Source organism: Schistocerca gregaria, chromosome 4 (genome assembly GCF_023897955.1).
Source record: "Schistocerca gregaria isolate iqSchGreg1 chromosome 4, iqSchGreg1.2, whole genome shotgun sequence".
NCBI classification, from domain to species: domain Eukaryota; kingdom Metazoa; phylum Arthropoda; class Insecta; order Orthoptera; family Acrididae; genus Schistocerca; species Schistocerca gregaria.
In genome coordinates, this window is record NC_064923.1 from 625,751,331 (window position 1) to 625,895,509 (window position 144,179).

Below are 144,179 nucleotides of genomic sequence, written 5' to 3' on the forward strand. Positions count from 1 at the left end.
TCCCGTGCCACCCAACATGCTCTGGAAGGTGTAAGTCAACTACCCTGGCCAGCAAGATCTCCGGATCTGTCCCCCATTGAGAATGTTTGGGACTGGATGAAGCGTCGTCTCACGCGGTCTGCACGTCCAGCACGAACGCTGGTCCAACTGAGGCGCCAGGTGGAAATGGCATGGCAAGCCGTTCCACAGGACTACATCCAGCATCTCTACGATCGTCTCCATGGGAGAATAGCAGCCTGCATTGCTGCGAAAGGTGGATATACACTGCACTAGTGCCGACATTGTGCATGCTCTGTTGCCTGTGTCTATGTGCCTGTGGTTCTGTCAGTGTGATCATGTGATGTATCTGAACCCAGGAATGTGTCAATAAAGTTTCCTCTTCCTGGGACAATGAATTCACGGTGTTCTTATTTCAATTTCCAGGAGTGTATTAGCAGTCTGGAATGTACGGTGTTTGAATAAACATCTGCACACTCCGACCAGGAGGTCAGTTCTGGTCTGCCTGTACGTTGGTGTTTATAATAAATGTGATTTCAAAGGTTTTCAATGAAATGATTGCGATATTAAATCGTTGTCTGGACCATAAGACCTAAGGTCCTAGTTTCAGAGTTATAGACTTTCTGGTGATCAGTATCTGGTCAGTATGACTACTGAAAATCCCATACCTGAGATGTTTAGCTCATTCTGATCAAATTATGAGAACAATTTACCCATCTTAAGTGTTCATTTCAGTTTGACAGAAGGAACAAAGAAAAGTAAAAACCAGAGATTCATTATACCAAACTGAAAATTCTGGTACTTAGTGCATATGTAATATTTAAAATGTGTAACTAATATGCTCTATGTGACTTTGAGATATAGATAATTTTATCTTCATCTATTTTAATCTTTTCCACGTAATAAGGCTGCCATGCTCATTCATCTGGAACGACTGGAGAAATGCACTAATATCCAGATTAGCGACTTTAAACCAACTAGCAAAGCTGTTCTCATTATAAAAGACTGCATTCCCTAATTTCTATTTTTGAATGTCGGGTAAAAATAATCATAGTGTCAATACGTTGGATATTCCTGCTGAAAGTGAAATTCATATCATGGATGTGAAAATATGTGTTTTATTTCAGTCTGCTTTAGGAATATATTCTGCAGAGAGGCGCACACTATTTTGTTCGATGGATAACATGTTGCCTGCATTGGTATCATACAAATGACTTGTTTTCACAGTACTGATGAAGCTGTTGCCTTCAAAACATCGTTGGGGTATGACAACATACCAAATAACATAAGTTTTGAGATGTCAATGGAGACACTAGAAAATTAGTAAGCTCATCAAGAACGAGAATTAAGGTGCCATATCTCCCAAAAATTGACAATCAGTGTCACAGATATTTATGAATATTCTTTGTCGTGGCAACAAATAATAAAATAAAGATAATGCTTAGATTACTCTTTTTTACTTTGTTTTCTTTTATGAGCTGATAATGCGGAAACCACTTTTGTCTCAGATGTTCTCTAATAATATATTTCAATAAACAGTAAATATTTAAATTTTGCAGAACTACAGAACAAAATGACAGCAGTATACAACGACAATAATCATACATGAAAATTTCTAATGATGTTTTCAAAGTAAATTTAGATATAGTAAGTTAACAGTCTCACAAACATAACGTTTTGCTTAACTAATAGCTAAGTATTGTACACATGGTCTAGGGCTAGCGTCTTTGACTCATGAACAACATGTTTTAGGATACGAATTCGAATCTCACCATTGCTTAAATTTTGAATAAATATTATCAGCAATGGTATCTGAAGTTTTCCGGCGTAAGTCGTAACCCTCATTCTGGCAACAGCCTTGTCAGAGAAGGCGGAGTAGCGGACAGAGGTTTAGGTCACTCACTTGCTCTTGGGAAGCTGTCCATAAAAGGAGGGTGAATCACCAATGAAAGACGAAACGAGGATGCAGAAGGCAATCGAAACGACTCCAATAAAGACACATAATATGTATCCACAGGATATGTGGCCTTTAATTAAGAAAGTGTCATGATGATCTCAGTACTGGCAAAAGGTTCCGGATTAGACATGCGTTCGTTTCTCCACGAGAGAACTGCCAAGGTGGAGCTGACCATGAGAAGGGATAACACTCTTCGAGTCAGGGCGTGGAATGTCAGAAGTCTGAAAGTGGCGGGGAAGGGAAATTCTAGGGCTCAATCTAGATGTAGTGGAGTTCACTAAAGTGAACTGGAAAGAAGACAAGAATTCTGGTCAAGCGAATATACGGCTGCAGTTACCATAGCAGAAAATGTTGTAACGGAAGTAGGATTCGTAATGAATAGGAAGGTAGGGCAGACAGCGGGCTACTGTGAACAGTTCAGTGATAGTGTTATCATTGGAATCGATAGCAAACCAGCTTCGACAACAGTAATTCATGTATCCATGCCTACCTCCTGAGCAGAAGGTAAAGAGATAGGGAAAGTGTATGAGGATATTGAACGGGAAATTGAGGCTGTAAATGAAGAATATCTAATAATCACAGGGGGTAGCTGTAATAGTAGGAGTAGAAGAAACAGTTACTGCAAAATATGAGCATGGTAGTGGGAATGAGAAAGGACAAAAGCTAATCGATTTTTGCAGTAAAGTTTCGCTGGTAACAGCGACAACTCTATTAAAATATCCATCTTGGAAAAGACCTGGACAAAACAAAAGATTCCAGACGAATACATCAAGGTTACGAAAGCAGATATTGGATTGTTAGGTGCAAACAGCGGCAGATATAAACTCAATTTAATAATGACACCAGATTCCGTTGAAGTTTAAGGGAATCATATGGACGAATCAACATGGAAGGAACAGGGATAATGAAGAACTGAGGAATTATGAGATGCGTTTGAAGTTCACTAATGATGTAGATACTGCTTTGAGGAATACCAAAGTAGGTATTTCAGATGAAAAATGGGTGAAAACTTCTAAAAAGAACAATGAAGCATGTTGGGACACAAACGTAGATATTACGAAGTTAACTGCGGAGAGGCCTTTGGTAACAAAAGAAATATTTCCATTGATTGGCGAAAGAAGGAAGTACAAAAATGGTAGTGGAAATGCAGCAATATAGAAGTATAAATCACTTTGAAAAGAAATGAATTGGAAATGCAGCGCAGCCAAGGCAAAATGGCTGAAGGAAAGAAATCGAAATAGAAATTATCCTTCGAAGGACTGCCTCAGCATATATCAAAGTCGAAACAACCTTCACTGAAATTAAAAGGAAGGGTGGAGACACAGGAGTTCAGACGAAATTTCGTTGTAAAACGCAGAGGAAAGAGCGAATAGGTGGAAAGAGTACATTGAAGGCGTCTATGAGCGGGGGGAATTCTCTAATGGCATAATAAAAGAACAAACTGGGGTCTATATGGAAGAGATGCGGGATCCAGTATTAGATCTTAGAAGAGCTATGGTCTTCAGACCAAATAAGGCTGAAGGGTTTTATTACATTCCATCAGAATTTTCAAAATTATTGGTGCAAATTGGCAAAGAAACGGCTATTCGTGTTCACACTGCAAAGTGGCGTCGTCTCCTGACTTTCATTTCTTACATATTCCGACCTCACCATCGTATTCTGCGTATCAAGACGTTTCATTAGAGCCCAAACTCGGTAGGGCAGAGTCAGTTTTACATATTTCCATTTAACCGGTATGCAAGTCTAATAAATAAATCGCAAGTACGCACAGAGATTAAAAAGTCGAGCCTGGCGTACACAAACATTCAAGACACGATGGACACAGGAGTTTTTGCTTGGCATAGACAACCAGACCACTGGAACATCTGTACGAGGGTGGGTTACCACCCACTGACCAAAACAGTTTTGCCAGAGAAAAGGGATAATGGCCTGCGTGTTCACCTTAAAAGCAAAACTCGCTGTACTGTTGGGATAGCCCCAGCATACCCATTTTTATGACGACGTAGTGGCCAGTTTCAGAGTTCTCACAAGTGAACAGTAAACGCCTAATGCAGATGCTCTATATTTCCAGATTGATCAGCTTAGGCGTTCTCCCGTTTGTAAGAGTAACGCAGAGTCGCTCGCGATTAAGCGATTGTTCACTGTGTTGCCGTGACACTTCTTGTGCGGTGTCAACACAGAGTATTAGTTAGTGCCTGCGAGTGAACATTGAGTGGCATTGCGGTGGACTGGTTATCTGACCGGTGTACCACGCCAATAATTAGAATAGGGGCAAATAGGAGTCCTTGACTTCATCAAGGCGTAGTAAGAGTTCGATTGGCGAAGGTCAATCCAGATAGAAAGATATAGTTTTGTTATTTTTCAGCGGCGAACGACACAGACAGCAGTCGTCGCAGCTCACGGTATTGTGCGCCACACCGTAGGCGAGCCCCATGTAGAAAAAACGTACTCCATTCACGTCATTCCATTACATTTCTCACGCGACAGCCTCGACCGTACTTGCAAATATTCAATCAGATGATTATTCGAGCAGGCACGGATCGCAGCCATTCTGCCGAGTAAATAACATTCTTATAGAAAAGGGATAAAACAGCTTTCCCACACTTTGTATATAAATGTCATTAACAGGATTCCTATCCATAAGAGGTAATCTCCTACACCGAAAAGAACCCAGAAATATATGTATGAGTTCATAAATAAAAGTTTCACTTGATTTTTCTTCAAATTTGCAATCAATAATATTTTTCGTTTGTTCAGTGTTTTTCTTCCACCAACTAGCAATACTCCAGTACCCAAGTATCCTACTAGTTAAGTAAGAAAATAGAATATTTTTGCGTCTTTTCCTTACAGCGGACGACTCCAGAAGATATTTTTTGCTGAAAGTTTTTCAGGCATTTCATTTTGGTATGTTAGGAGCGTCTGTCAGACTTCTGTAGCAGTGTGTGGTGGAAACTGCTTCTTGCAGAAGGCAAACGGTTCTTGTCAGATCAATCCGTTGCGCAGCTCGTCAACATAACACCCACACACTGACAGCGTGTAGAATCTATGAGGTTGGCGACATGCTATCAGACTTCGGATATAAATCGACGCAGACGCAATTCCGGAGGTTGCGAGAACTCCCAAGTGCGAGAACCATCGCAGAGTCAGCGTAACAGCTGTTGTATCCAAGTTGCTGACAGGGATAATATATAGAGAAGAATGGAAAAGAAATTTGAGGTTTTTCTAGATGACGATCAGTTTGGCTTTAGGAAAGGTAAAGTCATCAGAGTGGCAGTTGCGACGTAGCGGTTGCTTAGGGATGTAGTACTGAAGGAAAGTCAAAAAATGTTGATAGCATTATTGGCGGCCTATAAAAGACGTTCGACAGTGTGAAATGGGTCAAGATATTTGAAACTATAAGAAGAAGAGGGCTACGATACAGGGAAAGGCGAGTAAAAAAGAAAGAGGAGAGATTAAGAGTAGAAGACCAAGAACGAAGTACTCGGATTACAAGACTTATGACAGCTATGTAGCCTTTCGTCCCTGCTGTTGCATCTACGCATCAAAGAAACAATAACGAAAGTAAAAGGAGCGTTTAAGAGTGGGATTAAAATTCACAGTTAAATGACGGTAATGTTAAGACTCGCTGATTATACTGCTATCCTACATAAAGATGAAGAAGATTTGCAAGATGTGTTGAATGGAATGAATAGTCTGAAGCGAACAGTGTGTCTATTTAGTTAACCAAAGAAAGGGAGACGAGAGCAATCACAAATAGCAGAATTGAGAACAGCGAGAAACTTGGCATCGAAGTCGGTAATGACGAAGCAGACGAAGTTAAGTAATTGTGTTACCCTGGAGGCAAAATATCCAATGATCCAGTGAGGGGCGAAGCAAGAATGATATAAAAAGAAGACTGTCAAGGCCAGAGAGAGCATTCCTGGTCAAGATAAATTTACTAGTACCTAACACAGGCCTTAATCTGTGGAATAAGTTTCTGATAAGGTACGTCTGAAGCAAAGCATTCCATGGTAGTAAATGATGAGGTGTTGTAATGTCGGAGCAAAAGAGAACCTAAGAATTAGAAACTCGTGCTACAGGATAACGTTGAAAGTGAGTTGGAGTGATAGCGTAATGATGCACAGGATCACCGAAGGTAGAAACATATGGAAATCACTGACAAGAAGAAGGGTCAGGATGACAGGACATGGGGTAAGACATCAGGGAGTAACACCCATGGTACCTCACACCACCACCACCTCCCACCCCCACCCCCGCCTCTCTCCCCCTTCCCCAAAGAAAACGTTTTCTCGTGACCAGAATCATAGTGTTGCCAATTATCTTCGAGGACGCAAGTATTGAGTGTTATGAAGCGACAACCTGCCCTCTTTTGATTATTTTAATATGAGACTTCACAAGATATCAAGACCCTTGTTTTATTCGCTGAAACTTTATCCCTTCATATGAAATCAAACACATGTATAAGTAAACGTAATCCAACTGAGATAATTCAAGTTTCGGAGGAGGAGGAGGAGATTAGTGTTTAACGTCCCGTCGACAACGAGGTCATTAGAGACGGAGCGCAAGCTCGGGTGAGGGAAGGATGGGGAAGGAAATCGGCCGTGCCCTTTCAAAGGAACCATCCCGGCATTTGCCTGAAGCGATTTAGGGAAATCACGGAAAACCTAAAGCAGGATGGCCGGAGACGGGATTGAACCGTCGTCCTCCCGAATGCGAGTCCAGTATGCTAACCACTGCCCCACCTCGCTCGATAAGTCTCGGAGTGCAAGCACTTTTGCAAAGCGCAATTAAAAAAAAAAGTTTTAACCAGAATTGACCAAGACAAACTGGAAATAAAATTATTACTATAGACGTTATTGTCGACAAGGGATATTCTGTTTCGAGTACGGATCTGTCGCGAAAAATAAACCACAGTGAAAATACGATGAGGCTTTGTGCGTATGTGTTGCGTAGTGTATCTAGTACGCCCGTAGATGGCGCCACGTCACGCTTTACAATTCCGAGTGTACAATGAACAAATGAACACGCGTAGAATGGTAGAATCTCCCGCCAAGTGTAACGTGCGTGCTGTCATTCGCTGAGGGTTTCTGCCCAATTTCATACAGGCTTAACAGACTGCCATGCGTGACAGCAAAGCGCGGCAGTGGTGCTGGAACTCACTGCAGCTACAACAAAGACGCTCCTGGAGTGTTTTCTATGGAAAGTGTTTGTTCACGCACCATACAACCCGGACGTGGCTTCCTCTGTTTTTCATCTCTTTCTCACATGAAACGCTGGCTATTAGGACAGGGAAGAGACTGCCAGCAGCAGAACAGCGTACAGAATTGGCGGAAAGCATAGGTGGCAACCTTGTATGACGAGGGTATTGGAAAATCGGCACAACGCTACGACAAATGTCTACCGAGGTGAACACGGGAAGCGCTATAACCCGACTTCCCAGGAACTTCACTCAGTGGAATAAGAAGACACATCTCTAGGCTTATCCATGGATACTCGACCGTTTCTGAAAACAGGGCAAAGTTTTCGAGGCATTTTCCAGGAACTTTGCGTGCCTTTTACCGCACGATATCCTCAACCGAGATGATTGCACCGTGATTAACGTCCCGGCATCTTAATTTGGGCCCTGTGTGCGAAACCAGAGTATTATTTATTTTTATTTCTCATTTATAAAAAATGGTTCAAGTGGCTCTGAGCACTCTGGGACTTAACTTCTGAGGTCATCAGTCCCCTAGAACTTAGAACTACTTAAACCTAACTAACCTAAGGGCGTCACACACATCCATGACAGAGGCAGGATTCGAACCTGCGACCGTAGCGGTCGAACTAGGATGAACCTTTCTTTCTCTTTCTTTGGCTCATTAATTTCAGAAGCACCATAGACAGAAAAGCGGAGGAATTGTCTTGCACCTTTGAAATAAGCCCTACATATGTTATATAATGAATGTGTGAAACTCATTGTGAAATCCAGTTGTCATTTTACACTTAATATATTGCTCTTGTATCCCATTTTTTGATAGGAAACATTGGTGTAGTAACCTACTACGACTTAGGTAGATGTACGAAAAGAATAAAAATAAAATAAATAAAAAAATAACCGGTTTTCGAACAGAGGGGGCAGAATTAAAAAAACCGTATGCATAACCAATGAGCCATCATTTCTTCTGGAGACATAATGCCCTAAAAGGCATGTAAAGTACCTCGAAAAAATTTCGAAAACTTTGTCCGCTGTTTATTCAGGAACGGTCAAGTATCTACGGATAAGCAGAGCCATATGTTCCTGGGAAATCGGGTGATATCGGTTGGCGTGTTCTCCTCGTAGCTGCGACTGTGTAGGGAAGTAGCTGGAAGCTATAGCTCAGTGGTGCAAGTAAAACATTTTCTATGTTATATGAGGTTTCCATTTCGAAACGATAGCAGTTTGAAAACAAAAATAGCCCTCGTACTAAGTATGAGTGTCCATAATTTGCATCTTATGGGTGCTAATTTGCAACGCAAATGTTTTTGTCATCTGTGCGCCATGTTACCATATAATGTACAATCTCTCGATGGTTAACGGTGAGAGAGGCTCACCTGCTTAGCTGAAATCCCTATTACTGTGTACTATCACTGCTTAAAGCAGGCCACTTCGTCCCTGCATTGAATATAATGATTATGAATACGGTGTGTTTCGAGACCGTTGTTTTTCAGAGAACACGTGTGAAAGCATGGAAAACGTGAAAATATTCACTAAACAAAGACCAGAGAAGATGATAACAAAATCGTAAGATCCCAGCTTACTGGAACCTAATGTATTGGTCAATATTTATGTACAAGCAAACATACTTTAAGTTCAAATACATTCCACAGACTGTATGCGTTTGTGCCTCGTACTGCGACACATGTGAACTTCCTGCCAAATGGGGTGAGTTTTCAATTGTGCTGTAGTGGTGCACCATGCTAGAGATCACTAGCGCATCACGGGGAACCGATTTAAGCACAGCTCTGGTCGGTGTGACGTGGGATGGCACAGGAGACAAGTAGTCCGTTGACGGCCATCATGAAAAACAGACCCACGAGAAGAGAGCACCGTGGAGCCGTGTGCCGCCCGGAAATTGTACATTCCTGGAAATTGAAATAAGAAAACCGTGAATTCATTGTCCCAGGAAGGGGAAACTTTATTGACACATTCCTGGGGTCAGATACATCACATGATCACACTGACAGAACCACAGGCACATAGACACAGGCAACAGAGCATGCACAATGTCGGCACTAGTACAGTGTACATCCACCTTTCGCAGCAATGCAGGCTGCTATTCTCCCATGGAGACGATCGTAGAGATGCTGGATGTAGTCCTGTGGAACGGCTTGCCATGCCATTCCACCTGGCGCCTCAGTTGGACCAGCGTTCCTGCTGGACGTGCAGACCGCGTGAGATGACGCTTCATCCAGTCCCAAACATGCTCAATGGGGGACAGATCCGGAGATCGTGCTGGCCAGGATAGTTGACTTACACCTTCTAGAGCACGTTGGGTGGCACGGGATACATGCGGACGTGCATTGTCCTGTTGGAACAGCAAGTTCCCTTGCCAGTCTAGGAATGGTAGAACGATGGGTTCGATGTCGGTTTGGATGTACCGTGCACTATTCAGTGTCCCCTCGACGATCACCAGAGGTGTACGGCCAGTGTAGGAGATCGCTCCCCACACCATGATGCCGGGTGTTGGCCCTGTGTGCCTCGGTCGTATGCAGTCCTGATTGTGGCGCTCACCTGCACGGCGCCAAACACGCATACGACCATCATTGGCACCAAGGCAGAAGCGACTCTCATCGCTGAAGACGACACGTCTCCATTCGTCCCTCCATTCACGCCTATCGCGACACCACTGGAGGCGGGCTGCACGATGTTGGGGCGTGAGCGGAAGATGAGCGGAAGACGGCCTAACGGTGTGCGGCACCGTAGCCCAGCTTCATGGAGACGGTTGCGAATGGTCCTCGCCGATACCCCAGGAGCAACAGTGTCCCTAATTTGCTGGGAAGTGGCGGTGCGGTCCCCTACGGCACTGCGTAGGATCCTACGGTCTTGGCGTGCATCCGTGCGTCGCTGCGGTCCGGTCCCAGGTCGACGGGCACGTGCACCTTCCGCCGACCACTGGCGACAACATCGATGTACTGTGGAGACCTCACGCCCCACGTGTTGAGCAATTCGGCGGTACGTCCACCCGGCCTCCCGCATGCCCACTATACGCCCTCGCTCAAAGTCCGTCAACTGCACATACGGTTCACGTCCACGCTATCGCGGCATGCTACCAGTGCAAAAGACTGCGATGGAGCTCCGTATGCCACGGCAAACTGGCTGACACTGACGGCGGCGGTGCACAAATGCTGCGCAGATAGCGCCATTCGACGGCCACCACCGCGGTTCCTGGTGTGTCTGCTGTGCCGTGCGTGTGATCATTGCTTGTACAGCCCTCTCGCAGTGTCCGGAGCAAGTATGGTGGGTCTGACACACCGGTGTCAATGTGTTCTTTTTTCCATTTCCAGGAGTGTATATGTGAAATGCGACAGTCGGTTCATGTGGCAAACTGTAACGCATACATGATTGAGCTGGGATAGCAGATGGTGCCTTCCTGTTGGTGTCCAGATGGAAAGGTCAGGTCATAGCCAGGCTGAAAGTACCGTGGACAATTTGGACACAGTAAATAGAGCAGAGCATCATCTTCCGTATTTGCTACTGGTAAGCATTAGTTGCTCTCATAGTTTGTCCGACTAGACTGCTGTGCAGTTGTGTGGTGGGATACATGAAATTGGCTTGGTTCAGTTTTTTTCGTAAGTAAGCATGGCTCCGCTGAGCGGAATTTTGTTGCTCGAAAACTTTTGCTATATGTGCACGGCGTGGTTGTAGTATCGTGCAGTGAACCACATTGATTGTAGATTTCAAAACAAGACGAGGCTACCGGACAATAATCGTGCATTCTTAATATTTAAATGTATTTTTTCTAATTTTCATTTTTCTTGTGGGTGGTGTAGAGGGGTAGTTTCAAGTGCTTCAGCTGTCATGTCGATATTTTTCTAGGTTACAGTGAGGGCTGGTGGCAGTGGATTGCAGTTAATTATGGAGAGCCATTCCGCTTATCCTACGCACTTTTATTGTCCCCTTGTTAAAATATTCATGGACAGGACCAAGCTGTTATTTTGTTTTGGTAGCATCCTATAAAATTATTTACAGGCAGAAGCAAATTGTCGTTTTATTTTGCTGCCCTGTTATAAAATCTCGTCCACAGAAGTCATATTATTTTTTTGTCTGTGTGGTATACGCATGTACTTTATAGTATATTACGCGGTATGTTAGTGTTGTTTAATTATGAGATTACATAATAATTTCACTATTGAGGTGAAATATTGCTTTGAATCGTTGTCACCAGATTGCTGAACTGATTGTAGCCCGCATCTCGTGGTCGTGCGGTAGCGTTCTCGCTTCCCCCGCCCGGATTCCCGGGTTCGATTTCCGGCGGGGTCAGGGACTTTCTCTGCCTCGTGATGGCTGGGTGTTGTGTGCTGTCCTTTGGTTAGTTAGGTTTAAGTAGTTCTAAGTTCTAGGGGACTGATGACCATATATGTTAAGTCCCATAGTGCTCAGAGCCATTTGAACCATTTTTGAACTGATTGTATCAGGTGACTAAGCGCAAACGCTTTGCAATTTATTCTTTAATAAAGGATAGATCAACTATAAGTACACATTTGCACAACCGCCATACAGGCACCATTCCCATCTAATCCTGTGGCCTAATTTGACATCAGAAGTGGTTGCGCTAACACATTGCCACTGGAATAAATTGAGATTTTCATCAATTCATAATTTCATTGACGGATTGTAGTAAATTTCTTTTCGTTGTTGGAGAGCAGAGAGGTCTGTATCTTTTTACTGACACATGTTGGTATCTGATCTATGTCTCTGCTCTGTAAATACCAATCGCGAAAGAAATGAAGATCCTCCCGCCTACTGCCTGAGAATATTTATCCCTCTTGTTTCCGTGGTTCTGTAAGCTACATATAAGTTCAACTCCGGGTGCTATAGTAATTGGGTAATTACTATGGTATCTCATATATAGCCGCATCCATCATCTGTTCCATAACCTATCCGAATTTTCGTAGGCTAATAAGATTCATTAAGGTTTGAGATTTTTATTGGGGACTTCACGTAAAAGAGGTTAGTAATGAATTGTTGGGCGGCGAACGACCGAAAGCTAACAGTGTCTTTCGTTATTGAAACTAAAGCATCCCTGACGTATTAAGTGCCAATCAGTTTACCTATAGCTTACGTGACATTCTTATAAGACCTGTATTTAACTGATAGGTCACCCGCAATCTAACAAGCTTTTTAACCAATTTTCTCACTGATCTGATTCGAAGACAGAGGAAAATGGCGCCTCTGAGGTAAGAAGTACTGTCAGCTACCTCTTTCGCACTTCTAAACCGTAGTGTTGGCAATATTTGATGATCTTAAAAGAAATCGGCACACAGCCATTGCAGACATTAAATTAAACATGGCTCTGAGCACTATGGGACTTAACTTCTGAGGTCATCAGTCCCCTAGAACTTAGAACTGCTTAAAGCTCGGCACACAGCCATTGCAGACATTAAATTAAACATGGCTCTGAGCACTATGGGACTTAACTTCTGAGGTCATCAGTCCCCTAGAACTTAGAACTGCTTAAAGCTAACTATCATAAGGACATCATACACACCCATGCCCGAGGCAGGATTTGAACCTGCGACCTTAGCAGTCGAGCGGTTCCAGACTGTAGCGCCTAGAACCGCTCGGCCATCCCGGCCGGCCATTATATTAATAATACCCTTAGTAATTAATAATCTTCGTATACCTAAATGTTCATAAATAATATTAGACAAACAAAACAAGCCAGAAGAACATAAACTTCAACGAACCTTGACTTTCATAAAAGACATAGAATCTTAAAAATGTATAGCATGTTGCTAGCGGGAAGCCTTTGTGCTGTTTTCTGAGAATATTGTCTTGCGCTGCTTTGATGTGTTTCTAGTACAGATGTTAGGCGTGTGACAGGTTTTATGGCTCTAGCACCACGTTTTCCTATCGCAGGCATTTGTGTCACTGAAGAGTGGCTTAGGAATTACAGCAGGCAAGGCAAATCCCAACTTATGGAGCTCCCTTCGTGTTGTTTTGCTGCTGAAAGTGTTCGTGAGTAGCAGCATTCAGTGTTTCAGTGCCTTTTGCAGTTGCTATCGTCTCGTTTTTCGTTACAGTCGTCTTGACTGGTCGTCTGTCACCATCACTCAACACACACATCCGTCTGAGTTGTGACAGCAGAGGACGTTGTAAGATGCAATATTTTTGTGGTTTACTTGTTCTAGGATTGAAGACGACTGTGCAAGTTGAAATGACATGTTTAATGTCGCAATATTAGCAAAACATACACACTTTTATACAATGTGACAACAAAATATAGTTGTCAGGATAACGCATCTCAACATCAAAAAGTGAAGTAATCCTAAACACAGCAATATTAAACACTAACTCTCAGGAGGGTAAATTATCCTAAACACGACAATATTGAAGTTGAACTAGAAGTTTTTTACAAAATTGTTCCTACACTTAAGTTATGATGTTGGTCAGTACTACGAAAATCGTCCGATTCCGGTTCGAAGTGGACGCAAGCTGGTGAACCAATAAGTTTACGCCTCTCTACGTGGTATTTACCTTAAGCTGCGATGAGTTCTCGTCTGCCAGGCCGGTCTCTTCCGCTGAAATCCCTATAAAACTTATTACACCTTTGCTGAATTTTTCAGCAGAAACTTTCCCTGTCTTTCTCGTTTGGCGAGAGAACATGTACTCATCCCCAGTCTTAGAATGTGGCGATATACACGTGCGTGGTAAAAGCAGCGTGCACATTATAATTCCCTCTCAGTTCTCACAAGAACAATTAACTAATTTGCTAGTTCGTTTCTCCACAGTTGGAGCTAAATGATACTACATCTAAATTCTAGCTGGATATCAGCCGCTGTGAACGCAGTGTTCACACAAATTACTCCTCTACGTCGTACAGAGCGTTATGCTCTCCGTCCTGCACTTGATGCAAGGTCATAGAAGAGTCCCTGAAAATCTCCATCTTCTCTTACTCATAGCCGAACTGTCTCCCCACCTGGGTTCTTTTGTTCTTCATCTGACGGCTTTTTACGACCAGTAGGAGCGTTCCTCTTATTTTGTGGAAACTCTCTCTAGCAATCGCAAGGTTCCTATAATAAAAATGCGTTGGAAGTTTGATTCTTCTCACCTTCCTAGCGCGTTTACGCCAATCGGACGTTTTGTGCCCGTTCAAGACGTCTAAATGCGTACATTGACTCTCTCACGTGTGTACCACTTGCTGAACACCTGATCAAAAATGAGTCACTGATCTTGTTTAGTATCGATTTGGAATTCCGAAACACATTTTCTAAAAGCTTTCTTTCCTGTCCTCCCTCAAATGGGTCGTTATACTCGCTCTCCCCGTCTGAGTCATCTGGTCGGTCTTTGACTTTCCGCCTGGGACACCCCTTTAAGTGGTTTCCATGGTACCCCCTGTAGGGCGGCCTTGCCTCTGCATTGTCCCTCTGAATTCCAAACTAAAATGCCTCTCGCTGCTCGTTTCACCTGCCACTCAAACATCCATTATAGGAACAGTGTGTTAATTACCACTGATTGAATGTCATCCCTTTTTACATTACATACTGGTTGGCAAACAGGCTCATTAACGCCGAATTAAGTCAGCTGCCCTATTCACCTTCCCATTGCGATGTATAAAGCTCTCATGTAAGGTGCAAATCTGACCTTTATTTATTCTGCTACCTTACAATGTTTTCCCATTTTCACTGTATAAGGTATATACCTTTGGTGCAGTGCACCTTCAACACCAAACACTTGGGATACTTTGGTTACTGAAGCACCCACCATATGAGCACAAAAAATTTGCACATTCGAATTCACTTAGTTCCGACGTGATGCACTCACAACTACATAAAACAATGACGAGACTGCACAGCTGTTTTTCGTGGTCAAATACAGTAGCACAAACCACAGGACGGACTAGCATCTGTACTTATATTAAGTTGTACATTTCGCATTGTATTTCAGTATTTTTGTTCATATCGTACACGTTGCCCGATACATAGTGGCATCTGCAAGGATAATCGTTTTTGGCGATGCAGAAAATGAAATAACGGGATGGCACAAGAGGTTGCGCTAACAGCTGAAACAGAGCATTTTGCGACCAGATGGGGCGCAGCTTAGCAGTCGCAAGCACAGCTCCTGCTCTGGAGTCAGAAGAGACGCAGGATAGGATATTGCGCACCGCTTAATACGGACGCGGCCCAGCCGAGGGCCAAGGGGCACAATATCGGGCAGTGCCTTGCGGCTCCTGGGCTCTGTTTCTCCAGCGCCCGCTTTGTACAGGGACAAACAGCCGCCGATTGTCAGTCTCCACGACCCTTCTGGGTGAGCGGATTGCCTGATGAGTGCTCGCACCCTGCGGCAGCACTCAGTTTCGTAGCATAAAATCAACTCACTTGGTTTGAATAGTGCTAAGACATGACGGCGCGTAAATACAACGTCCTTAACACTGGAACAATCAATACGTGCGCCGTGGGAAGTTCAATCTCAGCTGTAAATTTATTGGCTCAGGCTGAACCCAAGACCGGGTTATAGAACCATTACTGCCTATAATATATAGAATGAAGAAAAATCGGCGCACTCGGACTTCGCAGTGTGATTCCTCACATGCTAGCAACACAAAATTTCTGTCTCGCAAAATTTTGTTCTGCGCAGTAAATGGACGTTGAAGTTTGGCAATCTGGCAACACTGTATTTACTTGTAAGATAACACCTCCGTCAGCATATATGAGTAGTGCCGTGCACTTGGTGCAGTGGATACCGTTTTGGATTGTAGTGGAGGAAACCGAGAGTTCGATTCTGCGCGGAGGGATATTTTTTTTTATTTCCTAAATGTAGTCTGCGTGCTGCCAAGGGGCTTGCCACATTGGTAGCACCGGTTCCCGTCAGATCACCAAAGTCAAGCGCAGTCGGGCTTGGGTAGCGCTTGGATAGATGACCGGACTGCCGAGCGCTGTTGTCAAGCGGGATGCTTTCAGCCCTTGTGAGGCAAATTGAGGCCCTACTTGACTGGGAATTAACGGCTATGGTCACTAAAACTGACACCGATCAGGAGGGCTGTGTGCTGACCACACGCCCCTACATATCCGCATCCAGTACGCATATCGGCTGAGGATGACACGGGGGTCGGTCAGAACCGTTGGGCCTTCAGACTCTAATCGGAAGGAGTTCCTAACCATCTTCCACGTGGAGCACGTCCGTATCTCGCCACTGACCTCTAGTATCGGCCGCACGCAGTTGACGTCAGCATGTGTGTGGGCCTGAAAATGACGTTGTTACAACGTCGAAACTAGACGACAAAATAAAATCGACACCTTAAATACAGCTGGAGGAATTTCTTCATTTTTATTATTAAGTTTAGGATGTCTACGTGGTACGATATCTGACGTCTTAATCGTCATGCAGCGAAAACAGCGGGTCTTCCACAAAACATTTTCACTTACGTACTACGAACGCAGAAAAGTATGTACAATCGGTTTCACTAATCAGCTTTTATAGAAGCCTTTTGCACGTCTTGGAAGCGAAATGTTTCGCACGACTGCATCTACAAGATTTCAAAGATGTTTTCTGTGCGCCCTTCCCCAGGGCCCTATCGATTAGTACCAACTGTTATTTTTCCCACGTTCAGGTCCATTACATATTGTTAGGATCTTAAGTCACTAGTAAGACTAGCAAATTGTTCGCAAATAATTTTCAAAAAATGGTGCAAATGGCCCTCAGCACTATGAGACTTCACTTCTGAGGTCATCAATCGCCTAGAACTTAGAACTAATTGAACCTAACTAACCTAAGGACATCACACACATCCATGCCCGAGGAAGGATTCGAACCTGCGACCATAGCGGTCGCTCGGCTCCAGACTGTAGCGCCAAGAACCACACGGCCACTCCGGCCGGCAATAATTTTCAAACTAGGTTTTTATTTGTATGTGCTATCACCATGGAACTACTAAATATGCGTTGGAACATTGAGTGTGATAAGCGCATGCCATTTAGTAAACATATCCGTGCGTTACTATAATCATTATTATTGTGGTTATTACAATCGATGGAAATGTGGAAGTATTATGTCCATTACAGTTAGGGAAACAGTGTAATTCCAAAAATACCATTTCACAGTTATCAGTGTTGGTGTGAATCACGCAGAACAAAAGCTGTAAGAAAGGCGATGCGTGCTAGGTGAAACAGCCCTCTGCGACTATGAAGTGTTTATACTGCATGCGCTGTTCACCAGACAGAACTAGTTGCTGGTAGAGTAACGCGCCCGCGATACGCTGCATGATTCGTGCACATATCGTATTTTCCTCTTGTTTTATTCTAAAACAGTGTGAGAGACGTATGGTATACAGAAAGCATGATAATGTGAATATGATTCTGTTCCTTGTTGCATGTTATAACCGGTTTGGTTATGCCGCTCGTGAATACGCTACTAGATATACTGGTCAATGACATCCAGGTAAAAATGCGTTTCGTTGTCTGGAGCTCTCCTTCCACAATCGCCGCACTCCTGCTACTGAAGAAAACTTTCCGGAAGTCATACACCAGACACACCAGCGAAGTACACGTAGCGTAGCCAGGCAGCTGCGTTGTTGATGTGCTGCACTAACATAGGCTGCATCCCTATAGTTATTCTGCAACACCTGCAGCCTGCAGACCACAGTCTGCGGGTGCAATTCTATGAATGGTTCCAACAACAATAGGAAGCCAACGGCCACATCATAAACAATGTAATACGGCCGGGTGAAGCTGCGTTCACTCTTGAGGGTGTCTTCAGTATGAACAATGCCCAACGTTGGTGTAGCTTTGCCGTAAATGTCACCCGCGACCATGGATATTAAGTTCGCTTTGGCATCAACGTCTGGTCCAGAACGTTGGGAGACAAGAGTTTCTGTCCTTGCTTGTTGCCTGATCGGTTGACTGCACGAAGGTATCACGCATTCCTCTCATACTAATTGCCTGACACACTGGAAGATCTTGCACTTCATGTTCGGCAGAGGTTGTAGTTCTAACATGGCGATGCAGCTCCACACTTTGGAATTAGTGTCCGAAATTATTTAGATAGAACATTTCCGGGAAATGGCTCGGACGGGGAGGTCTACTTGAATGGCGTCCGCTTTCACGTGAACTAAATGCCCTGGATTTGTTCCTGTGGCAACGTCTGAAGAAGCATATGTATTCTACTCCCCCGACACAAGTGGAAGAACTGATACCGTGTGTTCATGATGCTCCTATATCTGCGAATACAGCCATGATTTGAAGAGTCCAGAACTGTATTATAAAGCTAGTCGCGCAATATTTGAACGTGCAGAGGGTTAACTTTGAGCGTGTGCTCTGAGGACAACGTATCCTTTTGTAAATGTCATGTGGCCATTACATGGAAATGGTTATTGACACTGGTTGCTAATGTGCTGCGTCTGAGCGGACCTACTGCGTGTTGTATAAGTGACTAGTGGATGTCAAGCTACTTAATTGAGCAATAATCTTTGTCATCTCGAAATTGATATAGTTCTTGTAGTTATCTCGTCATATGACAGGTCATTTGTTTCATTTGTCTACTTCTGAGTTATCTGACCACGTTTTTATTATGTTCGCCTTACAAAACAATGTGCCATGTAAATGTTTGACACTTAATACACGATGTATATAATTTTATGCCAGAACGAAATTGGCAAATAAAAGCAAACACGCTTCGACCTGGAATCGAGCTACGACGTACTGTCCACTAAACCAAAAAGCTATCCTCTGCATCAGTTGCACACACTATGTCTACATGCTGATAGAACTGGTTACCGTAGATGTAATTACAGTGTTACTAGATCCCCCGCGTTTATTTTATTTTATTTACACGTCACGTTCCGTAGAACCAAATTGAGGAGCTAATTTCCAAAATCATGGAACGTGTTAGTACATGAAATTACAACATAAAAGTAATAACAGATAAAAATAAAATGTTTATGAACCCGAAAAAAGTCAAGCCATAAGTTTACGTAAACGCAATCAACAATACAACAAGAATCAGCTTAATTTTTCAATTAAGTCCTCGACAGAATGGAAGGAGGGACCCATGAGGAAACTCTCCAATTGCGATTTGAAAGCACGTGGATTACTGCTAAGATTTTGAATTCTTGTGGTAGCTTATTGACAGTAGATGCAGCAGTATACTGCACACCTTTCTGCACAAGAGTTAAGGAAGGCCGGTCCAAATGCAGCTTTGATTTCTGCCGAGTATTAACTGAGTGAAAGTTGCTTATTCGTGGTAATAAGCTAATATTGTTAACAACGAATGACAGTAAGGAATATATGTATTGAAAAGGCACTGTCAAAATACCCAGCGTCGTGAACAGGGGTCGACAAGAGGTTCGTGTACTTACACCACTTATTACCCGAATTAGCACGTTTTCGAGCCAAAAGTATCGTTTTAAAACGGGAAGTGTTATCCCAAAATAATATACCATACAACATAAGCGAATGAAAATAGGCAAAGTAGACTAATTTTCGTGTCGAACGATCACTCACTTCAGATACCGTCCGAATAGTAAAAAAGACAGCATTAAGTCTTTGAACAAGATCCTGAACTTGGGCTTTCCCGGACAGTTTACTATGTATCTGAACACCTAGAAATTCGAACTGTTCAGTTTCACTGATCATATGCCCATTCTGTGAAATTAAAACGTCAGGTTTTGTTGAATTGTGCGTTAGAAACTGAAAAACTGAGTATTCCTCTGACTTAGCGCCGGCCGGTGTGGCCGAGCGGTTCTAGGCGCTTCAGTCTGGAATCGCGCTGCTGCTATGGTCGCAGGTTCGAATCCTGCCTCGGGCATGGATGTATGTGGTGTCCTTAGGTTGGTTAGGCTTAAATAGTTCTAAGTTCTAGGCGACAGATGAGCCCAGAAGTTTAGTCTAATAGTGCTCAGAGCCATTTGAACCAATTTTTGGGATTTAACGTTAGTTTGTTTTCTACTGGCCACGAACTTATATCACGAACTGCACTATTTGAAACGGACCCAGTGCTGTACACAACATTTAGTATCCATTTACTGCAGGAAATACGCGCAAGACGAAATTTTGTGAGAACGTTTTTGTATTGCTAATATAGGATGAACGTTAATAAAACCGACTACTTGCAGCGATGGATTCCTGACTGTGAATGGACGGAAAAGGTGTTATGAACATGTGTCCGGAAGTGCAGTGTTGACACAGTAGATGCCACTGTCGAATGACAGTTCCTCTGATCACTTGTCTTGGGTATTTTGTGTGTTACGGGCTCTGTTGGAGGTCGAGCTCCGAGAAGTGGGGAGTGTATCAGTATTTCGCCCGCAGGCGCAAGAAAAACAGTGGTTCCTCAAATAACATTTTATTAACGTGTTTGGTCAATGTTTATTGTCTTCTTGGTGCTCAAGAAACACACCAGGCTGCTCACCCAGTCGTCAGAGAGAAATACTTGACACAGTACCCAAACAGCCTGCATAGTTTTGCGATAGATGAGGCCCCCTGCCTGAGAGCGAAACAGTGCGGGAACGGCAGCGGAACTCTGTATGCCGGCCAGCGGACGAGTAGCGGTGTGCTCGAAGGCCTCAGTGCACAGTCGGCCGCGGTGGTCTCGCGGTTCTAGGCGCGCAGTCCGGAATCGTGCGACTGCTACTGTCGCAGGTTCGAATCCTGCCTCGGGCATGGATGTGTGTGATGTCCTTAGGTTAGTTAGGTTTAAGTAGTTCTAAGTTCTAGGGGCCTGATGACCACAGCAGTTGAGTCCCATAGTGCTCAGAGCCATTTGAAGCATTTGAACCTCAGTGCACACTAGAAGAAGGGCGCGCGTTAGACCTGTAACCACAGCACCTTCCGGATGGCGGTTGTCGTGAAGCTGGAAGCCCAGGGCTCTCTCAACACAAGCAGCATACAGCCAGGAAGACAGTGCACGTCCAACTCGGGAGGCAACACATAGACGCCCATCCATTATTTAAGAGATGGCAGGTTGCGCACGGTCGACTAGGTCCTTTACGAGAGGAAGGCCCCGTACGTCCGTATCTTCTGTCAGCCACGGCTGCGACGTACCAGAAGCAGGAGCGTGGACCGACGGTCACCCACAGCCGGCAAGCTCCGGTCTCGCTGTTGATATCTTCAGACAGTTGGCAAGTAGCTTGAAGTGGTTCGACATTAACCTGTGATTAACGAAACTATCTGTCCTTCAGGATTGGTGGTGCAGACGGAATGAACAGGAACACTGAGGATGATCTCTCTGGAACAGGGGTATTTAAAGCCAGATATCACATCACTGTAGCAGGTTAGGCGGCCACATGATCTCGTTTAAGGAGAATTTTTAGCAATGCTGTCCCCGCCTTGGTGCCTCAAGTATGGACGGATTGGAACAATGAAGTTGGGATATTGCACGTTATTACTCCGTGATGTAGAGGTTGCAGGTCCGCAATTTGGATGCGTCATACTACACCGTTTGCGCTCCTTTCTACAGCTCTGGTTGCTGTGTAGCATTGAGATACGGGGGCTGCTCTCTGCTCTCCACTCTTCGCGTGCTCTGTATTACTATTGTGATACGTGGTTCGTACTGAACTTGGTTTCTTTATGATCTGTGTTGAACAATAGCTTCTAACATTTATTTCTGCTGCTGGAAACCGGGTTGTTACTCCACAAAATAAACGAGTAAACCAGTTTCGTATGAATACGGAACTGCCAACAATTACTGGAAGCACTGTTATCCAGTAGCTATGTGGGAGCATGAGTATTGAGCGATTTAAAGAGGAGCGACTACATAATTATACGATAGACAGTTTCCAGACTTAGATTCACTGGAAGACTCCTCAGAATGTTTTGTCGACCCAGAAAGTAGGTAGGTTGCAAGAGAGATCAAAATTATCAAATTTGTGTGAATTCCTAAGGGACCAAACTGCTGAGGCCATCGGTCCCTACACTTACACACTACTTAAACTACCTTATGATAAGAACGACACACACAACCATGCCGGAAGGTGGACTTGAACCTCCAGCGGTAGGTGCCGCACAATCCGTGACATAGCGCCTCAAACCACATGGCCACTCCCCACGGCTACCAGAGAGAATTACTCTTTATATTTCCTATACTTTAAGTCTATGGTCACAAATTTTTGTCATCAGATTGCCAATTTCAGTCTATAATGACCTTCGTCAGAACTGTTTTTATAGGCCGAAAAACAGGTCTGATGATAGTTATTACAGACCAAAACCGGTAGTCTGATGACAAGAAATTTGTGATCATAGACGTAAAGTAAAGGAAATTTACTCTATGTTCGGGTTACTGTTTTATTGGCGACCATGTCTGTCATATGACCGCTGTTCGAATGGTTCAACTGGAAGGCAACAACTAATCATTCAGAATGTTGAAACGGGCTGGTTCTTGTTAGAGGTGACCTAAGTGAGCGGGTGGAACTCATAATAGGGAAAACACCTCCAAAAAGTCACAGATCCACCTCCGCCTTGAAACTGACCTTGCACCTGTTCAGCACAAAATGCCTCATATCGAGTTCCTTGCACGCCACGACGTGTGTTATTTGAATACAGGAGAAACGAGATTCGTCAGACCACATTACATTCCGCCCGCCAGCTACTATCCACGTTCGATGATTTCTAGCATCTAGTATCTAGCATCTAATGATGTGGCCGGACGGAGTGGCCTTGCGGTTCTGGGTGCTACGGTCTGGAACAGAGCGACCGCTACGGTCGCAGGTTCGAATCCTGCCTCGGGCATGGATGTGTGTGATGTCCTTAGGTTAGTTAGGTTTAATTAGTTCAACGTTCTAGGTGACTGATGACCTCAGAAGTTAAGTCCATGGTGCTGAGAGCCAATTGAACCATTTGAACCACAAATGTTCATTTCATTAAGCATTCGTCGCAATGTTCTCTCGCTAACAGGTTGGGATGGACCTCTGTTGACTACCAGCAGCAATTTCTGTCGGGTTTGCAAATGATTTAGATTCACAAGCCCTGAGAGGCATCTCTGGTCCTTCTCAGTCAGGATCTATTCCGACCACAATTTTAATGTCGTATTTCAAGGCCCCGTGTCTTACACCACTGCTTGTAGAGACACTGAACACTACGCCACGAAACACGAAAAAATCCATCAACTTCATACATCATGTGGCCATCGGCACGGTGAAACACATTTCCCTCCTCGCCACTCTTTCACGTCCTCACATTTACCCATGTTTACGTACAATGTCCGCTCGGAAGATAGCTCTCTCAGTAGTCGGTACTTCCTTATGCTAACGTAGACGCGAAATGCGCACGGTTGAGCTCGTGACTCGATCGCTGCGCTGTCTGTAAGAGTTTGATGGTTCAACTGTGCGTCCACTCTGGGGGGACTAATTTTGTCTCTGCTGAGCATACGTTGTACGAATACTTGCGAAAATATGTTGCAGAAAGCGATGAATTAAATGATAATTAAATCGACACCCGAGCTGCAAACAGACGTAGTTCATTATTGATCCTCGACAGATGTCACGGGACGTCCGCCACGAACAAATGCAGCGAACAAAATAAGATTTTTTTAAAAATGATGTATAGAGCTTCTGCCATGTAAGTAGGAGACCGGGTTCGAGTCCCGGTCGGAGCACACATTTTCAACATGTTCCCAATGATGTATATCAACGCAAGTTTGCAGCTAGGGTGTCGATTTAATTATAATTTCATTCTAGAGAAGTTGCACGCTCATCGATGGTATCCGTTCTTTCGGGAAAAAAAACTACTTTCATATAAAATTGTAAATTAAAACGGGCGACGAAGTACCCGGATATGCTAAAAGAGGTGGAAGTACCATGCACTCGCCTGCGAGAGCAACGACAGGAAACGACAATACACCAGCAGCCGAAGAACGTCGGGGCGCTATAGCTGCAGAACATTATAATGAAAATACTACTGTTATACTCCCATCTTCAGCTTGTATTTTTGATCGACTGAAGGCAATTTAATATACTGCACCAGGCCAACGCCTTTATTGCTCGTCCTCTTATTTACCAAAATACTAAAAGATAGTGAAGGAAATATGGCACTTGAATGTAACGTTTCTCAGAAAATAGCAAGAATTCGTTAGAGCGGTTATTGCCTTGTCATTCGTAGTCTGAACGTTATTGAAGTGATAGAATTTAGAGTGACTGCAGACAGAAGTCGATACTGAACAGCTGAATTTAATTCAAGGCGAGAAAAATAGTTACGAACATTGTTAAATATTTATTCTTTGGTGACTCTACAAATTATTAGAGAATTGAAATTTTAGATCGTGTACAGGGACGAACTTCAATTTATCGCAGTCAGATGCAGGTTATTATTCAGGACCATCACTTCAGTCATCCGTTGCGTACTCAGTGGGCGTTCGTACTAGATCCCTATTGCGAGTGATCTGATTTGGACGGTAATTGGTATCCTTTGGCCGTCGAGGACTGGGAGTGTGAAAGCATTCAGTATTCTCCCGATATGCAGACCGCCACTCTTTAACAGATTGTGTTAATAGAAAAAACCGAGAAGATCTAAGTAAGTGCACCATGTTTCGTCTGAGCTTCATTTACCATGCCCGAAATGTCACAGGGATGCTCTTCCATCTCCAGTGTCAGTCTCCTCAAGAAAGCGTTTTACAAAATCTAGCGGCTTACTGCTGAAATGCCTTGAGTGTATGTTGATAGAAGAAACAGTCAGTATATTGGTGTTATTCTTCCACATTGTCAATGGGTGGACATGCGATCTGTTGATTCAGGCGGCAAATTTTCTTTGTTCATTGCTGGTTTCGGCTCACTGACGACCAGTCTTCAGATCAATCTGAAATGTTGTTCAGTGTGTGAAAATCATTACACATCGTCGTATTCTTAGAACTTAATCGCTCCAAAATGAAAATAAAAATCGTTGATGGTTATACTGAGAGAGATTCATTTTCACATACCGACGTATCAAAGATAATTCTTGTCCCAGACTATTGGCTGTTGGAGCAGGAAAGGAGGTATGAGAAGTGGTTCGCAGAAGACATTCGACACACATCTTAACGTTCCTTCGAAGTACAGCTTTAGATGCAAGTGCAGATGCAGAAGGTTAGTGAGAGCTGATACATTGGTAGATGCGACAGAGGAAGTAATTGCGCATTTCCATGACTCGTGATCGGGTGGCTCAAACGGCATGTGCTGTCAGTGGAAACGAAGCACATATTACTAAGTCCTTTCAATCAACTCCGCTGTTAGGTCACGCTAATGCTGCTGTTGTCCAAACAGAAGTAGTAGTTTAGATTACTAACAATGAGCAAGTTCGGCAGTCGAAATTTCGGCTACAAAAGTTCCATTGTAGCTGTGCTTTCTAACGAAAGGCAGACTGAAGTATAACGTAAGTAATATCGTCAAGCTGGCGTAGATATAAGGTGTTCACAGTACTTAAAATATGGGGGCCAACACACAGAGACTGACGAATAATCTATAATAGAAACGAAACGCGAATGGGAGTCAGTAAAGTGGAAAGGGTAAGAAATAAAAATCTGTCTGAAGAACGTTGAGAAGCAAAGTTGCTCCTTGTCATCATTGCTGTCATATTTGCACGTCGTAGAAGTGATAAACGAAGTGAAGAAATAAGGGCAAGAACATATCTGGTGCTGCACACTGTATCCCGCTAAGGGCTGTAGGAGGGAACAGGCACTGGTGTTCGCATCAGACTAAGAAGTTCACAGGCCGAAGTTTTCTCAACGTGAAGACGAAACAAGTCACTTCATATACTGAGAAAATCTAATCGAAGAGATTAGCTGCTTGCATTACAAAATATATGCAGCTGATTTCTTTGATTGTTAATAGATGGCGCGACTTGTTTCGTGTCCACGTTTTGACAATTTTAGCCTGTGAGCCTCTTAGTCTGTTGGTACATCCAGTGTCTGTTTCCTCTTACGCCCTTAGCTGTATATAGTGTGCAGCGTCATGCGGCTATAATTCTGCTCACTACTTACAATTTCATATTAATTTCAATATCTGTAATTTTTATATGGTTTTAAATATTATCTTCTTATGAACTACTTTATTTGACGAAAGTATTCTGCTCGTCAATCTGTTCATCTTTTACTACAAATAAGTATAGTCTCCTCATAAATGTTTGTTATAATAACCATCTGTTCTCGGTTTTTCTTTGTCGATGCTTTTGTAATCTTTTTAGATGATTGGATTTTCTTACGAAGACACACGTAGTCGGTGTCGAAACTAGGTTAAAGTGAAATCTCGGTGCAAGCTGTTTTCTGTGTTATACACATCATATTCTCGTACTGTTGCTGTCTCGCAGCTGTATTCAAAATTTCATTCGGTATTATTGTTTTCAGTAAACACACTTTGGCATTGAGTTTCCCAACATGAAACTTCCTGGCAGAGTAAAACTGTGTGCCGGACAGAGACTCGAACTAGGAAACGAGGTACTGGCGGCAGTATAGCTGTGAGGAGGGGCGTGAGTCGTGCTTGGGTAGTTCGATGGCAGAATACTTACCCGCGAAAGGGACCGGTCCCGAGTTCGAGTCTCGGTCCGGCACGTTGTTTTAATCTGCCAGGAAGTTTCATTTCGGCGCACACTCCACTGCAGAGTGAAAATCTCATTCCAGTTTTCCAACAGTTTAAACTATTCTATTCTTTTTAAGCAGCGTCGTGGATTTCGCAAGTCATTCCGACGCGTCTGTTGGTCAGAATACTGTTGTACAAACTAAATGTTTTTAATGAGATGTCTTTATTATAGAAAAGCATGTGCAGACACGTTATAAGAAATTATATATATCACATAGGAATGTAAAAAAAAAAGACGAGTGACCGGGGTTTAACAAAGTAGAGTCATATTCCAACTTTTTTGTTTTGCTTTTCAAGATACACTGGTGTCCAAAATGAAAGCCAAGAACGTAAATTTTGCAAGGTTGCGTTTATTTTGCCACAAAACTGTGTAAACAGGTGACAGTAAAGTAGAAGCAACGTAAAGAACACAGAATGTAACCAACTGCAACATGCGTAACGATAGACAAATATTTTCTTCGTTTTTTCCAACTTAACGGATTTGCACACGCATTGCGACAACATGTTAATGTGCTCAGTACGGGGTTTCACAACCTCTGGCAGCAGCACAGGCCTGACAGACAACGACGGGCTTAATGTGAGTGATGTCATCTTACTGCAGAGCTGCTCGAAAGTTTTGGACAGTGGTTGGTAGATGCTGACTTGTTGCAAGCTGTCTCACAACGCATCCCAGACATGCTCTATGGGATTCAATTCGGGCTAGCGAGTAGGCCATGCCATCCAGGCAGTATATTCCGTTTCCTAGAAAACATCTACCACGCATGCTCTATGAAGTCGAGCATTATCGTCCATCAGTACAAAGTCTGGGCCCATACCACCTCGCAGCAACCGCATATGAGGTCCCAACATCTCGTCACGGTACCTGACAGCAATTAAACGTTGCCGATTCACGGGTAGAATTTTATGAAGAGGTCTCGCGGTTCTAGGCGTGCAGTCCGGAACCGTGCGACTGCTACGGTCGCAGGTTCGAATCCTGCCTCGGGCATGGATGTGTGTGATGTCCTTAGGTTACTTAGGTTTAAGTAGTTCTAACCAAAGCAGTTGAGTCCCATAGTGCTCAGAGCCATATTTTTTATGAAGAGGTTTTAGTGTGGTCGTCATTATCCCTGCTAACACCATTAAGTATCCTCTTCAATGTCGATCTCTTTACGCAATCACTCGATTCCGAAATCTGGTTCCACGCTCCCTCCAGGTGCGAATGCGTCAAGAATCACTCTCCATACCAAATGAGGACACAACTGCCAGGTGGCATGTGGATGACTCCGCTCTAGACGTTCCCTTCTGTGTAGACGTATCAGAGGTACACCTACAGAATCTGTCCGACAATATAGGCTACACACCGTTTGTCTCGATACAACACGTTACGTGGATGCTGCTAGGTCACAGGACAGTTGCTGTGCAAACTAAGGTGGTAACGTTGTGCCCTTACGGCAAAATAGTGGTCCTCTTTGATATCACGTTTGATCGGCCCTGCCCTGGTCTTCGGGATACTGTTTAATTGTCGTCACATCCGAAATACAAGAGAACGATTTGCATTAAGCCTTCTGACCACCTCAGTTCGCCACCGTCCTGCTTCCACTCGTCTTATGGCCCTTCACCAGAGAGAGTCTGGTACGCGTCTTCTTTGTGCCATACTTTACCGTCGGTGACTGTATGCACAACGACTGTGGAAACGCCATCCTCCGTGCAGAATACGATTGTACGGACGTCTTTTGAAATTTCGTGTGATTATACCGTGAATCAGACATAAGGAAACAGCGTTTTGTTGGTTTAATTTTGTACACCAGTGTATAAACATGGTGAGTCGCTTGTGACGAAGCACCCCTTATAGCTCGTGAATGGTTCCAGATAATCCAGATATCGAAACGAGGTTTCCGGCAAGTAATAATACACTAAGGGGCAAGAAATTCTGTTAATGAGAAAGAGTCTTAGATCTTGTATCGATGAAGATAGTATGCTTTTATAAAGGCAACAGAAAAGACGAGTCCACTGACGAATTTTGAGGTTGATACTCTCCGACAAAGACACCAAGAAATGTACTGAAACTGCAAAGCAATGCGGCCAGAGTCGGTTATTGCGGTGTAAACGCCGCCAAGGACAGCTCTTATGCGAGGGTCCGTGACTGTATGCAGCAAGACAGACCTACTCTTTAAAAAAAATAAAAAAATAAAAAAAAAACTCATTTCCTATACTTTGCAGACACAGGGTGAGCTATGATTTTTGTGTATGGATCTACGGCGGATGCTAGCGCATCAGATGGGCACTAGAAAAACGGTTCTGGGATAAAATAAGGACCGACAATGGAATTCCCTATTACACCGCACCATACTTTTATGGATAGCGTTCCTTTGACACTCGCCGAGTAAAAGTAGCAAATCTAATTTCTCATTCTTGTACATGTCAACATGCGAAGAATGTAGAAATAGAAGTGACACGCCGAGAGAAGGCGCAGTTCCTGTTAGTTCCGTAGTGTAGAGAAGTAAACATTCGAAAGACCCGTTACAACGACATGGGCATGTATGCAAAGCAATTGCCGCTTCCGACCAACCTGCCTTTCAATTTCAGAATGTTTCTCGGATTATTTTGCGCAGCATTGTGTCTCCGTAAGCGACTTCTCAAGCGCTTTCAGCTGCTGTTAAAAACAGTTTATCATTGCATTTAAAGTGCCATACTTGCTACAATATCTTGGTAAATACAAGAGTATGACTCTTATCACACCTCAAAGTAGCTGCCCCACAGAGAGTCACGTAAAGTCAGTTTTACAGTTCAGCCACTTTACAGCTTGGCTATTTATAAATTTTTTACAGAAAACATGGTACAGAACTGTGTACTATATTCATAAAGTGGTTTTTGTCTCATGGGCTGGAACACTTTCACAGTCTGAAGCAACTGTAAGATCTCTTACAGTGTGGAATGTACTTTAACCACAGCTTACCGTGCAAAATATGTCCAACAGCTTGGAACAGTAGTAACACATGAGATGAAATATTTACAGTTGGGCTATGAGACACTAAAATAAAATAAATACGATCTGATTTGTAAGGCTTGCAGCAGGAAAGGAGCTATTCTATCGCACATTACCTTCCGAACAACATATTCAGTGTAACTCACATACATAGTATGCACAGTTTGCGCTCTCACATATACACACTTGTGAACACTCACCTGTAGAGTGATTTGGTCATGGCATCTCTGATGTGGTGAATGCATGCACATAGCTTAGAAGGAGCTGACGGGTAGTTTTGCATCGCGTACAGCTTACTTGATAGAGTAAGGCAGGTCCTAAAATGTCTTGGGTATGTAACTGTATATCTCTCTCCCTCTCTTATATATATATATATATATATATATATATATATATATATATATATATATATATATATATATATATATGCCATACTTAGTGATTACAGGTGCAGTTGGGCATAGGATAGCATTTGCCATCATCCACAATATGCTCTGTTATGACGATCCTACCCTTCCTCTGAATGCGTGCCTACCCGATTTGGATAGGAAACTTCCCAAGATAGTAAAGAACCCGTGGTATCCGATCATTAAGTTTTGCCCTACAATATGCTGAGAGTTCACTCTCTCGTCGAAGTAGTTATCTCCGGAAACACAGTTGTGATTTTGTGGGCGCCATGGTTTCTGAATGGATATAGAAATACATCCTAAATTCATTAGAGAGTCGATTCTCTTAGTTTCAAGGAAGACATTCTGGGAAATCTTTTAGTAATGGTGATGTAATTGAATTTTAACTACATCTGTTTGTAAAATACATAGGGGTCCTCCTATATACTTCTTCCAAAGGAAATATCCGATTAAAATGGTGTTATTAATGTCCAAAATTACGAGAACGATGCATGTTTTGCACGATTACTTCTGGCTTGTGAAAGACGTTATGCGCGAAACGCAAATCGTAGAAGTCAACAGCAAGTGGGAGAAATTTCTGACTATTATGAAAATGAGTCTTAGGGACTAGTTAATTTGAGAAAAAGTATCTCCACATATCTTGTCACGTTTACAACCTCTAGAAACAATCGACGAAGGTTATAAAATGCTTGAAATTGTTGAACACCTTCTCCAACTTCGCTGGTCGGCGTCAGCAACACACAGATTTATTGTCAATCTTTCAGGCTGATAAACACTACTCGTACTACTGTATCGAAAACATGTGCTACCGTATTTCCTCCCAGTTGCCTACATAATGCGGTAAATGGGATATTTGTCCAAGGTGCCGGAATCCAATTACTACCCGTGAACGATTAACACTGCATCTGGTGGATTGCCCTACACAACTCCAGGTGCGTGTTGAAAAGGCATCCAGCATGTATAATTTCTTAAGGTTTAAGAATTTTCTGTACAAGGTGGGCTATCCTTCTCTATGTACTCAAATTTCAAGTGCCTTCTCGCTACTGCGCATGGGGTTCCCCCACTGCCTTACACACTACCCTCACAGAGTGACGCACACGTTTTGTAATAGCAATCCAGTTCTACATGCATATAATTCAAGTCGTAATCATTCTGAATCACATATGTCGGAAGACTCTGTGAGGTAGTTGTTCTCTGAGCTTGAAGACCTCACAAGAATTGTTAATATCATTTCTGTCGCCAACGTTCGTTAGAACTATAATCAGGAAAATAGATCATTGTACAAGAAAGCAGTTGATCGCTATTTTTGTGGCCATTCAGTAGCAAAAAATCTGAAACACCACTTAGGGATCATTGGCGTCTAATACTCAAATTCTGTGGTGTTTCACATAGTTCATGCCGTTCGACTTACCAACTCCCACAAGACTTATTTCCATCCATAATTTAAGTGGGTATGATGCTCACTTCACTATTGAATCCTTGGCACGATTCGGTCAGTGGAAAGATCGGGTTACTGTTCCGCACGTTAACAGAGAGTAATGTATTTTATTTTCAAAGAGAATCACCAAGAATATTATTCTACACATCCTGGACTCGCTAAAATTCGTGCAAGCACAACTGCAGAATCTTCCTGAGGTAGTGAATCAGGAAGAATTTTGTCTTCATAGAACTGCTCATTTTCATAACGCTATTCTTCTGTTTATAACAAAAAATGGCATCTTCTCGTACAAATATCTTGTTTTGGATTAGTAACTCACCGATACTACAATGCTTGACATAACCGCATTCTCCAGCTAATGTAGAGGCACTACCATATGGCATGCGGAGCGGTAATGAACGGCGACACTTTGGGGGGAGTTTATAATCTCTAATTTAGGAGGGTATGCTTGTCTTCATGTGGACACAGAGTTAACGGTTAGTTTTAGGTATTTTCGAAATTTTCTGGAGTGCATGAGTAGAAACATATGGGACGAGGCCTTCTACTACATCATGCCAGAGGTTTCATGAAATGAAATTTTCAAATTCACCCATGTCAACAGTGAACTCTTAATCAGTTCTGTCATGCTACTGCTTTTCTTTTTCTCGGAGGCTTTGAAAATGTGTCCATGGGCGCATCAAGAAAATAAAATGCGGTTAAGAAATTCAATGAAACCTCTCCAAACTTAAGTCGCGTCATGTGCTTGGATTTAAACAAATTATATGCTAAAGCCACGCAACAATGTTAACTTACAAGAGGATTTCGATGGCCCTCTGATGATGAAATCGTCCGACTGGGTAATTCCTCATCGGTGGCGCCAATTCTGAAAACGTCAGTGTTTTAGAGGTACATTCAATGTATTTTCTATGTGACGGAATACTAACTATTAGATCTACAATGTCTATAGTTCGCTCGGCCGTAGCTGGAGTGTAGGGCCCTGAAGGACTCAAGTAGGAAGACAGTGGAAAATTCTACGAAGAACTAAAGCAACGAGTAAATACGCAGGACGAGATTGCCGTATATTATCAAGACATTTGAATCCTCGCGTGGGTAAAATACCGATTAAATTTGTTGTAGGTGCTTTCGGTGAAAATACTTCGAAAAATAATGGAGAGAAGCTGAGACAGTTTGCCGCATTAAAAATTTTCTTTGTAGAAAAAGACATCTATAAGTTTCAATGTTGTACAGTGGACCACAGATCGCCAAATGACTATGTCATTAAGAACAAAAAATTGTCACAAGTATAAGATGTAAGAGTCTTTTGGGGAAGTGATAAACTTATATCAACGGACCACTATTTGCTAACGGAAAAAATGCATCTCCCAAACATTATACAAGCTGCAAGAGCTATAGCTGACAAAGTGTTTGCTAAAAAATAAAATTACTGGAAGAAAAAAGGGTTAATGCTAAGCAAAGAAGAAAATGCAAGCGAAATAAAAGGGAAGAAATCAGTTCGTCATGTGGTGTTACACCAAAAAACGAAGCGAGAGGATATGTATGAGAAACGAAGTGAAGCGAAAAGTATTATAGGGAAGTCTCACCAAGAGTCTTGGGACAAGTTTGTAAGCTCCATTGAAGTTGCTATACAGGGGTTACAAACGATGGCTTATGAAGTTCTTAAGTATCTAGATACTGAACAGATGTAGCGAAATATAGATCTAATCGAAGGAGAACATTATTAATGGGCACTACGTTTCAGAGATTATTGATCTAATAACTGCCTCAAAAAAGAATTAAATGACTGACCCATTTATGGAAACGTAGATATCATTACTATAGGGAAATTAGAAAGAGCATTAAAAGAATTGAGGAATAGGTAAGCTACAGGAGAAGGTGGAACTAATGCATAATTCTGTAGATGTGGAGATTCAATACTAAATCAGACATTTCTGAAAGTAATTAACAGTAGTTCGAATGGGCGTTAGATTCCCAGATCAGGGTCGCATGCCCAAGCTATCCTTACATCTAACAACAGCACTAGAAACATATGTGGAAGCTACACGTGAATAATGTTTTGAAAACAAAATATGAAACATATGCAAGTCTATTAAATAACAGAGTACGAGCCCTCTCATAAGTTTTCATTTTTTTTCCTGTTTTAATAGAAGAGCAAAACGGTTTTAGAAAGAGACGGCCCTGTACAGAAGACACTTTCACACTTAAGGAAGTAATAGAAAAAAGAACGGAATCTAACCACATATAACTTTTATCGATTACGAAAAAGCATTTTGCCAAGTAGGAAGAGAAAAATTATGGAAAATCATGATTCAAAGAGCATATCTGTATCACCTAATTATAGTAATAAAATGTGTGTATAAAATTACAACAATCAGCATACATGTCAGAAAAGGAAGGTATATCGAAGACACCTGGAAACGACGGAGTAAGGAGGAGTTGTAGTTTATATCTTACTTTTTTTACCGTTTATAGAGATGTTCTGATTTAACAATGGATATATAAAATTAACGGAGGCATTTGTATTGAATCAAAATTTAGGCTTGCTGACACAGCAATACTGAAGACGAACTGCAGAGAGCAGTGTATATGTTACAGAAAACATATGACATTTCACAGTTTTAAAATTTTCGTAAGTTACACCAAAAAACAGTGGCCTCCTAAAGTAAATATACTATCACAGGTTTCAATTACTTAGGGCCATATGTCAGTCATAAATTGGAACATGATTTTCAAATAAATTACCCATGTTACCAATAATAGATGGTATAATAAACAGAAGCCTAAAGACTAAAACCAGAACAGAACGAATGAAGTTCTACAAAGTAATGGCAGTACCTGCTTTCCTCTATGGAACTGAAACATAAACGTTAAAAAAAGCTGATACAAGCTAGATACCGAATGCTGAAAGGAGATTGTTAAGAATATTACAAGCATATAGCCTTTCACATAACATTTCAAACGAAAAATTAAAGGAATGAACTGTAAATTGTAAACCGTAGTATCGATTTAAGACAGCATGCTGATAGAATGCCGAAGCAGAGGATCCCAGGAAGAGTGTTGTACTCGTACTGTAGGCCTAAGGAAAAAAAGATATCCGGTAAGACCAAGGAAACTATGGTAAGAAATTGTTTTGACCCCGGAACAGACAACTTGGCCTAATCCAACGACTTCAGAAGAGGAGAAATGAAGAAGACTTGATAGATCCTAGTAGTCTGGGTGGGGAGAACAGCGATTTGCCGTTTTGTCCAGAGCATCAAGTTCCCCGAAACGTTCCGACCCCAAGCTCTTGACAATGCTGGATGGAAAAGCAATGTACTTCACACATTGCGTCCAGTACTGTCTACGGGTTGAAACTAGACAAATCCTTCAATCAGCGCACCTACTTGAAGCAATACATTGATGTGAACGCCGAAAACAGGGCTTCTGCACGGTGTGATTTTGTGAAGGATTATTATAAAATTATGAATAATGCAGTTTTCGGAAAATCGGGGGACAATATTAGAGATCACAATCAAAATTCTCTAAGTAACCCATTAGGACATAACAGAATATGTCACTACTTCAATTTTTAAGCACACCGCAATCTTCAATGAAGAATCCATCGCTCTGGAGATGGTGAATATACAGTTCGTGGAACCTTTTTATGTATGTGTATATATATTTGACTTGTCTAAGCTCCATATTTGTCAATTTGCAAAAACTCAATTTGCTGATCCAAAGTTACTTTATATGGACATGGACGGCAGTTATGGAGTAAAGGATTGCAATACATATCAAGTAAGAAGGCACCACCCTGGCGTATTCCACACATCCGGTATGAAGCTGATAAGCCTTGTGGCATAAAGCAAGCTAACAAGAAGGATATCGCCTGCATGAAAGGTGAATGGGCTGCAAGTTGTGGAGTTTGTGGTGTGCTCTCACAAATATATGCATAGCTTATACAGACGAGTGCCACCGGGAGATGAGCAAATGGTTTATGACATCTGCGCTATAAGGATGAGCCTGACCGATGATGCCGGTAGAGGTCCAACTCCTCCTCTGCATTTGGTGTGACAGTCATACCGAAAATGTGTGTGTGCTTATGTGGAATAGTATTCCTCGCTTATCATAGCGTGTGTATATAGATGTATAGAAGGTGGTCCAATGATCGTGACCGGGCCGAATATCTCACGAAATAAGCGTCAAACCAAAAAACTACAAAGAACGAAACTTGTCTAGCTTGAAGGGGGAAACTAGATGGCGCTATGGTTGGCCCACTAGATGCCAGTGCCATTGGTCAAACGGATATCAAATACGTTTTTTTAAATAGGAACCCCCATTTTTATTGCATATTCGTGTAGAACGTGAAGAAATACGTCACAAACAATGGCTCACAATATTAGACGAACAGTTGGTAACAGGTAAGTTTTGTAAAATAAAATACAGAAGATAGGTACATTTGAGCTATTTATTTCGGTTGTTCCAATGTGATACATGTACATTTGCGAACTTACCATTTCTGAGAACGCATGCTGTTACAGCCTGATTACCTGCAAATACCACATTAAATAACCCCCCCCCCCCATGAACCATGGACCTTGCCGTTGGTGGGGAGGCTTGCGTGCCTCTGCGATACAGATAGCCGTATCGTAGGTGCAACCACAACTGAGGGGTATCTGTTGAGAGGCCAGACAATCGCGTGGTTCCTGAAGACGAGCAGCAGCCTTTTCAGTAGCTGCAAGGGCAACAGTCTGGATGATTGACTGATCTGGCCTTGTAACAATAACTAAAACGGCCTTGCTGTGCTGGTACTGCGAACGGCTGAAAGCAAGGGGAAACTACGGCCGTGATTTTACCCCAAGGGAATGCAGCTTTACTGTATGGTTAAATGACGATGGCGTCCTCTTGGGGAAAATATTCCGGAGGTAAAATGTTCCCAATTCGGATCTCCGGGCGGGGACTACTCAAGTGGACGTTGTTATCAGGAGAGAGAAAACTGGTGTTCTACGGATCGGAGCGTGAAATGTCAGATCCCTTAATCGGGCAGGTAGGTTAGAAAATTTAAAAAGGGAAATGGATAGGTTAAAGTTAGATATAGTGAGAATTAGTGACGTTCGGTGGCAGTAGGAACAAGACTTCCGGTCAGGTGACTACAGGGTTATAAACACAAAATCAAATAGGGGTAATGCAGGAGTAGGTTTAATAATGAATAGGAAAATAGGAATGCGGGTAAGCTATTACAAACAGCATAGTGAACGCATTATTGTGTCCAAGATAGAAACGAAGCCCACACCTACTACAGTAGTACAAGTTTATATGCCAACTAGCTCTGCAGATGACGAAGAAATTGAATAAATGTATGATGAAATAAAAGAAATTATTCAGATAGTGAAGGGTGACGAAAATTTAATAGTCACGGGTGACTTGAATTCGGTAGTAAGAAAAGGGAGAGAAGGAAACGTAGTAGGTGAATATGGATTGGGGCTAAGAAATGAAAGAGGAAGCCGCCTGGTAGAATTTTGCACAGAGCACAACTTAATCATAAGTAACACTTGGTTCAAGAATCATAAAAGAAGGCTGTATACATGGAAGAAGCCTGGAGATACTGACAGGTTTCAGATAGATTATATAATGGTAAGACAGAGATTTAGGAACCAGGTTCTACATTGTAAAACTTTTCGAGGGGCAGATGTGGACTCTGACTACAATCTATTGGTTATGAACTGTAGATTAAAACTGAGGAAACTACAAAAAGGTGCTAATTTAAGAAGATGGGACCTGGATAAACTGACTAAACCCTAGGTTGCAGAGAGTTTCAGGGAGAGCATAAGGGAATAATTGACAGGAATGTGGGAAAGAAATGCAGTAGAAGAAGAATGGGTAGCTTTGAGGGATGAAGTAGTGAAAGCAGCAATCAAGCAGGTAAAAAGACGAGGGCTAGTAGAAATCCTTGGGTAACAGAAGAAATACTGAATTTAATTCATGAAAGGAGAAAATATAAAATTGCAGTAAATGAAGCAGGCAAAAAGGAATGCAAACGTCTCAGAAATAATATCGACCGGAAGTGTAAAATGACTAAGCAAGGATGGCTAGAGAACAAATGTAAGGATGTAGAGGCTTATATCACTAGGTGTAAGATAGATACTGCGTATAGGAAACTTAAAGAGACCTATGGAGAAAAGAGAACGACTTGTATGAATATCAAGAGCTCAGATGGAAATTCAGTTCTAAGCAAAGTAGGGACAGCAGGAAGGTTGAAGGAGTATATGGAGGGTCTATACAAGGGCGATTTACTTGAGGACAATATTATGGAAATGGAAGAGGATGTAGATGAAGGTGAAATGGGAGATACGATACTGCGTGAAGAGTTTGACAGAGCACTGAAAGACCTGAGTCGAAACAAGGCCGCGGAGTAGACATCATTTCATTGGAACTACTGACGGCCTTGGGAGAGCCAGTCCTGACAGAACTCTACCATCTGGTGAGCAAGATGTATGAAACAGGTGAAATACCTTCAGACTTCAAGAAGAATATGATAATTCCAATCCCAAAGAAAGCAGGTGTTGACAGATGTGAAAATTACCGAACTATCAGTTTAATAAGTCACAGCTGCAAAATACTAACGCGAGTTCTTTACAGACGAATGGAAACCGACCTCGGGAATATCAGTTTGGTTTCCGTAGAAATATTGGAACACGTGAGGCAATACTAACCCTACGACTTATCTTAGAAGCTAGAGTAAGGAAGGGCAAACCTACGTTTCTAGCATTTGTAGACTTAGAGAAAGCTTTTGACAATGTTGACTGGAATATTCTCTTTCAAATTCTAAAAATGGCAGGGGTAAAATACAGGGAGCGAAAGGCTATTTACAATTTGTACAGAAACCAGATATCAGTTATAAGAGTCGAGGGACATGAAAGGGAAGCAGTGGTTGGGAAGGGAGTGAGACAGAGTTGTGGTCTCTCCCCGATATTATTCAATCTGTATATTGAGCAAGCAGTGAAGGTTACAAAAGAAAAATTCGGAGTAGGTATCAAAATCCATGGAGAAGAAATAAAAACTTCGAGGTGTGCCGATGACATTGTAATTCTGCGAGAGACAGCAAAGGACTTGGAAGAGCAGCTGAACGGAGTGGATAGGGTCTTGAAAGGAGGATATAAGATGATCATCAACAAAAGCAAAACGAGGATAATGGAATGTAGTCGAATTAAGTCGGGTGATGCTGAGGGAATTAGATTAGGAAATAAGACTCTAAAAGTGGTAAAGGAGTATTGCTGTTTGGGGAGCAAAATAACTGATGATGGTCGAAGTAGAGAGAATATATAATGTAAACTGACAATAGCAACGAAAGCGTTAATGAAGAAGAGAAATTTGTTAACATTGAGTATAGATTTAAGTCAGGAAGTCATTTCTGAAAGTAATTGTATGGGGTGTAGCCATGTATGGAAGTGAAACATGGACGATAAATAGTTTGGACAAGAAGAGAATAGAAGCTTTCGAAATGTGGTGCTACAGAAGAATGCTGAATATTAGATGGGTAGATCACATAACTAATGAGGAAGTATTGAATAGGATTGGGGAGAGGAGAAGTTTGTGGCACAACTTGACCAGAAGAAGGGATCGGTTGGTAGGACATGTTCTGAGGCATCAAGGAATCACCAATTTAGTATGGGAGGGCAGCGTGGAGGGCAAAAATCGTAGAGGGAGACCGAGAGATGAATACACTACGCAGATTCAGAAGGATGTAGGTTGCAGTAGGTACTGGGAGATGACGAAGCTTGCACCAGATAGAGTAGCATGGAGAGGTGCATCAAAACAGTTTCAGGACTGAAGACCACAACAACAACAACCACATTAACGCAATAAATGCTCAAAACGATGTCCGTTAACCTCAATGCATTTGGCAATACGTGTAACGACATTCCTCTCAACAGCGATTAGTTCGCCTTCCGCAATGTTCGCACATGCATTGACAATGCGCGCTGAGGCATGTTGTCAGGCTTTGTCAGTGGATCACGATAGCAAATATCCTTCAGATTTCCCCACAGACAGAAATCCTGGGACGTCAGATCCGGTGAACGTGCGGGCCATGGTATGCTGTTTCCACGACCAATCCACTTGCCATGAAACATGCTATTCAATACCGCTTCAACCGCACCCCAGCTATGTGCCCGTCATCCATCATCTTGGAAATACATCGCCATTTTGTCATGCAGTGACACATCTTGTAGTAACATCGGTAGAACATTACGTAGGAAATCAGCGTACATTGCATCATTTAGATTGCCATCCATAAAATAGGGGCCAATTATCCTTCTTCCCATAATGCCGCACCATACATTTACTCGCCAAGGTCGCTGACGTTCCACTTGTCACATCCATCGTGGATTTACCGTTGCGCAATAGTGCATATTATGCCGGTTTATGTTACCGCTGTTGGTGAATGACGCTTCGTCGCTAAATAGAACGCGTGCAAAAAATCTGTCATCGTTCCGTAATTTCTCTTGTGCCTAGTACACGACGTTCAAAGTCGTCGCCTGCAATTTCTGGTGCACAGAAATATGGTACGGGTGAAATCGATGTTGATATAGCATTCTCAACACCGACTTTTTTGAGATTCTCGATTCTCGCGCAATTTGTCTGTTACTGGTGAGAGGATTAGCCGCGACAGCTGCTAAAACACCTACTTGAGCATCATCATTTGTTGCAGGTCGTGGTTGACGGTTCACATGCGGCTGAACACTTCCTCAGTCCTTAACTAACGTAACTATCCGGCGAGCGGTCCCGACCCTTGGATGATGTCGTCCAGGATACCGAGCAGCATACACAGCACACGCCCGTTGGGCATTTTGATCACAATAGCCATACATCAACACGATATCGACCTTTTCCGCAATTGGTAAACAGTCAATTTTAACACGGGTAATGTATCACGAAGCAAATACCGTCCGCACTGGCGGAATGTTACGTGATACCACGTACTTACACGTTTGTGATTATTGCAGCACTATCTATCACAAAGTGAAAAAAGTGGCCCAACTAAAACATTCTTATTTCTATACGTACTACAAGAATATGTAATACAAACGGGAGTTCCTGATTTAAAAAACGCTGTTGATATTCGTTTGACCTATAGCAGCGCCATCTAGCGGGCCAACCATAGCGCCATATGGTTTCCCCCTTCAAGCTAGACCAGTTCCGTTGTTTGTAGTTTTTTCGTTTGATACTTACTTATTTCATTAGGTATTTGGACCAGTCACTATCAATGGACCACCCTGTATATTTGTATGTATGTGAGTGATAGTTTGTTCGTGAGAGTGCCTGCTACGCATAGTGTACATACTATGAATGAGACTTAGATTGCGTTTATTGTTTACACACTATGTATGTCAGTAAATGTAGTTCCTTTCCCGCTACAGGCCTTACAAATAACGATCACCGAGAGCAGGCACCTCTTATGTCCGGTTGGCATGGTACTGATGAAAAGCTGTATCAGCTTACGAGTATTACACGGGTATTGTAGATGCTATTTTCACGTCAAATTGGCTTATAAAGTACGTTGAATACAAATGGTATCAGGTCGTTGACAATGGTGGAGCTTTTATGCTTCTCATGCACACATGTTTCTAATTTGCTGTTGAATGGTTTCGTAGGTTCTGTCCTAAATTCTGCGACCATTCTGAAGGCAACAGCAGAATTCGTGCAATTATTTAGTCGCATCTGTGGGTAGGGAAACCGTGGTCAGAGGGTAGTGTATTTGATTGTTGGTCGAATCGTCTACTGTCTCGGGTTCGAGGCAACCACAGCTTACATTTTAACAATCAGCATTAGGCGGCCAAAAACTTCTGGCATAAGCAGTCATCCTCATCCTTCTAAAGGGCTTGTGAAAGGGGCGAAGGAGTGGATAGAAGTCCAGAGCACTCACTTGTCTTTGGGGTAGGACACTGCGGAAGAATCAGCAATGTTCAACGGCATGAGGACGCACAAGGCAATGGAAACCACTGCGTGAAAGACGCATAATGTCATCCACAGGACATGTGGCCTGTAATTAAAAAGTGATATGATGATCTCTCCACTCACAAAATATTCTGGAATAGTTCTCCATTCACAAAATATTGTGTAATAGTCCTCCATTCGCGTTTCCTGGAGAACACAGTGAAGGGGCGGGGAGGGGGGGCGGGGGGATCATGAGAAAAATATTAAATAATCAACGAAAGGATAACGTTCTGCGAATCTGAAATGGGAGATGCAATGGCTCAGAGTCTACATATAAAAGGGGTCAGTGATGTGAAATTGAAGAAAGACAAGGATTTTTGGTCAGATGAGTGTAGGTTAATATCAACAGCAGCAGAAAGTGATATAACGGGAGTAAGATTTCTTATGAATAGGGAGGTATAGCAGATAGTGTATAACTGCGAACAGTTCAGTGACAGGATTGTTGTTATCTGAATCGATAGTTCAGGTCTACATGCCGACGTCGCAAGGTGATGAAGAGATATAGAAACCATATGAGGATATTGAAATGTTAATAAAGTATGTACAAGGAGATGAAATCAGTCATGGGAGACTGGAATGCAAATGTTTGGGAAGAACTAGAAGAAATGGTTACAGGAGGATATGGGCTTGGGACAAGAAATGAGAGAGGAGAAATATTAACTCAGTTCTGTAACAAATTTCAGCAAGTAATAGCTGTTATTCTGTTCAAGAATCACAAGAGGAGGAGGTATACTTGGACAAGGCCGGGTGATATGGGAAGATTTCAGGTATATTGCATCATGGGCAGACAGAGACTGGGAAATCAGATATTGGATTGTAAGGGATACCCAGGAGAAGATATAGACACAGATCACAATATAATAGTGATGAAGTGCTGGCTGAGATTGAACAATTACTCAAAAATAAAGATGTAGGTTACAGAAGTACTCAGGAATGACGAAATACACTTGAAGTTCTCGAATGATGCAGATACAGCAGTAAGGAATAGATCAACAGGCAGTGCAGTTGAAGAAGAATGGACATTCCTAAAAAGGTATATTACGAATGCTAGGAAGAAACGCATACGTTCAAAGAAGGCAGCTGCGAAGAAACCATGGGTAACAGAAGAGAAACTTCAGCTGATCGAAGAAAGAAGGAAGTACAATGTTCAGGGATATTCGGGAATACAGAAATGAAAGTCACTGAGGAATGAAATAAATTGGAATTGGAAGAAAGGTTAGACGAAATGGCTGCATGAAAAATGTGAAGAGATAGAATAGAATAGATTCCAATGGTTCGGACTTGAAATTTGTATCTTGGATTTTGGGGCTTTTATTGGGTCTTGGGTACTATTTTATATTTTCAATTTTGCGTCCAAAGGAAACGGCGTTACAACCGCCCTCTGGAGGATTATCGACGCAATCCCTTTTTTACTATGGGATACGTTGATAATTGGACTCTCTGTGTTACCTTCTTATTACAATATAAATACATCGCTAAAATACATCGGTATTTGTCAATAATTTTAGCCTATGAGCTTAACAGGATTGCCCGTTAAAATATTGAAGGCCTAAGAATTTTTCCTGTTACCAATCTCATTCCTTAATTATTTCAATGCTAAAGTACAAGGTGATTCAGAAAGAATACCACAACTTTAGGAATTTAAAACTCTGCAACGACAAAAGGCAGAGCTAAGCACTATCTGTCGGCGAATTAAAGGAGCTATAAAGTTTCATTTAGTTGTACATTTGTTCGCTTGAGGCGCTGTTGACTAGGCGTCAGAAACAGTTGATGCGAAGATGGCGACCGCTCAACAGAAAGCTTTTTGTGTTATTGAGTACGGCAGAAGTGAATCGACAACAGTTGTTAAACGTGCATTTCGAACGAAGTATGGTGTTAAACCTCCTGATAGGTGGTGTATTAAACGTTGGTATAAACAGTTTACAGACAATGGGTGTTTGGGCAAAGGGAAAAGTTCTGGACGGCCGAGAACGAGTGATGAAAATGTAGCACGCATCCAGCAAGCATTTGTTCGCAGCCCAGGAAAATCGACTCGCAGAGCTACCACAATCAACTGTATGGAGAGTCCCACGAAAAAGGTTAGTTATGAAACCTTCTCGTCTGAAATTGGTTGAAGCACTGTCTGCAGCTGATAAGATTAAAAGAATCAATTTCTGTGATTTTATCCTTGCTCAAATGGAAACAGAAGAATCTTTCATTTCAAAGATTGTGTTTAGTGATGAAGCAACTTTCCACACTAACGGGAAAGTCAACCGTCACAATGTCTATATATGGGGCACTACGAATCCGCTGGAAACAAATCAGTATGAACGTGACTCGCCTAAGGTGAACGTTTTTGTGCCATTTCAGCCAATAAAGCATTTGGTCCCTTTTTCTTCGAAGGTGCTACTGTAACTGGACTACAGTATCTGGAGATGTTAGAGAATTGGCTGTTCCTTCAGCTCGAACAAGAAGCACAACAATTCATATTTCAGCATGATGGAGCGCCACCACATTGGCACTTATCTGTCCGCAACTACCTGAACGTCAACTACCCGAGGCGATGGATCGGCCGCCAGGCAGCCCGTGACAGAGCACTTCATCACTGGCCTCCAAGAAGCCGTGATCTTACCCCTGCGATTTTTTCTTATGGGGGTATATTAAGGATATGGTGTTTCGGCCACCTCTCCAAGCCACCATTGACGATTTGAAACGAGAAATAACAGCAGCTATCCAAACTGTTACGCCTGGTATGCTACAGAGAGTGTGGAACGAGTTGGAGTATCGGGTTGATGTTGCTCGAGTGTCTGGAGGGGGCCATATTGAACATCTCTGAACTTGTTTTTGAGTGAAAAAAAACCTTTTTAAATACTCTTTGTAATGATGTATAACAGAAGGTTATATTATGTTTCTTTAATTAAATACACATTTTTAAAGTTGTGGTATTCTTTTTGAATCACCCTGTATTTCTGGCTTATGAAAAGTGCCCACAAAGTAATCCAGGTCTTACGTAATTCCAATTGTGATTAAGTAATTTAAGAATGGACTATGTTAATTGCCCAGTCTAAAAATTTCATTAGTAAATTAATCTGATTATACACAACAATGATGTTACAAAGCGTGTACAATAATCAGTTTCTTTGTCTTCTCTCTCGGGCGACCCTTGAAGAGTAGGCACACAGCACGTCCTGGATCACTGTCTGCAATCAACGCTCAGTTCCCCACCAGGTCGTTTTGCTCGCATGAGAGATGGACCAGACTGTGCAGGCTGGGATCACAGTCTGATCATCCGCTACCTCTGCTGCCTCTCGGATGACTAGGCAACAGGAACCCCAGGCGACGTGCAAACTTCTCATCTACTTCCTCTTCAATAGGCTAGTAGCTGGATGCGATCTTCTCATCTGCTACCTCTTCAATAGGTTAGTAGCAGAATACGATCTTCTCATCTGATACCTCTTGAATAGGATAGTAGCAGAGTACGATCTTCTCAAATGCTACCTTTTGAATATGCTAGTAGCAGGATTGGGCTGTTTTTGATCAATTTACCGCCACTTTACTGGCGAGCGGCGGAAGTTAAAGTATTTCGTTTGCTGCTTCCTAGCTGGTACAGCAGCCAACACCTGTGGGTTTCTAACTCGCCCAACTTGAATAGTTGCCGGCCAGACGTAGTAGTATCGATCATTGTTCTTGACTGCGGCTCTTATTCTTCTTATATGGGCGGCGGCGTCAGACGTCTCACCCGTGGTGTTTCCTCACGACATTTGCTTGTTTTCTCCGTTGACCAGCTGCGCCTACTTTTACTTCTGTCGGTTGATACATCGATGGTTTCTTCGTGTGTAGCAGTCGCATACTGGTTGCATCGTTCTTGATCTTGACGAATTGTCATTGGATCTATTGTTTTTCTTTTCAGCTTCTTCTATGACGACGATATCTTCTTTAAAGAATGACTGTTGAGTGTAAACTTGTGCTACTCAACAGCTTTTCTGATGACGACACCTTCTGGAGAATAACAGCCATATGCGCTGACCGGTCATTTAAAATTTCCACGTCGATGGCATCTTCTTGACTATGAGCATCTGTAGATAGGCAGGCTTCTCGAAGTCTCGGACTCGTTCATCCGTTTGTACTGCAGTGGGCAGTTAACAGCCATCTTCTTCTTCTTTGGACGACCGCTAACGTGTGCGCCCCCATCGTTTTTGCCTTCTTTATCGCTTGTGGTTGATCATACGTGACGATATTAGCGGTCCACCAGAAAGCTGCTAACTTCATTCTCGTACAGTGATATGAAACAAAAATATTATTAATATACCAGATTACAGAACAACACTCATTATTTCATTATTGTCAATATTTATGTAGTTTACTCATATGAGTTTATGTTCGTACTGGACTTCTTGTAGCAGTACGTAATCTGGACTTGTCTTTAACCAAGTTCAAGAGAGGATAATTACTCTCAGCGACTTCTATTTAGAAGTTCGTCTGACACCATTTCGTCACACGAAACACTTTTCACTCATGTTTAACACTGTTCAACTTCAGTTAACCTTAAGCAAATAACTCAGCTTAGTCAGCTATCGTATTCAAAACTTAACTACTTCTGCAGTTCCTTTGTGGTAATATAGTAACACTGAAATCATTCTACCACTTCTTATCTCTACAAATATGCCTACAAATAATCTCCTGCTACGAATAGTCAATTACAATTAATTATTATTCACCTAAGTGCCTTTCTTACGAAGTTCTTTCTTCTTTAGTCCCTAAAGTGTATTCTTGTTTAAATAGTTTCATAGTATTCTGTGAGATACTTAAATCTTCATAATCTATCGAAAGTTCTAAATCAGCACAGTGTGCAAAATTTAACACTATTCTGGCTCTGAGACAGAAAAATACTTTTACTATTCTTACTCTAAATACTACCTTTAAATACTTATGCTAATAATAAATGTTCAAACTAAAATTCGTTTCTACTGCTGAAAAGAGATCCCAGCTATTATTTCTGTTGCAGAAGGTAACAATGATTTTAAACCTTCTTACTAAAAACATAGAAAATAAAGGAAGTGTAAATACTATTTATCCTAAACTGTCTTATTCCACAAATCCTGAAGTCTCTTTATGATTAAGATTGAGTTTCTCACTTCTCTTCTTTCCCAATGTTATTCAGTACACGAATTCTCTACTAAAGACGTATAGCAACAATTTATAACAGTTTTCTGGTTACAGTTCCTTAGTCTATTATCAAATTCTTAATATTATCTTAAAGGTTCTTCATCATAGGTTATCTCAAAAGCGGATAAAGTGTCACTAGAAGCCTTCCTAAGAGACAATCTCCATTCCTTCCGGACTGACTATGCAAATGTAGACGAGATGTGGCTCAAATTCAAAGATATAGTAGCAACAGCAATTGGGAGATTCATGCATCATAAATTGGTAAGAGATGGAACTGATCCCCATGGTACACAAAACAGATCCGAACGCTGTTGCATAGACAACGTAAAAAGCATGCAAAGTACAGAAGAACGCGAAATCCCAAAGATTGGCCAAAATTTACAGACGCTCGAAATTTGGCACAGGGTTCAATGCGAGATTCCTTTAAGAGATTCCTCAGCGAAACACTGTCTCGAAATTTGGTAGAAAATCCGAAGGAATTCTGGTCATATGTAAAGTACACAAGCGGCAAGACGCAGTCAATAACTTCGCTGCGCAGTGCCGATGGTACTCTTACCGACGACTGTGCCCCTAAAGCTGAGTTATTGAACACAGTTTTCAGAAATTCCTTCACCAGAGAAGACGAATGGAATATTCCAGAATTTGAAACATGAACAGCTGCTAGCATCTTAGAAGTAGATACCTTAGGGGTTGCGAAGCAACTCAAATCGCATGATACGGGCTCTTCAGGTCCAGATTGTATACCGATTAGGTTCCTTTCAGATTACGCTATTACGATAACTCCCTACTTAGCAATCATATACAACCACTCGCTCAATGATGGATCTGTACCTACAGATTGGAAAATTGCGCAGGTCACACCAATGTTTAAGAAGGGTAGTAGGAGTAATCCATCGAACTACAGACCTATATCATTGACGTGGTTTTGCAGTTAGGTTTCGGAGCATATACTGCATTCAGACATTATGAATCACCTCGAAGGGAACGATGTATTGATACGTAATCAGCATGGTTTCAGAAAACATCGTTCTTGTGCAACGCACGAGGTAATGTCCGCTATCGACAGGTGAAGTTGATTCCGTATTTCTTGATTTCCGGAAAGCTTTTGACACCGTTCCTCACAAGCGACTTCTAATCAAGCTGTGCGCCTATGGGGTATCGTCTCAGTTGTGCGACTGGATTCGTGATTTCCTGTCAGGAAGGTCGCAGTTCGTAGTAATAGACGGCAAATGATCGAGTAAAACTGAAGTGATATCAGGTGTTCCCCAGGGAGGCGTCCTGGGACCTCTACTGTTCCTGATCTATATAAATGACAATCTGAGCAGTTCTCTTAGGTTGTTCGCAGATGATGCTGTAATTTACCGTCTAGTAAGGTCATCCGAAGACCAGTATCATTTGCAAGGCGATTTAGAAAAGATTGCTGCATGGTGTGGCAGGTGGTCGTTGACGCTAAATAACGAAAAGTGTGAGGTGATGCACTTGAGTTACAAAAGAAATCCGTTGGAATTCGATTACTCGATAAATAGTACAATTATCAAGGCTGTCAATTCAACTAAGTACCTAGGTGTTAAAATTACGAACAACTTCAGTTAGAAAGACCACATAGATAATATTGTGGGGAAGGCGAGCCAAAGGTTGCGTTTCGTAGGCAGGGCACTTAGAAGGTGCAACAAGTCCACTAAAGAGGCAGCTTACACTACAATCGGTCGTCCTCTGTTAGAATATTGCTGCTCGGTGTGGGATCCTTACCAGGTGGGATTGACGGAGGACATCGAAAGGGTGCAAAAAAAAGGGCAGCTTGTTTTGCATTATCACGTAATAGGGGACAGAGTGTGGCAGATATGGTACACGAGTTGGGATGGAAGTCATTAAAGCAAAGACGTTTTTCGTCGCGTCGAGATCTACTTACGAAATTTCAGTCACCAACTTTCTCTTCCGAATGAGAAAATATTTTGTTGAGCCCAACCTACATAGGTGGGAATGATCATCAAAATAAAATAAGAGAAATCGGAGCTCGAACAGAAAGGTTTAGGTGTTCGTATTTCCCGCGCGCTGTTCGGGAGTGGAATCTACATCTACATCTACATCCATACTCCTCAGGCCACCTGACAGTCTGTGGCGGAGGGTACCCTGAGTACCTCAATCGGTTCTCCTTTCTATTCCAGTCTCGTATTGTTCTTGGAAAGAAGGATTGTCGGTATGCTTCTGTGTGTGGGCTCTAATCTCTCTGATCTTCTCCTCATGGTCTCTACGCGAGATATACGTAGGAGGGAGCAATATACTGCTTGACTCTTCGGTGAAGGTATGTTCTCGAAACTTCAACAAAAGCCCGTACCGAGCTACTGAGCGTCTCTCCTGCAGAGTCTTCCACTGGAGTTTATCTATCATCTCCGTAACGCTTTCGCGATTACTGAATGATCCTGTAACGAAGCGCGCTGCTCTCCGTTGGACCTTCTCTATCTCATCTGTCAAACCTATCTGGTACGAATCCCACACTGCTGAGCAATATTCAAGCAGTGGGCGAACAAGCGTACGGTAACGAACTTCCTTTGTTTTCGGATTGCATTTCCCTAGGATTCTTCCACTGAATCTGTCTGGCATCTGCTTTACCGACGATCAACGTTCTATGACCATTCCATTTTAAATCACTCCTAATGTGTGCCCCCAGATTTTATAGCTAAATCATAAGGGATCTATCTTTTTATGTATTCGCATCACATTACACTAGTCTACATTGAGATTCAATTGCCATTCCCTGCACCATCCGTCAATTCGCTGGAGATCCTCCTGCATTTCAGTACAATTTTCCATTGTTACAACCTCTCGATACACCACAGCATCATCTGCAAAAAGCCTCAGTGAACTTCCGATGTCCTCCATCAGGTCATTTATGTATATTGTGAATAGCAACGGTCCTATGACATTCCCCTGCGTCACGCCTGAAATCACTCTTACTTCGGAAGACTTCTCTCCATTGAGAATGACATGCTGCGTTGTGTTATCTAGGAACTCCTCAATCCAATCACACAATTGGTCTGATAGTCCTTATGCTCTTACTTTGTTCATTAAACGACTGTGTAGAACTGTGTCAAAAGCCTTGCGGAAGTCGAAAAACACGGCTTCTACCTGTGAACCCGTGTCTATGGCCCTCTGAGTCTCGAGGACGAATAGCGCGAGCTGGGTTTCACACGACCGTCTTTTTCAAAACCCATGCTGATTCCTACAGACTAGATTTCTAGTCTCCAGAAAAGTCATTATACTCGAACATAATACCTGTTCCAAAATTCTACAACTGATCGACGTTAGAGCTATAGGTCTATAGTTCTACACATCTGTTCGACGTCCCTTCTTAAAAACGGGGATGACCTGTGCCCTTTTCCAATCCTTTGGAACGCTTCGCTCTTCTAGAGACCTACGGTACACCGCTGCAAGAAGGGGGCCAAGTTCCTTCGCGTACTCTGTGTAAAATCGAACTGGTATCCCATCAGATCCAGCGGCCTTTCCTCTTTTGAGCGATTTTAATTTTTCTCTATCCCACTGTCGTCTATTTCGATACCTACCATTTTGTCATCTGTGCGACATTCTAGAGAAGGAACTTCAGTGCAGTCTTCCTCTGTGAAACAGCTTTGGAAGAAGACATTTAGTATTTTGGCCTTTAGTCTGTCATCCTCTGTTTCAGTACCATTTTGGTCACAGAGTGTCTGGACATTTTGTTTTGATCCACCTACCGCTTTGACATAAGACCAAAATTTCTTAGGGTTTTCTGCCAAGTCAGTACATAGAACTTTTCTTTCCAATTCATCGAACGCCTCTCGCATAGCCCTCCTCACACTACATTTCGCTTCGCGTAATTTTTGTTTGTCTGCAAGGCTTTGGCTATGTTTGTTTGCTGTGAAGTTCCCTTTCCTTGCGCAGCAGTTTTCTAACTCGGTTGTTGTACCACGGTGGCTCTTTTCCATCTCTTACGATCTTCCTTGGCACATACTCATCTAACGCATATTGTACGATGGTTTTGAATTTTGTCCACTAATCCTCAACACTATCTGTACTTGACATAAAAATTTCGTGTTGAGCCGTCAAGTACTCTGTAATCTACTTTTGCTAAACAGAAAAATCTTCCTTCCTTTTTTAATATTTCTATTTACGACTGAAATCATCGATGCAGTAACTGCTTTATGATCGCTGATTCCCTGTTCTACTTTAACAGATTCAAATAGTTCGGGTCTGTTTGTCACCAGAAGGTCTAATATGTTATCGCCACGAGTCGGTTCTCTGTTTAACTGCTCAAGGTAGTTTTCAGATAAAGCACTTAAAAAAATTTCACTGGATTCTTTGGCCCTGCCACCCGTTATGAACGTTTGAGTCTCGTAGTCTATATCCGGCAAATTAAAATCTCCACCCAGAACTATAACATGGTGGGGAAATCTACTCGAAATATTTTCCAAATTATTCTTTAGGTGCTCAGCCACAACAGCTGCTGAGCCCGGGGGCCTATAAAGACATCCAGTTACCATGTCTGAGCCTGCTTTAACTTTCACCTTCACCCAAATCATTTCACAATTCGGATCTCCGTCAATTTACTTCGACACCATTGCACTTCTTACCGCTATAAACACGCCTCCCCCTTCACTGTGCAGCCTGTCTCTGCGGTATACATTCCAATCTGAGTTTAGGATTTCATTACTGTTTACGTCTGGTTTCAGCCAACTTTCTGTCCCTAGTACTATATGGGCGTTGTGACCGCTTATTAATGAGAGCAGTTCTGAGACCTTTCTATAGACGCTCCTGCAGTTTACTAGTAGCACATTAATATTGTTATTCCCTGTTGCATTTTGCCTACTCCTACCACGACGCGTCTCTGGAGGCGTCTTGTCGGGCCTAGGGAGGGAATTCTCTAACCTAAAAAAAAAAAAACCATGTGCACTCCACACGTACTCCGTTACCCTTGTAGCCGCTTCCGGCGTATAGTGCACGCCTAACCTATTCAGGGGGACCCTACTCTTTTCCGCCCGATAGCGGAGGTCGAGAAATTTGCACCCCAGCTCTCCGCAGAATCATCTGAGCCTCTGGTTTAAGCCTTCTACTCGGCTCCGAACCAGAGGACCGCAATCGGTTCTGGGAACGATACTACAAATAGTTAGCTCTGATTCCACCCCACGAGCGAAGCTTTCCGCCTTTACCAATTCCGCCAACCGCCTGTACGAACTGAGGATGACCTCTGAACCCAGACGGCAGGAGTCATTGGTGCCGACATGAGCAACAATTTGCAGTCGGGTGCACCCAGTGCTCTCTATCGCCGCCGGTAGGGCCTCCTCAACATCTCGAATGAGACCCCCGGCAAGCAGACAGAGTGAACACTGGCCTTCTTCCCCGACCTTTCCGCTATTTCCCTAAGGGGCTCCATCACCCGCCTAACGTTAAAGCTCCCAATAACTAATAAACCCCTCCCCCCGTGTGCCTGCTCGGACCTTGCTGAAGGAGCAGCCACATGTCCACTCACAGGTAGAGCAGGCGATGCCACACGGCCAGCCTCCACATTGACCCTCCGCCTCGTGCCCCGCGAACGCCGCTGAACCCGCCACTCCCCTTGGGGAGAGGGTGGCCCAACCGCGCCCGGTACCCGCGAAGATGTCTCGACAGCAGGGAGAGTGGGTGAAGAATGTAACACCTGGGGTGTACCTGGCGACGCACCAGACTCCCCACTGCCGCTACACTCCGAGGCAGCAGCCTGAAGACGGCTGACCGCGGCCATCAACACGCTCAGCTGTTCGCGAAGAGTGGCCAGTTCCTCCTGCGTCCGTACACGGCAGTCACACATCCTATCCATCCTAAGGAATCAATTTACTGAAGAGACTTAATCAACTTTTAACTAGACTGCTAATTCACTAAAGACGGCTGATTATTGAGTAAACTGTGATTGCTAACCACTTCTTGTAGAAAACAAGGAAAATAGCATTTCCTGTCTCTGGACTGTATTCAAAACAAACACTAGCACACTAGCACTATGGCTGACTAAAGGGACTCTCTGACTGTATTCAAAACAAACACGAGATTATGGAACACTATTAATAGTACTCGACAGTTAAAGCTTGCTAAAAGCAAAAACACACGGAAGAAGTGACAAGTAAGAAAAATACTGTTAATACTTAAATTAACGTAGTTCGCTGCACAGCAGACGTGAAGCAGACGGCGGTTACGGCGACACTGACACTACTGGGACTACGGCTGACTATGGCCTAAGGAGGGAATTCTCTAACCAAAAAAAGCCCCTATGTGCACTCCACATGTACTCCGCTACCCTTGTAGCGGCTTCCGGCCTGTAGTGGTAGGGAGATAGTATGATTGTGGTTCGATGAACCCTCTGCCAAGCACTTAAATGTGAGTTGTAGAGTAATCATGTAGATGTAGTATTACTGATGATCTTCTTTTCTGTCACTTTCTTTCAACAAGCAAGTCCAAAGGTAAAAATACTTGTACACAAATCTTCCCTTTATTTTATAGGACAAGACAACAACTTAAAATTACAAATAATTCTTCCCTTCAAAAAAAAACTTAAATCTACTGCCAAAATCGTTTTAAGTCCTGGTGACCGTAGATACCTTTATTCATTCTCTTATGATTAAACAAAACATAAGTTCCATAATGAGGTATTCTCACTATTTTCAAAGGACCTTCATATTTTAATTGCCACTTCTTGTTTAACTTCTTTATGGCAGACGATTTCGGATGAGATCTAAACATGATATTTACTCCAACTTGATAGGAAACTGGTTTGATAAATAGTTTATCATTCTAAGTTTTCCCTAATTTTGCGTGATGCTGAAGTGCAGCACGCGCATGGTTAAATATGGCAGATTTCTATAGGTAATGGATTATTTAAATTTGGTAGGTTTTCATTCCATTTACTAAATAAGATATTTTAAGGGGAAAAACCGGTAAATGAATGAGGTAACTGATTATACACTTCTTCGAACTTCTGCAAATATTCTATCCAGCGATAGTGTTGGCTGGAGACGGAGGTTCTCATGAATCGATTTAGTTCCCATAATACGCGTTCAATGGGACTACTTTTCAAATTAAAACGATAAATTAGAACGTGATCAATGCTTTATCCGAGCAGACACTCTTTCCAGGATGTAGACGAAAAATACGAAGCCTTGTCCGTTAACAAGGCTTCCGGTAGGCTTCCGGTTTTCCCACTTTAACTATATATTTCTCTGTTAATATTTCTAACATCGGCTTTATCATTACAGATTTTAATGGATACACTTTTACGTACTTAGCAAACAGATCGTAAAATGCTAGTACATATTTAAAATTACCTTTTGACGCTGGCATAGCACCAATTAAGTCAAACGAGACTAAATCAAAAATACTGTTGACTACTATAGGTCGCAACTCTATTTTCGTCGAATAATTAATGTGCTTAACCTTTTGTCATATTACACAAGTTCTTAAGATTTTCTGCACAATGCGATTTAAATTTGGATAATGTGCATAAGCCGTTATTAATTTAGCACGCTTACAACCACTTGCATGTCCCCACGATATATGTGTATGCCAAAGGAATTTTGTACATAATCTGAGAGAAGGCAAATTTCCATTGTCGGTAAAATTCCTTACTTTTGTAGAAAATATTGTCGCAAAGGCAATATTTAATGTTTTGTTGGCTACTGTTACTTTCAGAGAGGGAATACCTAATAATTTTCCGATTAGAATCTTATTCCTGAAGTTTAATAATGTTCTTGCACGTGAATTCGATGTCTTTCTCGAATGGAGAGTTCTGAATCAACATTACTCGAAAGTAGTCACTTTTGTTCACTGCAGCATTTGTACCAGTGATACCGAGCGGCAATCGAGAAAGCGCATCTGCGATAACATTATCCCTGGCATGGATATGTCGTATCTCCAACGAATATTCCTGCAAGAATAATGCCCATCGAGTTAACCGTGCTTGCAACAATCTACAGGTCATCAAAAAAAGTCACAGCTTTGTGGTCACAATACACGATTATTGGTTTTCCATACACAAAATACCTAAATTTCTTTAGCTACCACTTAACTTCCCTCTCCGTAGTTGTATACACACTCTCACAGTTTGCGAGCGTACGAGTGGCAAAGATTATAATTTTGATAGTACTAATATCATCTGGACTATCCATTTGAAATAGTGTTGCTCCCAGACCAGTGTCTCTAGCATCTGTGGCTATATGAATCTGTTTGTCCATTTGCGGGTGGTACAATATCTGCACATTCAGCAAAGTGTTTCGTATTTTGTCAAACGCTTCGCAACATTCCAGTGTCCAATGCCGCGAAACGTTCTTTCGCAACACGGTAAGCAAACAATCCTGGCTTAGCATCTGATCCGGTAGGAATGGCCTGAAAAAAAAAATTGCCAAACCGAGAAAGGACCTGAGTTGCATACGAGTGCACGGGTACGGACAATCACTTATTGCTTTCAACTTTTTGGGGTTAGGTGTTATGCCCATGGGAGAGATGATATGCAGAAGAAACTTAATTCTTTCTTTTAAAAGTTTGGACTTGGGAAAGTTTGCGGCTACTCCGTAGTCTTGAAAACGACGGAGGCTGATCAGAAAGCCTCCCCGGTGCGTCTGACAAACCGGTTTCAGGCACTGTCTCCGGCTGAGCCAGATGCAGCTGCCTGTCCTGTTTCAGAGGATCATTCTCAGCCTTCAAGGTCCGGGCAATCGCAGAGGGTGGGCTTACTGGTAGTTGGGAGCTCCAATGTTAGGCGCGTAATGGGGCCCCTTAGGGATACGGCGGCTAAGGAGGGGAAGAAATCCAGTGTGCACTCCGTGTGCATTCCGGGAGGAGTCATTCCTGATGTGGAAAGGGTCCTTCCGGAAGCCATGAAGAGCACAGGGTGCAGCCAGCTGCAGGTGGTGGCACATGTCGGCACTAATGATGTTTGTCGCTTTGGATCTGAGGAAATTCTCTCTGGATTCCAGCGGCTATCTGATTTGGTGAAGGCTGCCGGTCTTGCTTACGAGATGAAGGCAGAGCTCACCATCTGCAGCATCGTTGACAGAACCGACTGCGGACCTTTGGTGCAGAGCCGGGTGGAGGGTCTGAATCAGAGGCTCAGACGGTTTTGCTCTTGTGCAACGCAGCTAGCTCTTTATTCGCACGAAGTAATGGCCGCTATCGACAGGGGATCTCAAGTTGATTCCGTATTTCTAGATTTCCGGAAAGCTTTTGACACCGTTCCTCACAAGCGACTTCTAATCAAGCTGCGGAGCTATGGGGTATCGTCTCAGTTGTGCGACTGGATTCGTGATTTCCTGTCAGGAAGGTCGCAGTTCGTAGTAATAGACGGCAAATCATCGAGTAAAACTGAAGTGATATCAGGTGTTCCCCAGGGAAGCGTCCTGGGACCTCTACTGTTCCTGATCTATATAAATGACCTGGGCGACAATCTGAGCAGTTCTCTTAGACTGTTCGCAGATGATGCTGTAATTTACCGTCTAGTAAGGTCATCCGAAGACCAGTGTCAGCTGCAAAGCGATTTAGAAAAGATTGCTGTATGGTGTGTCAGGTGGCAGTTGACGCTAAATAACGAAAAGTGTGAGATGATCCACATGAGTTCCAAAAGAAATCCGTTGGAATTCGATTACTCGATAAATAGTACAATTCTCAAGGCTGTCAATTCAACTAAGTACCTGGGTGTGAAAATTACGAACAACTTCAGTTGGAAGTACCACATAGATAATATTGTCGGGAAGGCGAGCCAAAGGTTGCGTTTCATTGGCAGGACACTTAGAAGATGCAACAAGTCCACTAAAGAGACAGCTTACACTACACTCGTTCGTCCTCTGTTAGAATATTGCTGCGCGGTGTGGGATCCTTACCAGGTGGGATTGACGGAGGACATCGAAAGGGTGCAAAAAAGGGCAGCTCGTTTTGTATTATCGCGTAATAGGGGAGAGAGTGTGGCAGATATGGTACACGAGTTGGGATGGAAGTCATTACAGCATAGACGTTTTTCGTCGCGGCGAGACCTTTTTACGAAATTTCAGTCACCAACTTTCTCTTCCGAATGCGAAAATATTTTGTTGAGCCCAACCTACATAGGTAGGAATGATCATCAAAATAAAATAAGAGAAATCAGAGCTCGAACAGAAAGGTTTAGGTGTTCGTTTTTCCCGCTCGCTGTTCGGGAGTGGAATAGTAGAGAGATAGTATGATTGTGGTTCGATGAACCCTCTGCCAAGCACTTAAATGTGAATTGCAGAGTAGTCATGTAAATGTAGATGTAGATGTAATAGTTCTACATGACGCTGCCAGGTGTCGGCTGCCAGCAGGAGATCATCAGCGTACGAAGTTACGTCATTTAACAAGTCCGCTTGTAAGGGATCCGTGATCCAACTAACATAGATGCTAGTATCCAACGCCCAGTTCGATAGTAGACAGGAGTCGATTGTCGTACACTGCAGGAGGCAGTGTGACGAGTGTCGAGTGCTTAGTAGTACGGGAGTGTGTCGAGTGAGAAGTGGTGGAGAGACAGGCAAGAATAGTGGACGAGTGAGTTGTAAAAGGTAAAATTCACCGGAGTATGACGAGTGAGCATGTCCCCCTGATCGTCGTGGAGTTGACCCTCACTAATACCGATTCGCGAGTGATATCAAAAAGAAAGTGACAAGTGCCGAATTACGTGTATCGCGTCCACCGCGTCGGCCAGCAACAACCATGGATTGCAGTGAAGACTGTTGTGAATGTTAACCATCAGCATTGCGTGTGACGAAGTACTGAAAATCAACAACCAATAAAAAGATATAACCGTGATTAGACGTGTAAGGCGAAGGTAGCAACTGCCTCAGCATTTGTGTGTTAGTAGGAGAAATTATATATATATATATATATATATATATATATATATATATATATATATATATATATATATATAATCAGTTTGTACATCGCAACCTTTGTGGTCCTTAATAATAGACAAACTTTCAGTCTTTCCACTATTCAGTTACAAAACAGCCGCACTCGGTTGAAATACCCCCGAAATCACAGCAGAGAAACCGATAGCCTTTCATCCATTAAGCACACGGTCATATAATCATAATAATTAACTGTTTGGCTGCTTCGATAAATTACACAAAACCCAGTACGGATTTTAATCGGGGGTGTTTCACGCTCCTAAAACCGTGTCTAATGCGGCAATGAAAACTCCACCACTGGTATTAAGACTGAATGGCATAACTTTGAAACTTCGCTCCATAAAAATGAAAACCGTATATTTCCGAGACTGTTCGTCTAAGAGAACCTGCCAATAGGAACAACGGAGGTCAAATATTTTACACAAAAGAATCGCTGAAGTAGTTTGTCTAAGTTGTCTGGTCTCGTCAAAACAGGTATTAAAGTTTATTAATGTTTTGGGCGCCAAGCACAAGGCGTATATCACCGTCAGCCTTTGCAACTGCTAGAAGTGGACTGCTATACATGGAGTTGGACGGTTCTCTTATGTCCCATTCCAACATACTCTGAATGTCTAGTCTAACGGATTCTCGTTTAGACCGGGGTATCGAGTACGTTTCGTGAGGCCACACACGCATCTTATACTAAATCCTTTAATGACACCAGAATTGTTGTCAAAAACTGGTGCGTCCTCAAATAGTAACTTCGACAGTTCCTGTTTCTGTACACCTGACAAATATTCAGACCCGGCTATTTTGTCCTTGATAACTTGCTCGAGATCTGAAATGGAATCGACTACAGGCAAGCTAATCGTGTCGGTTGACACTATATTATTATAATTACATAACAATGGCTGTTTCCGACAGTATTTGTCGAGAATACTTGTTTCCCTCAACAAATATAATTCAACGAGCCCGTTGACTGTATTTAAAATACTTACCCCGTTTTGTAAGTCGATAACTGCACACGGCCATCATTGCTAGCGCGGCAGGACCAACTTTCATAAGAATACACAACAGACATGCACCCACCCCCTTCGATGAGTTCACGCTTGACACCACTGAAGTCCAAATGACAGTGTTTTGTCGTCAGTGGAATGCACGCTACAGGGCGTCTGGCTCGGAGCTGTCAGTGAAGTAAGCGATTTGTTGTAGTTCATAGTTTCACTGTAGTGCCAACTGCTCCGAATTGTTGCTACAGATGCAGTTACGACGCACCAGAGGCATGCGCCGAACACGATGGTCTTCCTGAGCTGTGCTCTCTCCCAACTATGCGTTTTCGTGAACTTCGCTGTCTATCTGTGTTGTTTCCCGCCCTTGGCGCGGTTACGTCGTGGTTCTTCTTCCTTCTATGTGTGGCAGCAGTGAAGTGTATCGATATTTGCGCCGTGTATCATCTTTGGTTTGGTACATATAGTTTCCGGCAAGAGGTCCGGGGGCAGTCTTTCGGTTGTTGCGGACGAGGGAAGTTACCAGCGCGCGGTGCAGTCGGCTGGGGTCGCTGGCAGCCCCTGCGCAGTGTCGGAGCGTGTGAGGAGCTGTCCGATCGCCACGAGCTTCGTGGTTCACCGACCCAGGACATCAAACTTCAGTAGTGGTTTCAACTACCCAAGCCACGTCTATTCATTTTGTGGTGGTACGCTTCGGTGGTTCGCTGTTGGAGAAGTTTTCCGGTGAGCAACACCGAGCGGTTCTGCTGCTGAGATTTAGCCGCCATGCGACGAAAATAACTATTTTGGTCCACTGCGATATGAGTGCAGCAGTGGAATTTCCTGTCTTGTGGCCGTTAGTGTTCTGGTTACCTACCCTGGCGACTAACGTACAGCTAATACATACTCCATTGTGGATTATCACGTTTGTAACATTGCCGGTTTGAGTCCTCATGTACTGATTGACGAGAAGCAAGTCGTCGTGTCGGTCAGTCCATGGATGTCCCCTGGCTGGGTTCCGACTGGTCAAGTATATTTGGGCTCACCACGTGTCTCACCTAAGTGAACGAGGGCAGACCGACGTCCGTGCAGGCGTGCTGAGTGCCACCGACGTCTTATTATCTTTTGTCAGTTACTTCATTTTTTAGGCTTACGGTTTTTTTGTTTTATTTCTTAAAATTTTGGAAAAATAATTTTTAAATATATTTTTCAAACTTAAACACTGCGGCCTTTAGCCCTTAAAGATCATGGTGACATAAATTTTTTTTTTAATTTGAAGTTCGTGGCCCTCTGCCATTGGTATTGCACCTAGCATATGATACTTCTTTAAATTATTTTATTACTGTCTCAATACGATTTTTATCTAGCCTCCCGTGAAAGAGTTGCATTCGGTAAAGATTCGGCTATGTGCCGCTTTGGTTGTAAAGGTTATTAAATTAAAATAAATGACGATTAGAAGCAGAAACTGACCTCAACCCTTGGCGCTTTCCGCAATCCTATTGTCTGTTCCGCCCAGCAGGTCCAGCGGGTGTCACACTTCCCTCTTGGCAGTGACACGCGGCTGTCCAGAGCTTGTTCTTCTAATGATAGTGAATTCTCGTCACTTCCGCTGCCAGAAATTATGTACCGTGGCTACATTCCTGACAAGTGTTTCTACAGTATCACAGAAGGAACAGCCAGCTTCTGGGTAGCCCTACTAGACACACTGGTTCAAACTCAGTGCGGTATAGGTAATGGAACCTTTGTTGCCTTATATGCATTCTTAAATAACGTCAGCTCACTACCTTCAATGTCGATACAGCCTGTATTTAAAACAAACCTGGTGTGCATCGTCATAGTAGTGCTACTAGCTCAACTCCTATGCGATTAGCGCGAAATTGGACTATAGTGATCTTATAGATATAGAGAGACGCCTCCCAACTTTCGTTTCATGCTGCACAACTCGTTTCATGCTGCACAACTCGTTTTTTGCATTACAAATTTTGTACACCAGTGAAAGTAGACACGAAAGTCAATCGCTACATAATATAATTTTTCAAGCTGGAGGCTAATGCGAATGCCACAAGCTTATAAAAAGGCGACAAATATGCAGCTAATAAATTGCTCATTACACCGTTTATACATAATTGGTCATTAAAAGTGCCACACCAAGGAGAAATGCAGATGATAAACTGGTATTCATTGGACAAACATATTATACTAAAACTGACATGTGATTACATTTTCACGCAATTTGGGTGCATAGATCCTAAGAAATCAGTACGCAGAACAACCACCTCTGGCCGTAATAGCGGCCTTGATATGCATGGGCATTCAGTCAAACAGAGCTTGGACTGCGTGTACAGGCACAGCTGCCCATGAACCACGATCCCACAGTTACTCAAGAGTAGTGACTGGCGTATTGTGACGAATCAGTTGCTCGGCCACCATTGACGAGACGTTTTCAATTGGTGAGAGATCTGGAGAATGTGCTGGCCAGGGCAGCAGTCGAACATTTTCTGTACCCAGAAAAGCCTGTACCAGACCTGCAACATACGGTCGTGCACTATCCTGCTGAAATGTAGTGATTTGCAGAGATCGAATGAAGGGTAGATCCACGGGTTCTAACACATCTGAAATGTTACGTCCACTGTGTAAAGTGCCGTCGATGCGAACAAGAGGTGACCGAGACGTGTAAGCAATGGCACTCCATACTATCACGCCGGGTGATGCTCCAGTATTGCGATGACAATTACACGCTTCCAATGTGCGTTCACCGTGATGTCAGCAAACACGGTTGCGACCATCATGATGCTGTAACAGAACCTGGATTCATCTTAAAAAATGGCATTTTGCCATTCGTGCACCCATGTTCGTCGTTGAGTACACCATCGCCGGCGCTCCTGTCTGTGATGCAGCGTCAAGGCTAACTGCACCCATGGTCTCCAAGGTGATATTCCATGCTGCTGCAAACGTCGTCGAAATAGTCATGCAGATGCTTGTTGCCTTGCAAACGTTCCCATCTGTTGACTCAGGGATCTAGACGTGGCTGCACGATCCGTTACAGCCAAGAGGATAAGATGCCTGTCATCTGTTAGTGATACGAGGCCGTTGGGATCCAGCACAGCGTTCGATATTGCCCTCCTGAACACAGAGATTCCATATTCTGCTAACAGCCATTGGATCTTGACCAACGCGAGCAGCAATGTCGTGATACGATAAACCGGAATCGCGATAGGCTACAGTCCAACCTTTATTAAAGTCTGAAACGTGATGGTACGCATTTCTCCTCATTACACGAGGTATCACAACAAAGTTTCACCAGGTAACGCGGGTCAACTGCTGTTTGTGTATGAGAAATCGGTTGGAAATTTTCCTCACGTCAGCGCGTTTTAGGTGTCGCCACCGGCGCCAGCCTCGTGTGAATGCTCTGAAAAGATAATCATTTGCATATCACAGCACCTTCTTCCTGTCGGTTAAATTTCGCGTCTGTAGCACGTTATCTTCGTGGTTTGGCAATATTAATGGCCATCAGTGTACTTGGACGTGTATGGAACTAGGTGTTGACTTACCAGGATTGCTGTGGTATTGACTGACTCCTGTAAAGTAGTGGAGCACAGAAGAGTGGCCACTCTCGCTCATCAAGCGGTGCACCCCCGCCCCTCTCCACTGGCCGCGCTTCATGCCGGGCCTCGCGGCGACCGCAGGTGCGTCGTTAGCCGCGCCCTCGTTAAGCGCGACGCTGCCGCTCTGCCCTGCCCTGCCCTGCCGTGCCCTACTCTGCTCGATGGCCGCCTCATTACACGGCCGGACGAGCCTCGGCCACCACCACCATCACCGCTACCACCACCATGCACGGGGCTGCCTCCTCCTTCGGCGCCTTCCGCGTTCCCACACTGCTTTCATTTGAGAACCACCGCTAACACTATTTTAAAAGGCTCTCTCCAGAGTCTGACTGGCTCTTTCACAGACTAAATCTACATTGTTTTGTTCACGGTTATGTTATAATACAACTCGGTTCCGTAAGGGAAAATAATGAAGTACTCTTGTATGGCGTTGGTCAACTTAGTGGTTGTTGTTGTGTTGATGCAGCTCTTCATGCTATTCTACCCTGTCCCCGCCTGTTCATCTACGCATCTATTTGAACTTGCCTACTGTACATATCTCCTGGTTTCCATCTGCGGTTTTTACCTCTGCCCTACCCCGCGCCCCCGCTTCCGTCTAATACTAAATCGGTGAACCATTCACGTCTCAGAATGTGCCCTAACAACCGATTCCTTCTTTTAGTCAAGTTGTGCCACAAATTTTTTCTCTCCACAGTTCTGTTCAGTACCTTATCATTAGCTAAGTGATCTTCCAAATTAATCTGCATCATTTTTCTGTAGCACCACATTTCAAAAGCTTCTATTCTCTTCCTCGTCTGTCTATCACGTCCAGACATGGAAAATATCTTCAGAAAACACTTTCTGACACTCCACTGTACATTCGATGTTAACGAATTTCTCTTCTACAGAAATATTTTCTTGCCATTCTTAGTCTACATTTTTATCAACCCTCCTTCTCTCATCATCAGTTATTTTCTTGTCCAAATAGCAAAAATCCTCTGTAGCTTTAAGTGTCTCGTATTCAAATCTAATTCCTTTAGCATCACCTGACTTAATTTGACCTCATTCATTATCCTTGTTTTGCTTTTTGTAGACGCTAATCTTCTAACCTCCTTTCAAGAAACCGCCCATTCCGTTCACCTGCTCTTATAAATCTTTTGCTGTCTGTGACAGACTGTTCGCCCCTGGTAGCTGAGTGGTAGTTGGCCTTTGGCAGTGCTGCGTTGAGGACGCGTTGTTTGTGTGCGAGCGCTCCTCACACGGAAATATTTGGATCGTCCCTTATATATCCAAAAATGTTTCGCACGATTCCTCTTTTAGTTCCCTGAGCATCTGTGTTACACTTTCGTGTTGACTTACTGATCCTAGCACCGCGTCTCTGAATTTGTTCTATGACTTCTGATGAGGACTCAAAACGCTGGAACAGTACTCTGGAACTTGTCGTTCTGGTATGATTTTTTTTTAGTAATTTAATTGAAAGCTTTGTTGCTTTGGTAAAAGTAAAATTGGTTCTTTTTGTCGTGACAGAATAAATTACTATTAATCACACCAGATTTGTCGGAGAACAGCAGCAACGTGTGTAATTGATCCAGCTTGAAGAAATTCTATTACCTTCTAGCGGAAAATTCGTGCGGTACTCTGCGACGTTAGAAAAGTCGTGGTGTTCCGTTCGGAGCAGGAGGCGGCTGTCTTTTCTCATTCGCGATATCGAAAATTACAAAAAAATGAACAGAATTTTTTTTCGGAGGAAGATCGCGCGGAGTAAACAGACAGAAGTTACATGAAAGAAACCTAAGGGACCAACTAATTGGATTTGTACGAACATTTAAACGGAACTGAAAGAACTTGGAATAAATACTATAACGATGTCGTCACGACAGCCTCCTCTTCCGACAGAACACACGCTGGATCATAAGCTGCATAAATCTTTTGAACAGAAAAGATTATCACAAGTATAATTAATGAAAATAAGGTTGAGAGATTTTCTTTGAAATTAAATAAACTTCAAGGCTTCAAGTATTATATTATGGAACGCAAACTTACATTAACATGGTCACCCATTGTCGTGATGGAGCGAATTTTCATGATACACATTCTCGCTTGTTTGTGGCTATATTTTTAATCACTTAAACTCTTAAAGTTACAATAAAATGATTATATCAGTATGGAGCACAATACTTTTGCGTCCGACTCGCAACACATTCACAGAAGAACAGCTAGAGAGCGGCGCGGCTCCCTGCAGAAGTAAAAATTGGCAAATGTTATTTTGAAACATAGGTGCGTCGTTTTTTTACTGATCGATAGCAGCGTATAACAGTTTACAGCTATCATGATATTCTGTGCTTTTCAGGAGCGCGGCCAAGATATCTGGTTACAACATTCATTGGTATATGTTAAAAGTTCGCACATACTGACGCGAATACAGAAAAAAAACTTTTACATTCTAAAAATCGCAGTGATAAAGGCTGTAATGTCACATCGTGCCAGCGTCTTGTAGGTAATTTCCCAGACCACTATCAGTCCTGTCATCCATTTCCCTTACCTATAACTGATTTCACTTGTTAATCCCCTTTCATGTCTGTTCTTAGTATTACCCCTGTTTAAAAGGTGTAGTAATATTTTAATCGGGTACAATCCGGAATATCAAAGAAATCACTCACTCATTACAACAAGTGAAAAGTATATCAAATTCATTTAGTATATCACTAAGATTGTCAAAACACGATACTTCCCTGTGTGTAGAGTATTAGTAGTTGATTCCTTCGGGCCCACACTTCGTTTTATTTATTTAATACCCGCAGTCCGGTACAGCTTACTGGGGTCTATTATTCTACCTCAAAATCGATATCGCATAACCCTGAAGATTTTGTTATTAACCGACAGTTTGGTAGGATCTAATAGGTTTACGGGAATCCAGAAAGGGACCATCAACCGCTTTACCTGCATCTGGTGCTTGCAGGGCGCTGTGTGTGAGTGACGCAAGCTATGCTTTTTCTTGAATTGTGCTATTGCTTTCTTCTTTTATTCTGCAAGACTGATTGTGAACCAAGGAGACACTTGCGTTTTTGTTTTTATTTAATGAAATTGCTGAGGTGTACTGCGTATGACAGCACTAACTATCGCCACTGACTAATTTTAAATGAAAAAAATGAATAACTAATGAACATGAATAACTAATGAACACATAGTTAGCAGTTTCTTGGGTTGTTTGGGGGAAGCGACCAAACTGCGAGGTCATCGGTCTCGTTGGATTAGGGAAAGACGGTGAAGGAAGACGGCCGGGCCTTTTCAAAGGAACCATCCCGGAATTTAGAGAAATCACGGAAAACCTAAATCTGTGTGGCCAGCCGCGGGATTGAACCGTCATCCGCCCGAATGCGAATCCAGTGTGCTAACAAGTGCGCCACCTCACTCGGTGCAGTTTCTTGTCTGCTGACTTCCATCGTACAAATGACAGTAACTGTAGATTAAAAAATTGTGTTTAGAATCAACAAATACTTTTCATCGTGTATCTCCGAAACCAGACATAACTTTGAACGCTGGATGGAATGTAACTCCCATGAAGTTCCTATCCACCGTAAACGCTGTAACTTTTCAGCAAGCTTCAGACAAATTATTTATTGTGAAGACCGTAATTTTGTAGGAAGAAGACAATGCAATTTATGGTTAATATAGCTACAGACTGCAGAATTTGTTCCCATACGCACTATACGCTGTAAACATTTCCATGCTGAGCACGATTGGATATTTCATTTGACCCAATCTACGCAACTCACACAGAATTACTATAAAATTAAATGAAAAGTAGTGATCTTATGAGCTATACTCTTTCCACCTACTAGCACAGGTGACGTCATGGACAGACTTACACTCTGGAGGCAAACGTCATGGGCTAGCAATGTACACATATACAGATGGCTGTAGTATCGCGTGACAAAAGGTATTAAAGGACAGTGCATTGGCGGAGCTGTCACTTGCACTCTGGTCATTTACGTGAAAACGTTTCCTTCCTTATTATGATGGAACTTTAGTTGGAGCCAGATGCATGGGACTGCACATTTCGGAAATCGTTAGGGACTTCAGTATTCCGAGATCCGCAGTGTCAAGAATGTGCCGAGAATACCAAGTTTCAGACATTACCTCTCACCAAGGACTCTGCAGTGGCCGACGGATTTCACTTAACGACCAAGAGCAACGGCCTTTGCGTAGTGTAGTCACTCCTAACTGAGGAGCAACAAAGTGTGAAATAATCGCAGAATTGAGTGTGAGACGTACGACGAACTTATTCATCAGGTCAGTGCGGCGAAATCTGGCGTTCATGCGTTGTCCCAGCAGACGAGTGACACGAATGCCTTTGCTAAGAGCACGACATCCCCAGCAGCGTCTCTCTGAGTTCATGACCATGTCGCTTCGACCATAGAAGAGTGGAGAACCGGTCACATGAGTCCCGATGTCAGTTGGTAAGAGTGGATCGTACGGTTCGAGTATTGCGCACATCCCATGAAGCTATGGACCAAGTTGTCAACAAGGCACTGTGCAATCTGGTGGTGGGTCCCTAATGGTCTGGACTGCGTTTACATGGAATGGACTGGGTCCTATCGTCCATCTGAAGCGACCGTTGACTTGGAAACCATTAGCAGCTATTCATGGATTCCATGTTCCCAGACTACGATGGAACATTTTTCGGTGACAGTGGGTCGTGCCACTGGACCAGAATTGTCCGTGACTGGTTTGACGAGCGTGTGGAGAATTCGAGCGAATGATTTTGTCACCCATACCGCCCGACGTGAATTCCGTAGGCCACGTATGGGACACAATCGAGCGGTCAATTTGTACACAAAATCCTGCACCGGCAACAGTTCAGTAATAATGGACCATTATAGATGGAGTATTTCTGCAGGGAGATTTCCAACGTATTGTTGAGTCCACGCCTTGTGGAGCTGCTGTAATAGGTCGGCCAAAAGAAGGTATCTCATGACTTTAGTCACTTCAGTGTATATTGCTGTAGCGAATGGTGTGCCATTAAAAATTATGACTCCGGTTGTAACACACAAATGGTATTCTGATGCAGAATGTACATATGTCAAATGTTACCACTGTTCTCCCAACGACCACGTGCGTTCTATTCGCCTGCTGTAGATGATGTGTTCTTTAACATCCAACTTCGTATGGGAAATTGATTTTATATTAATCGAAGTGAAAAGCCGACAAGTGCATCCTTCAAACACCCAGCTTCGTATGTTAATCGATTGTGGAGAGCATGAGCTCGAAGATTTTGTGTTAGTGTTACCAGGGAGAGAGTCATTTCGTTTTAGGTAGGTCACTATGTTAGAACTCAGATTACCTCTGCAATTCTGCTAAATATGGAAATGAGTTTCATGCGGTGGCATGTCTGACGCACAGCTGTATCTGTCAGTACATTTTTCCGTCGAGGCAGAAAGGAAATATCTGCAAGTCTTTGTTTCTAGTTCCATGTTAGATCCCAAGCTATACCCTAGTGACAGCAAAAACCTGAGTGCTACATTACAACTCCGCTGCATTCAGAAGAGCTGCACATTGTCTCCGAAATGATACACCTCCTGACTTTGCTCTCTTCCTGCGTGGATGTTCCAGAGAGCAGGCGGAGGCGCTGTGCTGTCGGACGTCGTTGGGAGCGGAATTCAGCGAGACCCGCCTGGTGGAGTGTGGGGGCGGTTGCCACGCCCCTCGTGGGGGATCCGTGACCGAGTGAAATGTCTTCCTCGATGCGAATGCAATGTAAAAATTCGAGCCCTTCCATACATGCTTAAGCCTGTAAAGGAAGATATTTCTCAATATCTAAACCGTTCAGGTAGAAATAAAATATTTCCTCGTCCAATTTGCATTACTCGCTTTCCGGTGCGCACGTCCTCTGCGCTTTCTGCCTTCCACTTTCCGCTGGCGGAACCCCTTCTGTTCACCCTCCCCAGCGTGTCTATGTATTTCCTACATGTGACATGTTATATCTCGTGTATTTCCCAGGAGGCGAATTCCGCGCGACGCGTTCCCGAAGAAGCGAAGCGTGCAGGCAGCGCTCTCTCTCTCTCTCTCTCTCTCTCTCTCTCTCTCTCTCTCTCTCTCTTTTCCCCTCTCCTTCTCTCTCTCTCTCTCTTTTCCCCTCTCCTTATCTCCCTCTCTCTCTCCCTCTCCCCTTCCCACGATCAGCACAGTCCTCTGCTCGCACGCTTAATAACTCCAGCCGGGCCACCACCGTGGGTACCGGCGTCGCTCCAGCAGTCGCTTTCCAGAGTGGCGAAAGCGGATACGGCGAGATGGAGTCGCCGGAAGTACTCCACCGTCGAGCTGGGTGGTGAGCTGTGCTTCGGAGGTCGACTGCGCGCTGCAGGTCCTTACTGCTGCAAATTCTAACTACCCTCCCACTAACGAACAAATAAAACACCGTCGGAAAACTGTGTGTCTGCTTAGCAGAGCAAATATCGGGACATTAGTGCCTGATACACACTTAAATACCTGTGCTTTTCGTATCACGCCTTGTAAAAAAATTCTGTTAAAAAATTATTCTGATCACTACTTGCTGCATGTAACCAATATTGCATTACATCAAGAGACATTTTTAGCGTCTGACTAGTAGTACCTACCCGAATAGTCCTCCTTCACTTAGGTGTAGCACGATGGCCACAAGATGTCTGATGACGGCTTCAGTAAGTGGTAAGTGCTTTCGTATCGTAATTTGTTTTGCTCTTTACCGTGGCGATTTCTTCTCGCAAAGATGAAAATTTTGTGGCAGCGTGATACACATACCGAGTTGTCACTGACTCAAGATACAGCAACTGATGATAATAATCTTTCAGGTCCATAGTCCAGTGCTTTATACCAGACTACTAATTTGATCCAGTGCTGAGACGTTCAGTAACTAATAACTGCTACGAAATATTGAGTTAAGCGGTTTAGTTAAATTATTTGGCAATGTTTATCCAATAAGGTTGACCGCACGTGCCCGAATAACATCCCCCACCCAACTCACCACTAGAGGTATAGTGCTATACTCAACATCGTTTCTTTTGTATTTAGTAGTGCGTCCCTTTTTTCAGTAATTTCTGTTTATTGTTGATCAGCTGTATACCTCGCTGGAATTATGATGGACAGCCAAAATGCCTATGTTTTATGTGAAACACGTGTACTTTTGTGCTATGGAACGTCCACTGTAAAATTAGCTTTCCTAGCCACCAGAAACTATATAGTCAACTTGACACACAAAGTCTGTGTAATAGCTTCTGATATATAGTGCATTTTTATTAAATTTCTTGGTCAACATCTCAAACTTCTTTCATAAGTGGTTTCGTCTAATCCCATCGTCAGACACTGTTAAAACCTAAAATGAAAACAGACTAATAAAAACACACTGCAAAACTGTTAACACTATGTACACCAGAATACACCACATTTACCCGTTTTTCTTCGAATACGTTGTGTTTTGTCAGCTGTATATGTCATCCGAGAACGCACTTGATAGACGACGCACATTTCAAGAGGCAAGAAATGTAGAGCAGAACATTCAAAGGTGCTCTAAGTGATGACCCTTGACACCGATACACTGGTGCACTCGTTGAATGAAAGAATTATTTACTGCTTCCAGTGTTGCCTGCTGTAGAGAATTACAACCCAGCACGATACGTTCCAGCATGTCCTAAGGAGTTGTTGGAATATCGCGATAGACGTCTTTAATGCATCCACAAAGAAAAACTTCCAGGGGATTTAAGTCAAGAGACCTAGCAGGCCAAGTAACTGTTCCTCCTCGACCAATCCATCTGGTAGGATACCTTCGGTTCAGAACACGACGTGCTCGCAAGGCATTATGTGCTGGGCATACTTCGTGTTGATACCATATAAGCATCCTGGTTCTTAGCGGTATTTCATCCAGAAGAGGAGGAAGAATTCGTCCGAGGGAGTTGGCATACGCTATGTCGTTTAGACTATCATTGATGAAATAAGGGCCAATAATTGTAGCACCAAGCACCCCACACCAGACGTTAACTCGCCATTGACACTGATGTTCCACCTGTCTAAGCCATTGTGGGTTGTCGCTGGACCAATAATACGTTCCTTTGTTTCAGAACAAACATTCATCGCTAAATAGGACACTGGAGAAGAATTCCGGGTTGGCGAGGATTTGCTGCTGTGCCCACTGACAGAACTGTACACGATTCTGGAAATCATTCACATTAAATTCTTGATGTAGATGTATATGGTAAGACTGGAACCGATACGAATACGATGTACATTAGTTTTAGGAATGCCAGTCCCGTGTACAAGCTTTCGTGTGCTCACATGTGGATTCATAGCAACGGAAGCGAGAACAGTAACTTCGGCAGCTTCTTCTGTGCGAGTGCTACGACTATTGCGTTGTCATGGGTTGAAACATTCCGTTTCCTGAAAGGTCGCAAGACGAGGAGAAAACATCCGCCGGGAAGGTGTCACTATATCGCTCTCTGTACCGTTCCGTTGCCTGAGTAGCATTTTGCCTACTTTCAACAACAACAACAACAACAACAACCTAAATAAAAGAAACGTTATGTCGATGCAGTTTATAGGAAGGACAGTCTTTACTGTATGCGTACTCTCCACAACAGTATTTAAAAAGACTAATCTACTGTACTAAATGTACCCGTACGTAAGTAAACAGTACTGCAATTACTGTTCTGGTAACTTACATTCCACACAGATAAGTAGCATTTCTACCTTCTCTTCGTTGGTGTGCATTCCACTCACACAACTCTTCAACTGACAATGGTTAACGGAATGACGGGTGTGCATTCTACTTATATTTACTTTTGTCCTCTGCCAACGTCAGCAGGTGGATATGTCCCATTACCTCGAGTACCTGCACTAAGCGCTGGGAGCGTCAATGTCAGTGTTGTGAATGTAATTAACAACGTCGTGTTTCAGAGAGTGGTACACTGAGATACATTTCTGAATAGGTCTTTAGGAGAGGAATGAATTACCGAGTAAAACATACAGGCTGCCATGTAAGAAATTCATACCGCTGTTCATATCTTTGTAAAAAGCAAAGCTACAACGAAGGCAATCATGCTGATTGATGTCCCCCTGACGGCTAAAGAACATTTGCTTGAAACATTTTGTAAGTTGCATCTGGACAAACAATTACTTAGGGTGGTCAAGATAATTGGAACACGCTGTATATGCAAACATAATAACGAACTGTAATTTGTAAACGAATGAACTGTAGAACCCTGAATGAACTGTAAAACAGTCTGACTCGAATTTAAAAATGTCAGTGCTGAATTTGATAGCAGACAATCAACCTTGACCTGTGTTAAACTTAAACTTTCTACTGTAGGCAGTGAAGTGCAAATATTGAACATTGTATAGTGAAAAGACACAGAAGACGACAATATCGTGACCGAACACTGTGTGTGTGTGTTCTCTAAAAGTGTGGAAACTACACTCCTGGAAATTGAAATAAGAACACCGTGAATTCATTGTCCCAGGAAGGGGAAACTTTATTGACACATTCCTGGGGTCAGATACATCACATGATCACACTGACAGAACCACAGCCACATAGACACAGGAAACAGAGCATGCACAATGTCGGCAGTAGTACAGTGTATATCCACCTTTCGCAGCAATGCAGGCTGCTATTCTCCCATGGAGACGATCGTAGAGATGCTGGATGTAGTCCTGTGGAACGGCTTGTCATGCCATTTCCACCTGGCGCCTCGGTTGGACCAGCGTTCGAGCTGGACGTGCAGACCGCGAGAGACGACGCTTCATCCAGTCCCAAACATGCTCAATGGAGGACAGATCCAGAGATCTTGCTGGCCAGGGTAGTTGACTTACACCTTCTAGAGCACGTTGGGTGGCAAGGGATACATGCGGACGTGCATTGTCCTGTTGGAAGAGCAAGTTCCCTTGCCGGTCTAGGAATGGTAGAACGATGGGTTCGATGACGGTTTGGATGTACCGTGCACTATTCAGTGCCCGTCGACGATCACCAGAGGTGTACGGCCAGTGTAGGAGATCGCTCCCCACACCATGATGCCGGGTGTTGGCCCTGTGTGCCTCGGTCGTATGCAGTCCTGATTGTGGCGCTCACCTGCACGGCGCCAAACACGGATACGGCCATCATTGGCACCAAGGTAGAAGCGACTCTCATCGCTGAAGACGACACGTCTCCATTCGTCCCTCCATTCACGCCTGTCGCGACACCACTGGAGGCGGGCTGCACGATGTTAGGGCGTGAGCGGAAGACGGCCTAACGGTGTGCGGGACCGTAGCCCAGCTTCATGGAGACGGTTGCGAATGGTCCTCGCCGATACCCCAGGAGCAACAGTGTCCCTAATTTGCTGGGAAGTGGCGGTGCGGTCCCCTACGGCACTGCGTAGGATCCTACGGTCTTGGCGTGCATCCGTGCGTCGCTGCGGTCCGGTCCCAGGTCGACGGGCACGTGCACCTTCCGCCGACCACTGGCGACAACATCGATGTACTGTGGAGACCTCACGCCCCACGTGTTGAGCAATTCGGCGGTACGTCCACCCGGCCTCCCGCATGCCCACTATACGCCCTCGCTCAAAGTCCGTCAACTGCACATACGGTTCACGTCCACGCTGTCGCGGCATGCTACCAGTGTTAAAGACTGCGATGGAGCTCCGTATGCCACGGCAAACTGGCTGACACTGACGGCGGCGGTGCACAAATGCTGCGCAGCTAGCGCCATTCGACGGCCAAGACCGCGGTTCCTGGTGTGTCCGCTGTGCCGTGCGTGTGATCATTGCTTGTACAGCCCTCTCGCAGTGTCCGGAGCATGTATGGTGGGTCTGACACACCGGTGTCAATGTGTTCTTTTTTCCATTTCCAGGAGTGTATAACACGAAACGAGCTCATGGTCAGTGTCTTTGAGACAGACTGTACATTTATTTAGGCTAATAATACGCATTTGCTCTACTATGCTCGGACTGTTAGAAATACAGCGAACGCAGATGCGCAACGTATGCTCGTAGTAGCGTACTCGTCATTGAACGCTAAAATGTGACTGCGAGTGCAACGTGTGCAATAAACGTCATTCACGAAACTAAAGTGAGACTTGTACACGAAAATAATATAATATGTGAACGGTGTGTCAATACAAAACATGACATGAGATCTGCCGCGAAACGCTAGCTTGTGACTTCAAGACCGGTGGAAGCTTCACATTAGTTGTCATATTAATGATTCGTCCTTTTTCCACTAGTTATGACGTCTGTAGGGGGGAAGGGAGTGTTACGTTGTGTCCATGTTTTCCCATGTACACTGACGGAGACGAGTTGTTGAGAGGAGTCTTGTCAGAGCGCATGGGGGGAGGGGGGAGGGGGGCGGGGGGCGGGGGGCGGGGGCGGGGTGAAGGCGGACCTCACTACACTCAGACTCGCCCAGCTGCCGACAAATGACGGTGCGAGGCGCTGTATCAGCTGGCCACAACCGACGCGCCACTGCGCCTGCACGAACCGGACGGCGACCTCTCCGCCTCTAACGGTTACCGGCCAGCACCTACCAGCACCGCCAAGAACCAGCCACAACAACACGACGCAGAACAGCTTTCTCCGCAACGAATTAACAATTTGTCATACATAACTCCACATACACGAATATCATGTGCAAAAATCAAACATATCCTGTGGTATTACCGAGATCTTACAACAAGTAATCAATAACTACGAAATGGGTCAGTCTATTGCTCCGCCTAGGTTTTCCCCCGGGATTTCCCTCAGGCCTTTCCAAATGGGTAGCGAATAGTCACAATGCCTGGGAATTTCCAAAATCTTAGCCTATCGCATATATGAGCGCCTGTGAGCACAACCTGAGCTGCAACAGGCAAAGTCATAGCAGCCAAGGTAAGAGACAATGTCGGTATAGCAACATAGTTGCATCGTTTTACAAAACCAAATCACAGGAGATTTTTATCTTGTGATGTCATGTTTTGTCTAAGTGACTACCAATGTAAATGAAAACCAACAGAACTTGTATTCTCGATAAGGTGTTGAAACTGTTATTAAAGTGTGAACAGTTGACACTTTACAAAGTTTGCGAGTGCTCTGGACGCATGAAAAGAAATGTTTCTGACAAACAAAAAAATACTGATGTGCCACGAACATTTCGGGGGCCGTTGTGCCGTCCCAGCGACAATTGTGTCGTAAAGACATTAAAAAAAAAAAAAAACTTGGTACGAGTAATGTATATCAGGACGGAATAAATGTACGCGAACCTTAAGTGTTTCACCGACCGCATAGGCGGAGTAAAATATCCATGTTTTATAGTAAATATTAAATTTAATCGTAGTATCAAGGAGCAAACTATTTGTGTAATAAGTTGTATATTATTAATAACGGAGACGAACGCTTCTAGATTGTTCTTCTCTTCCTCTTCCTTCGCTTGTTTCTGGTGTTAAGAAGCAGAAATCTTGTAGTAGGAAAGTAATGTAAGCATTTATGTTGTTAACCTTGTTAATATAGTACGTTAAAGTTTACATGTGAGTTATTTCGATGTACAGTGAGCCCCTTGTCATGTTCCTTGCATTGGTTTAATTTTTCTTAAGACGTTTACAGCTCCATACTTTTAGCGGCCGATGCTTCAACGGGCGCCGTTACGCATCTATCTACAAAGCGAAATCATAGCGGAACCGCACAGACCGCTCGCTTTAACATTTAACAAACATTTCTTTCACAGCGATGAACCGCAGCGGACAGCAGCATTAGTTTTAAGATTTTACCTTTCAGCTTACGCCTAGAGCCAGGATTCGACTACCACAGCTCGAATGTGATGATGAGAGGAGTATTCATCGAGTGTTGCGTGGGTCCACAATAACTTCCATGTTCGAGTCCATGCTCTTTAAAGTACGAACACGCCGAGACTAATTATCATACTGTTATATTTTCATTCTCACGTAATATTCTTGGAAGCAAAAATCAGTCAACAATTTTTTCATACTGGACCACACAATTACATTTGCACCTGTTTTTAAGGACAATAACAGGCTCTTCAGGTTGGTACATATTTACAATTGTTTTAAATGTTTTTAAAAAAACTGTTTTCCTTTTGTGTTCATTCCCTTTCTGTTTGAGACTTCACTACCATGTCTTGTGACTGTTTCCCTATTTTAGTTTCGTTTCTCTACTTAGTTTTGAAGCTTTTCTTCCTTTGTGGACTGTTACTATTTCATATTTTGAATGCCATGTGTCAATATTTTATTGTTGTGCACAATATTTAATATAAATAAAATGTTTTCTCAGTTTTGTACTCTTTTTGTGCAGTTTCATCTAGTTCACATATCAATTATTTTATTTTCTCCTTTCCTATTTCATCGTCGTTGTCTTCAGTCCTGAGACTGGTTAGATGCAGCTCTCCATGCTACTCTATCCTGTGCAAGCTGCTTCATCTCCCAGTACCTACTGCAACCTACTTCCTTCTGAATCTGCTTAGTGTACTCATCTCTCGGTCTCCCTCTACGATTTTTACCCTCCACGCTGCCCTCCAACGCTAAATTTGTGATCCCTTGATGCCTCAAAACATGTCCTACCAACCGATCCCTTCTTCTAGTCAAGTTGTGCCACAAACTTCTCTTCTCCCCAATCCTATTCAATACCTCCTCATTAGTTACGTGATCTATCCACCTTATCTTCAGTATTCTTCTGTAGCACCACATTTCGAAAGCTTCTATTCTCTTCTTGTCCAAACTAGTTATCGTCCATGTTTCACTTCCATACATGGCTACACTCCAAACAAATACTTTCAGAAACGACTTCCTGATACATAAATCTATATTCGATGTTAACAAATTTCTCTTCTTCAGAAACGCTTTCCTTGCCATTGCCAGTCTACATTTTATATCCTCTCTACTTCGACCATCATCAGTTATTTTACTTCCTAAATAGCAAAACTCTTTTACTACTTGAAGTGTCTCATTTCCTAATCTAATTCCCTCAGCATCACCCGATTTAATTTGACTACATTCCATTATCCTCGTTTTCCTTTTGTTGATGTTCATCTTATATCCTCCTTTCAAGACACTGTCCATTCCGTTCAACTGCTCTTCCAAGTCCTTTGCCGTCTCTGACAGAATTACAATGTCATCGGCGAACCTCAAAGTTTTTACTTCGTCTCCATGAATTTTAATACCTACTCCAAATTTTTCTTTTGTTTCCTTTACTGCTTGCTCAATATACAGATTGAATGACATCGGGGAGAGGCTACAACCCTGTCTCACTCCTTTCCCAACCACTGCTTCCCTTTCATGCCCCTCGACTTTTATGACTGCCATCTGGTTTCTGTACAAATTGTAAATAGCCTTTCGCTCCCTGTATTTTACCCCTGCCACCTTTAGAATTTGAAAAAGAGTATTCCAGTCAACATTGTCAAAAGCTTTCTCTAAGTCTACAAATGCTAGGAACGTAGGTTTGCCTTTTCTTAATCTTCCTTCTAAGATAAGTCGTAAGGTCAGTATTGCCTCACGTGTTCCAACATTTCGACGGAATCCAAACTGATCCTCCCCGAGGTCCGCATCTACCAGTTTTTCCGTTCGTATGTAAAGAATTCGCGTTAGTATTTTGCAGCTGTGACTTATTAAACTGATAGTTCGGTAATTTTCACATCTGTCAGCACCTGCTTTCTTTGGGATTGGAATTATTATATTCTTCTTGAAGTCTGAGGGTATTTCGCCTGTCTCATACATCTTGCTCACCAGCTGGTAGAGTTTTGTCATGACTGGCTCTCCCAAGGCTGTCAGTAGTTCTAATGGAATGTTGTCTACTCCGGGGGCCTTGTTTCGACTCAGGTCTTTCAGTGCTCTGTCAAACTCTTCACGCAGTATCGTATCTCCCATTTTGTCTTCATCTACATCCTCTTCCATTTCCATATATTGTCCTCAAGTACATCACCCTTGTATAAACCTTCTATATACTCCTTCCACCTTTCTGCCTTCCCTTCTTTGCTTAGAACTGGGTTGCCATCTGAGCTCTTGATATTCATACACGTGGTTCTCTTCTCTCCAAAGGTCTCTTTAATTTTCCTGTAGGCAGTATCTATCTTACCCCTAGTGAGATAAGCTGCTACATCCTTACATTTGTCCTCTAGCCATCCCTGTTTAGCCATTTTGCACTTCCTGTCGATCTCATTTTTGAGACGTCTATATTCCTTTTTCCTGCTTCATTTACTGCATTTTTATATTTTCTCCTTTCATCAATTAAATTCAATATTTCTTCTGTTACCCAAGGATTTCTAGCAGCCCTCGTCTTTTTACCTACTTTATCCTCTGTTGCCTTCACTACTTCATCCCTCAGAGCTACCCATTCTTCTTCTACCGTATTTCTTTCCCCTATTCCTGTCAATTGTCCCCTTATGCTCTCCCTGAAACTCTGTACAACCTCTAGTTCTTTCAGTTTATCCAGGTCCCATCTCCTTAATTTCCCACATTTTTGCAGTTTCTTCAGTTTTAATCTACAGGTCATAACCAATAGATTGTGGTACGAGTCCACATCTGCCCCTGGAAATGTCTTACAACTTAAAACCTGGTTCCTAAATCTCTGTCTTATCATTATATAATCTATAATCTATATAATCTATAATCTATAATCTATATAATCTATCTGATACCTATTTCATATATACATTAAATTCCTCCTGTAACTCTACAGCTGTTTCAAGTTCCTATATCTCCAATTTTCTCTAGAAATACATGTCTCAGTTCTGTGATCTGGAAGCAATCTAGACGTAACATTCCCTTCAATATGAAGGCAAGAGATTCATTAAACATGAAGTTGAGCTATGCTCACAGAAAATTACGCCATTCGTTTCACGGAAAGATGACTGCGCCAAGCACGTGATGTTGTAGTTTTGCAAATATGACCAACGGGTCAAGAGAAAGCTCTTTTATTTGTATGGACAATTTATAGTCCGTCCGCTTCCCTCTCTTGCCTTTCATGAGGACTTTTAGGCATCACAATCATCTGTAATCATCTCGAATTACATTAATGAAGCCTTCTGCAGGCGGTACATTAATGAGGCTGTAACAAGGGCAAATCAATATCGCTTTCTGACAAGCATCCTATCCCTCAGTCGTCCTTTACTTAAACTGTGAGATACGTATGTCTGTGTGCGATTTTTCAATGCTCTCTTCCTATAATAGTTGCAAAACGTGCAACCAACTATTACAACTATAACTGGTGCATATTACAGCATTTAGCTTCTTTTATACGTTACAGGTAACGTCAGAGTGCCACATTTACTTAAGACTAACAACATTCACCATTATACACTCATGACAACAAGTGAAGTGCCGTTTGAGACCCGTGAGAAAACTATCAGCAACAGCATCACGATGTGATATAAAGTGTGGTAGAATGAAATTCAGAGACGGGGCATGATTAGAACGCCGTTGCATTACCGTTAAATGTGCATGAAACGGTCTTTGTTGCCAGATGTCTTAGGTGCAGTGATTCTAACAGCGAGTTAGTTGCATTTAGGATGTAGTAGGTGAGCCTTTCAGCAGGAGGAGAGCACAGAGATCAGCTGAGCGACGTTATATGTTGCTAGTACAGTGTGATTTGAGGCAGGAGCTGGATGACATCAGTACCGTCATTTGATTCTTGTGGAAAATATTACAGGACTGGTGAAATATTCAACGGTTCAACAAGCATGTTAACGTACTAGAAACGCCGCCGCGTCAGAATGGTTAACTTGCATTAACTGCTCAAAGTGGTCCAAACCACGCAGCACCTGTTTCGCCTATATAAATCATCGCATCCAGAATGGCTGCCCCGTCTAATGCCACCCCAGTAGATCGACGCCCTCACACAAAGGCTACGTAAGGCCCTCCGAACGCTTATTCTTATATTCGACTTGTGGATCCAGTAACCACTAGGTAGTTTCCTGTTTAAAGACATTGCACAGGTCCATCTGAAACTGAGATGTTTGTTGTGGACAATAATGCCTGGTCATTCAGGGATTCCCTGATGGAGAGGCATATACACTGATGCTAACGGAAAGTGTTGGTCCACGAAGCACCAGTCCGATGTTTATTAAATTTTGTTAACCACTCAAGACTAAAAGTCGATCTCATACTTTAAGGAGAAAGAAGCACACTAGCAAGATATCAGCTCTAGTAAAAGACGCTGCGGGACAGTATGGGCAGCTATTCATAGAGTACATAGTTATGAACTTCTGAAAGTACAATGTGGTTCAAATGGCTCTGCGCACTATGAGACTTAACATCTGAGGTCATCAGTCCCCTAGAACGTACAGCTACGTAAACCTATCTAACCGAAGGACATCACACACATCCATGCCCGAGGCACGATTCGAACCTGCGACAGTAGCGGTCGCGCGGTTCCAGCCTGAAGCGCCTAGAACCGCTCGGCCAGCACTCTGAAAGCACAGCTTTTAAACTTTTTCTCTCCATTTGTCACTTGATCCGCTCCATTACTGCTGCATAACACCCGAGCGTGAAGTACTGTACGGTGGAGTAAGAGATAAAATGCTTTGTGACTTGTCTCAAATCGAGCGGTTTCTAACCTGTAACTGTTGATAGATTTCTCTGCTCTGAACATTTAGATTTTATGATTCACAAATTCAGTACCCTCCCCATGAACCATGGACCTTGCCGTTGGTGGGGAGGCTTGCGTGCCTCAGCGATACAGATGGCCGTACCGTAGGTGCAACCACAACGGAGGGGTATCTGTTGAGAGGCCAGACAAACGTGTGGTTCCTGAAAAGGGGCAGCAGCCTTTTCAGTAGTTGCAGGGGCAACAGTCTGGATGATTGACTGATCTGGCCTTGCAACATTAACCAAAACGGCCTTGCTGTGCTGGTACTGCGAACGGCTGAAAGCAAGGGGAAACTACAGCCGTAATTCTTCCCGAGGACATGCAGCTTTACTGTATGATTAAATGATGATGGCATCCTCTTGGGTAAAATACTCCGGAGGTAAAATAGTCCCCCATTCGGATCTCCGGGCGGGGACTACTCAGGAGGATGTCGTTATCAGGAGAAAGAAAACTGGCGTTCTACGGATCGGAGCGTGGAATGTCAGATCCCTTAATCGGGCAGGTAGGTTAGAAAATTTAAAAAGGGAAATGGATAGGTTAAAGTTAGATATAGTGGGAATTAGTGAAGTTCGGTGGCAGGAGGAACAAGACTTTTGGTCAGGTGACTACAGGGTTATAAACACAAAATCAAATAGGGGTAATGCTGGAGTAGGTTTAATAATGAATAGGAAAATAGGAATGCGGGTAAGCTACTACAAACAGCATAGTGAACGCATTATTGTGGCCAAGATAGATACAAAGCCCACACCTACTACAGTAGTACAAGTTTATATGCCAACTAGCTCTGCAGATGATGAAGAAATTGAAGAAAAGTACGATGAAATAAAAGAAATTATTCAGATAGTGAAGGGAGACGAAAATTTAATAGTAATGGGTGACTGGAATTCGAGTGTAGGAAAAGGGAGAGAAGGAAACATAGTAGGTGAATATGGATTGGGGCTAAGAAATGAAAGAGGAAGCCGCCTAGTAGAATTTTGCACAGAGCACAGCTTAATCATAGCTAACACTTGGTTTAAAAATCATGAAAGAAGGTTGTATACGTGGAAGAACCCTGGAGATACTAAAAGGTATCAGATAGATTATATAATGGTAAGACAGAGATTTAGGAACCAGGTTTTAAGTTGTAAGACATTTCCAGGGGCAGATGTGGACTCGTACCACAATCTATTGGTTATGACCTGTAGATTAAAACTGAAGAAACTGCAAAAATGTGGGAAATTAAGGAGATGGGACCTGGATAAACTGAAAGAACCAGAGGTTGTACAGAGTTTCAGGGAGAGCATAGGGGAACAATTGACAGGAATAGGGGAAAGAAATACAGTAGAAGAAGAATGGGTAGCTCTGAGGGATGTAGTAGTGAAGGCAGCAGAGGATAAAGTAGGTACAAAGACGAGGGCTGCTAGAAATCCTTGGGTAACAGAAGAAATATTGAATTTAATTGATGAAAGGAGAAAATATAAAAATGCAGTAAATGAAGCAGGCAAAAAGGAATACAAACGTCTCAAAAATGAGATCGACAGGAAGTGCAAAATGGCTAAGCAGGGATGGCTAGAGGACAAACGTAAGGATGTAGAAGCTTATCTCACTAGGGGTAAGATAGATACTGCCTACAGGAAAATCAAAGAGACCTTTGGAGAGAAGAGAACCAAGTGTATGAATATCAAGAGCTCAGATGGCAGCCCAGTTCTAAGCAAAGAAGGGAAGGCAGAAAGGTGGAAGGAGTATATAGAAGGTTTATACAAGGGTGATGTACTTGAGGACAATATTATGGAAATGGAAGAGGATGTAGATGAAGACGAAATGGGAGATACGATACTGCGTGAAGAGTTTGACAGAGCACTGAAAGACCTGAGTCGAAACAAGGCCCCCGTAGTAGACAACATTCCATTAGAACTACTGACGGCCTTGGGAGAGCCAGTCCTGACTACACTCTTCCATCTGGTGAGCAAGATGTATGAGACAGGCGAAATACCCTCAGACTTCAAGAAGAATATAATAATTCCAATCCCAAAGAAAGCAGGTGCTGACAGATGTGAAAATTACCGAACTATCAGTTTAATAAGCCACGGCTGCAAAATACTAACGCGAATTCTTTACAGACGAATGGAAAAACTGGTAGATGCAGACCTCGGGGAGGATCAGTTTGGATTCCGTCGAAATGTTGGAACACGTGAGGCAATACTGACCTTACGACTTATCTTAGAAGAAAGATTAAGAAAAGGCAAACCTACGTTCCTAGCATTTGTAGACTTAGAGAAAGCTTTTGACAATGTTGACTGGAATACTCTTTTTCAAATTCTAAAGGTGGCAGGGGTAAAATACAGGGAGCGAAAGGCTATTTATAATTTGTACAGAAACCAGATGGCAGTCATAAGAGTCGAGGGGCATGAAAGGGAAGCAGTGGTTGGGAAAGGAGTGAGACAGGGTTGTAGCCTCTCCCCGATGTTATTCAATCTGTATATTGAGCAAGCAGTAAAGGAAACAAAAGAAAAATTTGGAGTAGGTATTAAAATTCATGGAGACGAAGTAAAAACTTTGAGGTTCGCCGATGACATTGTAATTCTGTCAGAGACGGCAAAGGACTTGGAAGAGCAGTTGAACGGAATGGACAGTGTCTTGAAAGGAGGATATAAGATGAACATTAACAAAAGGAAAACGAGGATAATGGAATGTAGTCAAATTAAATCGGGTGATGCTGAGGGAATTAGATTAGGAAATGAGACACTTAAAGTAGTAAAGGAGTTTTGCTATTTAGGAAGTAAAATAACTGATGATGGTCGAAGTAGAGAGGATATAAAATGTAGACTGGCAATGGCAAGGAAAGCGTTTCTGAAGAAGAGAAATTTGTTAACATCGAATATAGATTTATGTATCAGGAAGTCGTTTCTGAAAGTATTTGTTTGGAGTGTAGCCATGTATGGAAGTGAAACATGGACGATAACTAGTTTGGACAAGAAGAGAATAGAAGCTTTCGAAATGTGGTGCTACAGAAGAATACTGAAGGTAAGGTGGATAGATCACGTAACTAATGAGGAGGTATTGAATAGGATTGGGGAGAAGAGAAGTTTGTGGCACAACTTGACTAGAAGAAGGGATCGGTTGGTAGGACATGTTTTGAGGCACCAAGGGATCACAAATTTAGCATTGGAGGGCAGCGTGGAGGGTAAAAATCGTAGAGGGAGACCGAGAGATGAGTACACTAAGCAGATTCAGAAGGATGTAGGTTGCAGTAGGTACTGGGAGATGAAGCAGCTTGCACAGGATAGAGTAGCATGGAGAGCTGCATCAAACCAGTCTCAGGACTGAAGACAACAACAACAACAAATTCAGTACACGTGAACGAAACGAATCGGTGTGTCATTAAAGAAAGAATTACGGACATGGTTGTAGTGCGTTATGTTCTTTAGATTTTAAAGCTGGAACTGCCTATTGACGTACATTTGCAGGAGATCCGCTTCTCGTCAACATTATTGGCATGATTAAACTGTAAATCGAAAATGATTAACTTATGAGACCTGAGCTTCCCCTGGCGTAAACTATGTTCAAAGTACTTACGGGCATTCAGCCAGGTTGAATTTTCGACAACTGCCCATATTTCGGCGGATGCACCCTCCGCCATTTTCAAGGTGTTTACGTAAGTTAGATAAACTTCGTAGCTGTCGTGTCAGACTGCAATGTGCCTTGTCGTTCTTATTGAGATGTCGTGCTGAGAATAGTGTCCCAACTTTTGCTAAAATTGTACATCATATTAATTCTCCCGCCGCCAGTCGCATTAAACAACGTGCTTGCTTGGCGCTTGTCCGTGAAAGGATTCGTTTTACTCGTCGACGGTTGGACTCTGTTTCCAAAGAATTGTTTAGTTTCTATTTATTGATGGATAGTAAACTGTCTGAATTTACATGGGATTGGTTGGACGGTGCCTCATGGACTCAGGCTGATTGTGAATATCGTTCTGTCACTTCTCGGCATCTGGCTAAGTTTGAACGTTTCCGTGGCTCGGAGGCTGATCCTATCTCCCGACGTTCTGTGATAAATCTCACAGAGAAATCCCTTGACGACGCAGCGTTATCCGTGCTAGGGAAGGGTTTAAATTTTGCACCAACACCGAAGAGTTTGCCGGTAGTGGATTTTATCAGTTCGATTGAACAGGCAGTTTACAAACTACCTCCTGTTGCTGCAGAGGATGTCAGGAGGGAGACATGTCGTGTTTAGACTAGGGCTCGTCCACCCAAGAGCAATGTGACATCAGCGGAGAGGGCTGCTTTACGCTCTCTCAGAGCTGATCCGGACATTGTCATTTTACCTGCGGACAAGGGCAATACCACCGTTGTTTTGAACAAACATAACTATGTACAAAAGATGAATTGTTTATTATCTGACTCAGCGTATCGCAGGATCGATGCTGACCCCACGAAAAGCGTTGAGAGGAAGACCAACAACCTCCTGAAGAAAAGTGGTTTGCCACAGGACACTATCAAGAGTTATCACCTATAGTGCTGTTCCCCCCAGGTTATATGGCCTTCCGAAACTACATAAGGAGGGGGTCCCTCTCCGCCCCATAGTCAGCAATATCGGTGCTCCAACATATCGTGTGGCTAAGCACCTTGCTTCAATGTTAAGCCCACAAGTTGGACGTTGTGAACATCATATTAAGAACTCAGCTGACTTCTTACGGCGTTTGGAGGGAATGCAGTTGAATGACTCTGATATGTTAGTAAGTTTTGATGTGGTCTCGCTCTTTACTCGTGTTCCTTTGTCTGATTCGTTGCGGTTAATTGAAGTGAAGTTTGGATTGGAACTAACTAATTTGTTTCGACATGTGTTGATATCCACGTATTTCTTATTCAATGACCAGTATTACGAGCAGACAGATGGAGTTGCGATGGGTAGCCCGTTATCTCCTGTGATTGCAAATCTGTTCATGGAAGACTTCGAGGAGCGTGCATTGGAGTCGGCTCCATTGAAACCTGCCTGTTTTTTCAGATACGTTGACGATACTTTTGTTGTTTGGCCGCATGGCAGGGAGAATTTGAATGCCTTTTTAGAACATCTAAACTCGATCCACCCCAACATTCGTTTTACCATGGAGGTGGAAGAGGGTGGTTTCCTTCCCTTTCTTGACGTTTTAGTTAGGAGGAAGGTGGATGGATCGTTGGGACATGCAGTTTATAGGAAGCGTACTCACACTGACTTGTATCTGCAGGCGGACAGTTGTCATCATCCGGCCCAACGTGAAGGGGTACTTCGTACCCTGGTACACAGGGCACATGTCATCTCCGACGTTGAGACTTTGCCTGCTGAGCTGGCCCATCTTGAGGCTACCTTCCGCCACAATGGGTATAGTGAAAGACAGATTGAACGGGCGATGCGATATCAACCAACTGTGCGCCAGGTGACTGATGATAATTCTCAGTTGACTCCTAAATCTATTGCCTTTTTGCCCTACATAGGAAGCACTTCAAACAAGATAGGTCGTATTTTACGGAAATACAATGTGAAATGTGTTTTCCGACCTCCATCTAAGATTAAAGCGCTTTTGGGGTCTGTTAAGGATGATCTTGGTTTACGTAAGGCAGGTGTTTATCGCATTCCTTGTAGCTGTGGCATGGCATACATTGGTCAGACCATCAGGACGGTGGAGGACCGGTGTATTGAACATAAACGGCACACGCGACTACAGCAGCCTAGCAAATCTGCTATTGCCGAACACTGTTTGGACACTGGTCACCCCATGTGGTATAACAATACCGAGATATTAGCATGCACGTCCGGCTATTGGGATAGTGTGATTAAGGAGTCTGTTGAAATTAAATTGGCTAGCAACCTTGTGAATAGGGGTGGAGGCTTTTGTTTAAACTCGGCCTGGAATCCTGCTCTTTCACTTGTTAAAAAACATAGGGACAGAGTTAACGTTTCCTCAACTACCAGTCCATAGTTTCTTACTATCGATAGCTCTGACTTCGTTCATCTTTGGTGGCTTTTGTTGAGGTGTGTGTTATCTTTTCTGTTAGACTCGCAGAACCGAGCTCTCGTGTTTTCTGCACTTCGTCTGGTCGTTGCAGTTAAGCCTTGAAAATGGCGGAGGGTGCATCCGCCGAAATATCGGCAGTTGTCGAAAATTCAACCTGGCTGAATGCCCGTAAGTACTTTGAACATGATTAACTTAATTTCATAATATTTCTTGAACTGCTTCAGTTTATTCGCTTTCATTTTCAGCCATATATATTTCTCCAGAATATTGTTAAAATAACTAGTATACGTAATAACTTACATACATACATAAAAAAAAGTTTTGCATCACCTCGGTTCGAGTGTTCCGGAACCTATACAGGAAACAGGAATAGAGATCAACATAAACATCATTCCCGCCCTTTTCATTGCTCATGAAAAACACACATTCCATGTTGTACCACCATACAGAGAGACCTTCAGAGGTGGTGATCTACATTGCTGTATACACCGGAACATCTAATACCCAGTATCACGTTCTCTTGCATTGATGCATGCCTGTATGCGTCGTGGCATACTATCCACAAGTTCATCATGGCGCTGTTGGTTGAAATTGTCCCACCCATCAACGTCGATTCGTCGTAGATCCCTCACAGTGGTTGGTGGGTCACATAATCTATGAACAGCCCTTTTCAATCTATACCAGGAATGTTCAATAGGTTTCATGTCTGGAGAACATGCTGGCCACTCTAGTCGAGCGATGTCATTATCCTGAAGGAAGTCATTCACAAGATGTGCACGATGGGGGCGCGAATTATCGTTCATGAAGACGAATACCTCGCCAATATGCTGCCGATATGGTTGCAATATCGGTCGGAGGATGGCATTCACGTATCGTACAGCCGTTACGGTGCCTTCCATGACCACCAGCGGCGTACTTCGTCCCCATATAGTGCCACTCAAAACAGCAGGGAACCCCCACCTTGCTCCACGCCCTGGAAAATGTGCCTAAGGCGTTCAGCTGGACAGGGCTGCCTCCAAACATGTCTCCGCGATTGTCTGGTTGAAGGCATTTGCGACAACGTGATACCAATGCTGAGCGGTCCATTCGGCATATTGTTGGGCCCATCTGTTCCATGCTGCATGGTGTCGTGGTTGCAAAGATGGACCCCGCCGTGGACGTCGGGAGTGAAGTTGCGCATCATGCAGCCTATCTCGCACACTTTGAGTCGTAACACGACGTCCTGTGGCTGCATAAAAAGCATTATTCAACATGGTGGCGTTGCTGTCAGGGTTCCTCTAAGCCATAATCCATTGGGAGCTTCCATCCATTGCAACAGTAGCCCTTGGGCGGCCTGAGCGAGGCACGTCATCGAGAGTTCCTGTCTCTCTACGCCTAGACACTTTCGCTGTTGAGGGCCCTTCCTGGCACCAAGTAACAATGTGGACGCGATCGAACGGCGGTATTGATCATCTAGGCATGGTTGAACTACAGACAACAAGAGCCGTATACCTATTTCCTGGAATGACTGGAACTGTTCAGCTGTCGGACCACCTCCGTCGAGTAGGCGCAGCTCATACATGGTTGTTTACATCTTTGAGCGAATTTAGTGACATCTCTGAACAGTGAAAGGGACTGTGTCTAACATTTAATATCCACAGTCAACGTCTGTCTTTAGGAGTTCTGGGAACCGGGGTGATGCTAAATTTTTTGGTGTGTTTATATGTCAGATTAACATATTATATACTCGTGTTACTTTCAATTTTTCGTGCAAAATAACAAGTGTTTCTCGAACAAGATACTTTGGACGCATGTGTTTCTTTTTCACTCCTCTTCCCTTCCCTTCAACATCACGTGAATAAGAGAGCTTCGGTTGTCGTTCCTATGTAAGGTACTTCGCACTTGAACATCGGGCAACTGACACGGTGCAGTGCGAGTGACAAACAAATTGTGCTTGTGAAGTTTTAAAGGTGTACTTTCAGAAAGCTATAACTGCCTACTGTCAGAATTGTGGCCCAATTTTTCGCACGATGCTGTGAATGATTTCTTGCTCTTGTGCTGATTTCTCCTCAAAATATGCGGTCAAGTTGGTGATGTTCCTTCCTAGTCGATATTACAGGATTAAATTCTCTCCTAATTGGAAACTCATGTCAATTAACAGCAGCTTATGCTGTGACACATGTACACTCTAGTAATCATTTTGACATGGAAAAAAACATCTCGATTAATTTCTTATCGTTCGTGAAATGTATGACATGCTGGTTTATGAAGATTTTTGGCTGGAGGCTGGTGTGAGTGTACGTGTTTCCATCACGTCCTAGACATTCTTTACACGTGACAAATCCTTCTTTATGGAGGGAAAGTCAAGGATCCGTAAATTCCTCAAGGCTTTTGTCTTGGCGATAGGGAATCATTCGGCATGAATATGCCAGATGGAATTTGTATCATGAAGGTAATGACGAAAGTATTTACCATTCTAGTCAGCCATAATTCAACATTCAGCTTTCCTTCAGAACTTACCAAATCAGACATTTTCTTATATCCAGTTGCCCCTCACCCTGTAATTCCAGGCGGAGAGGTATAGATGTAGAGATAGTTTCCTGTGAGCTTGCACCTATACATCTGCGGACGACATGGTATATCTGACTGTGGTTAACGTAAGCCACACGCATCACCGAACAGCCCAGAATACCACTCATAGTTCGAAATTCCCTTAACTCTACACCGTCAAAGACTTAGTGTCTGTGGTGTGGTGTCAGTGGTAAATGACGCTTGGCAACTTTATAACGCTACTGATCTTCTAGTAATCTGTAACTGTTCCCAACGGTTCGTGGCGATTTTCGGCTAGCAACCTAGCTTGGGGTATCAGTCGTTATCATTTATTCGTCCCAGCCAGTTGCACAATCCTACTATCTATTCGAAGTGTAGCCCTCCTGGAAGTACTCCTTAATCTCGTCACAGTGATGTCCTGAGTTCATCCTGTAACCACTCATTCTGCAATCATTGGGCTACAACGGTCTTACGTGTAATCTAGCTATCTGATATTGTCAATTAGTCGACCTCTCTCATAGTACGAAAGATCGAAATTTGCTAAACTTGCATCATATCTCAGGATGAAGATCAAACTCAAAAAAAAAATTGTTCAGATAGCTCTGAGCACTATGGGACTTAACATCTGAGGTCACCAGTCCCCTAGACTTAGAATTACTTAAACCTAACTAAGCTAAGGACATCACACCCACGCATACCCGAGGTAGGATTCGAACCTGCGACAACAGCACAGAGCCGTTCCGGATCGGACAGCCTAGAACCGCTCGGTCACAGCGGCCGGCTGCAAACTCAAACCTTTCATCTGTAGCAAATGTTTTTGTATTCTTTCAGTATTTCTTGCACTAGCCAGCCCCATTAATTCACCACCTGTCAACAGCTTGTACAGCCACTTTTTGAAAAGCGAACCGCTGCAATAGATGCAGAAAAAATGTCAGTGATGATCTCGAAGGTATTAATGAGATGTGGAGCTATTCCGACCCCAGTCTCTTGGCCAGCTGCGCTAGGTTTCTCGCTCAGGATGTATGGTATGTAAAGTCCAGTAGAGGCGGTCCCACAGATACACGACTGGGTTTCAATGAGCTTGGCCACCAGGAGACTACGGTAAACCCATCCTGCTGCTCTTCGAACCCCGAGTGAGTGACACGTTTCTCGTCTTGCTGGTAGATGCCATCAGAGTAAGAAAAAACGAACTGCATGTGGGGTTGGACGTTGTCCACAAAGATAGGTGTAAACTTGTGTTCATCCATTGCGCCTTTCAGAACGACAAGATCGACCAGGGAGTGCCATGAAAACATTCCCCAGAGAACAACGCTACGACGATTATTGCCGGTTGCTTCTTTTTGTACGTTTCACACCGTACACGTAAACGGCCGTTTATTCTGAGCGGCATATACCGTGGTTCATCTGAAAAGACCCCCTGCCCCAGTCAGTGGACGTCAATTTCTGGTATAGGTGTGCAGACTGCAGCCTTCGTCGCCGGTGAACAGGTCAGGATAGGTGCATGAACAAAGCGTCTGCCGCGTAGAACCATAGGCACCTACGACCGCTGAACAGTCGTTGAGGAGACACTGTTGGCAGCCACTTGGTTCATTTGGGCAGTCAGCTGCTCAACAGTTGCCGGTCTATTCGTCCGTATACATCTCCACAGCCGTTGTTCACCACAGTCAATTAAGGCCCTTGGAGAATCTCAGTAGCTTTTGGCCTGCTTCCATAGAGCCATTTTTCCACGCGCGGTATACTTCAATCACTCCGCCACGCGAACAGTTTATAAACATAGCCATTTCGCAAATGATTCCACCCTTGTTCCAGAATCCAATTGTCATGTCCTTTGGAACGTCTTGTAAATCTCTCAATTTTCTCGTTGCAACAACGACTGCACTCCGTCCGCTCGACACGATTTATATACCTTCCATTGCTAGAGACTCCACCTGCCGACTGTGAGAGGTTATTGCACGATGACTTGGTGGTGGTAGTAGTAAGCACCTATGGGACGAAACTATTGAGATTATCGATCCCTATGCGTACACAGTATTTAATCGAATTTAAACTATCTTACGCTAAGGACAACAAACACCCATCCCAAAGGGAGGACTCGAGCTTCCGGGTGGCGGGGGGGGGGGGGGGGGGGGCGATCCGTGGGAAGGCGTCTGTGACCCTGTGACCGCGCGACTACACAGCTCCATGACGTCTGAGCCGTGGCGCTCAATGCAAGGGCACGCTTCCCTTCAGCAAGGAAATCTTAGCGATAGTTTCGAGAGGTCGAGTAGAGAAATTATCTGCGAGATTGCGGCACGAACGAGGAGACCCGTGCTGGCGGCGGTCGCTGGAGGGTGTTTGGAGGAGTGCTGAGGACCTGCAAGGTGTGTGGGGACAGGCCCAAGGTCAGGCGGCTTTGCTGCCTTGATCGGCTACAATTGTGTTTCGCCGATGTGGTCAGTGGAGCTTTTAAGTGGTGGCCTCGTATCTGTCGATAACATCCTGTACACTGCCTGATGGATCTTTGTGTTGGTGTTCTTGACGTTATAACTTTAATTAGCCATTTTCCTAACTTCAGTATTTGTCAGCCCTAAGATTTCGCACGAATTCAGGGAGTTCCTAGTAGTTCCAAATATTGATTGCCTTAATAACTGCTAGATATTTAAAGCAAACATCACTTATAATACCATTATTCAGAATATTTTCTTGGCATTTGTTAAAGCTATTTATGACAGAGGGTGTTCAAGACAATTTTGTTCTTCGTTGAGGAGATCGTTAGTTTTACGTTCTTGTTTTTAAGGTGTCATTGTTTTAAATATATCTGAGAGTGTTCAGGATCTACATGTACATCTACATCCATACTCCGCAGGCCACCTGACGGTGTGTGGCGGAGGATAAGTGAGATGCGAAAAATATTCTCATTCTTAAGATTTCATTGTCATAAGTATATGCAATTAGTTAAGGCTGTTGTATCAAATTATACTTTTCAATTGTTAAATGAATTTTCTGTTAAAATTTTTAACAGTGAATGGTGTTGCTGTAGTATTACCCTTGGGTTCCGCTTACACAGTACAGGCCTTGTGCTGGTCTTTACCTTCGCCCTGGTAGAATCCATTTAATTGTTAGCAGAGTGTGGTTGTGCTCTTTGGGTGGCGGGGGAGGGGGGGGCATTCTATCTAGTCCTTACCTTGTAGGTAGATGCAACACTGGAATTGTTCTCCTGCCTGTGCGTGGATGCCTCAAGCTGAATTACTTTTTTTTAAAAAAAAAAGAGCAGTTAATTTATGAGTTGCAAATACGAGTGCAGCTGACTGAAGGTACTGTGGCGGAGCTTGCCACGAGTTTACGGAATGTTTTGGACAGACCATTCCAGTCGGAGCGCATTGGCGAGGTAACACCTGCCGTGACTTATTATTCTGGTGCTCTTTCACGTCTTTACCGTGTGAGCGATACGATTGAAATTTTAAAAGACAGTCGTCCGTGGCGAAATTAGATGGAGAAGATGCAAGCGCAGATTAAACATTTGCTGAATAGTCTTCGCGATTTGAAACAGTTGCTGATTACTAAAGACGATGGCGTTCTTTCGGATAACCACTTGAATCAGATCACTGAGTTACAATTAGATGCCCCCAGGGGCTCAGCATTCACTTGCTGAGTACGGGCTTGGCGACCCCGGGGTCCTGAGCTGGGGACTGGTCAGCGCCGCCAGTCTCCTGTCACCGTAACCCCCGGACATGCTTCAGCGACCACCGTAAGGCGCGGTGGTGAAATGTTGTGTGCTGCGGGGAATGGTCATCTTGGCTTGACCGCCTGCATTGCGAGGAAGGCCAATGTCTATATAAACCCCTCAATCTGTCGGTGTGCTCCGCGCCTATAAGATGCATGGCTGTTGGGGTGGAATAGTCGCAAGCGGGCAACCTCTGGGGCACCTGCCGCACCCCAGTTGTATGAGGCTTACTCAGGCACGCGGGGCTCTGTCTGAGCGGACCTTTAGTTCCCTAGCTGCTCTACATTTCCCCCTACCAGTGGCTTGGGTGGGCCACTGGTAGGAAAACACACCCCATCGAAAAAGCGGCTACGCGCTGCGAGTCCTCCAAACCTGGTGTTGGTAGAGTTTTAACAGACTTTCGTAACGGAGCACATGCTGATAATCAGAATGTGTTTTTGACTATTAAACGGAAGGAGAGTAGCTTTGAGAGGGTTTCTCCCTTTTACATCCACAAGGGTCTTGAGGGAATTGCAGGAACACTCAAATCTGTGAAGAGACTGCGCAATGGGACTCTGTTAGTTGAGACTTCTAGTTCCCGTCAAGTCGCTTCCTTCGGAAAGCAACCTGTCTAGGAGAGTACCCTATCGAGACCGAGCTCCACTCCACTTTGAATTATAGTAAGGGTGTTGTGACGTGCAGGGACTTGGTGGATATCCCCATAGACGAGTTAAAATCTGAGTGGGCTGACGAAGGTATTGTTGACGTGCAGCATATTACGAAACGAGTCGATGGAGACCTCGCCAAATCTGACTTGTTTATTCTCACGTTCAGTTGCCCGAGACTCCCAGAGCATGTTAAAGCGGGGTTCTTACGTTTGCCAGTACGGCCATATTTCCCCAACCCAATGCGCTTTGGGCATACTACGTTGGGGTGCAATGGGATAGCCACTTGTGGTAAATGTTGTCAGCCTGCCCATGACGGAGTCGATTGTTCATCGCCTGTGAAGTGCGTGAATTGCTCTGCGAGTCACCCTGTCTGGAGCCGGATCTGCCCCATCTATCTCGTAGAACGGAAGGTACATGAGATTAAAACATCTAAGCACATCTACTATTGTGAGGCCAAGAAGCTCTTTAAGGCCATGCAACCTCCTGTGTTTTCAACATCTATCGCTTCCGCTCTGAAAAAACCGGTACAAATGGCCACTGTTGCTACGCAAACGGAGGTTGCTAGTGTTAGCATTAATACCTGCGCTTTCCAGTGCACTTGTGCTGCTGCGGTTGTTTTATAACGTGCGGCTCTCCCCGCTACGTCGGACAAGGCCGTGGTTGCTGACATTGGGGTACTTCCTGCCCCTCCCCATACGGCGCCTTCTGCCCAGGCGAGTAAAGCTCCAACTGTTGACAAGGCTCTGCATTCTAAGCCCCCCAAGACAGACGCCGAAGGTGAAGGTTTTGCCACCTGTGGAGACTAGTCAGGATCGGTCCGATGACGAGGCCATCGCACTGTCTGACATCTCCCGTGGGTCGTCATCGGAGCTTATGGACATTGATGTCGACCGGGGACGATCTTCTCGCACCAGGAATAAATCTCCGGTCAGTACGGACTCTCCTCCAAAGCACAGAGGCAGGGTGAAAGTTCAGCCACCCTGATCACTGGCTCCCATATTGCAGTGGAACCTGAATGGGTTCAGGACGCATGTGGCCGAATTACAACTCCTTGTACGAGGGTGCCCCTTGTGCTTATGTCTCCAAGAGACATATTTTTGGGCCACTAATGCTTCTTCTTTACGGGGCTATACCGTATATCGAAAAGATGATCTGACGGGGGAAAGGGCAAAGGGTGGTGTTGCTGTTTTTGTCTGTGACATGCACTCCTCATCTGAGCTCCCTCTCGTTACCGACTTGCAAGCAGTTGCAGTTGACATTCTTGTGAGTCGGAGGCTCACAGCCTGTTCAGTTTACTTACCGCCTCAGGATGCGATAGACTCTGAGGCTCTCACAGACATTATTATCCAACTCCCCCGCCCATTTCTTCATCTGGGGAACTTCAATGCTCATAATGTCTTATGGGGATTTCCGACTACTTGCTCCAGGGGTCGCCTCATGATGTCTCAAGAACTGTGCATCCTCAACTCTGGTGCTCCCACTAATTTCTGTACTGCTTCCTGGTCGTCATCGGCTATTGACCTTCCCTTTTGCTCTCCAGCATTCGCGGATTCTGCTCTGTGGGAGGCTGCTGCTGACCTACACTCTAGTGACCAATTCCCCCCTTGGATTCGCCTGCTGGATGAGGCTGTGGCATTACCAGTGCCGCCCTGGTGGCACCTCTGCAGAGCTGACTGGAGACTTTTCAGCCAACTGGCTGTTTTGGAACACCGTGCCAACGTCCACGAATGGGTAGACCATGTTACAGCCGTGATCTCCCATGCTGTTGAATTGTCAATCCCACGGTCATCCGGTCATCCCAAGAGGCGTCCTGTCCCTTGGTGGACCACCGAGTGCCGCTCAGCCATCCGAGCCCACCGTGCAGCTCTTCGCCGCTTCAAGTGCCGTCCCTCAACTGACAATCTTGCGGCCTTTCGGGTGGCAAGGGCCAAAGAGCGGCGAGTGATTAAAGAGAGCAAACGACGGGCATGGCAATCGTTCTTGAACTCCATCTCTCGCTCCACTAGTTCTACGAAAGTATGGGAAGCCATCAGGAGGATATCCGGGAACCTCAGCCAATTACCTGTCACGGCTTTGCTGCATCAGGGATGTCACCACACGGCGCCGAGAGACATTGCCCAGACACTGGCCATGCATTTTGTGGACTCTACCGTCACTATTAACTGTGATCCAGATTTCTGCCGCTACCGCACTGCCATCGAGAGGGGTCACTTGGACTTCCGGTCTCTAAATTCTGAACCCTACAACTGCCCCTTCACAATGTGGGAACTGGATTCGGCGCTGTCTGTGGCTCATGATACTGCGCCTGGTCATGATCAAATCCGGTACATCATGCTGCGGCACTTGTTGCTGCCATCCAAGGAAGTTCTCCTGAACTGTTTTAATATGATATGGTTATCCGGCACGTACTCTGGCTCTTAGAGGGAGGCGATTTTGATTCCCCTCCTCAAACCAGGGAAGGACCGAACGCATCCCAGTAGTTATCGAAGTATTGCTTTGACGACGTTGGGAAGACGTTGGAACGCATGGTCAACCGTCGCCTGGTTTGGCTGCTCGAGACCAGGCAGCTCCTTAGCTCCTCTCAGTGTGGCTTTCGGAGATGTCGTTCCACTATAGACAACTTGACCCTGCTTGAGGCCGCCATCTAGCAGGCCTTCCTACGTAACCAGCATTGTCTAGGTGTCTTCTTTGACATTACTAAGGCATATGACACTACTTGGCGCCGCCTTATCGTCAATCAAGTCCGTGAGTGGGGCTTTCGTAGCCATCTCCCCATCTTCATTCGGTCCTTTCTTTCTCACCGCCTCTTTCGATATCTGGTTTGTACGTGCTGGAGAATGGTGTTCCTCAGGGCAGCGTTTTAAGTGTCACCCTGTTTGCCGTCGCTAGTAACAGTATCACGTCCACTGTCCGGAGTCCTGCCCAATGCTCCTTGTTTGTGGACGATTATGCTGTTTCTGTTCTTCCTCCAGTCTCGTCACTGCTAGTCGGCAGTTGCAGCTTAAGATAAAGCGCCTAGAGGCATGGACTGCAAAGACGGGTTTTACCTTTTCTGCAGACAAATCTGTGTGTGATCATTTTAATCGTTCTTGGCGTCCTTTTACCTCCCCTGAATTGTGTCACCGTTCTTAATTTTCGAGACACTGTGAGGTTCTTGGGCCTCACTTTTGATTCCAAGTTGTCGTGGTGGCCTCACTTTAAAGACCTCAAGGTGCTTGCCCTGAAGGCACTGAATATTTTGAAGTGTCTGAGCCATCGGTCCTGGGGAGCAGATCGGGCGCGTCTGCTGCAGTTTTATAGGGCTTTCGTCCGATCGCGTCTTGACTATGCTTGCACCGTGTATGGGTCAGCAAGGCCTTCGTATCTGAAGATCCTTGACGCAGTACACCATGAAGGTATCAGGCTGGCCACTGGTGCCTTCCGTACCAGTCCCATCCCCAGCCTGTGTGCTGAGGCAGGAGAACCGATGCTCGCCATCAGGCGGAAACTCCTCATGGTGCGACGGGTGTGTCATTTCCTTGCCTGTCCTACCTCCCCTGCGTACCCTACCGTTGCCCGACCGCCTATGGAACGTCTCTTTTCCAGTCGTTCCAGGGCAACGAGACCATTTGTGACTCGTGCCAAGCATTTGCTTGAGTCCCTTGGTGTGGAGCGTGTGGCCCCCCAACGACATGGTTTTACTCGCCTGCCTCCCTGGTTGCTCCAGAAGCCCAGCATCCTTCTAGACTTGTCGGAGTACCGGAGGAGCTGCACTCTGTCGTTTGTTTTTACCTCCTTATTTTACGATATTTTAAACCAGCATCCGGACCATGTACCTGTATTTACAGATGGCTCAAAACAGGGGGGCTCTGTTGGTTGTGCTGTTGTTTTCCCTGATCGAGTCGTCAAGTTACGACTTCCTGCGGCGTTTACTATCTTTGATGCCGAATTGTTTGCAATCTTGCGGGCATTGGAGCAGATGAGATATGTTCCCAGTCTTAAGTTCCTCATCTGTTCTTACCTCCTGAGTGCCCTTCAGACCATGCAACAATTCTATCCAGTGGATCCGGTCATCCAGAATATCCATGATGCCCTACTCCATCTACAGCGGCAGGGGATGGAGGTTTCTTTCCGCTGGGTGCCGGGGCACGTGGGTATTAGGGGAAACGAACTGGCGGATGTGGCTGCCAAAGACGCATGTTCCCTCCCTCACGTTGTTGAATGTGCCGTCCCCCTCCATACTGTTACCTCCCTTTTGCGTTTTCATGTTATGCGTTAATGGGAAGAGGAGTGGCTGGCAGTTGTTTGACAATAAGCTGCGTCTGGTCAAGGCCACCACGCGGCCATGGCGTACGTCCTACCAGTCATGCAGGCGGGATGAGGTTATCCTCACTCGCCTCCGCATCGGGCACAGTCCCTTAACGCATGGTTTTTTACTCCGGCGGGAGGACCCCCCAATCTGCAGTGCTTGTGGCGTCCAGATTACTGTCCGCCACGTTTTACTTGACTGTCTTTTATTCTCTGACCAGAGGGCGGTGGTTTCTTTGCCGCCGGATTTGCCCTGTATTTTGCAAGACGACGCAACGACTGTGGTTAAGGTCTTACGGTTTTGTGTCCTATCCAGTTTGTTGCCTCGGATTTTAGGGAGAGGGTTTTAATGTGCTGCTGGGTGACTGGCTCACCCAGGTTTTAGGTAAGAGGTCCGCCAGTCACGATTACCTCCTTGTTTCCCTTCGATTTCTGTTCTCCTTTCCTTGTGTTTCCTTTCCATTTTTCGTGTGTTCCTTCTCCTCTTGTTTTGCCTGTGTATGTGAGGATTTGGAACTTCGTCAGGTCTGTGTCTCTTAGCTGTTCCCCTTGTTCGCTTTTCGTCTTAGTCCCTTCACTGCCTGTGTTCCTGCTTTTATGCGTTTGGGCGCTGATGACCACGCTGTTTAGCGCCCGTAAACCTCAAACACACACACACACACACACACACACACACACACACACACACACACACACACACCTACAATTAGATGTTAATGCCGTGCCGTGGAGCAGAAAGCGACGAGGTTGAACAACGTGATCCCAGTCCCTTATTAGGTTCTGCTAGTTCTTCCTATGGACTACCGTGGAGGGTAACTTGCATCCAAACCTTTTGTTAAATTGCCTACTCCCATTATGTTCCTGCTACAGGTTTTGAAGATGCTGGATGTTGTAGATTTAACGCGAACAGTGGAAGTGCTGTGGCTGCTATGCTAGTACGTTTAAAAAAAACAGTCAGCATTGGGAATGGCCCTCCTTGTGATTTTGCGATTACTATATCCTCTGGCCAGGGGGGCGATTAGCATCTGATATTGCGGAAGTCTTGCGTAAACAAGGAACATACAAGATTCGAGAGACAGTGTCATTAGGAATAAAGTTTCTCTTCGGATTAAAAACGAGGTGGTTTGTAAAATTTGTCTTCGTGTTCAGGGCCAGAAAGAAACTCTATAGGAACATACTGATGCAATATAGATCTTCATTAGTGCCTTAGGTGTGAGTGAACCTGAAGCTATTGAGAACATCTTGGAAGCCATTAAACCAGACGATAGTTACGTCTAATGCTATGTGAGAAGCCAGCCATCTTTGCCGAATTGGATAGTCGTGCACGTGCGTTTTGCTGACGAACGACGGGACGGTGTAACAGATGTTTGTGTTGAGTCCGCCGAAGTGCTCGCCCCCGGGAACGATGGGATTGTTAAAATCAAACGCTGTTTGCATTGCGGGGATCTCGGTCATTTTGTGTACCGATGTCCTGTGGCACATAAGTCACGACCGAACACCTGATGCCAGAGAGAAGTAGGCGTTTCGAGGGTTAAGCCGCCTATGAAAGCTTGTGACCGAACACGGCATCCGTTAATCCCGCTATGCCCCTTAATCGAGTCCGGGAGTAGTGTTTCATTGGTGGATTATGATTGGTACCTTCAGAATAGTAACCCTCTATGGACAGAATTATGACATAATACAAACAAAAAACTCTAAATGCTATATTTTTGTTACTTAGGGGTCACTTTAAACATATTCTGATTAAAAACGCAAAAAGTCGTGTTTAAACAATATATATTTTTAACGTTACAAATGTATTATGGTAGGCATTTAAGGATACCGGGTAATTAAATGTTGGTGAGTGAATACAAACGTATATACTTTTCTTACGATTGAAAACATTTATGAATTTATAACGTTTGACTTGCATACTTCTCATTCGCTATGAAACTCCAGAAAACAGTTTCTTTTTCTCCCTATACACAAATGAACACCACACTTCTGGCACACAATTGATGGAATTCCTTTGCAGTTTGGCTTTTTGCATCTACCTCTCTTTCTCTTGTCAGACACAACTGGCCAATGTCCAACATTGTGCTGACGAACAACGCTTTGGGGGATTGCCTTAGGTGCATGTCCTAGTTCCTTCTTCTTTTTTCGACATCAATACTTGAAGAAGGTCTACCCCTCTTTCCCCCACTCAAGTTCTTGTTCATTTTTCACAACGCTTCACCTATTTCAGCCTTGAACTGACAAAGTCGCCTTTATTTTTGTTTATACCAAAAGAATCACATTCTCTTCTGTACAGCAACCATGCATTCACTGAAAAAATAAACGATGGTAGTACTTTTTTGACCTGATATATATCCGGTATAGTGCAATCAGAACTACTCCTCCCACAAACTGGTTGTCGACTTCAACTTTTTCTTGGGCCTTTTTATCCCATCGTATCACCTTACTTATTGGTTCTGCAGTAGAAAAAGTAGAGGCAAGTACTACAGATCTGTTGTCAAACCATTTGACAACTCTCACACACTCTCCATCAATATCTGCCCCTCGTTCATTGTATGCACCTCTCCCCCTTTTTTTTTCAAATCTTTATCAGTTGTCAACACACATCCAGGTAATCTATTGGCTGTAAGTGTGCACAAACAAAAAATCTTCATACGTGCAAGCTCTGTAAGCAAAGGTATTGTCGTACACCAATTCTCAAAATATAAGACATGGTTTCTTTGTTGTGGAAAAACCTTACGAAGACGCATAACAACATTAGCATTACCCCCTAAATCTTCCATTCCTTACAGTGGATCACGTTTCCCACAATGCACTTCGAAATAGTACACAATTCCTTTGTTGAAGCATAAAATATATATTTTATAGACCCAGTTGTGAGGCTTTTTTGGCTTATATTGTTTCAAACTAGACATTCTTTTGAAGGGTGCCTTCTGCTCATCGACTCATAGCATCCTATCTGTAGGTAGTTTGTTGAATTTTTCGAGAAAATGGCTTGTCAATGGCCTAATCTTGAAAAGTTAGTCTTTGCAAGTATCTTCCGAATCAGTCATCCTGGTGCTGTTATTGAAATGGAGATTGGATTTTTTGTCTTCCCACCCGTCTCGACTCAACACGTCCGAAACGCAAGAGACGCCAAATAAGCTGCACCAATAAATTCGTGTACGTGGTACAGTGACAAGTGACATATGAAACACTGTACCGATAAATTGTTACAGTTCACTGACAGACACTTGGAGAGCTTTACTTGGATTCTTCTGAACAGAATACAAGTTTGATTATTGCGTTATATGTTCCAATAGTTCACTGTCAAAGAAACGTTTGAAATAATCCACTGGTTCCTTGATTACAGTGGATTTAGGGATGGGGCCTAGCTACCGTGGTATGTCACGAGCACTATTGTCTTTGCTAATATTTCTCCAAACTGGTTTTCGCTTATTGTATGCACATGATGGCGAAGGAGCCAAAATGTTGTCTGCGTCAGGAACATTGGTATCATCCTCATCACTGACGCCTGGACGTTACAAATATAATACAAAGTTTCGTGTCCTAAAGCTGTACATATTGATACAGTGCAACCAAGTGATAAAAGCAAAGACCATACCATTTTCAGAATTTCTGGACACTGATTCCCTACATGTTGGTACATAATCCTCGTCATTAACGCTACAGGAGGCACTCAGGCAACTGTCCTCACTCTCTCCACCAGCTACACGCACCGCAACACTCTTCTTCCCATAAAATGCAGCAGCATTTATTTTCTAGAAAGAACAACAGTTTCAATGCAGGTGCCTGAGTTGACATATTTGTAACGTTTAAAACATAAGCACTCAGATTTGGAAGTAATTGTTATGGTAATTGATTTTTATCCAGATATATCTCAAAGTAATCTCTATCACACAATATTTACATATAGTTGATAACTTACGTATTCCAACACCAATTGTTATAATTATAGACAGCAGAAATGCACACGACCACGCTTCACGCAACTCCCAAGATGATACTGCTGACATGGTCGAAAAAATTTCCTGAGCGCGGCGTCACTTCCAATACTTGCAATCTGAAGCGATACGAATCTGCTACGCTCGTCACCTGCAAGAAAAAGCTTCGCGCTGTGCAGATACAGCAATATATTTTAAGCGTTACAAATATGTCGAGGACGTCCAGAGAGAGGAAACATTTGCAAACTTTCAGCCTTGCATCCGGTCCGCATGAATGTCGTACTCCTAAGGAGCAGCTGTTGCCTCTTCAAGGTCTCTGCAAGGCATGTGTTTCTATATAGGGTTTTTCTTGGCCTTTGCGTTTTGTGGCCTCTTAACAATTATGAGCGAACATTATTTTGGGGTGTGATAGGATTCAGCATAGTGGTCTAATTCTGAACTGTTTCAAAAGAGAACTAGCCTTAATATTTTGCCGTGGTCATCAACACAAGTTGTTAGTATAATTGGCTGGATTTTAGGCAATCTGAATAGTCGCAAACAAATGGGCACTAGTAAATTATAGATTGCAGCAATCAGTGGCCCTTTTTAAATTTTATTATGAAGATCTAGATTTCGGTTAGAAGCCAGCCTTTCTCAATGCTAAAAATACAAGAAGTACACAGTCAGATGATGTCATAACAAGTTACAAGTAATGGGATAACTCATATGGTTTGTATATTACATACCATTATTATTTTCGCTCAAAGCATGCAACTCCCTGTTGATGGGGCTTCAACCACAGTTCATTGAATACTGCTGTTAACGGAAGGCAGGCTGTATGGAGAACACATGGGTTTGTTACAGGGCTCCATCTACATGATTTTTTTTTTTTTTTTTTTTTTTTTTTTTTTTTTTTTTTTGTCATCAGTCTACTGACTGGTTTGATGCGGCCCGCCACGAATTCCTTTCCTCTGCTAACTTCTTTATCTCAGAGTAGCACTTGCAACCTACGTCCTCAATTATATGCTTGACGTATTCCAATCTCTGTCTTCCTCTACAGTTTTTGCCCTCTAGTACCATAGAAGTCATTCCCTCATGTCTTAGCAGATGTCCTATCATCCTGTCCCTTCTCCTTATCAGTGTTTTCCACATATTCCTTTCCTCTCCGATTCTGCGTAGAACCTCCTCATTCCTTACCTTATCAGTCCACCAAATGTTCAACATTCGTCTATAGCACCACATCTCAAATGCTTCGATTCACTTCTGTTCCGGTTTTCCCACAGTCCATGTTTCATTACCATACAATGCTGTACTCCAGACGTACATCCTCAGAAATGTCTTCCTCAAATTAAGGCCGCTATTTGATATTAGTAGACTGTTCTTGGCCAGAAATGCCTTTTTTGCCATAGCGAGTCTGCTTTTGATGTTGTCCTTGCTCCGTCCGTCATTGATTATTTTGCTGCCTAGGTTGCAAAATTCCTTAACTTCATTGACTTCGTGATCATCAATCCTGATGTTAAGTTTCTCGCTGTTCTCATTTCTACTACTTCTCATTATCTTCGTCTTTCTCCGATTTACTCTCAAACCATACTGTGTACTCATTAGACTGTTCATTCCGTTCAGCAGATCATTTAATTCTCCTTCACTTTCACTCAGGATAGCAATGTCATCAGCGAATCGTATCATTGATATCCTGTCACCCTGTATTTTAATTCCACTCCTGAACCTTTCTTTTATTTTCCTCATTGCTTCCTCGATGTACAGATTGAAGAGTAGGGGCGAAAGGCTACAGCCTTGTCTTACTCCCTTCTTAATACGAGCACTTCGTTCTTGATCGTCAACTCTTATTATTCCCTCTTGGTTGTTGTACATATTGTATATGACCCGTCTCTCCCTATAGCTTACCCCTACTTTTTTCAGAATCTGGAACAGCTTGCACCATTTTATATTGTCGAATGCTCTTTCCAGGTCAACAAATCCTATGAACGTGTCTTGATTTTTCTTTAGCCTTGCTTCCATTATTAGCCGTAATGTCAGAATTGCCTCACTCGTGCCTTTACTTTTCCTAAATCCAAACTGATCGTCACCTAGCGCATTCTCAATTTTCTTTTCCATTATTCTGTATAGTATTCTTCTAAGCAGCTTCGATGCATGAGCTGTTAAGCTGATTGTGCGATAATTCTCGCAATTGTCAGCTCTTGCCGTCTTCATAATTGTGTGGGTTATGCTTTTCCGAAAGTCAGATGGTATGTCGCCAGACTCATATATTCTACACACCAACGTGAATAGTCGTTTTGTTGCCTCTTCCCCTAATGATTTGAGAAATTCTGATGGAATATTATCTATCCCTTCTGCCTTATTTGACCGTAAGTCCTCCAAAGCTCTTTTAAATTCCGATTCTAATACTGGACCCCTATCTCTTCTAAATCGACTCCTGTTTCTTCTTCTATCACATCAGACAAACCTTCACCCTCAGAGAGGCTTTCAATGTATTCTTTCCACCTATCTGCTCTCTCCTCTGCATTTAACAGGGGAATTCCCGTTGCACTCTTAATGTTACCACCGTTGCTTTTAATGTCACCAAAGGTTGTTTTGACTTTCCTGTATGCTGAGTCTATCCTTCCGACAATCATATCTTTTTCGATGTCTTCACATTTTTCCTGCAGCCATTTCGTCTTAGCTTCCCTGCACTTCCTATTTCTTTCATTCCTCAGCGACTTGTATTTCTGTATTCCTGATTTTCCCGGAACATGTTTGTACTTCCTCCTTTCATCAATCAACTGAAGTATTTCTTCTGTTACCCATTGTTTCTTCGCAGCTACCTTCTTTGTACCTATGTTTTCCTTCCCAACTTCTGTGATGGCCCTTTTTAGAGACGTCCATTCCTCTTCAACTGTGTTGCCTACTGCGCTATTCCTTATTGCTGTATCTATAGCGTTAGAGAACTTCAAACGTATCTCGTTACTACTTAGAACTTCCGTATCCCACTTCTTTGCGTATTGATTCTTCCTGACTAATGTCTTGAACTTCAGCCTACTCTTCATTACTACTATATTGTGATCTGAGTCTATATCTGCTCCTGGGTACGCCTTACAATCCAATATCTGATTTCGGAATCTCTGTCTGACCATGATGTAATCTAATTGAAATCTTCCCGTATCTCCCGGCCTTTTCCAAGTATACCTCCTCCTCTTGTGATTCTTGAACAGGGTATTCGCTATTAGTAGCTGAAATTTGTTACAGAACGCAATTAGTCTTTCTCCTCTTTCATTCCTTGTCCCAAGCCCATATTCTCCTGTAAACGTTTCTTCTACTCCTTCCCCTACAACTGCATTCCAGTCGCCCACGACTATTAGATTTTCGTTCCCATTTACATACTGGATTACCCTTTCAATATCGTTATACACTTTCTCTATCTGTTCATCTTCAGCTTGCGACGTCGGCATGTATACCTGAACTATCGTTGTCGTTGTTGGTCTGCTGTCGATTCTGATTAGAACAACCCGGTCACTGAACTGTTCACAGTAACAGACCCTCTGCCCTACCTTCCTATTCATAAGGAATCCTACACCTGTTATACCATTTTCTGCTGCTGTTGATATTACCCGATACTCATCTGACCAGATATCCTTGTCTTCTTTACACTTCACTTGACTGACCTTTACTATATCTAGATTGAGCCTTTGCATTTCCCTTTTCAGATTTTCTAGTTTCCCTACCACGTTCAAGCTTCTGTCATTCCACACCCCGAGTCGTAGAACATTATCCTTTCGTTGATTATTCGATCTTTTTCTCATGGTAACCTCCCCCTTGGCAGTCCCCTCCCGGAGATCCGAATGGGGGGACTATTCCGGAATCTTTTGCCAATGGAGAGATCATCATGACACTTCTTCAACTACAAGCCACATGTCCTGTCGATACACTTTACATGAAATAAGTATATAAAATTCGAAGGAAGTAAACCACTTCAAATTATCACAATAATTACATAAAATGAAACATAAGAAAAATTCTTTACACTGTAACCTGACTTATTTCATAATTGCCGGGAAAGAATAAAATTTCCACGTTCTCTCCTTGTGAGTCGATTATTATTATTAAAGCATCTAAATTACGTCAGAAAGGTAAAACGTTTTAAAATTTTTAAAATTTGAGACACAAGAAGACATGTTATAAATTTAATCAGTCATCTTCTTAACATCAGTATTTGTTAGCCTAAAGTTTTGGCACGAATTCAGGAAATTTCTAGTAGTTCCAGATGTTCATTGCCTTAATAACTGCTAGATACGTAAAGCAAACATCTTACTTATAATCCCATTATTCGGAATATTTTTTTGGGATTTTTTGAAACCATTTGTGACCGAAGGAGTTTATGAACATGATTGTCATCTTCTAAAGACTCTTACTTTAAATGAATCTCAGATTGTTGAAGCTGAATCAGATCTGAAAAAAAGACCTTCTTGTCATAAATACCTGAAACTAGTTAAGGTTGCTGTATCAAATTAAGCTTGCCATTTGTTAAATAAATTTTCTGTAAAAAATTTTTAACTGTGAATGATGTTACTGTTGTGTTGCCCTTTGGTTTCTCTTCCACAGCACAGCCCCCAGTAAACTTCATTTCAACGTCCACCAAATGTGCCGGTCGCATTAATGTACTTGGGCTGTGTGTAACTCTTCATGTGCAGATCACAACACTTCATGCGCAGATGTCCTGCACGTGGAACTTCCCGCCATCTTGCGGACCTTGATAAAACTCGAATAATTGGCAGAAAGAGCATGGAGACATATTTTTACCCGAATGAATAGTGATGAAGTTTAGGATCAGACGTGAAAATAGTGGTCAATATATACGGCACTTTCCATCGAGACGTTCATGATGTCACACTTCCCGTCAGTTTATAATAAGATAAGCGGACCGAACACTTATGTTTGGGTGAAGATGTACTGCACTGAATGACTGCAGTCGTAGAACTTCAAGCATAGAGTATAGCCGACCTCTAGAAAGCGTTTGTTCTGCAAAGTGAGGCGTTACTACGCTCCATGTTGCACAGTCTGATTCACAGAGTGGCTAGCCGCAGTACCGCATTGCAGTATGAAGTCGCGGAGTGACTCCACACATGGCAAATGTTCCGAAGGACCACGGTAGCCCTCTGGTAATCCTCGTATCATAGCAAATGTGTCACTTACCAGAATGCTTCCAGTGCCCTTTTCAGTATGCAGAATGTCGTTGTGCCCCCGACATCCATTAACTTTTGAATATAAATTTATAACGCTTTTACGCTTTACATTGTAAAGAGTAAATTTGGGTAACCCTTTAAAAAAGAGTTGTTTGTGCCGTTTGTTCTGAGGGCCATACAGCCATTGCAAAACAATTGAGGTATCGGTACTGCCGTTCTGCATCGCATATAAATCAATGTCTCAGTATCTGAAAGATTGTTCGTGAACCAGTCCTGCCTACCTGTCTTTTTAGTCCTCCCATTTGCTCTACCCTTTCTCTGACATAGAATGGTGCAAATATAAAAGCCGAAAGCGTCGCATCGCATCAGGAGAATATGTCCCTGCTGTATCTGAAACGCATTGGTAATGCTACACTTTCGCCCCTGATGAAAGCGCCAATCAAATAGCTGAATTATTCGTGGCGGTCGTCGCTTGTAACGGACTCCATATCGAGTGGGCGTTTTAATTAACTGTAAACCGAGGCCGTTCCGGATAATGTGAGCCTCCCCGCTTGCTGTGCTCACCTGATAACGCTGAAGGCTCTGTCTGATATTCGACACAACCACAGAGAGGAGGGTCAGGCGAAAACCCATATTCATGGCTTCAAGTATAAAGTCACCTACAATATCTTCCTAAACGTTTCACAACGAGAACTTGTAAACGAATGAAATTCAGGAAATGTTAATTGCTTGGGCTTATCTCAGCGTCAAAGCTTTTAGTTTTAGAGAATAAGTCATTGCTAGATATCGACTACATGGCGTTCATTTTCAGCATGCTTTCCAGAACATCAGCCAAATGTCTGATCGTACTGCACACTTGCATAACATTCGCTATCATTATTTAAACCCCTTAATAAGACTACATCGTTCTATTTGAGACCATAACTACCTTAGCATCCCAGTGAATAACACCTCGGTGTACTGATTTTCGTGGAGAGTTGAGTTCACTTACGCAACCGAAGAAAGCCCTTCACATCAAAGAAATTCTGTCTCATTTCGAAAGAAGTGACTAACTGTTGAGGAACATTACAGTCAAAGTTATCTGTTTCCTTGACTGGAGAGGAACATTAGGTTTGTGTGCAACAAATTGATCTACTCCTGCTAGAACGGTGCCAGGAGCTATTACCACGTTAGAATTACGCTCACCTATCATTTGTGCTTCTGCCAGAGGTAATGCTCAGGACCGAGCTCATATGCAACTACGACCCACCTCACTTTTCCTTGGTGGTCCGTCTTCCAGTAAATCAGCCTTCTTATCTCAATATAGAGAGACTCATGATAGTTCTCCGCTTACTTGATGGACGGGAAACCTACATAACAATAGGCGAAGTAAGACGTTTATTCAACCAACCAGCTAGTTCAGAACAAAGTATAAATACATTTTTTTCGTTGAGACTCATTGGCTTTGCATAGCCTTATCTGACATGTACTTTAGTTTCATCATAGCCTGTATTTGTTACCATATCGCAAAACAGCAATCAAGGAGTAACACAAACTCCAGGTTCCTACAGGTTATATGTAGTGTAATAACACCCATGGAACCTGTACATTTTACAGCACCCAATCCTGGCTCGTAGGATATCGATTTGCAAAGATTATTACTGTATCTGAAGGTCGTATCAGTGTTACATTTATATTACGTGAAATCGGGCGTATTTCACATCGTATATTTTCGATTTTATTATGCCACAGTGGTCTTTAAACAGAAATGTTTAAGGTTGATGTGCCACAATATTATACAAAAACTTACATCACACATTTACAACAATACCATGCACTCAAAAGGCGCTTTGTACTCCAACAACGTGACCACCTACAGTACAAGATTTGCTTGAGGAGTAGAAACACAGCAAGAAAAGCTCAAAGCATAGATGTGCTTCACTTGGTCTGGAGCGAAGACATGTCATTAATGAACAAATCAGTCTCTACTTTTATATCTGTGTGTATGTTTTATTGCCACAGAGACTTTGCACAAGTGGACGTGTAACATCAATATCGATTTAAGTAAGTTTATACTATATAAATGTGTATCTATCATTATGAAGTAATTGTTCTTTGTTAATTAACGTCACTGGTTTTTGACAGGAAAGTTAATGTTTGTGATGTGTATATGTACAAAGTGAAATGGTGTTTAAAAATGAAGAAATTTTATAATATGCGCATGTTCATAAAGGAAAGTTGTATATTGGATCCTGGTTCAAGCTTAGGGAACTTCTATTGTGAAATGTAAAATCTGTAGGGAAGCCCCTCCGCAAAGGAAGTGGCTTGGCACGATGTAAAAGGTGGTTTTGGCGGTCGATCTGGGCGGCTCCTTAGTGGGAACGGTACGCAGTCAGTGGCTAGCCGTTGCACGGTACACATCGAGGGTGCCAAGGAAGGCATTTGGTAGCCGTTTTGCATGGAAAATAGCCTCGGATGCGGCTGTGGCTGTTGCATATTACTCTCGGTAATACGGAATGCCTCTAACACGATATAAATCCATCGCCAAGAAGAAATTGTAAAGAGCATTCAACATCAAGAGCCGTGAGTTCAATTAGGCGCCACGTCGCTTGGCACCACTATTTCGCCACTGCTCCACCAACTTTAGAAACATGGATATGTATTATAGCATGGCCCAGTTAATTGGTTTGAGCGTTTTCAACAATAATCCAAGTGCAATAAACTTGTGTTTTGAATCTTAGCCTTATCCTAACCATGAACCGATGCAGGATCCCCTCCTAAATTTGCAGAAAACCGAGTATCCTATTCTAACAGACTAGTGATTTGAGTCTGTGTATTAAATGTGCAAAACTTCAGTGCCAGAGTGTGTAAATGTAACAGTCTAAAACACCTGCTTCACAGGTGATGAAAAAGGCACTTAAAATAAACTTACTTGAAACATAATTTGGCCTTGATTGCTATCATGAATGTTTCTGTTGAGGTTAATAGAGTTCACTGTCGAGTAATTTGTTCTGCAGGACGAAAAACATAAATTATTCCAAGTGGGAGTAAGAACTAATTTTGGTGGAATTGACCTTTGCTTCTGTAGTAATTATAGAGTTTGCCTAGAGAGACAGTATCAGTTTATGGGTCCCCACCATATTCTTTTCATATTATAAAGGTATGTGGGATATTGTTGCTACTAAAGAAATCTGATACTTTTCCTTAAATTGGGCTATAAAAAGTGTAAATGTCGTATTATTAAATTTTATTTGTGGTATTTATGTGTCAGTTAAGTCAGAAATCTTTTCATGCCCAACTTTAGTTCAGTGTTTCGTGTAGTAACATCTCAGTACTGAATCACGTAATGATAGCGATTGCAACTGTTATTATCATGAGTGAGGCACTATCTTGCTTTTTATGATTACTGGTTTGTGCATTAATAGTTACTACTGCTACCCACAACTTAGATCGCCCTGTAGTCGTGTGTATCCAGTGTAGGCCTACTATTCAAAAGAAATCCTAAAGAAAGTCACTACAACTACTTATATTGAATTTACTTGGACATAATGTTTCAAATTAATATGTCTAATTAGGCTGGGGACCGTTTATTGTTCTATTCGTATCAACTTTTCCTCTTCCGTTACCCCAAAGTAAAGTCTGTTTAGTTTTCTATTAATTACATTATATTCGGAATTACTCTCCGGTACTTCATACGTTACACACATGCACGGTCAAAACTCAAACACTAGTTTGTGTCACAGCAAATTAGAGCTAGTGTTATACACGGTCTACATTAGCAGCCTCCCTGCTCAGTCCAAATTCCTAGTCAAGTCCGCTTTCTTAGCTGGGTGGCAAGGACGCTCGCCTCCCATTCAAGCAGGCCCGCATTCGATTCCCGGCCAGGTTGGAGATTTTCTCCGCTCAGGGACTGGGTGTTGTGTTGTCCTCATCATCATTTCATCATCATCACCAGCGCGAAAGTCAACCAATGAGGCATCGACTGAAACAAGACTTGCACTTGGAGGCCTAATTTCCCCGCATGGGGCCTCCCGGCCAACGATGCCATACGTTCATTCCCATAACCCTGGCAAAAGATTTATAAAAACGTGAACAACTGCCATGGAAGGATGAAACAGAATGCAGTGGCGTAGTCAGTAACCAACTTCGTCTTCCGTAGAGTACAATAGGAACTGTAACTAAAACAATATCGAAAAGCTGTAATGCTACCAGTCAATGACGTTGACAACTTCAGGGATAACACGAATACTCTAGAAGAAATTATCCCTTAGCATTATCTTATAAAAAATTCTGATACCGTAACTATGTATTGCAAACTCATCACACTAGTCTAAAATTTAATGTCCAATCTGAACGTGTCAAGATAAACTGGAACAATCGTCTTTGCAGTCACGGAAGCTGAAAAATATTCCTTTCCCATAATATGTCTGCTTTCCTTCACTGGTTTCCAAATTAATTTCAAAATTTTGTTGCAAATTCGTCTATCAAATACTTAACTTGCTCTGCCGTCAAGTAAATCAACTATGTGCCTTGGATCCACACAGTTTACAAGTGAAATATCCACAAATTTTCCGTGCTAAATTACTTTCCAGTCTTGAAAATATTTTATAAGCCTTCCTCTACCTTTGAAGCAGGCAAAAGTAAATAAATCCCTCGTCGAAATTATTCAAATTTTTCCGGGTGTTATTGAAGTGTGAAGAAATAAATTTTGCCAACTTTAACTTTTATTAAAATCTGTGTAAATCTGCGGACCTATGTACAGCCTATCCAGAATATCACTAGAAAACATTACTACATTCGAGAACAATGTAATATCTATCTTCTGTAACAGAAAGTCGTACATCATTTCTGCAAAGATGGAGTGTAAATACGAGGGTGTCTGAAACGTAGAGCCCATTTGGTAATGTGAAAAGTCTTAAAGATCTTCAAATAAAACAGACGTTAGTAAGATACATACATCTTTATTCTTCATATTTACATATTCATTTCTCAAAGTAGTCAGTCGGACGACGAACTCATCCCCCCCTCCCTTCGCCCCCCCCCCCCCCCCGCTTGACCAGTTAATTGTGACTCTCATTGTAGAATGTTTGACATTGTTGACGGAGCCACAACCCTACCTCAGCTTGCACCGCTTCGTCAATATCAAAGTGAAATCCTTGAATGTGTTCTTTAAGCAGATAAAAATCGGAAGGGGCCTTGTCGGGACTCTATGTAGTATGAGCAATGACAGTGAACCCAAGGTGACAGATTGTTGCAGATGTCTCAGTGCTCATGTATGGTTTGGCGTTATCATGCTGAAGGACAGTATGCTCCACGTGTGAAAGAATTCTTCGAATTCGAAGCTCGATTACAGCACGCTACACTCGCGCTTCGACATATTTGCGTTACACACCGTCATGTTACACGCTACAATTCGGACCCATGTAGCAGGAGAGCTACTTCGTGTCAGCGTAGAGGGAAAGTCGACTGAGTAATATGCACGAAACGTAATATCTCAGCTGATACTGAGAACAGAATAACAAATTAGAAGACCGCACTTTCCAGGACGCTTTCGAATTTTATACCTCACCGCTATTTTATTAAACATGGTTTAGGCTCATCCGTCTACTATGTTCGCGTAGCCAGCATTTTATTGAACTTGCCTCTTATATGACATGATCTGAAGACGATTGCATGAACAACCGAAACTAGTTAGTAAATTTTAAGATTATATATTGTGACACAGGTAGTTATAAAAAAAATGTAAATTTTGTTTTAATTTTGAAAGTAATAAATAAGGTTTAAAATCGTACCATATACATTTCATCGACTGCTGGAGAGACGAATATTGCTTGTGACAGAGAAAAGGAGGGGACTGATGACCACAGATGTTAAGTCCCATAGTGCTCAGAGCCATTTTTGAACACAGAAAAGGAAAGAGACATCTAATCTTCTATTTTGTTTTTCCAAGTATATCTCTCCTCGTCAAAACTTCGAAGACCTACCTAATTTCTTTTGTTACCGTTCTGCTTGATTTCAGCGTTCTTCTATACTTTTTCGCGTTTTCCGGAATTCACAGGATTCTGAGCTCAAAGCGAACATGGTCAGAAATTAGTCAGATTAAGATCTATATTTGTTCTCTTTGTCTGTGTAACTTCTCTTCTTATATACTCCTTACTCCGTTCACCATGTATTATTTGGCTTCTGAGGTAGCTGAATTCCTTCTCTTCACCTATTACATTGACCTCAATATTTTCATCTAATTTCGGGGCTAATTGCATTCCTCGTACTCATGTAGCTAGGGATATTGACGATCTAACATGCCAATTGGACAGAATTGGGCATGCTATCCCTCAGGAGGGTTTCCAACAACTCTGTTTATCAATGCCAACCTCAATAACTGCTTGCATAAGGGCCACAAGTGGACCAACGAGTTCTTGACTTGCTGAATTTGTGACTCTCTCTCTCTCTCCTGAAAAGGTGATTGAATTTTTCCGAAATTGTAATGACTTGTTTGTATGTACATATAAATCATACTTACCAATTACAGCCCCATTCAGATAGTTCCTTCGTGGTGCGCTGTCTTTTACTGTCTTAAGGTGTAGTTTCGTCTTTTTATTGTTTACTCTCAAGCCATGTTCCACACTGAGAAGAATTTTCATCAATTCTCATGACATTCAATCTGTCGTGTGATTCCTGATCACTTTTACATACGACCGCGGCGTTGTTAGCGCGTGTCAGTGATAACAGTCTTTCATACCGAAGAACGGATACTGCAAATAAATGACTTCACCATTGCTTGGGGAATGTTTCCAAAACACACTGTTTCTTTCATTCAGGAGAGGAACCTGGTAGATTAACACTAGAATCTGGCTGAGCTCCTTTCTAGAACGAGAACTAACACCGCAACGTACGTACAGAGTGACAATTATTGAACTACGTGAAATAAAATGGTCATAACTTCTGAATGGTTAGCGTTAACACTTTCAAACAATACGGATGGCCGCGGGGCATGATGCGAATCAGTACGTCGCATGCATGTTTTGGTTTAGCGACGGAGCTTACTTTCATTTAGATGGGTTCGTCAATAATCAGAATTGGTGCATTTGGGGGACTGAGAATCCGCATTTCGCGATCGATACGCCTCTTCACCCATGCCTGGTGACTGTGGTGTGCAAGGTCCAGTCACGGAATAATCAGTGCGTTATTTCTTGATGGCACGGTGAGTGCCGAACGGTAGGTGAAGTTTTTGGAAGACTATTTTTATCCCCATTACACTGATTTAGACAAGATGTGGTTCATGCAAGACGGAGCTTGACACCATCGAAGCAGGAGAGTGTTTGAAGTGGTGGCGTAGCACTCTGGGGACCGTATTCTGATTCTGGGGTACCCGCAGGCCTCCGGCATAGGCCTCGATTGGCAGCCACATTCTCCGGATCTGAACACATGCGACTCCTTTTTGTGGGCTACGTTAAAGACGAGGTGTACAGCACTAATCCCAAAATCATCTCTCAGCTGAAAACGGCCATTCAGGAGGTCATCGGCAGCGTCGATGTTCCGTCACTTCAGTGGGTCATGCAGAATTTCGCTACTCGTCTGTGCTACATCATCGCCGATGATGGCAGGCATATTGAACATCTCATAACCTAAATGCAAATATCTATAGTGACATTTTCATGCTGAATAAAGTGTGTGCACGGATACGACCATCATGATGCTGTAAACAGAACCTGGATTCATCCGAAATATGACGTTTTGCCATTCGTGCACCCAGGTTCGTCGTTGAGTACACCATCGCAGGCGCTCCTGTCTGCGTTGCAGTGTCAAGGGTAACCGCAGCCATGGTCTCCGAGATGATAGTCCATGCTGCTAAAAACGTCGTCTAACTGTTCGTGCAGATGGTTGTTGTCTTGCAAACGTCCCCATCTGTAGACTCAGGGATCGAGAGGTGGCAGCACGATCCGTTACAGCCAAGAGGATAAGATGTCTGTCATCTCGACTGCTAGTGGTACGAGGCCCTTGGGATCCAGCACGGCGTTCCGTATTACCCGCCTGAACCCACCGATTCCATATTCCGCTAACAGTCATTGGAATCTACCAACGCGAGCAGCAATGTCGCGATACGATAAACCGCAATCACAACAGGCTACAATACGACCTTTATCAAAGTCTGAAACGTGATGGTAAGCATTTCTCCTCCTTACACGAGGCATCACATCAACGTTTCACCTGGAAACTCCGGTCAACTGCTGTTTGTGTATGAGAAATCTGTTGTAAACTTACCTTGTGCCAGCACGTTGTAGGTGTCGCCACCGTCGCCAAGCTTGTGTGAATGCTCGGAAAAGCCAATCATTTGCATATCACCGCATCTTCTTATTGTCGGTTAAATTTCGAGTCTGTAGCACATCATCCTTGTGGTGTAGCAGTTTTAATGGCCATTAGTGTAGTTCAATAATTGTAAACTTGTAAGAGAGGTGCAGTGAAATTTGTGAATTAGTATAGGGTGGCCCACGGGGAGCGTCACATTTTTATTTTGCGCTTTTTGAGGTGTCGCATATATTTACACCAATGTAAGTTATACACTCCTGGAAATGGAAAAAAGAACACATTGACACCGGTGTGTCAGACCCACCATACTTGCTCCGGACACTGCGAGAGGGCTGTACAAGCAATGATCACACGCACGGCACAGCGGACACACCAGGAACCGCGGTGTTGGCCGTCGAATGGCGCTAGCTGCGCAGCATTTGTGCACCGCCGCCGTCAGTGTCAGCCAGTTTGCCGTGGCATACGGAGCTCCATCGCAGTCTTTAACACTGGTAGCATGCCGCGACAGCGTGGACGTGAACCGTATGTGCAGTTGAAGGACTTTGAGCGAGGGCGTATAGTGGGCATGCGGGAGGCCGGGTGGACGTACCGCCGAATTGCTCAACACGTGGGGCGTGAGGTCTCCACAGTACATCGATGTTGTCGCCAGTGTTCGGCGGAAGGTGCACGTGCCCGTCGACCTGGGACCGGACCGCAGCGACGCACGGATACACGACAAGACCGTAGGATCCTACGCAGTGCCGTAGGGGACCGCACCGCCACTTCCCAGCAAATTAGGGACACTGTTGCTCCTGGGGTATCGGCGAGGACCATTCGCAACCGTCTCCATGAAGCTGGGCTACGGTCCCGCACACCGTTAGGCCGCCTTCCGCTCGCGCCCCAACATCGTGCAGCCCGCCTCTAGTGGTGTCGCGACAGGCGTGAATGGAGGGACGAATGGAGACGTGTCGTCTTCAGCGATGAGAGTCGATTCTGCCTTGGTGCCAATGATGGTCGTATGCGTGTTTGGCGCCGTACAGGTGAGGGCCACAATCAGGATTGCATACGACCGAGGCACACAGGGCCAACACCCGGCATCATGGTGTGGGGAGCGATCTCCTACACTGGCCGTACACCTCTGGTGATCGTCGAGGGGACACTGAATAGTGCTCGGTACATCCAAACCGTCATCGAACCCATCGTTCTACCATTCCTAGACCGGCAAGGGAACTTGCTGTTCCAACAGGACAATGCACGTTCGCATGTATCCCGTGCCACCCAACGTGCTCTAGAAGGTGTAAGTCAACTACCCTGGCCAGCAAGATCTCCGGATCTGTCCCCCATTGAGCATGTTTGGGACTGGATGAAGCGTCGTCTCACGCGGTCTGCACGTCCAGCACGAACGCTGGTCCAAGTGAGGCGTCAGGTGGAAATGGCATGGCAAGCCGTTCCACAGGACTACATCCAGCATCTCTACGATCGTCTCCATGGGAGAATAGCAGCCTGCATTGCTGCGAAAGGTGGATATACACTGTACTGGTGCCGACATTATGCATGCTCCGTTGCCTGTGTCTATGTGCCTGTGGTTCTGTCAGTGTGATCATGTGATGTATCTGACCCCAGGAATGTGTCAATAAAGTTTCCCCTTCCTTGGACAATGAATTCACGGTGTTCTTATTTCAATTTCCAGGAGTGTAGATTCACACATTACCATCACTGAAAAGTTCACACGAAAGTTCATTTCCTAAAAACTAGATTACACGAATAGTTTCCATGACACCCAATGCATTGTTGTAGATGTTCGCTGAATCATCTCATCGCTTTTTCTGTCATTTCTTGAGGACTGGCGTATATATTTCTTCCTGGACTGTCACTTATTGAGGAGTTAGCGTGAAAAAAACTTTGTTCTATAAATGACGCCTCAGAAAAAAAATCAGGTCTCTAAAGGTCAGTTGATACCCTGCCCATGGGATATCACCAAATCGTTAGGGTAATCAGTATGGACAATGGTGACACACTGTACTCGTTTAGTCACGGGCCGCATGGGCAGTAGTCCTGCCTTTCTGAACCGCATCTCATTTAGACAACAATGTCCCTGCATCTGCGGAAGGAAGAAATTGTTAGACATGGCCGCTCACCGGTCGGAACTGAGGATACAGGCCAGCTGTTGTTGTCTTCAACAAAATGTGGCTCAAGATTCCAATGAACCGAACTCCACACCAAGCGACGCCATTTGGGCTACCGTGGATCTTTTTATGAATTAGCTATGCTTTTGTGTCCGGGTAATGTGCGAAGCTTTGTTTATTTACAAACCCATTAAGATGGTTCAAATGGCTCTGAGTACTATGGGTCTTAACATCGGAGGTCATCAGTCCCCTAGACTTAGAACTACTTAAACCTACCGTGCGACTGCTACGGTCGCAGGTTCGAATCCTGCCTCGGGCATGGATGTGTGTGATGTCCTTAGATTAGTTAGGTTGAAGTAGTTCTAGGGGACTGATGACCTCAGATGTTAAGTCCCGTAGTGCTCAGAGCCATTTGAACCATTTTACTTAAACCTAACTAACCTAAGGACATCACACACAACCATGCCTGAGGCAGGATTCGAACCTGCGACCGTAGCAGTAGCGCGGTTCCGGACTGAAGGGCCTAGAGCCGCTCGGCCGCACCGGACGGCCTCATTAAGATGAATTGTTGTCCTATCAAAACCGTAAGATTTGTCAGAAATGCGTCACTCTCCTCAATTCCGTCCAGATTTGTTGTGCAGAAATGACGCCTCTTTTCTTTTCCTTCCGACTGTAACTGTTGAGCCACTTTCAGGTTGTGAGGATGAAGCTTTTTTCTATGTCGCTTTGGGCACTGGATAGCAGCAACGCTCTACACTCGACAGAATTCGTCCACTGCTTCAGTACTCACATACACCCGCCAACATTCCATACTGAACTGAATGGTATACTATGTGGGTAAGATTATATGCCATAATGTTGCTAGCACATCTACATCTCAGCAGCATGGCCAACTGAAAAACTCTGTAGAAATGAAGTAGTGGGCAGTTTATGAATCGTATCTTGACAGATCAATAGGTAAGAGCTTTTCCTTGTAAAAGCAAGTTCTGTGCTCGAACTACGATCAGGCACGCACCTTGAATCTGCCAGGAAGTTGTCACACGGCGTACACTATGGCAGAGACTGGAAGTTTCATTCCGGATTGATAGAATATTCTGTCAGGACATTTATTACAGATTCATATTGGAATTTTCTTCGTCAGTCGAATGAGATTTATTTCTGATCGCTAATACTTTGCGTTTCACTTCCTTTTCGAAATAACACATTTAAATACATTAGGCCATTGATTAATCTGAACGCTGACTACCGAGCTACTGAAGCATACGTAACTAACAAACTGCTGTATATGTTAGACTAGTCCATTGACTTTCTGGGGGTAACACATAGGTTGAGAACTAGACAATAAATCTGAGCGTGGAATGAGATCGATTGAAGTTTTGTATTAGTAATCTGAAACTTAATTAATTACATCACAAAGCTGCGGTTCTGCGATGAATCATTTATCCCTCCTTGACAATTTCATTAGAGCAGAGCCTAACTGCTCCATCCTTGGTAGAAACAATTACTGAAGGTGACACCTAATGTCTCTAATAATGTTTACTTCTCACTTACTTCCAAAAATACAATATTTCGTAACTTTCCTCGCATGGAAAAGCTATAAGATCACTAATCGTGCAGTATATAGACGAAATTCACATCAAACATAGTGTAAATACTTCAGTTTTGTACAATGCTACGACTCCATTTGTTAAAGCACATCACTAAAGGAACATAAATGAATTTACTCCCTTGTTCTCAACTGCGAAAACATTTGTGCAGTTTGACAGAAGATCTATTGCAGTCAGAAAATGGAAATAGTATTCCGCAATGAACACGAAATCTGCATAATCAACGTTCCTGAATTTCGTACTTTACACCAGTGGTGGTCTGTAGGCTGCATGTAACGACAACAGAATCATACATAAATAATATCTCTATGAAACTACTTATGGTGTCTTCTTTATTCATAAAATGCGAATGATATATCTTACATTCCGCTACAGTATAAAAGCTGTCTTAATTAAACAGTAAAATGTGTCAACGAATATTTCAAAATTATTTTATTCAAATCTTCTTAAGTAATATAAGCAGGATACTTCTTCATTCGGAAAATTCTCCTGACACACCTTATGTGTGATTATGATAGAAATTGTATCTTAAATAAATGGTAAAATAAATTATTTAAAAAGTTTGTTACTACTAACGAATTTCTCTATTATTGCGAAAACTTAACGTAAGTACTGTAACGTCTCTTGGCGAAACAAATATTATGTGTAGCAAAAAATGGAGGAAAGAATAATTGAAATGGATGATTGTAATTGCGTGGACAATGATTGTGTGAAGTTCATGTAATAAAGAGAAATCATTATGTGTCATGTTTTATACTTGTATAGAATTATGTACCGATTTTTTTAAAGATAATATCTGTGTACTGAAACTGCCACAGACTATACTTATTAGATATCAAACAAAGATGGGAATATGTCACAACGAGTATAAATAGTAGTGATCTAGCATTAATTTCTCTGTCGTCTTCTTGGAGTTAGGCAGGAAGAGCCTGTGACGCTATATTGTATGCTCGTGTAGCATTCTTTTGTCCAGACTGAGAGAAGGACGCCATTAGTTATTGATTTGTAAAGGTGTGTAAGAATTTAATCTGTCTAAATATTTTGAATAGAGTTACTTTTTTGAAAACTTGCATTATGATTTATAATAAGTTTGCCTGGTATTTTATCCCATCCTTTTAAGACATTTTCAGCTATTTAAGTATTATTCTTGGTGCAGAGCTGCGCTCCGAACGAAAGAAGCCGCTTCCGCGGCGCATTCAAACTGCATTAAATGAAACCAATCATACCGCAAAAATGCGGACAGGTAATAGTGAACTAAATTTATTTATTTCAGCTTTCGAGATTGCAGGGCAGAGCAGCAGATTTTATGACGTGTTTTACAGGTGGAAGAGGGCTGCGGATGATATATTATTAACAGTGCAAAAAGATAATTTACCTTAATGAAATAAAAGAAATCTTGCTGTGCGTAGTTCTGGTCTGACAAACGCTATAGTAGAAAACATCTTTTTCTTTGATAATAGTATCATGTTCTCGTATTAGTCGTGGTACTTACTGGCGATTTACTATTAACAGAAGTCCACTGCAAAATTTTAATGTTGACCAAACATTGCGTACTGTCACCTCAGCATTGATTACGAAATAATTTTCAGTAACCTTTCCAATAACTATGAAATAAGGAAGATATGTTGAACTTTATAGCGAGTTACCGTAACGAAACAATGTTGTTTTTATAGAAAGGCAGATCCCGAATAATAAGAACATAACATACTTTGTTTTGTTGAAAGTTAACGATCCAAAGAAAGTCACAGCACAGCACCCCAAAAAGTATTTCAGGGCTCTTTTCGCAGCAACATATTTTACCTCAAATATTAGTTGTTACGCGAGCAATAACAAAGCAAAGAGACAGCGAAAGCACATTACATTAACATCATTTAAAATGTCTTGACACTTTCGGAACAGTTCAATGTGACGGGCTCCTGACTGTACAAACATGTTGTCATGCGAGAGTATTCGAAATGACGTATTCTTGGACAGTAAACGAGCACCGGCTTAACACCTCATTACGCAGTGGCCCTTTAGCAAGTATGGTGACGGCCACGCTATCTACCTCCCGCCACTTCCAGAGATAAAGTCATAGCTATAAAGATGCAAGAAGTCGCGGAAAGAGGTATGTAATCTAGACGCATTCCGGTACGTCCTGTTTCTGACCCATTGGATACTGTATACTAAAGACCTTAAATTAGCTGTAGAATCATGCCATCTAACGGCGAGAGGCACAAACTGATGCACAGGTCCTCGACCTTGCATAGAGCGTAGTAGAAGATCGGGCGGTGGCTGTCCCGGAGCGAGAAGCTAAATGTTTTTCTAGGGTATTCCCACCAAGATGGCATCGATGGTGTCTTTCCGAAAATCTATACTCTTTCCTATTTTCCTGCATTCCTGTTTCATCAATAGAAAAAATTTTCATATTTAAGAATTTCTATTTTTTTTTTGTGTTTTAAGTTTCGAAGCATATGAAGCTACAATGTTGATAAACTGTTAAAACAGGGAATCATGTAAGCTCCGTATTCTGTGAACGTACAATTCAATTTCATGAAGACATTAATCTTTCATAGTAAGCAGGTGGCATGTCGTTTGTAAATGTCATAGTAAGTCGGTGGCATGTCGTTTGTAAATGGCAGCATATAAAACGAAATTAAGAAATAATAGTAGGGAGCAGATCAGGAATATCGACAGTGGCGCTGACTAGTGCCGCCAGAAAGAGTGGAGGGAGCAGGCAGCGTGGAGTTATGTGGCGTTTGACCCGGCCTGCCCCTGGCCACACTGCAACAGGTGGAGCAGGCAGCAGAACCCACGCAAACGGCCATCTGCGGCGTTAGACTGCGAGGGGGGAACCGGCTGGTCGCGTTTCTCACGTCATCGTTAAATCCCCCATCTGGTACTTCACTTTATTGAGAACGCTTTCTGTCAGATTCCTAGTGGTAGGGGCTCGAAGGCATATTTGTTGCCTATTGGAAAGGTATGAAAACGATTTCCCCTTCAAGCCATTACATTACTTTGAAAGAAACGCCGAGAGTAATGTATAGTTACATTGCCTCTGTCTGCCGTCATATTACAGTCAACATTTACAGGGTGATAATCATTGAACTATATGAAATAAAACTGTCATAACTTCGGTTTGCGTTAGGATTTTCAAATTGCATTGTTGTCCGCGGGGCATGAAGAGAATTAGTACGCGCCTGAACACGCGCCTTGTTATTATTTAGCGACGGAGCCCACTTTCATTTAGATGGGTTCGTCAATAAGTAAAACAGGCGTGTTTAGGTGACTGAGAATCCTCATTTCGCAATCGAAACGTCTCTTACCCAAAACGGATGATTGTGTGGTGTTCAATGTGTAAGTAGGCTGTTTACATTTTCTTATTGGTAACGCCACGTATCGCTCTGTATGAAAAATCACTGGCTGTGCTGTGCGCAGTCTGTGGCTAGTTTGCATTGTTGTCTGCCATTGTAGTGTCAGGCAACGGCAGCTGGATGCTAACAGCGCGTAGCGTTGCGCAGTTGGAGGTGAGCCGCCAGCAGTGGTGGACGTGGGGAGAGAGATGGCGGAGTTTTGAAATTTGTAAGAATTGGTGTCATGAACTGCTATATATATTATGACTAGTGAGGTAAATACATTGTTTGTTCTCTATTAAAATCTTTCATTTGCTAACTATGCCCATCAGTATTTAGTGCCTTCAGTAGTTTGAATCTTTTATTTAGCTGGCAGTAGTGGCGCTCGCTGTATTGCAGTAGCTTGAGTAACGAAGATTTTTGTGAGATAAGTGATTTGTGAAACGTATAGGTTAATGCTAGTCAGGGCCATTCTTTCGTAGGGATTTTTGGAAGTCAGACTGCGTTGTGCTAAAGATATTGTGTGTCAGTTTAAGCACAGTCTTGTATAATTTTTCTAAGGGGACGTTTCATATGTCGACCCTTAGCCAAGGATACCTCACTGGAATCTTCTGATTTTTTCTTGTAGTTTGTGTAGTTAGTGTAGCCTTTGTTTATTGCTAGCGCGTTATCATAGAGAGAATTTCCTTTGTAGTTGCAGTCTTTCATTGTTGTACAGTAAAACAGTTGTGGCATGCATGTAGATTTGCACAAAGTATTTCGCAGCTTCGCTTGCAATTAACTAGATACTATTTTCAGTGCTATGTTAATGTGTTCTCTTATTATTGCTCTTCAAATTGTGCTTTTATGTGTAATCGTGTGAAATATTGTGACAATAATGGCGTGTGAAAAACGTAACACTAGGCTCCAAAGTAAACTGAGAAATAATAGTGACGACGAGCGTCGCTTATCAGCACCACTGTGTAGTGAATTAACAGACATTCGAAGTAGTAATTTAGTAATTGTGCATAGGGAAATGGAGCGTGCGGCAAATAATGGTGTAGACAATGAAACAAGTAGTGAACAGGGAACAATTATCGATCGATCAGTCGGCCACAGCTCGCCTCAGGAATCCGAAATGACAGAACACAATATTGTAAATACTGTAGACTTAGGTTATGGGTCCTCATCGTTTTCTCAAATGAGTCAAGACACATTTTCTGCCTGTCAAAATGTAAATGTTGCCGGTGAAAATGCACTGCCAAAAAACATAGAAAAACAGGTTCCAGACACTAATACATCATTGTTGCAATTAATGCAACAAATGGAACAAAATCAGAAACAAATGGGACAAAATCTTCAAAAGTTAGACACAATGGAACAAAATCTTCAAAAGTTAGACACAATGGAAAAAAATCAGAGACAAACACAGCAACAGTTGGACACAATGGAACATAATCATCAAAAGTTAGACACAATGGAACAAAATCAGAGACAAACACAGCAAAAACTTCAAAAGTTAGGCACAATGGAACAAAATCTTTGGAAGTTAGACACCACACTTGAACAAACACGTGAATATTTAACTACTGAGTAACATAACATTGAATCGAAATGTCAAAAAATCTGTAATTACGTAAAAACACAAATTTGTGAGCATTTTCAACCTATTTTTTCGCGGCATGTAAACGCATTACAGAATCACGAAGCAGCCATAAAAGAACTGCAAACAATGGTTCATGAAAATCATGAGACCTTGCAAGCTGAAATTGACTCAGTTGCATCTACCGATTCGGTTACGCAACTTGCAAAAACTCACGAAAACTTAAAGGACACAGTAGATACTCTGAAAATTGGTTCAGAAAGACACATGGAGGACATTAGTTCATTATCAGAGAAAGTAGTTGAACTGTCGGATCAGCTAAGTAATTTATCTTCGAAGGTAGATGATAATCTGAATGACTCAAAACCGGTAGTCTTTAATAACACAGAAGAATTCGAACAAATTAGGAAATTCAAACAAAATCAAAATCAAATTAATACGCAACACCAAAGAGAAATCCGGGAAGTACAAGATCAGCTGACACAGGTAATACAAGAATTACGTATTTCAGAGGACTCTCTCTCACCAATACGGGAAGAGGGACATAAAAATACGGAACCGCCACAAAATAATAACACAGGGCACTTTGGAGATTATGAAAGAAATTGGCAGAGTACACCGAATTTTGAGATGGAACCGCCGAAACGACGTAACAATGACCGACATGCAACCCGCCGACACGATGATTTTGACTATAAGCTGTTCATTACTACACGTAAATTCAAAACATTCAGGAATTCTGGCAACGACATTCATCCACAAGAGGTGGCTTCACCAATTCTCTCATTGTTTCCCCCCCAACCGGTCATTAGAGCACAGATTAGAATTTATGTGTGGCTATTTAGAGAATGAACCAGCTGTAAGAATGCGATCGGTCATTCACGATTGCCACAGTGAAGGAGAATTTTACCACGTCTTCCTCTCAGCATATTGGTCTCAACCCACACAAGACCGAGTAATACATGTCATCATAATGATGAAAAATTTCGAACAATCTGAATTTTCAAGTCTTGTGAAATATTTTGAAGACATGTTACATAAGAATCAGTATCTTTCAAACCCATACAGCCCGTCACGACCAATCCGCATTTGCTTAATCAAATTGTCTGAACATTTACGGCATATTATTTTGGCAGGCCGTTGCAAAGACGACATTGAAGCTTTTCAGGGACTCTTACAAGAATTAGAAATTGACACTGACAATCGCGAAACGCGAAAACATGAACACAACAATTACAGGTCACATCCGTCGCAATTCCGCGATGAAAGAAATAATAACTGGACACGACAGGGCTATTCTCACAACACAAATCGTGACCAAAACAGACACCACCCGTATGACAACCGTTGGCAAAGTAGTAATAATTACAGGGAAAGATCACCTCTCCGCAGTAGTGACTATCACAGAGACAATCAGAGAAACAGACGATATGGGAACCAAAATAATTATTATCAAGGGAGACAGAGTAACTTGAGACGCAACGGTCTAGCGCGCAGTTACGATTCAGAGAGAAATTCTCCACCACGTGACCGACAAGAAAGAAACTATGGAATCTACCGACATGACGACACACGATATGATCGTAACGACAGACCTGAATTGCAGCAGAACTGGCGGGATTCAAACAGAGCAGGGCCCTCTCGACAAGGTGAATTTGTAGAAGTTAGTTCTAGAAATCCCAATAACGACGCGCGCCAACAAAGACACAATAGGCAATGACTCATACCGCTGGCAGCCACAAAACGTACTTATGAAACTGACGACGCAGCTGCCGTAGCTAGTAATTACGTTAAAATGGAAGACATTAGGGACATATTACTCCAGGAACACGACGTAAAACATAACAACATTGCATATCCTGTCATTCACATTACTGTAAATGACGTAAAATTTACGGCAGTACTTGACTCAGGCAGTCCCATTTCAGTAATTAGTGAAACAGCTTTTAGGAAATGCAACAAATCGAGCGATTGCTCCACACTTCCGTTACGCAAGATTAAATTACACGATGCAGTCATTGGAAAAAGTGTAGATGTACGCCAACAAACCAACTTAGAATTCTTTTGTCAAAGCCACATCTTCTCTATGAACTTTCTTATTGTTTCATTATTGTCGACGGAAGTTATACTGGGAGTAGACTTTTTGAATGAATACAAAGCAATCTTAAACTTTCACGATGCTGAAATAAGTATAGAGAAAGAAGGTAAGTCAATAGCTTTGAAATTTGAAGATTGGCTCTCAAACCATGACGAGGAAATTAATCGGCTTTACCTTCTGTTAGACAACAGTTCGGAATTTTCTACGGAACTAGACACTAACAGTCTCTCTGCAAGTACTGACAGGGATGATATCGACGGCACAATTGAAACTAATGAGTTAATTCAGAATAAAATTCAAACAATTGAGAATTGTAATGACACTGATAGGCAGGACGTTTTTGAGATTTTACAAGCACATTCCACAGTTTTTACTCACAAAACAGGAACAATCAAGGGATTTCAATACCAATTTCGTGTTCGTGAGCATACTAAATTTTGTGTTAGACCATACGTAATTCCAGCACATTATAGGGACCGTGTTAGAGCAGAAATACAATCTATGCTTGACGACGGCATTATTGAGCCTGCAGTAAGCTGATACAACAATCCATTACATGTTGTTGAGAAGAAAAATGGATCGATCAGGCTTGTCTTAGATTCGAGACAAATCGATACTATCATTATTCCTGAAACAGACAGGCCGCAAACTTTGGAAGAACTTCTTCAAAATTTTAATGGTGTAAAGTCTTCCATTGATCTCAGATCCAGCTTTTATCAGATCGAACTTCATCCAGACTGTAGAAAATACACAGCTTTCCTTTGTTTCGGCGTTTGTTATCAGTTTCGGAAACTTCCTTTTGGTTTGAACATTTCCTCGGCAGCATTCATTCGCGGGCTAAATTCCATATTACCTGAGCTCTTAAAACGTCACATCACCTTATATGTGGACGATATTCTGATAGCAGAAGCCTCATGGGAACAACATAATCGCATCGTCAACAGCGTGTTACATATTTTTGCAGAATCTGGAATTACAGTTAACTTGGAAAAGTCTGAATTCGGTAGGACAAAAGTGAAGTTTTTGGGACATATTATTTCTTCTGAAGGCACTCAGCCGGATCCTGAAAAGTTAGAAGCAATCAGAGTCATTCCAGCTCCATCCACAAAAAAACAAGTCCGCAGTTTTCTAGGTCTCGTAAATTTTTACCGTCGTTTTCTGAATATGCAAATTCTAGTTACACCAAAATTCTGTTCTCTCACTGGAAAAAATACTATTTGGAACTGGGACGAACAAACACACTTGGAATTCAATTCTTTGAAAGAATCGCTACTTAAAGCGCCAATACTAGCTCATCCAGATCGGTCACAAGATTTCTGCCTTAGCACGGATTCTTCTAAAGTCGGTCTTGGTGCCCATTTATTTCAAGAAGCCATAGAAAATGACACTACCGTTCAGAAAACCATTGCTTTTGCTAGCCGAGTGCTAACAAAATCTGAAAAAAATTATTCCGTTACTGAATTAGAAGCTTTAGCTATCGTTTGGGCATTTAACAAATTCCGTTTCTTTCTTTATGGTAAGCATGTAAAAGTATACAGTGATCATTGTGCATTACAATTTCTTATGTCTTCAAAATTAAATCATGACAGGTTAAAACGTTGGGCATTGTTTCTGCAAGAATACCACTTCACAATAGTCTACATTCCCAGCAACGAGAACACTGTTGCGGACGCACTGTCACGCGCACCGGCTGGGCTTGAGAAAAGTAACACAGAAAGCAACCTCGAGAAAAATTTCAGTATTCTTTACATTCAGAAAGTTGCCTTTGAAAACTTCATCACCACATCTTTAAAGGACATTGCTCATGAACAAGATAAAGATCCGATTTGGAAAGACATCAAAAGGAAAATGGCATGAAAAGACACACACACAGATTCGACATTATTATCTGGTTAGAAACAACATACTGTTCAAACGATGCTCTGTTGATGACAAGCTATGGGTACTTTGCATTCCAGACGATTTTGTTAATATGCTCATTTGGTACATTCATTTCAGCTATGCACATTTTGGTCCACGAAAATGTTATCATATTCTTCGAACGACTTGTTATTTTAACAATATGGAAAAGAGAATTCGAAGAGTCTTGTCTATTTGTAAACTTTGTCTAAAGGCAAACCATCTACTATCTCACATCGTGCTCCGTTGTTTCCTATCATCCCTTCTAAATTAAAAGAATTGTCTGCTGTTGATCTCTTGGGACCCCTTGTCAGAACATCGAATGGATTTTCGTACGTTCTAGTCGCTGTTGAACTTACTTCAAAATTTCTATCTTTCACACCGTTACGTAAGCCACTGGACGGTCTGTATCCAACGCCTTTGTTAAAAATTTCTTACGTGAAGTTGGACACGTTAGTAAAGTCATTTCAGATAACGGAACGCAATTCAGATCTGCTGTTTGGTCACGCATGCTTCGTAACCATAAAATCAAATCTGTTTTTATTTCATTGTACTCACCACATTGTAACCCGTCTGAACGGATTATGAAAGAAATCAATAAGCTTTGCAGACTTTATTGTCATAGAAAGCATCAGCTTTGGGACAGATATTTACACTTATTTCAAAACGTGCTGAATGAAATGCCTCATGACTCCACTGCTTTACCACCTGTTCTTGTACTGAAGAATAAAGAACCACCGAACAGAATCAGAGAGCTTGTATCTTTTCCGAATACCTGTAAACTTCGACACAAAGACATTATTGACTTGGCTAATAAAAATATAAATTCTGCTGCAGACAAAAGGAGAAAATTACACGGTATAGTAAATGCAAAGAAATTATATATCGGTCAGAAAGTTCTCATTAAAGCTCATTCATTTTCACATAAGAAGAAACACTTGAGTCACAAATTCTTTCTAGTTTACAATGGACCTTACAGAATCCGACGTATACCACACGATAATTGCGTTGAAGTTGAAACTCTGCATACTAGGAAGAGTAAAGGTTTACACCACATTTCACATGTAAAACCGTTTATTGAAAGGTAATCTGCTTTTTAACTTTGTCTTTGCCATAAAACATTTCACTTCACATTTCTAGTATGCTTTGTCACACTGAGAAACTGTTAACATGCACCAATGTTTTGAAGTTAACTATACAGTCTAGAATCTAGGGAACATTTTAAAACGGAAATTACGAATGCATTGTTATAGTGAACAGAAGACACAGTGTTGTTATTTTTACATTCTTGCTTGTTAGTTGCACGATTACGTAACAACTATAAGGCTTATATACTTAGAACATATACTGTTAATGAAGTTTTAATGCAACATTTTGGTTCAGTTGAAAAGACATTCATTATTTGAAGTACTTTCTGTGAGATTAAAGATGACTTAGCGTTTGGTTTATTTGATAGCTACACGATTATATCACGACGCTACTAATGTGTGACACAATTTACATTGTGCTTTTGCGGTGTATCTGTTTTATATCGGCACAGTTTTTCTGAATTATTCTGGAAAATAAAACATGTTTTAGTGGTAACTTTTGTGGTATAGTTACAAGGAGACAGCCTTTTCCGTAGCACAGTAATACGTTACAGCACAGTACTGTCTTCATCACGGCAATAAGCGTAATAACTAAGATATTTATACGCAAAGCAATTCACTTCCTTTATTACGAGGTAAGTTCATTGACTTCACCAGAACTTTGCTTACAGAGGACGATAACTACGACACTTCCACATAATTATCTTACAACAAGACGCACAGTTTATCGCTACAGTACACGTATTTGAGTGATTAATTTTGTACTTAAAACATTTATTTTTAAAGATATGTGAAGTACAATGATACAAAGGTTTTCTGTGATACATTTCATTCCATTGCTGTAATCTGTAACACCTGAGGATATAATCACATTAATCCTCAGGGGGGTACACGCTTACTTTGTGTACCACGTGTTTGGCAAGCACAAGGAGCCCTAGCTAATATGGTATTTACTTATACAACTTTACACATCGGTACCATATTTCTCTAACACATAAATTACACAGCTATCTGATAATTTAACTGAGAAACAAACTTTTTTTTACTACATCAGTGAAAGATGTTTACGTAATGACACAGTTGGATAACTTCACACTTATGAAATTGTATTTTGTCTGTACTGTGTGAACCCTTCATATTTTTTTCGGAACCATTGTGATGCTATGAGAGCTTTGAATGATGTATTTGGTATGGGATCATGATGTTTAAAGTACGTTTGAGGTAGTTGACACTTTTGACATGAGCAGAGAATTTTTTTTAGGTTTTGAAATTATTGGAGGAAGGTACGACGATTTATAGAGTTGACTGAGGTGTTATGATGTTATTATTACGACGACGATGTGAATTATACTGCTGAAGTATGTTTAAGCTGATGCTATATGAGTTATTTGGTTATGCTACGTACCTGTTATGATGACATATTGAAGAAGTGTCGACGAATATACATATGTGTAATAAGGTAAGGAATAATGAGTAGTGGTGAGGGACTCTGGTTTGTGAAAAAGGATGTTGGAAACCAAGAATCGTACTTTAAGAGTTATGAAATGTGTGTATATGCGTGAATGTATCACTATGGTGGCGAAAATTTTTTGGACACTATTATATTTATAGGATTTTATTTTCTACACATTTGTAACGCAAACTCTCAACCTGTGAAAATATTTTTATATGAGACTGCCACTGTAGCGGAAACTGGTGTCGTAAATATTTCGGTAAGACAATTAAGTGACCACCTGCACGTAATGCGTCGTGGGCACCCAGCTGCGCGACAACCACCTGACAAAAGAGAGCCATTAGTGTGTGTCTTTCGGAGGCACAGGTAAAAAAAAAAGAGGCCATTATCCCCGCTATTGACATTCCTTTGTAGAAAGCACCGCAAATACGACACGCTCATTACTGAGAAAGATACTTACATCTGACACCTGATTATAACAAATGTCTTTCTAAGAGAGTTGAGAGAATTCTACTAACTTATGAAATGTCACATGACTATTGAATGATATTTTCCATAGTTGGTTATTTCATTTGATATCTGTTTTCCAGCTGTGTTGTAGGATTGGTTTTATAAAATTAAATGCATTTGCTAATGTGAACACTTTCTGTCGACAGATCTATTAAATAATTATTTTATGATCCACATTCTTCGAAAAACGAGCTCTTGGAATGGAAAGAGCAATAAGAAGCGACGAATAACAGTAAGTGTATACATAATTTTCTTTTCAAGTACTTGGTAATTTGTTGTAGCATTAGTTTTTGTGGTGCACCACTTGGACATAATTGCATAGACATTAAGATGTGAATAGACATTGTCCTTATCTGCATTGTTGTCTTTAATGTAACATTTTTTTCTGCTTGCGCTTTGTCATGTTTAGGTATAAGTTATAGCATTTGCTGCTGCTGTTTGCCATTCATAGTACTACTGAATGTCACTTTGTATTACTAGGTTAAGCCAATTTTATTACTGATTTATTTTTCTTGTTTGCTGCGCATTGCCATATATTAGTTGTAATATTGCTGCCTTTTTTTGCCAATTTCCATTTTTTCATCATTGCAGTTTGTGTAAATTGTTTTGTGCTGCTGCATTGCCTCGTCCCTTAGTTAAGCATCTGAGCTTTGTAGATTTAAGTTAGCTTAAGAGGGGGTAGCCTATATAAGAGAATGAGTTGCGATGGATTTAAAGAAATGCACTGAGAGGTTATATGAGAAAAGTACAGAAAGCAGGTATAGATAGGACTTTTTGGAAATAATGAAGAACGAAGGGAGATCTCCGAGAAGTAAAGAAAGTTTTGTTTGCAAAATACTGCAGTAAAACAAACCCCGTCCTTTCCTTTTGTGTTATCCCACTATGTGTTTGTGTACCCTTGTGTATTTGTTTTCTTCCTGTCTCTGTGTGCTGTTTCATAGAATTTTTTCTCTTCTAATACTAAGCTACATTCACTATGATGAGGAATACTGTTATCCTCAAATATAATTTGCGTTAATAACATGTTATTTACTTCGTAAAGAAGTTTACACATTATTTATTCTGTTTTGTTCTAATGCTCATGTGTGAAGTTGATGTTTCAAAAGTTATTCTGATTTTTTATGTATGTACTTATGTCGTAATTTTTGTAACACTGATGTATTTGCTATTTCGATTCTTTTGTAAAGCCTGTACTACTGCAAATGTTATCTGTATTGTTATGTTCTTTAAAGATGTATTTTGTACCTTTGTTATTGCATTCTTATGTTATAAAATTGTAATTGACACCAGTTCATCAAATTAAGTAACTTGTAAATTACATTTCACTGCACACATTTCTGTTGGTCATAGTATATGGACAATATGTGAGAAGTAGGGACTGATAGTGTTTGCACGTGTGTTAATAATTCAGTAAGGGACTGGATAACAGCATTGCTGGTTGCAAGGACATTTCAAAAACAATTTTTGTGAGTGCACAAGGGGTGGTTATGGACTTGCTATATTATCTGCAAGACTCTTCAATGGTGATTGTGCGCCTGCACAGTCAAACAGATGGCTGCTGGCCATCTCTACAAGGACTACAGTGGGTCTACACCTTTGATGAGCCACCAATACCATTATTTCTACAAGGACTGCAGTGGGTCTGCACCTCTGGTGGCCCACCAATAGCAATCTCTATCAGGACTACAGTGGGTCTGCTCTGTGATGACCTACCTACCGATAGTCTTCAACGTCGACTGACTCTGTTGTGGCCTATTACCTGTCTGCATGTCAAGAGTCAGCACTGTCTTTCGTTGGAAGGACAACACTACTTCTTCAAGACTGCTTAGAAATCCACTACTTCCAAGTGCAATTTCTTTTACTGCTCAGACTTAGAAAAAAAACACTGCAATTTTACTATGATGAACGATCAGGACTGTCTTTATGGACTGTGAGAGAATTTTAGCTTTTGACCAACATTGTATCGATAACTGTGTGCATTTCATTTCTTTGTTATTGTAATTATGAAAAAATTTTTCAAATCTGTATTGGCCACGGCCCAAAACAATTTGTAAATTCTTTTGTGGGGAGCATGGGGGCTATGTAAGTAGGCTGTTTACATTTTCTTATTGGTAACGCCACGTATCGCTCTGTATGAAAAATCACTGGCTGTGCTGTGCGCAGTCTGTGGCTAGTTTGCATTGTTGTTTGCCATTGTAGTGTCGGGCAGCGGCAGCTGGATGCTAACAGCGCGTAGCGTTGCGCAGTTGGAGGTGAGCCGCCAGCAGTGGTGGACGTGGGGAGAGAGATGGCGGAGTTTTGAAATTTGTAAGAATTGGTGTCATGAACTGCTATATATATTATGACTAGTGAGGTAAATACATTGTTTGTTCTCTATTAAAATCTTTCATTTGCTAACTATGCCTATCAGTAGTTAGTGCCTTCAGTAGTTTGAATCTTTTATTTAGCTGGCAGTAGTGGCGCTCGCTGTATTGCAGTAGCTTGAGTAACGAAGATTTTTGTGAGGTAAGTGATTTGTGAAACGTATAGGTTAATGCTAGTCAGGGCCATTCTTTCGTAGGGATTTTGGAAGTCAGATTGCGTTGCGCTAAAGATATTGTGTGTCAGTTTAAGCACAGTCTTGTATAAATTTTCTAAGGGGACGTTTCAAATGTCCAGTCACGGAATAATCGGTGCGATATTCCTTGATGGCAAGGTGACTAACGAACGGTGCGTGAAGGTTTTGGAAGATGATTTCATCTCCATTTTCCGGAGTGTTCCTGATTTCGACAGTTTGTGGTCTATGCAAGACAGAGCTCGACCCCATCGAAGCAGGAGAGTGGAGGAGCACTTTAAGGACCGCATTCTGGCTCTGGGGTCCCTAGAAGCTACCGACATGGGCCTCGATTGGCCGCCATATTCTCTGGACCTGAACACATGTGACTCATTTTTGTGGAGCTGTATTAAAGACAAAGTGTAGAACCGAAAAACCATTGCTGAGATGAAAACAGCCACTCAGGAAGTAATCGTCAACACCGATGTTCCGAAACGTCAGCGAATCATGCAGGATTTCGCTATTCGTGTGCACCACACCAAGGCCAGTGACGTCACGCGTATCGAACATGCCATAACCTAAATCCGAATGTCTGGAGTGAGGTTTATGATTTGAATGAAGTGTGTGCACGCCCTAGTTTGTAACTAATTTACGCTTTTTTTCTTCATGCAGTTCAATAACTATCACCCTGCAGAGACTATGAATCATTATAGTGAGGGCGACAGATGAGTTTTCGTGTTTCGTCAAATAGATAATAATATAGAGGGTGAGTCACGTATGACGTAAACCCCTTTTATTTAATGAACTGTTACAGGTATCGGAACGACGGTTTTAGCAAGTAAAAGTACGCCAAGAGCCATTGTACGCTACATCTACATCTACATCCATACTCCGAAAGCCACCGGACGGTGTGTGGCGGAGGGTACCTTGAGTACCTCTATCGGTTCTCCTTTCTATTCCAGTCTCGTATTGTTCTTGGAAAGAAGGATTGTCGGTATGCCTCTGTGCGGGCTCTAATCTCTCTGACTTTATCCTCATGGTCTCTTCGCGAGATATACATAGGAGGGAGCAATATACTGCTTGACTCCTCCATGAAGGTATGTTCTCGAAACTTCAACAAAAACCCGTACCGAGCTACTCAGCATCTCTCCTGAAGAGTCTTCCACTGGAGTTTATCTATCATCTCTGAAACGCTTTCGCGATTACTAAATGATCCTGTAACGAAGCGCGCTGCTCACCGTTGGATCTTCTCTATCTCTTTTATCAACCCTATCTGGTACGAATAACACACTCTTGAGCAGTATTCAAGCAGTGGGCGAACAAGCGTACTGTAACCTACTTCCTTTGTTTTCGGATTGGATTTCCTTAGGATTCTTCCAATGAATCTCAGTCTGGCATCTGCTTTACCGACGATCAACTTTCTATGACCATTCCATTTTAAATCACTCCTAATAATGTTACTTAAAAACCGTCTTGATTGCAAATTTTTTATTCATATGACCGGTTTCGGTTCATTCAGAACCATCTTCAGATCTGTAAAAATAATGATACTAATTTACTATTTCACGGAAGCAAATCTTTTTCATCCTATCTAATCAACATCAAATGTACCAGAGCGTACCTGATATTTCAGTTACAGGAGTAACCCGTCCAAATCCAGCAATTTTCACATGCTACGTCACATAAAATTGGTTGGCAGAGTGCACGTCATTTATATTAATTATAACACTATTACCGACAGGTGTTATAATTAATATTCCTCCCCGCGTCGAAGGTTCGAGTCCTCCCTCGGGCATGGGTCTGTGTGCTGTCCTTAGTGTAAATTAGTTTGAGTTTGATTAACTAGTGCGTAAGCTTAGGGACCGATTACCTCAGCAGTTTGGTCCCATAAGACCTTACAACAAATTTGCAAAATTTTTCCAATTGCCGTGCAGTACCAACACGGTACCGCCTTCCCCTTACAGCCAAATAACGGTCCTCTCTTTCTGATGTCACACCTGGTCGATTCTGCCCTGGTCTTTGGAATACAGTTTGGTTTCTATAAACAGTCGTCCCATGCGAGAAACAACTGAACGATTCACATTAAGCCATCGGACCACAACAGTTTACATCTGTCCTGCCTCCATTTTTTCCTATTGCCCTCCATCGCAAAGAGTTTGGTAGGTGTCTTCTCTGTGCCATTCTGCACTGTCTGTGACTGCTAATACAGCGATTTTGGAAGTGGGCCTACCCGGAAAGACTATCCCGTTTAATTGGCGCCCTGACGTCATCATTCGCTTGGTTGTGCGTTGACTGGAATGCCATCATCCATGCAGAACACTATCGTACGAACTTTTGCTGACAGTCTGTGTGATCATATCGTGAACTAGACACAGGGCGGGGAAATGACCGTCTGTTGCCTTAATTTTGGACACCAGTGTATTTCGTCGGGCAGTTTTCCAGCCCTCCCCGTTGCTGCTTAATTGTCAAAGCCAAGAGAGAAACGTCGATCATTGATACTTCCCCATAATGATGAACAGCCCTCTTCAATGGAAAACGGAAATTCTTGTAACTTTCCCAGAATTGAAAAAAATAATAATAGAGTGTATGCCCGGAGGTCGTTCTTAAAGTAAACATCTGCTGTAAAACAAATGTGTCTATCAATACTCGAAACTGTAATAAGACGCACTATGCTGTCGGACAACTGCGTCTATAAATACTCCACGAAACTGTATTTAAACGAAATACACGTTAAATAAACTAAACACCACCGATAAACATTCTTAACGCAACATTCCTCAAATATGTGCACAAATTGTTTACCGTTGACTGCAAGGAACAGTTGCAGTCGCCTTTAGAGAGATAGACGAACAGATGAAAGTACCATTGTATGATGTGTGGCAATATGTGGGGATTCGATGGCGCGTATGGTATGGCGTAGTTGAGGCTTCGTGATGGACTCCATGTTTCAAAGCTCCCCATAGAAAGTCAAAAGTTGTCGCTCTGGAAAATACATCGCCCTTGTTGGAAGGAAGCACTACATGTCTCATGAATAACTAAACAACTGTCTTTTATTTTATAGACCACTGACGTTGCATGATGCAAATAGGAGAACCATGTTTAGATGAAATCAAAATAGACGATCATTATTTTTTCTGTGATGCCTTAAGAATATTTCGGAAGTTTTCATAAATATCACTGGAGGAAAAACTCCAAACAGCCGCACCTTTGCAATGCCTATTTCACGGTAATTATGGGCACAGACTTGTAGCTAGTCACAGAGAAACAAATTATTAGTTCGAAACATGTGGCTTGCTGCATTTCTTCTTTAATGATACGATGATTGAGTCATGTCAAAATTAACACCCCTTTTAATGTCGAACGATTCCAGGTATCGAAACATGGTTTTTGACAAATAGTAGTACGCTAAGTGGCATGTACTTTGCCAAAGTCTACGTCACAAGCCTAGGATAACTAGGAATATTCATTCGTGATTCTCAGTTAACCTTTTGTATAGTTTTTAGTCCAGTGAGTTGTACCGATACGCGGTACAAAATATTAAATTGTGCTGCGATAAGTCGGACACAAAACAAAGTAAAATGAAAATTGTAAAACTCTGAAAACGTGCGTTTAATTAATTGTCATAACGGTAATTTGTAATGAAACAAAATAATAATGGTACAAGCAGACTTCATAAGATAAATGTATAGAACTATGTAGTAATTTAAATGTTCTTTTACTCGCTCGCACAAGAAAGCAAATAGACCAGCGTTATTATACACTCACTCTTCTAGTATTGAAGATAACGCACGATCCGGCGGCCACATCATATTGTAAGTTGAGAATTTTAAGTAATATATTGTAATTTACGCTAATCGTGCCCTTTTATTTCATGTTTATAGTGACCTTCATGCAGAAGTGAAAAAAATGTTTATTTTCAAGATCTTCATTATGCTGTATACACAACAAGAACGGCCGAACAATCGAACATTGTTGGCAAACATCTTGCGTATGGACAATGTCATTATAATTTAATTGCGATCGGTCATCAACGGACTCTTTAAAAGACTAGCATCGTAATTATTAAAGAAAAGAAAGTGAATACATTACTTTATTTTGTATTAAAGTAAAAACTAAGTTCATTCAGTGCAGTGCAGACATCGGCCGCTTTTCACCAAAACAAAGATTATTCCGTTTAAAACAGGAAATTCTTTCTTTAATTCCAAGGTTTCTTTTAATTAAATTTCGCTACTGTAAAGATACCCTGCAGCAATATATGAATGTGGTAACACGAAATATAATCCCTGAGAATAAGATTACGTGTTTCCGCCACTATGAGTATCCACGTAGACATCAATTTTAATTATTGTTAAAGCGTCTCACACAATTCTATATTAAGAAGGCGGTGAGCCGCACACTCTTCAATAATCAGAGCTCAGAGAACTATTTTACAAAAGTATAGATTCCGGTCCCCCATATTATCATCATTCCTTCGTGTGTCCGCTCCGCCAAATAAATGCTCTTTTCACGCTCTTGCGGGGCGTAAATATCAGCAAAGTTAGACGGTAAGATTTTCTTACACTATTTTCGTCACATTCGTTGCGGACACCGTAAGAATACTTAAGACGGTGTCCAGCCCTGGACGGTAGCGGTAAAAATGGTGCCGAAAGTGGAGCTCTAACTACATAAATAAATACTGCTGTTCGATATCCAACTTACAGGTCAGAAATATAAATCAGTAAGTAAGTACAATATTACTGAAAAATTGATAATACCAGATTATGTATGTTTGTACAGTGTTTGATTCTGTAAATGTTGTGTTCCATGTGCTGATAGCAACGGCAATCTGTTACTGAGCACGGAAAATAAATAAGCCGAGCTGCTGGACTGGGACAGACTGCGGCCTGCCATAACCCTGATGTGGAGCGACGAGTAACAGAGATTGCTTACCAACGTAAGGATGCGACTGAATGAGCTCCCAAGTTAAGTATTAGAATCATTAGGTAACTGATGGCCATGCAGAGTGCTTACTGATTAAATAAAGTGTGACATTCAGTACTTTGATTAGTGCAACCGGCTACATTAGTTTCAAAAATGTGTGTATTTTATTACAGTGCTAAATGTCAAGTACAGCCCATTCTTTCAATTGACGTAGATAGTTTGTGTGATAAGCTACACAATCAGTTGTATGGCCACAGATCGATTAAAAGTTATATTTAAGAGTAATTTTAATTTTTCTTGTCAAGCTGCTACGACTGAGATTTTCAGTGTGAGTTGGTTAGGATATAGTGTATTATTTTGTGTAGAGTGTATTTGTTTGTGTTAGACTAGGTTGTGTATTTTTGTGTGTTAATAGAAGTATGGTTAAGATCCGCAAAGAGAGATAACTAGGCATGGACGACATCGATGACAGCCGGCCGGTGTGGCGGAGCGGTAGTAGGCGCTTCAGTCCGGAACTGCTCGACCGCTTTGGTCGCAGGTTCGAGTCCTGCCTCGGGCATGTATGTGTGTGATGTCCTTAGGTTAGTTAGGTTTAAGTAGTTCTGTGTTCTAGGGGACTGATCATCTCAGATGTTAAGTCCCATAATCCTCAAAGCCATTTGAACTAGATCAATGACAAATCTGTTTCAGCAATCCACAATCTGGAAACTGTACAGGGCAATGTAGAGGAAATATTGCCTGCTGCTAGCGGTCAACAGCTCGAAGTAGAGCTTGCGGAAAATGAAAAATTGATAATTAATCAAGTTAAAACCATAGTAACTGCAGAACGCTTACAGAGGGAGGAAAGTGAAAAAGCAGAACGTTTGGGAGGGGAAAAGAAACAAGTGGAACGTGATAAACGTTTAGTCGGTCGACTAAATCAGATTTTAGATGAATGACGTAAGGTCATCGTGTCACATCTTAAGGGAGAAATAGATGGTCTGCGGGAACAAGTTTCGGGGTCAGTAGTATAAAGCGAAGGTATCCCAACGAAAATCCAGAAAGTTGACGTGAAGGTAACCGAACTGGACGGAGCGGAACAAACACTGGAGGGTCAGATGAAATCGCTAGCTACAAATCTAGATCGATTAGCTAAAAGTGAGAAACAACAAATGCGTTGCGGAGATTAAATATAACTGTTGAGTGTGAGAGCCAGGACTCGAACACACACTTAAACCCTGAACTAAGTGAGAAGCAGCAGCGCACTTCCGCTTTAGAAAGGGAAAGTGGTCGTAGGGAACATAAAAGCCCACCACACGTTAGTATCCGGTATGCAAACGTACCTGTGATTATGTCAAACGGTGAGCAGTTGGCTTGCAATAAAGCCAAGCAGTATAGCCTGTGCAGTTATGGTAGTATTGTTGGTGCGACAGATGTGGTTGTAGCGCCCACTGTAGCTCAGGTAAAACACGAGGAGTCGCTTATTTAGCACATGCAGTTCCAAATGTTCTCTGACGAACGAAAAAATATAATTTGTAATTTCTTTTATAAACGGAGATGGAGCTATCCCGGCAATGGAGGTTGCGGATAATTTTCAGATATACTCAGACTTTGAGAAGATGTTTTTAGCTCCCTTCCGGTCGTCATGTGTACAAGAACGACTCACAAAGCAGGTGTATAACTCTGAGCCTTTTAATCCCCGGCAAGGCAATCTTCGAAAATACTTTGATAGATATTCAAGTAAGACACGATACTGGGATGAACATATCCTTCCGAGAGATGTATTGCATATATTAAAGGGCAAGTTACCTATTTCATATCAGGGAAAGGCTTATTCTTGAGCCCAATACGGACCTCGAACAATTTATAGTCACCATAGATTCATTGGATTTAGTACAAGAAGACGTCAGGAAAAACGAATTTAGCAATGGTGGGCCAGGATAGAACAATTGTAACAATAAACAAGGAAATCCGAATGTAAATAGTCCCAGAAAATATGGACAGAATAGAGAAAGTGATAACCACCCTGACCGCAGTAGCAACAAACAAAATAGTCACAGTGGTTCCGCTGGCTACCCATACAATGGAGGTAGTAACCGTTCCCCGAAAAAAAACGGAAACGAAAATTTTTATAGGAAACGGAGGAACGAAGGAAGTTTGAACACTTTCTTTGCTAACAAAAACATGCGAACTGCAAATGAGCAGTGACACAAATCTGTCCCTCAAATTGGTAGACGCAGAATGCTTCCACCGACCTGAACGTGCCTGTCAATGACGCAAATCTTGTACCAATGCCGCCGCCATCTACGCAGCAGCATTTGACACCACACCCGCAATATGTCCCAAAATAGCAACAAAAGAAAAAAAATGAAACAGTACGCATTGTGGAAATGGTTGAAGTGCCGCAAAGCGGATGTTCGGGGACGGTAAACTCCAACCGACCTATATAAGCCTTCCACATAGGATCGGTATGGCACAGGGTGAAGGCAGGGAAAGCGGGAAGCATTGCTGTTGAGATATAATGAAGGTAGTTCTCAGGAGGAATTAATTGCCGAACCGAGACAGACAGAGCAGAAAAAGGCTGAGTTAGTACAAGCTGCTTTTATGGCTCATATAAACGGAATATCAGTAACTGTCATTACTGATACAGGAGCAAGTGCTTCAGTTATGGATCATGAATTTTATAAATACGTAGACCAGGTTAAGAGACTGCCCATTTTACCAGTGCTAAACTAAAATTGTGGGGGGCCATACGCGACAGGGTGTAAATCATTAAAAATCAGGTACAGGCTGTCCTAGACATAGGAAAAGAAGCGATGAAATGCACATTCTTGGTAATTAGGAACTTAGCGGTATCCTGTAACCTGGATTTGGATACTTTGCGTGAGAGGAACGCAAAGATAGACGGCTCTCGTGCAATATGTACCATGAAAAACCACAATATGGTTATTTAACTAACATTGATAAAGACTGCGGCCACATATAAGAATTACTGTAGGCAGGTTCAGTTGGGTATCTCTGAATATATGTCTAAAAGTTTATGTATTTATGTACATTGATGTGTCTGTGTATAAAATCAGGATGTCTGCATGAACACATGAGAGAGCATGTGAACAAAGGCAACAAAAAATGAATTACTAATGAGGACCGTGCACTTAGCGTAAATGTCATAAAATCACAGTGTGAGTAAGGAACTGTAGGCAACTTGCATTGTCTCTAGGTGACTAATGTGAATCATAGACCAATATCAAAGAATTTTAGAATAACCATACTGATAGAATTGGCAAACGTTTAAGTATCAATATTAAACTATCACGGTGGCAGGTGTAAGTCCTTCACACGTTAAATACCTGGGGGTAATGTGCTCGCATCCTGTTATCAGAAAGCAAAATAAACAGTAGATTTTGAATCAGTGTTGAGAACTACTTGATGATTAAATATACTGAACTGAATAGCTCAGGTGACCAATTGGTAAAATTTTCTGCATGAAGGAACACTGGCTACATAAATCCTAACGAATTATAGAGACTTTTATTGTAAGGAATGTACAATGTGTGCTACATAATCTAAAAGTGAAAGTGCTTATAATGGACGCTTCACACGTACAATGTACAAACTGTGTGCGAAAAGTGCATTTTAAGTGTCGAACAATCTGGATGCTGAAGTAGCGACAGTGAAAGCTCCAAATCTATAAACAAACAAAAGATAAATCCACGAACTATGTAGGTGCAAGAAGCGGTGAGCGCAACCGCAGGAAGGAATAAGGGTGATACACAGAAAAGACTGTGAATCTGTAAATAATATGTAAATTTATGACATAAGTCCGTAGCTTGTCGAAATGTCTAAGCATTACTACGAGGTTTCACGTACAAAATATTTATATGCGGTATAGAAAACTGTTGAAATATCACATGCATAAAAGTGTGAGACGTACTATCAAACTGCGGAGTCCGCATAAGGCAGTGCGTAATGTGAAAACAGGGAAAATCTGAACGCTTAAAGTGACAGGTGGACCAACACACAAATGCTAACGGGACGACTTTACGAACGCTCTAGGAAGCGGAAATGCAGTGCTTGTGTGATGCGAGGCGTTGACAAGCTATGAGTTGTGCCCTTTTATTAAAAAGTGAGACAGTAGAAGCCTAATCCTAAATGTTGTAAAGTGCTGGACTAGTGACGTTCAAAAGTAAGTGCATACACAAACAACAAGACAGTGACACACTAACCAAAACGTCTTTTCAGCTTGCGGTGGACATGTTTCATGCTTGCTATGGAGTGGCGGGATAACGGGCCGGTCTGCCACCCAGCAGTTGATCAGCGCGCGATAGGCGGGACCCGCTCCTGCGATAACCGTGCGCAGCTGTCCAGCGTTTTAAAACCGACGGCGTGAGGAGAACTCGTACGATGAGCATTGTATTAATTTGTTATAAAAACTAGTACTCACTGCGAGAGGCATGAATATAAACGGTTTTGTGCCATATGTATCTCCCTAAAACTATGTTAAATATGAAAAGTGGACATACATTGAATGTCGATGCACTAGAAAAGTGAACGAACTTAGTAAAATTAACCAGCAAATGCATATTTTCGTATTGTATGCCCGAAAAATGATTCAAATATATAACTTGTAAATATTGTGTAAAAATGTTTACCATAAAAATGATAATCTGCATTTCAGGGGGAGGTAATCGAATGATAACATCATTCACAATCAACATCCTGATAACAGCAGGAGTGTGGACAGTCTAAAGACTCCGGGCGGAATTTTTTAACCCGATTTTTTTCCGTCGTCCGTAAGCTAATAGGGGAGTAAAGCTATTGTTTACAGGGATTATTCAGTCATACTGAGCTGTTCTCACTCGTCACGTAGTGTAAGGGCGAAAGATATAGCAATGCCCACAGTAGAAATAGTTGAAACGTTGTAAAAAGGGAAAATGTTTCTTGAGATGAAATGTATGTTAATTACTAACCAATGTAGAGTCATATATACTGCATATACACACATATGTGTAAAAACCAAAAAAGACGAAAAGGGAGATGTGTCTATAAAACAATACGTGTAAGAAGTAACATGTGTTATTGTAAAGGTGATATGACTGTTCGCAAACCACAGATTTCCCCTCATTCTTACTAGGGGGCCCTTGTACCGATACGCGGTACCAAATATTAAATTGTGCTGCGATACGTCGGAAACAAAACAAAGTAAAACGAAAATTGTAAAACTCTGAAAACGTGCGATTAATTACTTGTCAAAACGGTAATTTGTAATGAAACAAAATAATGATGGTACAAACAGACTTCATAAGATAATTGTGTAGAATCTATGTAGTAATGTAACTGTTCGTTTACTCCCTGGCGCAACGAACCAAAAAGACCAGCGTTATTACATACTCTCTGTTCTAGTATTGAAGATAACGCACGCTACGGCGGCAATCTCGTATTGTAAGTAGAGAATTTTAAACAATATATTGTAATTTATGATAATCGTGCATTTTTCTTTCATGTGTATAGTGACCTTCATGCAGAAGAAAAATAAGGTTTATGTTCAAGATTTTCATTTCTCTAGATAAACAACGAGAACGGCTGAACAAGCGTACATTTTTGGCAGACATCCTGCGTAGGGATAATTTCATTATAATTTCACTGCGATCCGTCATCAACGGACGTATTAAAAGAATAGCATCATAATTATTAAAGAATTGAAAGTGAATATATCAATTTATTTCTTATTAAAGTAAAAACTAAAAACATTCAGTACAGTACAGACATTGGCCGCTTCTCGGCAAAACAACGAATATTTCGTTTAAAGCAGGAAATACTTTCTTTAATTAGTAGGTTTCTTTTCATTAAATTTCGCTACGGTAAAGATACCTTGCAGCAATATTTGAATGTGATAACACGATATATAATCCCTGAGAATGCGTTTACGTTTTTTTGGCACTATGAGTGCTCCACGTAGACATTAATTTTAACAAATCGTAAAAGCGCCTCACGCAATCCTATATTAACAAGGCGATGAGTTGCGCACTGTCAAATAATGAGATCTTTTTCTAAAGTATATATTTCGATCCCCAATATCATCCCCATACCTTTTCGTGTCCGCCCCACCAAATAAGTGCTCTGTTCACGCCCTTGCCTGGCGTAAATATCAGTAAAGTTAGGCGGTAAGATTTTCTTACACTATTTTCGTCACATTCGTTGAGGACACCGTAAGCATATTTGAGACGGTGTCCGGACCAGGGCGGTAGCGGTACAAAGTGCTGGATAATAGTATGTCTTGTGAGAAACCATACTGTTATTTTTAAGTAAGAATCTGGCTTTATCACAGGTAGCATTAAATGTTCATTCTTATGTTCTGCGTCTTTTGCTAAAACGTTCATTCTTATCTCTTATGTAAATATAGCTATCATTTACGTCAGTGTTTTTCATTTTTTTGTTTAATTTAATGTTTTGTACATAAAGCTTTCAACAGAACAATTGATATCAGAGACCATAGCCTGATCTGAATGCAATCAACATTACTCATAGAACTGACTGTAACGCTGCCCCATATCTTTCGATAGCGTCCTAATTCCTGATACAAAAATCTCACTTTATTAAAGTCGAAGTGTATCTTATTGGAAAACGACCACCCTTCCCGTATTTTATGAAATCCATCCATATTACTTTGATATCTGATTGGGCCTATTTTGTTTCACATATAAGTTAAGGATACTGGCTACACACTTTGTAAATGAAATGTTGAAATCTCTTTTTTGAGGTATACTTCCAACCACACAAAATCGTACATCGATGCTCACGCGAATCAAAATGAACACCTCGAAGCAAAGTGAACAACAGACAGAGAATGAAACAAAATGTTCCAGGTTATTTATAATATGAGAACAACAGAAAATAGTACGGATTTTAACTTCTGTATATATTTTAATTACTTTCCGT